The sequence below is a fragment of the Chlamydotis macqueenii genome, chromosome Z (genome assembly GCF_036417535.1).
Source record: "Chlamydotis macqueenii isolate bChlMac1 chromosome Z, bChlMac1.mat, whole genome shotgun sequence".
NCBI lineage: Eukaryota > Metazoa > Chordata > Aves > Otidiformes > Otididae > Chlamydotis > Chlamydotis macqueenii.
In genome coordinates this window covers 63570092-63714270 of record NC_141593.1, presented here as the reverse complement: position 1 = coordinate 63714270, position 144179 = coordinate 63570092, and the positions used below count along the sequence as shown (strand labels likewise).

Sequence of the window (144179 nt, the reverse complement as noted above, 5' to 3'; positions counted from 1 at the left end):
ATTGGCAAATTAGGTCCACTTTTCAGGCCTTTTATCAGCATATTTCAAATAACCTACAGAGTTCGAAGTGCTGCACAGGTGCATCGATAGCTGTAGGAAAGGAGATGTTCTCATTGTGTTCTTACACCATGTTGTACCATTTACCAAAGAACTAGCATTACTCTAAAGGTGACTGTTCAATGAAAGGCATGCATGTGAAGCAGAGAGTTTTGTCCATAATACATAATTCTGCATGTTTAAAAAAAAATGGAGAGGGGGGAATGGTGATAGTTATAATGTCTTAAAGTTTAGAGTGTGGTTTGGCATTGAGAATGACTCTGTGAAAAACGTTGCCCTCTTGCACAACGTATCTGCTCCCTGTGTGGATTCAGTCACATCTGCTGACTTGTTGAACAACAACATTATTACCACTTTTTACTTCTGTGAGCTCTGCAGAGCCAGAATGAAATTTGTTTGAATTTGTTCTCCCTTCTGTGTGAACAACAGGTTTCCTCATTTATTTCCAAGCAGTTACAGTTCATCAGTTGCAGCAGAACTAATGAGGCTGTACAGCTCACAGTTTGTGATTGACTCTGGAGGACTTTATTATTAACGGTGACTTTCAGGAATGAATGATGGATTTTACCTCTCTGAGGTCCTTTATTTTATTATTTTTAGCGCTGTCCTTTTGTACAGAGGTATGCATTAAAGGAGAAAGAGAGAAAGAAATATCCTGGGATCTCAGGGACTGTTCAGAACTGGCAGGCCGCTTCTAAGAAGCGGTCTCTTTTCCGTAGGTTTAAATTCTCTGTGTGAGGGTCTCCACCTCCAGTGGAAAGTTTTGAAAGGTCCACACATTGAAAGATGTTGAAAAGTGCTAAGCTCACAGAAGGACTGCAGATTTGCTAAGAACTGGGACAAGGTCTGTGTGTCCTCCACAGTCTTCATCTTTTTCCAGCATATGCTTTTAATTTTTCTCACCTTGCCAGCTACTCAGCTGTGTATTAATTCTGTTAAAAAATACCACTAATGGAGTGAAATGGCAATCCACTTTGGTCCTAGCGGGAGAGGATTTGGGGCAGTCCGCATCTCACTTAACAGACCTACTCAGTTACAGTGAACTGTTTAACTACCTGTTTAAAGTCCTGATTCAGCAAAACGTCAGAGGGAAGGAGTAACTGAAAAACCCCCAACCCTTCCATAAATCAATTAAATCAATTTTTGCAATGAAAGATATCCTAAATTTAAAAGCTAGATTTTCCTGGTTTTAAAAGTAAAGATCTGTCTGATTTGGTGGCACACCATGTAAAGGGCATTTTAACTTTACAACTGCAAGCACTTTTGCCTGTGTGCTTCTGTCCTGGAGCTCTCTCTCCCTTAGCAAGTGCAGGATCAGCTAGGCGAGTAACATTACTGGAAAACACTTACTCAGGTGGGCATTAAATGTCTTCAGAGCTGGATACTCAAGAGCTGCTGTAAGTCATCTCTTCTACTCACTGTCCTCATTCTCAGAATGCATGAATGCATCTGAGTTAATCATGTCTGGCTGTGTAAAACAAACACAGCCTAGGCTTAAGAGACTCTTAAGGATCACATCAGCTCAGAAATTCTGTTTTGAATTCTGCTGTGATATCCCAGATGATGGAAGTGATGTCTGGAACTACTGAAATTCAGACTTACACTAAAGCAGAGTGTGTTTTTTATTCTTTCGTAGGCAAAAATGTCTGCTACATGTAAGTGACTATTGATGACTTGCTGTGGTTATATGTGTTAGCTTTTTTGACAACAGATAATACTGATCCTGATACTATCACATGTGTCACTAGCACATGGTGCTGCCATCTGCTGTTTCTTTCTTATCAAATTAACTACCTAAAAATAAGATTTCAGTGATCTTCCTTTACTGTATTGTAATGCATTTTAACACAGCGTAAGTCTTGAAAACTTGTGTACCAACAAAATGCTGATGTTGTATCTTGCTCTAGCATAAAGTCAAAGGTAAAATGAAAATTCCCTCAGATGCTGTGTAATTCTAAGGTGGGAAGTCAATGATAAACTTTGTTTGCCTCAGTTGCAGCAGTTTTGAACACCTTCTTAGGAGAATACTGACAAATGTATCTGCAAATATAGGAAGTTAGATGAGAATGAACTATGAATGGATGGCTTTAATTAAACTTATTGAGTATTATCATTGGGACTGATTGCACTTCCTGCCTTTCTGCTTTTACGCAAATTCCATGTTCATTATACTGATGTATTTCTTTTAAAAGATAGCACGTAGGGAGTAAAATGGGATTTTTCTAGTGCTTCCAGTGGAGTAAAATTTTTAATTACCCACCATCTGGCAGAATTACCTTGCTGTTCAAGGAAATCTCATACACAGCCACATGACCAGTCCCAACGTTAGTCTGCTGCTGTGTCAGAGCAGTGGTCAAAAGCACTCCAGAAGGCTGTGAAATGCGCCTTTGGATGGTCATGAGAGCCAGACCACAGCTTGTTCCTGTCTCTTATGCAAAATCCATCTTATTTTCCAGAGAGGAATGTGTGGGAAGGGCTGCTTTTGTACAACATGATGCTGTTGATAAATGTTTGTACCAATTTTTTTCCTGAACTTTTCCTTGCTTGGGCAAATCAAGCCTATGATGAGACTTCTGGCCTAGAGCAGGAGGCCTCCTCTCCTCACATTAAAATACATGGATAATTAAACAAATAAGAGAGGCGGGGGTGTGTGCAGTCCTGGATGGTAAATATTTACGGAGGGGAGTTTTGGAGTGAGTCTTATTGGGTGTACTTAAAAAGAAATTAAAAGCTTTGTGCAGTATGGGAGGATGTAACCTCACATAACACCATAACAGCAGCCTGGGGCTAACCTCAAGTAATGTCAGGTCTCTTGAAAATACATAGTTTCATGGCCTTCTGAGCTAAATAACTTCATTCATGGTCACGCAGACATACTTAGCAGTCTTGGAGAAAAAAAAGAAAATACTGAGACACCGGAGGAAAGCCGAACTGCACTGTTAAGTATTTGTAGGTATTTTTATAATAACACATGTCCTTGGGAACAGACCTTCCCTGCAACCTTTTTTAAGAGTGAAAAACAAAGCTGTGAGCAGACAGCCTAGCCACTGGCCTGTGAGTAGTTTGGGTTGGAAAATTGTGGTGATTCCAAAAATAGTTTAGTTTCAAACTGCAGGCCTCCAGATGTGACATTTGGGATAGGTACACTCTGAAGAGAAAAAGAAATGAAGGATAAATATCATCAGCTGTAGATATTCCAAATAAAGCTTATCATACCTCAGATTCCACAGTTAAGCAACAAAAGAGCTGTTACTACCAACTGTAAGGATATTCTCCCTCAGATTTTATTTTTCAGGTTTTGAACATGTGTGTATCTAATTTGATGTGTGGTAATGGTTCAAACTTGCTACATTTCTGGAAAAAAAAATTATTTCATCCTTAAAGTGATCTGACTCCTTTTAATTAATTCTGGTCTCTGCTATTATTTCTGCATAGTTTCTAATTGTGGAAGTTACAAACCAGAGTAACTTCTACTTGAAGAGATTTCTTAAACATTTTTTTTCACCAAATAGGATTTAGTTATGAACCAATTCCAGTTGATAACTTTGGAAAACAAAATCCTCTATTTAGCTGCAGGCCTGGTTTTGCTCAGTTGGAAGACAAAAGCCACCTATAAATGCTCTGTCAGGATCTGGAGGGATCACAGTATTGTTCATCCAGTCTCTAGGTTCTCAGGTGAGACTACCAAAAAGTCCATCTCAGAACTGTGGAAATATATCCAGATTGTACTGGATGGAGATGACTAACTTTTGTCTCGCAGGTCTCTAGCAGCTGTTGAGTAGTAGGACATCACAATGACTTTAGAACAAGTGTAATGGATTTAAACGAAGCAGTCAGAGATAAAAAGATACCGCCATTCACTAGAGAAATATTTGTAAGATTAAAAATTGTTTGATTTTAACAACAATATTTCTTGCATCTGTTAAATTTATTTGGAGTATTTAATTTTTTAAGTGATTTTTCACCTGTTTTATATTAGGACCTTGATTCTCCTTGAAGCTATATATTTGTTTTTATTATATAGCCCCATATGGTGGAAATGATTGTGATTGATAGTAAGTGTGACTGTCATTTGTATTAGGATTCTTTCTTGCCATTCTGGTAGTATATAGAGTCCCTACAAACTGTATGTAAATTAAATTGCTCTTTCCTAGTTTTGAGCCAATAAATAATCTATTTTACTGAATACCAGGAACCTAGTTAATGAACACTAGTGAGGAAAATGTGCTCCCGGTGTTTTTACACCTAGTGATTTTTTTAAGAAAACCATTTCTATAATGCTATAAGCATAACTATAACAAGCATGCACAGTGAAATGAGCTCAAGAGTTTAGACTATAGTATCCTTATATACAGCTCTCCAGAGCCTACAAAGAAACATACACTGCCTTCAGAAGACTCTTTATCTGTACCCTGAGTCTTATCTCCAAATCAGACAAGGTCTAGCTCAAGAGCTGAAGCAAGGAAGTAGGCAAAAATTGATAATGAAAAATTACAGAGTATTCTTAAAACAGCTGTTGCTATATTCAGCTATGAATAGGAAAAGAAGGTGGTTTTTATACATGTATATAAAATACATATATTAAAAAGACCTTGTTATCAAAGATGGCTAAGGAAATTCCATTTGAAAGTTAAGAGGATGAAAATGTCCTTGGGAAGACTATCTTTGGACAAGTTATATTTCAATTCACTGTGAGAACTTTCCAGATTAAGTCCAACATATCCCAGCAAAAATACACTTAGTAGAGTAATATTTCTTCATGTAATTGAGTTTACATGTGTGATACAGGAAAGAAAGCTTATGCAGATTTTTCACTAATGACATTTTCAGACTGTAGCATAAATGTGAGAAGAGCTGCCCAGAATTTCTTGAATACACTGATGGGCTGACAGAAAGAGTCATAAATACTGGAACAGGTTGCTCTTTGTCTTACATGGCAGCAGAGGAAAAAAATGAAATCCCCACCTCCCTTGTTTGAGCGAGAAAGGTTTCCCATGTTTGGTCTGGCATGGCTGTCCCTCTACCTTTAGGAGACCAGGAAAGAGCTCGTCTCTTACTGCTATCCTGCAGTCAGAAGCGCAGGAAGCGCTGGCAGTCGTGAGGCCCATCACTGTGCCTCAAAGTCCTGTCTCTGCTGCATGTTTTTACACTACTCCTGGAACAGGGCTGGTACTGACACCACGCCTAGCCCAGGACATGCCTAAGGACGCAGTAGAGTCCATAATCTGCAATACCACAGTAATTATATATTTGTCAAGCTTAGAATATGTATTTGTGGAGTTTGGGGTTGAGGGATTTTTTTTTTTCTTCCATTGAGCTGTTTTTCTCTGCAAACAAAAGCAGATCTGCAGTGCAGAAACAATAACTTGCTTAGAGTCCAGTCCTACCCTCAGTGCAGTCGCTGGCAAAGTTCACACTGAGGCCTTCGGGGTAAACAAGAAACAGTTCCTATTTTACCCCTATCCTGAAATATCCTGGACTGGTTTTAATCCTTCAAGACCAAGAATTCCACCAGCTAACTGACCTGTGGCAGAAGTAACGCGGGGTTAAGGACCACAGTCACAATTTTGAGACTCTCACTGTCCAAGTTGAGAGATGTTAGGGTGAACACAGCGCTTTAACTGTGTTCTGCCTGGAGACGGGATCTTTCTGCTACTGCACTAGGCATCAGCAGTTTAGCTGAGGAAGATCTGTTGCTACTTTCCGTGTTACCTCTGTTTGGTAGATAAAAATAGGGCTTCAGCATTTAAGATGGACACTGTGCTGCAGCAACCTGGTCAAGCAGAGGAGTTGTTTCTGCACATGAAGACTCAGCATTTCCATGAACTCGATGGTGTGAAAATAAAAGAGCTAAAACCTATACAGCTAAGTATTAACTAGGTGACATGCATGAGTTTTCAGCCCAGCATCTGCAGAAGGAGCCTACTTTTTCCAGGTAGCCAGTTAATGAGGCAGTATCTCTTATAAGTGTCAAGGTTGAATCCAGACAAAAGAAAACTGACAGAAACAGTTACACTGATTTCACAGATGTGAACTGGTTTCTTAATCTACATGATTGCTTTCATCCAAAGTTGTTCTGATTCAAAATTAATGTTGAAAACATTATTTATTCTTCTTTGCAATTGTTATTTGCAGGCACAAGTGATAAGACGGCCACAAACAGTGATTTGTTACATATGTGGCCGTGAGTATGGAACAAAATCTATTAGTATCCATGAGCCACAATGCCTGAAAAAATGGCACCAGGAAAATGACATGCTACCCAAGCACTTGAGAAGGCCAGAGCCCAAAAAGCCTGAAGTCAGACCTGTACAAGGTAAGCTATAGACTAAATGAGGAAATGGGAGGAAGAGTGTGGGTGGAAGAAAAAAAAAAAGAAATTTAAGGAGTAGCTTAATGGTTTGCAAGTACTCCTTTCTTCATTTTACTCCAAAGAGAAGGTAGGCATCACAGCTCGCTTTAAGTTTCTGTTAGGTGTCCTGTTCTCCTTTTGTGGTGCATCCATGAGAAGTAAGAGTAGTTGTGGCCTTGTGGGACATGCCTTCTGGGACATCATGTGTAAGTATGTTCTGAATCAAAACATGGAAAGATTAGCAACCTGCTTCACAGCTACATCACTACCTTTTGACTGCTTTCAGTGCTGTAGAAAGCATATTTTTAAGATGGCCAAAAGCATGCAAGAATAATGTGCAGACTTGACACATACAGTTATTAAAATAAAATACCCTTCAGGTGACACAGGGGTAGATACTTCTGCCAGGTTTCACACCCATAGCATCGGTTATAAAATAAGCCTGACATTAGCACTCAGCAGTGGTAAATGGTAAGTGGCTTTGAAAATAGGAGTTCTGTGGTAAAATAAGAATACAATACTAAATGCATGATGACTGGTAGAAAATAAGGTATTTTTAAAACCTACCTATAATATATACTGCAGTTGCAGGTTTTTACTGAAATATATTTATAGATAAAAATGCAGTATCTTCTACAATGAACATTCAGTGGATGTTATTAGTCCCTTTTTTTTTACAAGCCTTAGAAGCTCTCTTTGTGAGACATTGTAATATAAACACAGTGGGTAGAAAATATATGTAGTCTAAAATAAGTATTTTATTTCTACTCATTTGTGTTTGTGCTGTGGGTTCTATTTTGTAAGATGCCTCCATCCTACTTCTTCAAATCAATGAAAACTGACGATCACCACCACCCAACAGAGCTGGGCTCCCATATGTATCCCGGGTTGTGTGCTCACTGTAGGATGAAAATGAAATTTTATCTGTGCTTTGCCTGGAAGCTGCTCCCAGGACTTCCCCATTCCTACATGAACCTATTTCAGCATTTCAGCTGGATGCTTTCCCTGGCCCTGCCAGCTGGTCTGAGCTACTTTGGCCCAAGTTTGGACCACTCGCTCACAGGCAGTTAATTCACCCACTTTTTTTTTTATATTCCCCATAATTTTCCACAGCTTCCCCTAATGTCTGGAAAAGTAGACAAATTCTCCTACAACTCACTGTGAAAGAGTTATATGCTAGATCAGTTTACAGCAGTACAAAGAAATATGTCCTCAGAAGATACACTCAGAAGAGAGCAAGATAGCTGAGAACACTAACCAGCTGTTCAAAATAATAATAACTGCAGCTCAAATAATATCAAATCAGGACATGGTTAACAGATGCCAAGCAGCAGAGTTGAATCTGCACTAAAAGATATGTTCAAAAGACTTTTTCATTGTATTTGCTCTTTTTGTTGTTAAGCTCTTTTTAATTATTACATGTTGTATGGTAAAAAAGATGGAGAAAATGAGGATTCCATCTGAAAGAGGAGGATGCAAAAGGACAAATCAGGTTATTTTGAAATGCACTATCTTATTTTGAAGGAGTGGAAGCAGAAAGACAACCACTCTTTGAGAGAACAATCCTGTAGAAGGCTCCCAGATATGAATCAGAAAATTGTCTCATTTATGCAGTGAGTCATATCAGGCGCCGCGCATCTCATACGAGGTGTTGTGTGCCCACGGTTCCCCAGGGGACACTGACCTGCTTCCAGCATCTGTCCCTAAATGCCTGCTGATGCAAGTCCGACCAGTTCTGTAGCTTGAGCTAAAATTGTTGTTCCCCCTGCAGTTGCCTCATGCTCCTGGCCTCAAGAAAATAATCTCAATGTTGTTCTTTTTCCGTAAGACTTACTCTCGATCATCTGGTAAATGCTATAACTGACCTTGAGACCACATACACGTACTGCATGTCTCACAGTTTCTCAACTTAGGGAGGAGGGATTACCCCTGTTGTTGAATGGAATGGGCAGTGTTCAAAAAAAGCTCAGAAATATTAACTGCTTACATAAAAGTTTTTATAACTTACATAAATCTTTTTCTGAAAACTCAAGTGTCACGGGAAGATAACCGCTGCCCTGATTACACAGTGTTTTGTTTGTGGAATGCCTAACACATGCCTGCAAGGAGAAAGTCTTCTCTCTCCCTCTTTTTTTTTATATTCAATAAACTTTCCAAAGTACAGAAAATACACATTCATTTCCTGCAAACAAAGAGGATATTTGTCTCAGCCAAGAAAAGAAACACTACTTGGTTGCTCTTCTAACAAAAAGAACATTAGGAACAGGCATATTAAGAGATCTAAGGCTTATTGTGGTTATGTGAACCATTGGATATGAATCATATTAAAACTGTATGGGCCTTTAATGAAGAGCTCCATCATGTGCCAATGACAGAAACCATGGAATATTTTTAAATGCACAAATCCTTTTCTTTTAAAAATTGTCTGCTGCTAACAGCTCAAAGACAAGAACAGTTTTTCAGTCTTTTTCTGTATTGTCGTGTCTTTTGAGAAGGGCAAAGGAAATACACCTTTAAGTCAAGCCATGTCGATTTTTTTCTGCATCCTCTTCAAATGAAAACCCTTAATATCTCAATCCAGGTATTAAGCAATCTACCTGGCCTTTTTGGAAATCAGTTTGAAACAAAATTATGTAAAAATTCATTTCAAGATTGTCCTGGTTCTGGCTAGGATAGAGTTACTATTCACCTGAGCTGGGTGGAGGACTGGAGCTGGTAGCCCCTATGGCTGGGGCACCCAGCTGGGATAATTAACTAATTAGCTAACAGCTGGGGTTAATTTACCCAAATTAGCCCAAGGGCTATTCCATCCCATGTGACATGGGAGGGTGCTGAGGGGAGCCTCCTGCTACTTGGAAGAAACTAGGTGTGGAGGTTTGTTGTAAGCCATTATACTGTATTTGTATTCCATCACTGTTTTGTTTTCTTCTGTCATTACTGTTAAATTTACTTTTTGTTCAATCTCAACCCACGTGTTTTTTTCTGGTTTTCTTTTGTTTACCAAATCTCCCCCTATTCTCTTGGAGGGTGGGGGGAGTGGGAGAGAGACTGCATAGTCTGGTCCCAATTGGGGCTGAACTACGACAAAGATGAAAGTAAACAAGATTTTTTTTTTTTATACTCAAATCAAATCTTGAAAATACATCTGATGGGAGTGCTTGAAGAATGCTGCTGAGCTTTCAGTGCAGTCACTCCTCCTGCAGTGGAAAATAATGGAGGGTAAGGCTGGATTAGTGTTTAGATGACAGTAGATGCATCAGCGCGATGACCTCACTGGAAGCTGTGGCTTAAATGAACAGTAGGTTTTGTCTGTAAGGTTTTAGGCTTACCTAAGCTTTACTCCATTTATTGGCAAAACTTACATAGGCTTCAGCAGGAAGAAGATTGGGCCCCTTGTCCAGAGCAGTACAAAAAGCATATTCTCAAGTGCAATATGCTCCCACCCATTGCCATGGTCAGATAACACATGCTCATTAAACAGAGCTTGAATTAAAGCCAAGAAGTGAAATTTGCTGATAATAGTATGTATGCAAAGATGTTAATAATTATCTGAGAATGCATATCATAACACACAGCTCTGTACTCTCATACAGTACAAAATTATTCAGTTTGAAGTTAATGTAATTCAACCCCTGGGACAAAGCAGAGTCTTTTTAATATGTTTTTTACTCTTTTGCTTTTTTCTTTTCCTTCTTTTTCATTTGCAAAAGCAATATGGTTTGGTTAAACTGAAATGCTCAGTCAACAGGTATTTCCTGAAAATATTTTCCATAAAGAGCTGAATGTGGGTCTCCAGAATGAAAGCTGATACTTTCTTTTTTTAATTTTCCAGCCAAAGGTTTCTATGATCTTGATTCTTTAAATGAGGCTGCCTGGATCAGCGCCCAGAACCAGCTAGTTCCATGTGATATTTGTGGGCGTACTTTTCTTCCAGACAGACTGATCGTCCACCAGCGCTCCTGTAAACCAAAACCTGCAACATGAAGTGGATGTAACACACACGCATACATACATATACATGCATGCTCGTACAAACACACACACACGTGCACCCATACTTTTCAGCCAAACTGTGAGAGAAATAAAATCCAGCTAGAGAGCCATGGGCATCAAAACTGTAGTGTGTTGTCAGATTATGTGATCCTCCAGAGTAAGATCAGCAGTTGCTCCTGTAGTATAAGGTCAAATATGGTGATTTTTTTTAGCCCAGCAGTAGCAAAAATGCCTGCTCATTTCTGCCTTTGGGTAGCATTACCTTGAAACTGTGGTTTGAGAAAGATGGCATAAGAATACTTGAAAGTATTATTAACTTTCATCTTCCTTCTCCCGATCCTGTGCTTTATTGCGTGCAGGAGATTCTGAATCAAAAATCCTCCAAGGTTGCTTCCTGAATTGCAGTGCTGCCTTCATCTCTGTTGGTCAAATGTAGGATATTCTTCAGCCCCACCCCTTTCACAGCCCTTCAGATTGGGCTACCTGGACCTTTGAAAGAAGTCAAGCCTTCTGCATGCGTTTCCCATCTTACATGGCATGTATGGGGTTTTTTTTTGTATTCAGCAACAGAAAGAAATGAGCCATAGCTGTTAGGGGTCTTTCACTACGGAAGGTGATCATCACCAAGAGAGTATCCCACAGAGATCCAACTTATGATCTTACTTTTCAACAGATCTGTAAGATTGGGAGAGATAGGATAATGTCAGGAGCTCCCTTGCCAGCAGGGACATTTGTCTACATGTCCCTTGCTCAGTGAATATATTCACCTACTGTCTCAGAAACGGAAACTTCAGACAACCTTTAGGAAATGGGAGTTTCAATGAGGAGTGACTCATTGAAGCCAGAGTGATGTTGATTGGGAAAATTAATTCTTTGAAAACTTTGTTTCCCCTCCATTAAAGACTTGTCTAGTTAGTGTAAGGACCTCCAGCTGAACTTGACTAATCAGAGAAACCAAGTGGGTCCTTTGGGTTTGTTGGGGTTTGGTTTTGTTTTGGTTTTTGGGGTTTTTTTGGGTTTTTTTTTGTGTTCTTGTCATCTTTGGCACAACTCTATTCATAGGCTCCCACTTAGAGCTTAAATCCGTGGAGCACTTCAGTGTTCACATCCTTGTGGGACCGTGCAGCTCATGAAGCCTTTGACTGCTATGAGTGAAACATTTCCATATAAAGGGATCCAGCCATGTGGTGGAAGCAGAGACTGGCTGGTTTTAGAAAACATCTCAGAAATGCCCTCTTCTTGGACCATTTCTTGCCTAAGAATTATACTGACCATGCAATTTATCCTCAGCTCAATAAACCAATCATGCTAAAAACTTTGTAAGTCAGAGGAGCACACCTTTGTCATGAACTTGGTAAAAGAAAACATAATCTTATGTAACGATGAAACAAGCATAGTGTATCAGATGACTGGAATGAAATATCACCCTGCCATCTGTCCCAAATGTGACCAAAACAGAGTGCTGATACAGGCAAGAAGGGTAAGTATTACACAAGAAAGCAGTGGGGAAGGTGTTTGAATGTGCTGTTTTGAAAAATGGTATTACGTTACATAGCAGAATCAGTGCCAAAACGTATCAGTGAGTAGGTTAAACACATGAACAAAGTAATACTCACTTTAACAAGCTACAGCAGAGACCATTTTTTATTATTATTTTACTTACTCTGAAGTGTTCTATTAAGTAGTCAATGGAGGTTATTCAAAAGGTATGACAAAATCCAATATAAGTTGTTAACCAGCAATATAGGCTTCCTGATACCATGAAAGAAATTGTACCTCATCTATGTTTTCACCTTCAGGCTTAAGGCCTAGAGCTGGCTGTTAAGAATTTTGTGACCAATGTGACTTTTCTCAGAGCATTCAGTACTATTGTACTTACAAATCAGAAAAAGTAGATGTCTTCGTACACACTAAAATGAAATATGAGTACCAGTAACTTCTCTTTTCCAAGCTATCAAGCTGTGTGATTTGTGGTGTAAGTGAAATAAAAAGTAACATCATTGTTCTGTTATTAGAGGAACGCTCCTGGCTCCAGCCCTGGCGGGCTGTTAATTCAAACTGGGAGAGGTACCAGAATTCTTTGGTGAAAGCAATTTCCAAAACAATCAATAGCACCTCAGCAGCCCTTTCATCTTCAGAATGAGAATTGTAATGTCTGAAGATAGATATCTTCAGAAGTCAAAGGTTCAGTTTCTGTTCTACAGTGCAAAGCTGTGTAAACCCTACAGATCTGTCCTTGTTAGTCTCCAATGTAAGGAGAGTCACTGGCGGAGCTGGGCCCGGGCCATCCCTCCTCCTTTTGGCTGAAAGAAGGCTTGTGGCCTGAGGAAAGAGGAGCAGGGACACTGGTTTGTGATTGCTAGGCTGACTCCTAGGAGCTGTTGGCTGGCAGCAGGCACTGCAAGGCCCTGGAATGATGTGTTGTAATTCACATCAAGTGCTGGCCCACTGACGAGCGCATTGGCAATCAGAAGATTATGTATATCATGCAATCTCACCTTTGTGTCCCCTCTTCCTCTTCTTGGACCCCTCTTCCTTTTGTCAGATGTGATAAGCATTTTTTGGCTACATCAGCCTCACTGAGTCATCAAGATCCATTACAGAGTCACTTCAAGAGCAGAAACATGTTTTAAAGAAACCAAACAGCCTTTGCAGAGTCACTATAGTCTTTGGCATTAAAAATTTAACTCTACCTGTTTGAGGGATTCAGATGTCAGAGTCTCTGTGTCATTCTGAAAATTGGACTTGGAATTTCGATGATCTTAGATTGATTAGAAATTTCACCCAGAACAATTCGTCTGTATTTCATTGTCAGCTCTACTTTTGTCATTTTTTTTTTTTTATTTTCTGGATAATTATCCCAAAAAGCAATAAAACTTACCTGATTAACTGAACAGAGTGTTTATAAGCAATCACAAAAGTACTGATACTGACCATACTTTTAGCGTGCTGTTGTGTCTTGCCCAGAAACACCACTGTATGTGAGCTCCTGAAGCCATGAGCCTAAAGTATGGTTTCCACAACAGCCTTTGAGGGAGTCAAATGAGGATTTGGCAAATTAAGAGCTCTCTCTACTTGTACATGATTACTGCTGGGCTCTGAACTTAACATGGGATCTGTGAAATGGTGAGCCTTACCACTCACAGAGGCAAGTCAGTGTTGGGCTGTGAGGGCTGATGGTGAGACCAGAGTACGCAGGAACTCAGTAGGAGGAAACACCCCTTAGGAAGATCTCAGAGGTTGTAATATCCCCTTCCTTCCATAACACTGCGGGTACAATAATTTTCAAAATATGTAGAAATACAAAAAGCAGTGACATGGGAGTGCATGTTGTCCTATTTCTGCTTTTCTGTTGACCTCACCAGCCCTAGTGTTGGTTCGTGCCAATGATGATGGTGAGTTCTGCTGCAAGATTTGTTCGCTGGGAGAAAAACTGATAGCGCCTGCATGGTTTGCTTTCAACAGAGCTAAAATGAGATCTTACGAGCGTTTTTCATTATTTCTTGGCATTTATCATTCTGATTTTTTTGAAGAAGATGAAAAGGAAATGAGAAACCGAGCTACATTGCTTCCTTTGTTTCTGTACTTCAGTGATTTCTCACTTAACCTTGTATTGTCCACTGTTGACTCATAGTGATTTCCAGCTCAACCCTAGGTTTCCTACTGGCACAATACTGTTAAAGTGCTGGAAAATATTTTCCTGTATTTCAAAAACTATCACATTCTATGTAGTTTGCCACAAATGTGCTGACAGCAGCTAAAACTATTCCTGGACAAAATATACAGAAAGTCAGAACATGGATTGATAAGCAAAGTTCGATCACATTAAACAAATGAGCATCCACTTTCAGACTGTAAGTAAAATCCTTGGTTGATGTTTTAGTTCAGCCCGTTGAACCTCCATTTCCAATTAAAAAATCAGATATTTTAGAAAAACAATCCTGAAGATCATGGTCAAGCTGGGTGAGTTTAACTGCAGACTTTAAAAACTGGACATTAATGAAAGAACCCATAACTGCAGATAAATATTTTATGTAAAATGGTATAATCAACCAAGTAGAGAACATCACAGTCCTTTAGTTACTACACAAGCTTCAAAAGGTCCCACATTTTTAAGGGCAGTAGCAAAAAATGCGTAGCAGGCCTTAACAAAACTGTTTCATAACGCTTTTTCTTAAAGACTAGCAGCACTTAGTAGATCACAGCTAGAGGAATAAAAAATTTATACATGCAATGTCAGTTTCTGTCTATAAGATAGTGAGAACCTACATAGATCTACGAATTCTCTCTGCATGACATAGACCTGGAAAATACATAGCACCATATAGAAATTATGTTTTCAGCACTGCCTCCTGACCACTGATAACTCCTATGCTTAAGCTTTAGTTCAGGATTTGTAAACATAAAATTTCATTTTGTACTTACTGAAGCGAAGTCCAACTCTAGCATGTGGAGTTGGAAAAGCTAAGGCATCAATCAGGTGTTAACACATATGAGCCTTAATCAAATTAGTCCCTAGAGGTTTTTATGATGGCACACAAGCTTTCATGGTCTATTTTTGTTTAACAATAGAATTTCATAATTGAGCATTACGTTTGTTTTTATTACCCAGTTTCAGGAGCTGGTCCATGCAGAAGGCATTCTAGGGAGGCTTTTGTCTGAATCAGTATTTTCTTTGGGGCTCTTGGACCTTTGGGGTCAGGTGGTTAGTTTTACTCCACTGTCAGTGGGACAGCATTTCCTGAATTGTGTATTTCTGATTTGTGTCAACCAAAGTGGGTTCAAATGAGTTTACTGTACCTGGAGACCTGCCACACTCAGCAGGACAGTAGGATCATGCAAAAGCAGGATTCAACTAGGGCATGAGATCCACTAGGAAACAAAGCCTACAAGCGTGGAAAACCCTCCAAGAAGCTGCCTGTGGGACACTCTTGCATGCTGTTACTTGCTTGCTCCTTAGTCTGTATCATAACTGACATAGACAGAGTATAATTTACTCTAGGGCACACAATGGCTAGGGACTCATCCCAAATCTGTATTTCATAGAAAACTTCTGGCCTTTGCAGACCAAGAAAAATTGTTATAATCTGCATAGAGTTGAGAACAGAGACATCATTCTAGAAGTGGAAAATCTACCTGACAAATGAGACTCTAGGAACTCAGACTATTTAACTTTTCAAAAAAAAAGATTAATAAGTCCCCCACTGATGGTCTGTACATATGCAGATTACAGAGCCTTCTTCCAGAAGAAAAGATTTTACAATATCTCCAAGGCAGGAATTTGTTGCTAGACAAACTCAGAGATAAGACACTCAGAACTTTCAAACAGTTTATTGAGACTTGCAGTGGATTGTCTTTGGCAGGATTTTTACAAACTAATAATAAACTTTTTAAAATAAATTATGCATAGGACTACTATGAATAAATTCAGGCCAGCCTTGTGTTACAATATAGCTTATGGAACATAGGACAGGAAGACTCTTCCAGAGTAATGAAATGTAATAATTGACATATAATTTTCAGAACAAAAAACAGTTTACAAAAGTCTAAAAAATATATTTATTACAAGTAGTCAATGGTATATCTGTATTAGGTCATTAAGGCTTCAAAGGTACCAATCAAAAAGTAGAAGCTAAAAGATGCATATATTTTAAAAGTCTTTGTATCTGCAGTAGCCCCATCTCTCCAAGAATGCAGATGCCATCAAACATGTAAATAACAAGAGAAAACTACTTCTGAAGGCAAGAACTGTTGATTTGGAATAGGATTTGTACCTGGATTTGGAAGTTGAATCAGACTGCAAAGTCAGATTGGAATAAGAAGGTCTTCCGAGCAGCAGTGACCTCTGGACACAAAATTTTGAGATGCAATTTCAAAGGAAGATAAGCCGCCAGTCAGTCAGAAAGAGGAGACTGATTTCAAAACAAAAAAGTGCTTTGCCTTCCTTGCTTTTTCTGGTGCCTTAAGAGGAGAAAGATTTACCTAGGTTAGCTCATAGGACTTGTAAATCTAAATTGTTAGGAAACTGGCTCTTTCAGGTTAGTTTCACACTGGTTTTTTGTAACACAGCCAATTCAAAACAAGTTATACTTACTATTTTCTATTTATACCAGGTTTAAAGGCTGGAAAGATGTAAAAAAATGGGCACCGCCAGTTGCAGCTTCTGATAAAACCGAATTTCCAAAACCTCCTTCTCCAGTCCACTCTGTCCTTGCACAAGTGGTAGGTTTGTCAGCATCTAGGAGGCAGACAGGATGTTTCAGGAGCAAGAGCAAAGCACAGGCTATGGTGCTAGGCTTTGGTAGTGATGCAGTCCATTGGGCAATGAGTAGTTCACTATAAAAGAGAACCTTATGGGCCCTGTGCAGCCCAGACTCAGCTGAGTACAAAAAATACTGTAAGAAAGGTACCATGGCCTTCCCTGAAGTTGTCTTTCTCCCGGCATCTCCTCCTCCACTGTTTAATCTTATTCGATGCATTTGGACAGAAGTATCTTCTTCAAACGCCTCTTGGAGAAGTTACACTTCTCAGTATATTGCCATGCAGTTGCAAAATACGTGCGGCACAGAAGGAGTCAGAAACATGGATCACACTGCACACATCATGTTACAAAATGGTAAGCTGGATGCACTCAGAGCCACATGGAGGTTTTTAATCCCTTCATGTGTAATATTTACATTATATCACTGGGAAGATAAGATTTAAAAAGAACATGCAGCTTGAAAAACCCAGTCGTGGCTGTAAGAATAAAAGAGGCTCAGTCTGTTCAGCTTATCGAAGGGAAGACAGAAAGGCTGTTTGATCTGTCATGCATGCTATATTTCAGCTCTGAATTTCTAAAAACAAGCCAAATTCAAGGGTAGAAGTTAACATGTACAATCACAGAGTTCTACTTCTGCATACTTAACCTTGACATGCCCAGGATCCTGTGTGTGTCCTGCAAACTCATCTCATGGAGGCAACATAACTGACTAGACACAAATTCTCCACTGATGTGGCACTAAAAATACCCAGTACAATTTCCAGAATATTTGGTTTAGCAAAAACTTACACTTCTGAAAAGACAAGGGAGGATCCCCAGGCCAGCTTAACTAAGCTCTTTCGAAACAGTCACTGGGAAGGTATCTGTGGGTCCTTCAGTGTTTTGCATACATTACGATCTGTGAAGCTGACCTGAATGCCAGAGAGACCAGCCTCAGCCAGCCGGTAAAAATGTGGCTGTTGTGTGAAGTGGTCTGGAGAGGCGCTTTCTTTTCAAGGGGGGTAAGAGGCCTTTCTACTTCACCTGTGAGTCTGTGGTCAAAGGAGATAGGTACTTATACATCTCAAGAGATCCAGCTGTGATAAATAGAGAACTGCAAGCTGTCTAAGTGATGGAGTGAGCTGTTGGCTTGTGCAAAGTTTTGTTACGTGTTAGGAAGGAGCTGAAGATGGTGTGTAGACTTGATGATGAAGTCATGACAAGTATAATGTTACACAGCATAGTCTTTCTAAGAGTGAAGAATGAAGGGAGCTCCCATCCAGTAGAGCTCACAGCAAGGTTATATCTGTAATTATTGATGTCTTACAGTTTCTATTAGAACTAAGAAAATGTTTCTGCAGTCTTATCAGAGCTATAGTTTGATTTTTCCCTGACTGTGACCCTCTCAAAATGTTGGTAGACTCTGCTATTCTAAGGCAAACCTGTGTGCACAGAAGGGGAGGTGGCAGCATATATCCCAAGGTCCCTGGTCAGTGATTCCATACCAGGAATGCTAGTGATAATTTCCATGTCTGGGGTGCACACTGAATGTCAGTGCATTCCAGGCAAGCCTAGGGGCTTCATAGCACTCCAAAAAGCTCGAGGAGAAGGACTCCTATCCTTAACAGCTGGCACTTCTTTATAACATTGTTCCAGCAATCCAGCCTAAGATACAGGGTAAAATCAACTCATAGTTATCTGAAGCCAATGTTTAACACAACACAGCCCTTATTTTGTTTTCTCTGCTTCTTGAGAGTTTCCATAGTCCAATTTATAGCCTCTATCTGTCTGTGTCATCCACCATTTGAGTCTTGTAGTTGTCTTCATGCCTAAAACCTGATTACAACACCTCTCTTCACAGATGGTTGTTTCGCTGGTGACTTGGTTGGCTCACTTATGGGGTAGACTTTCATATTTTCCTTTCAAATTTACTTTTCATCATGTATTTTTGTTTATTTAAATAAAATTCCATAGAAAATTCTGCACAGTACAGCTACACAGATACAGCTAATTAGCTTGAAACAACCATACGAAATAGCTGTTCCTTGACATCCAAAAGCTGTAGTACCCTACCAGTAAAATGAACCAGGCCTTCCAGAACCATTTAGAGATATTTTTGACTGACAAAATCAGCAGGAAGTTATGTCAAATCTTCAGTCTCCTTATTAGTGAAAACTATCCTGAAAACTCAGCTTAGCTAGCACTGGAAATGGCAGTCTCCAATGCAAGCAAGGTGTTTGTCATTAATAAATCACAGAATCATAGAATCATTAAGAAAAGACCTCTAAGATCATCAAGTCCAATCATCAACCCAACACCACCATGCCAGCTAAATCATGTCCCAAGGTGCCACATCTACACATTTTTTTAACACCTCCAGGGATGGTGACTCCACCACTTCCCTGGAGAGCCTGTTCCAATGCTTGACCAGTCTTTCAGTAAATAAATTTTTCCTAATATCCAATCTAAACCCTTCTTGACACAACTTGAGGCTGTTTCCTCTCAGCCTGTCGCTAGTTACTTGGGAGAAGAGACCAAGACCCTCCTCACTACAACCTCCTTTCAGGTAGTTGTAGAGAGCAAAGAGGTCTCCCCTCAGCTTCCTCTTTTCCAGACTAAACAATCCCAGTTTCCTCAGCCACTCCTCATACAACTTGTTATCCAGACCCTTCACCAGCTTTGTTGCCCTTCTCTGGACATGTTGCAGCACCTCAGTGTCCTCAGACATTGAGTTGAGAGTGAGACTCCATAAAGACTGGAGCAAGAAAAGGACAACAATTTTTGAGAGCAGAGTTCTAGTACATACCCACTGCTTTTCAACATTGTGGTTATACAGATGTTTCTGATCAGTTCCGCTTCGTCCAATGAGAAGTTTAGGGACTTTCTGAGAGGAAAAGCTGTAACTGAAGCAGACCAACAACATGGCTATGCTACAGTCTGCAGCATTGCATTAAAATGTCCAGCTAATTTCAACTTAGTAAGATCTGACCTTAAAAGCAGTCTAAACATGATGGTCCAAATAGGCTAATATATTCTGTTTGCCCACAGATTTTGCAGCATGTGTGATGTTCCTTGCTGTTAAGATCCAGTTCTGAATTGTGTCTGCCTGAATTCCTTTAAAAACACCCCAGCTGTTTCCAGTCATGTTTCATTTCTCAGTGTGCATCACCTGAAGTCTAGGAATAGCAAGCTAGAACCCTTTGAAGAATGCCAAACATATATGTGAAACATTTTTTTCAAGATAAACATTTGTAAATCATCTGACCTAGCGGGGTCAGAGAAACAAAGCAATTACACAAATGAAAGCTGAATATATTTAGAGTTGAATATTTTGCTGGTTTTAGGAAGTTGTTTGTCCCTGTTCAATAGCATAGTGGTGAAGGGAGCAAAACCAATTTAGGACAAAAAACAGAAGACTGAACCATTTCTACAACTTTGGGGTTGAGTTTCAAAAATATCTTTTCCCATCTCATTTTTCTGATTTTTTTCACATTAATTTCCATATTAAAAAATTCCTCAAATGTATTGTATCCTTAGATTTAATTTCACTTGTTTCCTAAAAGCTACTTTTGTGGAAGAATGAGTATTATTATTACAGAGCCTATGATACTTTAATAGCAAAGTCCCATATGCAGCAGTTTTCTACTAGTCCCCACTCTAGTGATTTTTCTAGATCTAAAGAGAGAAAAGATGTTCAGAGAGCACTTCATTTGCTGCAAACTTGTCACCAATTTTGGCCATCACTTGCATCTATACTGAGTTTGCTGCATCACCTTGTAGATGAGCTGCATTGCATCAAACAATACTAAACAATGACTGCATTAACACAGTCGACTACATTTTGAAACTGATGTAATCTCACAGTAGCAAACACAGGACTCTACAATATTTTTGTAATCACAGAAGTGACTAAAATACTCAGCATAGAGAAGGTGTCAATTACTCCAGGAAAAAAAAAAAAAAAAGATTCAAATACTTGTTGTTACCTTATTTTTGTAGATATTGTACTGTAGCAAGAACACTCCGCTACCCAGTAAGTCAAATATATTTTGTCCCTTCTTGTAAACAAATACTTTCACATGTATTAAGAGTAGCCAAACATGCACCTTAAAACCAGATTTACTTGCATTTCAACAAAAAACCATTTGAAAAAAAATAAGTTCTGTGAGGAAAAATTGATGTTTGGGGATTAGCCCAAATATAAACTAGTGAGAAGTAGTCTGTTGGAGCCATTAACACTGATGGGTTTGGGGTTTTTTCCATGACCCTGTGTATTCATTCAACTTTGAGTGATGGACCACTCCGTACCTGCACAAGGCATTTGAAAAACAAGGCACATTTGTGAAAGACCTTGTTGGTTTGCCTTGTTTGCTCGTTAATCGTCAAAGCCCAGCAGGTGGCAATATAAGCACTTCTCGGAATTTGAAATCATTAAACCCTTGTCGTCCAATAGCATTATTATGATTTAGTCATTTATAGTTCTAACTTGCATGGAAAATAAGCCTCAACACTGAGGGTGATTTTATTCACTAAAATAATGTAAATTCCATGTGAGAGTCTGGCATTCTTTCCACCTCTGGATCCTTCTTGTGTCTTTGGGATTTACCAAGTACTATTACATTCACCTCAGGTTGAACAGAGTGTCTTGCAGTCTCTGAGAGCAGATTACATGTAGAAACATACCTCAGATATTTTATTTATTTTAGTAGGTTGACAGAGTGAGCTCTAATCAGAAATTTCTCCTGAAATGCTGTTCTAGGCGGGTTTTACATATGAGTCACATGAAGTAAATATTCTCATCTGGTTAAGGTTTCAAAATTCCTCTATCTGCAATTAATCAACTTCCTTTAAAAGCTCAGAATAACTCCAAGGTCGAGTTTTCTGACAGCTAACTGATTGCCAGTTACTTTTGTACATGAATGTATACTGTTCAGAGATGAGTGAAAGTATCTGATATCGGAGTAGAACATTTGACTTCTGAATAGACTCAAACAAAGAGCTCACGGAAAAAGGCATGCATAGGTTATGAAGGATATATTTAAAGAAGGTGTTTCTAGCTATAAACTACTTTGGTAAAGTGACCTGAATATCTGTATATGCTTACGGAAATATCTTCAGAAAGTGAGCCTAGTGGACATCAAGATTTCTTCCAGGCTTCTGGGTACTGAAGTAACTGGAGAGTCCCCCAGGGTGAAATTAAGAACCAAAAGTGCAGGACAGGCCCTGGGAAGCCTGCAAGGACTGCTAAGAGATCTGACAGACTCTAATAACTCTAATACTTTGCAGTCCCATTGCACCTTCCATTCAGAGCTCTCCAAGTACTTTAAAACCAGCCATCAGTTAAGGCTTACAGCCTTTGCCAGGCAAGGCTCATTAAGGCCATTTTAAAGTTGGGGAACTGATTGTTGGAGTGCAATGTTACAAATCAGTCCTGTTTTCCCCACTTACCCTAACCTCCAAGAAATGGACCCTAACTAAGCTGTTTGCTAGGAACTTGAGGTTTGCGGGAAGCCTGATTTTCTGAACTACAGCAGACAAACTAGAAATTAAAATTCATATTTAGTATTGCAAGACCAGTTCTAGAATAAGTAAAATGCAGATAGACCAATCTGTCTATGTAAAATCTTTGGCATTTTTTGTAATGGTGAGGAGAAACAGATATTTCCAAATGCGGTCTCAAACAGGGATTATGGAGAATAGAATTGGTTGCTTCTGCTCACAGTGGTATGGTTGCTTGAGAAATGTGTACCATGCTCAATGACAGTTCCTTTATTCCTCTATTGTATTCATGTAATACCTGCTACTTACACTTATGTCATGCATCTGAAGTGAAAGACGCCTTCACTGCAGACAAACCATGTATGAACGAGAGACTAGTGCACCCCAAGCATTCCTCCTGAGTCCCAGATGCCCCTACATCTCAGGAAGGAATTGTTCAATAATTTGCCAACCCACCATGTGCCAGGGAAGCCAGGAGCTATCCTTATGCTATGTGAGAATAATTCAGAGGATGCTATAAATACCTACATTTGACATGCTGCACAGCAATTTTCTTAACATTTGGCCCTTAGCTTTCTGATACACTGTTTGCTCTTTTGCCTTTATTTACGGGAATTTTTTCTTTCCTATTTTGCTCTTTCCTTTTCAAAAAAAAAAAAAAAAAAAAAAAAAGCAAGAAAACCTCCTGTCTCAGGCCCAGTCCCAGTCCTAGTCACACATGGGGTACAGAAGCGATCACTGTCTGCCTTCTGGCCAGGCTATGCCAGAAGAGGGCTCATGAGTTCAGAGTTATTCCCAGAGGCAGCATCAGGAACCTGAGCAGGTTGCTTCTGCTGGCTACAACAAGAGCTGAGGCCCTGTCAGTGAGAGAGATGAAGACCATATTTTTTCTAAGTCAGGCTGTCTGACAGCCCCTCATGGGAAGAGACCACAGTCCAACAAGTCAAAACCTCCTGCTAGCACTGTGTCATGGTGTTGCTCGTGGTCTGCGACTCCCTGGCCTTAGGGCCTGGCCTTCAGACGTAGCCTTATGTGGAAGAAAAGCACCAGGGCTCTGTCCCACCATTGCAATCTGTGTTTGATGAAAACAAATCACAAGCGAGGCCACCCAGTAAGAGCTGGGGACAAACAAGTCCCTTTTCCTGGCTATCCAGTGTTATGTGGACCTTCTGCTACTGGGCAGCAGCCCCGCATGGGTGAGGATGAGGCTTGGCTGATATGCGTTTCAACCTGAGGAAAGAGGAGGTGGGAGGTGGGTGGGTGGGAGACGGACATTTGGGGGGTGCTGGGTGGAGTATGGGAACTGTCAGCAGCTTCCAGCACTTTCCCACATTGCTGCTCCCTGCTGTGTCCCACCCACAGGCTGCGTGGAGGAGGCTGCTGGCTCAGTGGCAGCTTCCCATGCCCAGAACCGCCACTGCTGCGTTGCCGCTTGGCTCCCCCCAGCCCTGCGTGCATCATGCGCACAGCAGCAGCGACGATCCCCGCTGTATGCGGGGCTCCCTGACAGCCCTTGCGGGTGTCTGCAGCCTGCCGCAGACCTGGCACCAATCCCGTGCAGGAGACTGCACAGGGAGCAGTCACAAGGGATCGGATGAGCATCTCTGAGAGATTCAGCTTTCCAAGTTTTGAAATACATTGCAGGATCATAAAGTTCACTGATTAGCCTTCCTAAAAGGGGAAATCCAAGTCATGCCCATTGAAGTAGTGTCATAAGGCTCAAATTTCTCAGTGCCTGATCTACATTTGTTTAAAAACTTGGGTGTTCATTGGAAAAAAAAGACATACTAGTAATGCAGACAAAGAGGTGAGCATTTTGGATTCTAGCACATATTCATTTTATCTTCTTGCTACATTCTTCAAGCCCCTTCTGTTTCACCTCTTCTTTCCTCCCTCCTGTTTTCATTTATTATCTATCTATCTGATCATATCTACGTTAGCTTGCTTTAAGTTTCAGTAGACACACTTTAAACATTGCCAAATCTTGAAGGAGAGAGTTTCATTGTGTATGCTCTACCACAGACCCAGAATGTTTGTGAGTCAGAAACCTGGTGGAATATTGTATTTGCAAAAGAAAAAAAAAAAAAAAGAAAAAAGAAAAAAGAAAAGAAGATACTGAAGCCCTAAACATGGTCTTGTTTACATCAGAGAACACAGTGAAATTATTTTTTATTTCTGTGCTTGTAACTGACATCAGACTTTGGCTGCAGCTATGTATTCTGTCCAAGGCAGAAGACCACAGTCACCTTCAGGATAATAGTCAATTGTATAACCATCAGGCTGCCTTTCCTGTGCAGGTGGTGCGATGTCATATCATGTGTTTATTCTCTCCAAGTACCCAACTTACTATGTCTGCAAACTTCCCGATCTCTATGAGCTGTTCTGTAATAAGGCAGAAATTAATGGTCAAAATCAGCAACGAGCCACAGGGTTTAAGTCCAGATTGAACTGTTGCAAGAGCTGGGGCTGGAAAGGAAGGTTTGGTTATAAGATTTCAGCTCACCTAATTAATACAGAGCAGAAATGGATTACAGGAAGATGTTTGGCACCTGCAAATGTCTGCAGGTGCTCAGCACCGATTTAGGTATGACCCAGTGTGAGTATTCACAAGTGTAAAAAGAAATTGGACTATTCCCCACACATGCATGCAGGATTACAGAGAGCAGCAGGAATAGCATTTACAGTATCCTCCTGACCCTGAATTCACCTCGCCCTTTTTCAGTACATAAACTACTGTAAATATCAGATGTGACATAGTGCAGTTTGATGCAAGCCAGTACAAAATCGCACGTGGTTCATTTAAAGAAATACCTCCTCTTTTTGCAACTGGATAGAATCAAAGATGATCACGTTTCTACCGTTTCCTCTATGCACCTGATATTTTCTTCTGCAAGTTTTCAGCTACTACCAGAAACACAGCACATCTTGAGTAGTAACAAAAAGAGAAAAAAATGTTTGTGTTGTACTGAAGCATAAAGATTTTTATCCTAGCAGTGCAATTCACCTTTTAATACCTGCAACAAACCCTAAGCTGAGCATTAGACTCAGCAAGAATATAGACAGAAACTTCTAAAAAAGCTGAGCACATACACTGAGAACCCCTGAACCTGGGTCTGGAGAAGAACAGCCTAGATACTGGACTAGTGTCTAGCTGGAAGAAGTAACTACTAGATATTTAATCAGTGGTAATTCCCAAAAGTCCTCCTGTATTCCCTTCCTCTCCAATGTCTCAGGATGCCAGGAAGAGCAGCTGCAGCTCTTGGAGACAGGCGTGCTTTAACCAACTTCACTTCTGAGAGCTGTCACCAATTTTCTATGTGGAGAATGGCCAGCCCCTCTCTTAACTCCAGAGTCTCCTGTAGGGAGATGACATTTGTCTTATTCACTAGGTGTCCAAAGAACTAATACCCTCCTTAATCTGCTCCATCAACCTTGCCCTGATGCTAAAGCCAGCACGTCAGTTTCAGCTGGTTTGTTGTCTGGTCTGTTTTTGTTTTTTCTTTCTCAGCACACATATCAGCCCGGGTCTGTCTCCAACAGTCAGTCTCCATGTGCTCTTGTGGTAACCCAACACTGGGACAGAGTCTTCAGGTCAAGTTTCTAACTTGAAAACAAAAGAAAAAGGCTATAAAATTTGAAAGTTATTCCAGAAGAGAACTAACAAATATTTTAAAATAAAACGCATCCTCTTCCTCCACAAGAATGTTGAGTATATGTGACCTAACCACTAAAAAATACATTTGAGAACAAAACCTATCCTCTAATGCAGAGATGAGTACTTCTAATGCCATCATAAGTGTTCCTGAAGAAAGCACATGTCTGCAGATGTAATGGTCAATGTCAGGGTTTTACAAGTGATAACCAGTTCAGTATCTTGCAAACGACCAACTGAGGAGACCGGAAATTAAGAATCCTGAAATACCAGTTAGCTTTTGCCAAACGCTTGCCTTTGATCTTTGTCCACATCACAAGCTCCAAATTCTAATCTCTGTGTCTGTGAAACGTTCAGGGAATAATAATACTTAACAAAGTGCAGGTATTATGCAGCACTAATGTATTTACTATCTGCAGAGTATACAGAAAACTTCACTAAAAAATACTTTGAAATACATAAAAGTATTCTTTTGTGTTCTCTATCTCATGCCCAAGAAATATTTTTTCTTTACAGTTATAATTATTTTCTAAAAGAGTTATTTTTTGTTAATAAATAATTGCTAAAAGCCAGTAAATACCTAAAGAGAAAATCACCCAACTTCAAGACTTAATAGCTCTACACTTGTAAACAAGCTAGTCCACAACAGTACTGCGCCTCTGTGTGTTTGTGTAGGTGTATCTGTTAGACAAAGAAGGGGAGGAACCACAGATTACTTCAGAAATTAATTAAGGAGATGAAATACATATGGTAGGCTTTTGTTTCAGCATCTCTGAGGTTGTTTATTGTATAGTCAATGTATTACATTTTCACAAAGCATGAAATGTGCTCACTATTATGGGTGCAACACAAATGTGTCATTCTCTAAAAGCTGATACACATTTCCAGGAAATGCCAGAAGAATGGGTTTTATCAAAAACAAGGACTGGGCAGACCTGGCAAGTTGCAAGATATAAGGAGCCAAAAGATTATCGTTCCCTAGTGGATTAATTTTTACAATACCAGCTCCATTTTATTTTTGCTCTGTTGGAACATGAGCTGTATGCCATTGCTGGGAAGGGATACTGTAGTCTGGAAACAAGGACAAAAGCTCCACGGCAAGCAAAAGACTGGTAGGATTGAGTTTCGGTTGTTTCGAGTACTCCAGGAGGCTCTGATCTTAGCTCTGTCATTAGTGTGCCATGTAACTTTAAAGAAATGTAGTGCTTCAGTTTCTCAGTGATGATATTTCACTGTCTCAGGCATCTACGTTAATGAGGGGATTAAACAGTTCTGTTTACAGTGTTGCTGTTCTTAGTCATGAAGCATAACAAACTGAAGTCCAACCACTTTCTGGTACCACTGAAATGACATTCTCCATTCCTTAGGGCCTTGAATTTTATCTCTGTATCTGTTGTACTTTTGTGTAAATAAGTACTCTTAGCAAAACACCTTAAAGTTAAAATCCCCACCCTAGAAGCCAATAAAACAATTGCCATTGATTCTGCTGGAGCCAAAAGATTCCGGGACACTTACCTGACATAGTTCTCCAATTGAGTTGTACTGTATTAGCTGATTATTCTGTGAACTTTAAAATAATATTCTATGTTTCTAGCAGGGAAGTAGTTGTCATTTTCTCCTGTGGCATGGAGTTGCAAAACACTCTTGGCTCATCACACAAAAAAAAAGTTATGATGTGTTAACAATAAATGCTTAAGTGAAACAACTCTTTAGATCTGCAAAGCAATACCCATAATCTGGGTATTTTTAAAGGCTCAAATTCTCCTTTTTCCTATGGGTCCAGATTTCTTGTCATATCATTTCAATCAATCTTTTAAAATTGTTTTAATTATCTTACCTCTAAAAGACAATTGATTTAGCTCGATGGAGGGCTTGATGGAAAAAAGTGAGTACTTCATTCCTTTAACTCACAAATTCAAATCCTAGCAGCATCATGTCACCTCTTCATTCCAAATCAAATCAGAATTTCAAGCCCTTTTCTTTGTTAGAGATGGTGAGTTATATTAATTATTTTCTGGCATTTTATGCAAGATGTTTTTCAGTACCTTTGATCAATCTTCCTTTCTTCTCTTTATTGCCTAACATATTTCATGCACGTTAGTTTTCTCTCTTTCATGGCAAAGGAATAAAACAACCAGTGACACTGCACAGCTATAATCTCTAAATTGTTTTGTAATAAAACACAAACAAAAGAGTCACTGCTATGTGAAATACATGTAAAATACTGGTCTGTTGTAAAATTATTTTGCAGCACAATAAGAAGGTTCAAGAAGAACATTTTTAAAAGGCAAAACAAGAAAAGGGGTGGTGAAAGATTATCTCAGCATTCTTCTGATGCACCAGTGCCCTGTATGACTCATGCCAGCCTGTAAAATACAGTTCTGATTTCATCCTTTTTATTAGTTTTTTTTTATATTCCTAATTTACCAGTGTGTATAGGAACTGTATTCATTAAAGCCATGGAAAAGAATAAGACTTGTTTTCCTTTTATGCTTATATAGTGTTTATGTGGTCTTGGAATGTTTACCCAAAGCATACTTGTTTCCAAAGGATAACGGCACTTGGTCCTTCCTTCAGTGAAGTGGGCAAACCAAACAGCATAATTTTTCAAGGAAGCAGCATCAACAAAAATAAAAATACACACATTCTGTGGAAAGTACCTGATTTCACTGTTCAGTCATCCTGACTCATGCCTTTTAAATGTTCTGTTCTTCCGATTTGAATTTATGCCCATAAGACCTCAGTTCTGCAGTGCTCTCTCTGTGTTCAGGCACTATCCCACAAGCAAAAGTTAACACAGCAGAAGCCATAGCATCCTTTCTCTCTACATGCAATATTGCACACTGACATTAGTCTGTCATATCAGAAACACTCCATTTACAGCATATGAATAACAAGTTTTGTAACTGTGACTAATGTCTATATTCTGCAAACTTTCAATAACGATTATATGGAAAATAATTCACAAAAATAAATTACTTTCTTTCTGCATTTGGAAACCATTTGCAAGACTGCTAGATGAGAATTTATATTCTTGCCATGACCCTGATTTAAGCTACAAGACATATGTAGTTACCTATTCTCCAGCTAGTGTCTTCCCCTGGATTGGCAATGGCATTTTGTGTGAACAGAATCGGACTTACTGCATAAGCCATTAAGCCTGGAAGTAAAACCTGTCCTGCAGCTCCTTTCTGTCAAAGTCCTGATACAAAATAGCTCTAAAGCTGCTGTAGCTTATCACAGAAGCCCAACCTCTAGTACTTCAGAATGATAGGCAAGACTTGATATCATCATAGCCTGGATGAACCTAAAATAGATGTACAAAAAAAAAGGTAAATATATTTTGAATTTTCTTGAAAAAAAACCCTCTCATACTCAGTGTTTAATATTTCAGGGTGTGTTTTGTGGCTAAAAAAAAAACCCCAAACCAAACCCCACACTTGTCAGAAACAATGGGTTTCCATTTTGGAGCACTTTTAGAAAATAATAAAACAGGAAAAGATATGACAGGCTGGGCTAGCTGACAGCATCCTTTTTTCACGGCAGCTCAATTATCAGAAAATCCACCAAGACATGGCAGCTCCAGATTCAGTCACATCATCTGCCTGTGGGGATGCAAACAAACTGATCCCTTTAATGTATCCCAGCCACCATGCAGTACAAGACCTAGGAAGGCTGAAAAAGGGTTTGTGAATAGTCTTGTTTTACAGCCTTCCTCTTCATGTAAAGCACAAAATAGTTGTTGGATGATACAAGTTCTTCCCCTGAAGAGAATGTCAAACACATCCATCAATGCAAACAGTATCTGCATCCTCCTTTGCGAAGGAAGCATTTCATACAACACAATGTCCTTAGGAGGAGACCAGCTTTCTCATGTGGCTGATCCTCTCTGAGCTGGACCCAAATTAAAATCTATTTGCTGCCTGAATATTGTCAAGCTGAGCTTGTCAATCATTTCAGGATGAGCTACTTCATATCTGAAGGAAAAGGATGGTACTACTCACTTAGTGCCACACAATTTAAATTGTGACATTGTAACCACTGACCAAATCTCCAGAATTTGACTTACCAGTCAGTAACAGCAGCAGCAAGGCTGCTGGAAAGACACAACAAACTTTGGAAACAGGGATCGAACAAAGGATAGAAAAGTACTCTGCCTTTTGTTTTTCCTTCAGATTTTGCACTACCCCAAACACAGCTGAAAGATATTATTTTCCTTTTTTATTATTATTTTATTGGAAATACCATATATAGATAAACTGGATGTTTAAAATGTCAAGGTCCGTATTTTTCTTCATTTCCTGTGTTCAGGGCTTCGATAAGTCTCTAACGTAAGAGCCAGAACATCAGCTTAGTACTTTTTTCTCTCAACCCAAGGCTGAGGGTCTTACTTAAGCCCTGCCTGCCATCCTTCAGAGACCATGCCCATGCCCACTGGCCACGGGGAGCCCAGCTGGGAGGATGCCTCACACCAGGAGTAGGTGGGCAGCTGCAGACCTGGGTTACAGACACAGAGCACTCACTCCAGGTATGGGAGCAGCAAGGAGGTCAGGCAGAGCTTCACTGAGGATCCAGAGCCTTCATCAAGCTGATGGACATAATGAGCACCTTCCAGCCTTCCCTCTCCACAGCACCTGACAGAACCAAGAAGCCCAGAAACAAACAGTTTGTGGTCTCCTGGACCTAGTTTTAGGAGGTAAGGGAGCTCAGGGCAAAGGAAAGTCTTGGTGTACCAGCAGGAAGTTGTTGCTGTTGCTGCGTGCCTCCCGTACAGTCCATCTCCTCTTCTCCCACTCTCCTTGATCTATGGATCTGTCCCTGTGTCAGCTGCACAGGGGGATTTTTGGTCTGTGCTGCACTGGAGGCACTAAAACATGACAAATTATAACAATAACATATTTGCCCCGTTCTTGGAAGTGTTCAAGGCCAGGCTGGATGGGGTTTTGAGTGACCTTGTCTAGTGGAAGATGTCTCTGCCCACGACGGGGGTTGAAACTATGTGGTCTTTAAGGTGCCTTCCAGCCCAAACCAGTCTATGTTTCTATCATTCTATGTAGTCAGTAACAGAAAAAGAAAGTAAAAGGTGCTTTAACTTGCCCTAATATAACTAGGCACTGTAGATATTCGAGATGTAAGTACCATAATGATTGTCACTAAAACTGTCTCAGTTGGGGTGTCATTTTATATATTGTGTATACTGAAAAACCTAGCCAGACCAGGGTGAATTAAGGATATGTTTTTTCCTTTTTAGGCTTAAAAGAGAAAATTAACTTTAATTGATACAATTTTTCCCTACCTTTGAACATAGCATCTACAGTAAAACAAAACAAACTCTTATTGTCTTTGTACAACTTCCAAAATCCAAAAGGATTGGTTATATCCGTAGGAAGCAAAGCCCCTGCTACTGACACTGTATTCTGCCTGCAGCTCTTTAGATCTGATATATCTGTGGAGTCATTAACAGTGAGTGCCTTTTATGAGACATTGCCTCTGATACTATTATCAGACTCTCCAGGCACGATATCATGACAGTGCTGACAGTGTGGTGCTGTGATACAGTGTGTCATTGAATTTTTCCATAACGTAGCTGCGGCTGTCACAAGAAATAGCTTAGTATGGGTGGCAAGTGAGTGCACACAGCTTGTGTGCTGGGGGAGTTGTTTAAAGTAGTGAATAGCATCATTTCATAGTAAGAACTAAGTCTGCATTTCTTTTATTGTTGCCAATGGCAGCTTCTTTTATCCAAAGAGATTAAAATACGCTTTTAAGTGCTTGCAAAGCCCTGGAATGCATGGTTTACAACAGTATTAAGAACTGACCTATAATTACAAATAGACTTGGCACTAGTAATTTGTTTGGTAAGCTTCTGAAATGCTGACTGTTTCATTCCTTCTTATAGATTGAATTTAGGTTGTACAGAAGCAACCAAAGCAGAAGGTCATGGTTTCCCCCCAGCTCCCCTTCCCCCAGGAATTCAAATAAAGCATGTTTTTTCTGGATGCAGTCTGGATCTGAATATTTCCTTTCCTTCAGAATCCATGGTCCTAAAGCATCCCTGGCTCCGTCTAACGCAAGCCGGTGCAGGTCAGTTGTTTTTTATACGACAGTCTTACTGGCAGGGGTTGTCCACGCTATACCAACAGTGACTGTAGATAAAGCAAGTGGTCAACAAGGTAGCTGTGATGGGTTAGCCTGAATTACCACACAGTTTCTCACTCACCCTCCCCAGTGGGACACGGGAGAGAACTGGGAAGGAAGGAAAACTCGTGGGTTGAGATGAAGGCAGTTCACTAGAATAGCAAAGGAAAACTACAATAATAACAGAATATATGGATATTAAAATATACAAAACGAACAACGTAGGTTTTCTCACGACCCAATCTCTCAACGACCGATACAGCCTGTCCCAAGCAGCAACCACGGAAACGAAACCAAGTGGCAAGCAAAGGAGCAAAAGGGAGCCAGCAAGGTAGAGGGAAAGATGCCAGCGAGAGAGAGAGAGGGATGGATGCCAGAAAGGCAGATACCCGTCCTGGCCAACCCCCACTTATATACTGAGCATGACGTTTATGGCATGGAATACCCTCCTTGGCCAGTTTGGGTCAATTATTCTGTCTGTCTCTCTCCCATCTTCCTGCATCTGCACATTAGTGAGACTTGGAAAGCAGGACAGTGTCCTTGGTCTCATTCACAACACCTTGTATCATCAGGGTGTTTTATCAACATTCTTCACACACAAAATCCAAACCACACCAGCTACTGGGAGGAAAATTAATTCCATCCCTGCTGAAACCAGGACAGTAGCCTTAAAAAGACTGAGAATAGCTTACAGATACAACCTCGCCATCCAAGTCCTCTCTTGGTGAAAAGCCTTGCCACCTTTGCAAATATCAGTAAAGCCCAGATGCTGATTGCTTTCCCTGTGCCATGTGTAAAGATTTTAGTAGAGGCTAGTCAGCAGAGAATGGAGGCCTCTGTCTTTAGAATTCATTTGATGTACTTGCTCAGTTACTTATGAGACTGAAATGTACACATCACCTATGGCTAGAGGACTAGCCCTCAAAACTAGGCTTAAAGAGTAAAACTGGGAATTCTGCCTTATATAAATAAACTGATGACTGATATTGTTATAAGATTTACAGGTCAGCTCAAGTCAGATTTTTAAAGTAATCAAATTTTCAGTAGTATATCAAACATTAAGAAGTGAAATCCACTTGGGCTTCTTTTAAATCAAGGATCATGCACAGTCCATGAAAACCTGTTGCTAGAATTTCAATTTGTAAATTTTCATCAGACTGTTGTTGTTATACAAATGGCATTGATTCTTACAGTTGTTCAAGCTGTGTAAAGCCAAGGAGTGAGAGGGGCAGGCCAACTGTGCTTTCTTTAAATAATTTAGAAAATGCTATTCTCATTGCATGTGTTGACTGACTTACTTCAGCAATGACATATTCAGAACTGGAATCCCTGTATTACAGAAATAGCAGAAAATTAAGCTCACAAGGCTCTGTGTCAAGAAAGCACAATTTGAGAATTTCAGGTTCAAGAGTTGTTTCAGAACTTTTAATGTCAGCCCTAATAATGAAAGAGATTATTTCAGAATTGCCATTTTGGAAAGAGGTAGGTACTAGATGGATCAGTTGCTTTTGTGCTTTTTCACCACTTTCTTCATCATGGTCCTCATGATTCCTTAAATGACATTAGTCAAAACTCTGACTCCTTCAAAATACTTTTTATTTAAGCCTGAGAATTTGTCTTTAGCTAATATTGTGACAAAAAGAATAGTAACAAAATTGCATGAACTGTTTTAATTAGTGTTTACTATAGGGTTAAAGTGTCATAACACAGTATGCTAAAAGTAGTAACTGGGAAAGGAAGATGCTCATAATGCTTATTGGAAAGGAAGCTAGAAATGTGTCTTCTTACACAGGTGCAAACCCCACTGTCTGTGCCCCAAGGTAGAAGGTGATGGGTTTATTCCAATTTGGAAGTGATTTTAGGAGTAGTAGTCAAGTGCTGTAACTAATTCAGTAGGGTCTGCTGAGAGTTTTGCTGAAGGGCAAACATTATCTCAGGCCCACTGCCATGCTGAAGCACCATATAGCTTCAGCCATCCAGAGGAACCAGAGCAAGGTATTGGTCTCCTTGCAGGCTCTCATATAAGCATGTTCTCAGAGTCAAACTCAGAAGTGTAGTCCTAATTTTTCCTTTCATTTGGTATTTTTAACTTTAAGAAATTTCAACTACTTAATAACAGATTTTCCTAGCAGTAAGAAAGGACAGAAGCCATTTGAATATTGGAAAGAGTTTACAGAGAATAATTTAGGTTTGAAGTGAGTTCTGGACGTGGACATGAAGACTTTTTTAGGCTTGCCAGCTCTTAAGAAATTGTTGCTTTAAGTAATTTGGACATAGAGACAGATAGATACAGATATCTCTATTTTCAGGAGAAGAAGCAGTGGAAGGAACAGAAAGTTCAATGAAGCAACCATGTGCTAACCTGCATAGCAATAAGAACATGGTTTACCCCAGTGTCTGGCCAGAGCCATAGAATTGAAAAGACGGATCAAGAGACACACCAATTGGGGTGTACTTCACTCAAAAATGACCAAATACCTTCAGAAAAAGGTACCCATTTTCATGAATATGACAATAAAAAAAAGTTTGGTTACATTTTTTCTCTATATATTTTTTTCATCTTTTTTTTTCAACGATTTTTGGCTTTCTGTCTCTCTCAGTTGAGAAGCAGAAAGGTGCTTTTGATTCTGGTAACCACATCATCAGACAGCATATAGTACACCTGCAGAAAAGGCAAAAGAAAAGCATGTTGTATTCTTTCTGGTACTTCCTTACCTCTGTTGTGTCTCACTTAAATGCTATAGACCTCTCTGTGAATGAGTACAAAAGAAATACAAAAGAATGGACTGATTGCATAACTCAAACACCAGACTGTGATGGTCAAATGCTTACAGCAGTCTTTACAAGGACAAGTCACAGGTAAGCTGTTGGCTGTAGTATCTTTTTATAAAACATTTTACATTAATTACTGCCTGAACAACGGGCATATTCATATAGAGTTTCTATCAGAAAATTCACACCAACAAAAAAAACGGAACTGAATTTGATGGTTATTTATTGTAAATAAATAATGGACACTGTCCAACAGCAGCAGAGGAAAGACAAACTTAATCATCTTTTCTTTGTTCATATAAAGGAGGTAGCATTAAAACCTTTACGGAAAAAAAAATCACATTAAATTTGCACTTGTAAATGGGGAAGTAACTTGAGCAATTTAATTTACAAAGATAACATGCCAAAGACTTCTAGAAGCAAAGAGTTTTAGGTTCTGAAATAGGGAAGAGTCTTACTTCTCCAGTTACAGGCACGAAGAGAAGCTGGGTGCTGAGAACAGAGAACAAACCTCCATTCCTCAATCCAGACTTATTCCATGTGCCAAAGGGTGACACATAAACAGCAATGTGGATATTTTTTTTTCTCCGTACTGTCCAACCTTGGTCTCAGTTCTTCTCTAGTGCCTTTCTTGTTTGGTATCTTTTCCTTCATTTTACTACCCATTCTGCCTGTGGCCTGCTTACTTTGGATGGTTATCCCTTTAGTCTTCTCTACCGTCCTATGAACAGAGAGCCCTTCTTCTCTAGTCTACAGTAACCTAGTTGTGACTGCATACTTCATGGATCTCACTTTGAATCAAATTTCAGGGACAACACGGTGAAAGATACAATAAGTGACTTGTTGGATAGTGTTGCTGGGTATTTGATACTTCCAGAAAAGGCGATCACAAAGAAAAGGTGAACTTCCCATCACTGTATTTTTGTTTTCCAAAGGCACATCAGTTTGCTGTGGTTGTTACAGTTGACCAGAAAGCGTGTAAATTCTGCTGTGCTTGCAACACGTCTGTACACTCAGGAGGATCAACATTTCAGGAGGGGAGCTGGAGGGGGAGGTGGTTGTGTTCCTTTTGCCATTTCTCATCGCTCGCAACAAGTATATGTGCAACACATTCAGCCGTAAGGGTCTTCAAACATTTCAGCTTATCAGAGTACAAGTATTGGAGTTTGCTCTTCTTATGTGCAAGCAAGGTTAATTGCAGCAAAATAAAAGACTGGTCTGATGTTCTGTCCTTTACTTACTACAAAATTTTATTTGTGAAACAAACAAATTTACTTGCATGCTCAAATATGAGCTGATAGATCTAACTCCTGCCCTACTTTTCAGACTGTGCTAGTCTCCTTGAGTGAAAATCTTATATGATAAACTTTTCATGAATTAGACTTCCAAGATTATAACTGAGAAAAACACTGACTTATAAAGGTGTTCTTTCATGCATAAGGAGAAAGGTTTATCCAGCTTGATCCTATTAGAGACTCTGTTAGCACAGCTTATACTATTACCATGGCAGTGTTCGCTAATACTGCTATAGCTAAAAATCTGTCAGCATTTCTCCAACGTTCATATCTCTGAACAACACCCACCTATTCTTTTATCTTTGTTAAACTTCATAAATATACATATTTTAAACAATTTGCTTTTGCTAAACAAGGCACATACATAGATATTTATAACTGTAGTTGTGTGACATTGTAGGCTGCATTATGTACTTTGAAAATGCACAATAACATCAAAGGCAAGTGAACAAAAATATGTAGTGGTGATGAACTTATTCCTTGGTTTTAGGAATGACAGTTTCATGGAATAAATAAGTATCTATTTCCATTAACTATCTACATTTTTGTCTTACCACATCATGTCCTCCCTAAATCTAAAAAAAAAAAAAAAGAGAGTCTAGGCTTATTCCACCTTGAAAGAAAGCATTGCTTATACAACTGTTTGTCTAGCAGAACTGAGCGATCTGATACTTCAGGAATAATCTGCAATCTAATCCCATTCCTACAAACCGGAATGTATCTTGTTATTTTAAACAGTGATAACAGTTTAATTTCAGAAGTACAGAATGACATCGAATAAAAGATTTCCTATTTTAACAGTTGTTACACTCTCTGAATCCATTAAAAAGATCTGAACTTTATGCCTCACAGGATATGCAAAAAGCAAACATATGTTAAGTGCCAAATGAGTGGACTTTTGCAATATGGAAAAATGGCATCTTTCAAATAAAATCCTGATCCCAGTGAAGCCAGTGGAAATTTTGTCTTTTTCTTTTCACTAGAGCCAGAATTACACTCTGCATGGGAGCTTGCAACACTTTTACAATCCACTTTGAGCCCTCTACATCTTTAAAAAGAAAAAAAAAGAGAGAGAAGCACAGTGAAAATGATTATTTTAACTTAGTTGATCCACTCCTCTTTGCCACGGATTTAGTGATGGTGTGCAGTTTACTCTGAGCAGCTGTGTCAAAACAACAAAGCAAACAACAATTAACAACATAAAATTAATAGTAAGTTGCCATTGAGAGGCTGAAGTGGTCTATACATTTTTTAAGATGGAGCCATGTTACTACATGTTTTATTCACCATAAAAAAAAAGGAGAAAAGAAAAGAAAAAAAGTCTCCCATTACCTTCAAGCTTGAATACAGTGAACTAAAACTTACCAAGTACAGATGAAGAGAACTCAGAGAAACTTTATATAATTCTTGTATACTTACTTTTTTCTTGAAATATTAAAAATAGTGACTTTTCTGTGGCCAACCATAACTCTGACCTTAAACCTTCATCCACTTACCTAATGCAACAGCTTTACAGTGTATCATGATGTTCACAATATATGTAATACTTTCTGTATTCCTGACTACTTATGTCAGAAGTCTAGTTTGGTTCTAACTCAGAGAGAAATGGTGATAATGGACAGTGTGTTCCAATGGACATAAGTATCTAAAAATATGACAAATTTGTCTTGTCTCTTACTGAGGGGATAGCTGATGAGATAGTTGAAGCAGATTAGAAATTAAATTAATTCCACTGCAGCATGTTCACCAAACACTCTGCATCCCTAGCACACTTAACTTAAGCCACTCTGAAATCAGAATGAAGCAGAGATTCAGCCCTAAGTAGCATGTGCACTTTGTCATTACTTGCCATAGTGTCACAATGCTGACCATGAGGAAAAATTTATTGAGCGCAAGTATGGAAATGCAGGTTTCCACAATTGATATATCAAAATGCAAGGAGCTAAAGTAAGAGAAGGAGAGAGAAGATGAGCAATAAATAGATCACATCCACCCCAGGGGAAGTAGATACGGCAGGTATATTTTCATTTCGTTTGGACAACAATTACCTGTGTAGTTAGATACAGAATCTTGGATCAGATTAGGTTATTTTGTTTGGTTGGTTTTTTCCTGACGATACTCTTGTCGAGGATCTTTTCTTGTTTATCCTTGGTTAGCATTAGATATGGAAAAATGACATGAACTGAAAAAAATAAGCAAATAGGGCAAACAGAAGGGATACGTCAAGTCAAGGATATTAAATCTAAAATAGCAGCCAGCTGGGAGAATGTTTGGCAAGGGGAAGAACAATGCCAGAGATATGCATCTCAGTGCTGGTTCAGGATTACTTCATGTTCAAGTGTGTGAAATGTTTTACTATTTCCTATAAGTTAATAAGGCATTGAAAAGCCATCCAGCCGTCCAGGGACATGTGCTATTTCTATGCAATGCCAGATCAGATGGTTTACAATGAGCTGACGCTGGCAATGACATTGGATTTTCCTGTAAAAAGACAAACAAAAAGAACAAATGGGAGAACTCCTCTCCCTTATAAATGTCAGTTGGGCACCTGTGTGGGCCCTACTCTCTGTTCTTGCCAGCAAAATAGCAATATATTTTATGATTACTCCCTATGATCTGAAATTTGGTGAAGGTATTTCTTTTGCAGTTTACACCGCTCTGACCTACTTTCCCTCTGGATCTGCTGACTGTACTCCCAACCTTCTTACATGACATAATCAAGTTCTCACCCACTCGCACTAGACCCAGCATAATCCCTCTCCTGGATGCTTCCTATTTTTCTCTATTCATTGTGCCTTTCTTTTCTGCTTTTAGGATTCTCTCCACTTTCATGTTCCAACTTACATTTGGAAAAATTTTGTGAAGTCAGAGTGTTTAATCTTGGAAGGTCCTGAGACTGCAAATTCCCCCTGCTTTCCTTAAATGGGGTTGCCTCAAAGGGAGATGCAGGATGCTGGCACCTATCAACATCAGATCACAATTACTCGCCTTTTGTCTATTTTATCCTTAAAATTCAAAAGTCCTTCTTAGCTAATTCACAGTTGCCTCCATCATTTTCAAAGCTTGAACTTTGATTTACATTTTACTTTTGCTGATATCATCCTTAAGTGAAAGAACTGACCTCAGACTCTTAGGTCTGGTTCTAAACTTGGGCTTTTCATGCTTCACCTTTACTAGATACCTAAAAACCAATAGCTGGCAAAATTACCTTGTTTTTTGTAACTGGGCAGGAGACAGCCTGTTTTGGCAGATGGAGATCTGGCTAGGATGACTAACGAGCTCGTGAGCCTTCAGGCTTCATTATTGCAGTGTACCACTTTTGGCCCAGAATAATTTCCCACAGCATGAAGGATGTGGCAGTCTATTGCTGTACAAATTCTGACAGTACAGATACAGCATCTGATCCAGTAGGTTTTTTGGGTTAAACTCAAAGTTCTTGATGCAGATTCTCTGAGGCATTCAATTTGGACTTGGCAATCACATAAAGGAGTGTGTGTGGAGGAAGGCTGAATAGCTTGATTCTCTTGTTAATCCAATGCCAGCTCCAAACAGTTTAAAGCATCCAAAAGGCATTTCTAAACTACACCAGCTGCTAGCAGCTCCAGAAGAGCCATCTGCCAGGTTAGCATGTCCCAATGTAGTCATGCTTCCAGTTCTTGCACTGGGAGGACAAATTGTGTGTAGGAAACCAGCTAGTTGTTAACGGAAGGCTTCCTCAGAAATTAGGAAATTCTGATCTGGCAGCTGACAAGTTTCAAGCCGCTTAGTACTCCTCCAGTACGGCAAAGAGACTAGAAGAAAGAGAGAAGATCTAATTTCACATCTTCATTTTCCAAGCTCTCAACAGGCTAAGTATTCTGGAGTTGTCTGTGTTATGCAGGAATACCACAATAACAAATACCTAGAACAATGTAGTTGTCACTATGTACAGAGGCTGGTATGCCCATGGTGGCCCATTGGTGGGGAACACTCTGCCAAGAGAGATTCAAATAAATCTATTTTCTTCTGGAGAAAAAAAACTGGAACATGTTTCTTTGCCAGTTCAAATAACAATAATAGCTCAAGGGAAAAGACACAAAAGAAAGAGGAGGAGAAAAGGAAACGTCTGGAGAAAAGAGGAAAATAACTCTAGTGCAGCACACAATACTAAGAGGACAAATAGAAAGAAAATATGAACATTATGTAAGATGTGTTATCATTGGCTACTATTATGATCCTTATTGACATATTGGAAGGAAGAAAATGAAAGATCAGAGCTGGAATCTCCATGGATCTAAACAGCATCATTCTTCCTTGACCGCAAAAAGCTATGACAATTTAGAACAGCTGTTATATGGCCTGTATTGTTTTTTAGGGTTTTTTTTTCTAGTTTTATTTTTGTAAATCACAGTGATGATCACGGGACAGAGGATGGGTTGACAATATGAGCTGTGAATCCCATGGGATATATCTGCTGTTTTGAGTTTTCTAAGCCTTTTGAATGCTTAATGCAATGCTATTTGCATAACTAACAAAGTTTTCTTTGGCAGAAACCCTATTTGGTATCAGAACAACTAAATTATGACTTCAAATGATAATTACCAAATTGTGTTAATGCTCATTCATAATTGCATGTTTGCGTGTTCGGAAAGGAAGAAATTAAACTCTACATCATTGACCATGTCAGGAGAAGTAGTATTCCAAGTTCAGGGAGAGTTATCTTAGACTTCAGTCCAGCTTTTGCTTTGAAAACATGCTTTCCTCCTTATGGAGAAAAACATGGGGTTTTTTTTAATTAGGTTTTGGTATATTTTGCCCACAGTCCTTATCTGTTTATCAAGGATATTTAAAAAGAGACCCACAATCCAATATGCCTTTATAACTGTGATTCTTTTACAAATAATTTATTGCAGAAAAACAGGAGTACATCTTACTTTGCAGCCACTACAGAGTTGTAGAAAAAAAAAATAAATTGTTTCTTCTTTAGTTCACAGTACTTTAAATAGCTATGTGCTAGACATCAGAGATGGCAAACAGATAAATAATTACAACAGTGAAAAAAAAACAACAGTGAAAGGAAACAACAGTGAAATACAACATAGCATAGCCAGAGGAAAATGCTATCTGAAATAAGCTTATCTGTAACTGCCTCTGTACAAGGGTAAGAAAAACAGGCTTTCCCTATATAATCATCAAGCAGTCAGGTTAAGTCAGTTTGAAGATTCACAAACAATTCACTTTATCTGCTAGGAATGTATAATACTGCATAAAAATCTTTAATTTGAAATGTTCATTATGGTAAATGAAAGCACAATTATCTTGTGATATTTTTTCTTTGCTCACATTACTACTTTGGGTCTTACACAGGGAGGTGGTTTTAGTAAGCTCTGGTGAACACAGATTTGCTAAATAAGAAGTCATGTGAACCGGAATTTTTCATCTTAATGTGAACTGTAATGTTCAAGAAGCATCTTGTCCACCACTGAGGAGGCAAAAACTCCCAACATCTGATCACAAAAATGAGACTCCCTTTTCTCTGATGCTGCAGGCGATCTGCCTGTTTTCTAGGACAAAGCAGCACCTTCAGTGAATGTGGCTGTAGCCTCCTGCGGACGCTCATCCACGAAATGCTCATACTCAACTTATGTGCAACTGCCTCATTCGTTTGCTATCATCCATCTCAGTATATTGAAACTCTGTTATTTTTACACAAAGGAATGCCTTTGATCTTGATGGGAGTATTTTGAGAGGTTGTTTAAGAAGGCATCACAATGAGAGTGGCCTGTAACTGTGTAGGTGGACACTGTTAGCGCCCTCACTTTTATGAGAAGCAAAGCAGATCGCTGTATACTCGCACATGTGGAGCTAACCCAGTAGATGAATCCTGTCTTCTAAGTGAGTCATAGACAATTAAGAGGGATAAAGAATTGGTATTTACTTCCACGGACTGATTTTCAGGGCTAGTTTTAGCTATCACTGGGACAAGTTCCTTTCATAGGTAGATACACAGATAAATATGTGTGTCTGTGTGCATCTGTGTGCCTGCATGTGTTGTCTGAGATCCAATGGGACAAGAAAACAAAAAAAAGCCAGGTCTCTAACTGCTCAGAAATTCCTTGTCTTGTTTCTGTGGCCTCCAAGTTGCCTCCACCAAGAATTACTGCAGAATTCTTCATCTCAGCAGAGAAGTACCAGGCCCAAATATAGGGGGCTGAAACTTTTCCGCCCTAACTTTTAAATGAGAAATAGTCCTCCTTTCTCATGTAGATATTTATTGTGATGTAGCATAGAAGACTTACTTAGCCTTCCTTTTAGGCTTTTATTACACAGCCAGTTGTTTTCCAGAAATTTCTCCCGACTGGATTTTTCATGTCATTATTTTAGCAGTTACTTAAAGATTGTTTGAAATGTCTTGCTTTGACCTAATTCAGGATATGGAGTTTTCTGCCAAAACATTGACAGTAAGTACGGGTTTAAAATTTCTCAGACTAATGTTATTAATGGGGGCATCTTTAAAACTGTTGAATTAGTAGTAATGTATTGGTTATGGCCATAAAGTTTTTTATTAATTCATATGGTTGTTGTGATTAGAATTCACCTCTAGATCTTACAATAAGTTTACAGTGGTACAGATTTTCCTTAAGGCTCAAGTTAAACATAATGTTTGGTCTTAATCCAATTTAATGTGTTGCCCAGTCAGGATTTCCTCTAATGACTCATTCATACCCCTACTGAATTGAAAAGGATACGTGCAAATCGATGCTGAACTTAAACTCCAAGACTTTTGACTTTTTATCTTATGTCTAAATTGGCACCATAAGACAACTTTATAGTCTAATGATATAAAAAAAAACAACTCTTCCTTTTTTCCTTGTTTTTCTTGTCTAATGAGGTCACATCAAAGAATGCAGGTCACACACACAGGACAAGACAAAAGTGGAGTGTAATTCTGGAGAGCCAGTTACACGTGTTCCCAGTATAAAACAGTAGCCGAGTAATCCCACCAGCAAGCTATGGTGCTGTAAGCTACTGCAGGAACTGGTGGGGTTCAGCTACTTTGAGGGATCTGCCTCTGCGCACGCTCTCACCTTTTGATGAGTGCAAGCTCCTCTGCCCCTTAACAAGAGCACATGCCCTTAGCAAGTGGTCTGACTTCAGCGTGGGAGTGGGAAGGAGCTATACCAGGGCAGTTATGGAGCAGAGAATTTAAGCCACTACTTCAAAGTCCATCCTACCTTGTGGCAACTTGTTTTTGTGGCCATTTGCAAAGGTGGTCTTTGTATATATAGCAGAGGAACAACAGATAGAAAACAAGAAGATATATTAACATCTGTAACTTGTTTGGAGGACCACACTTAAAAGCTTTCCAATTTGCTAACTTTAATTTTCAAAATGAAAATCTGTGACGTCAAATGTTCAAGAATTCATAGAATCATAGAATCATAGAATCATAGAATGGTTAGGGTTGGAAGGGACCTTCAAAGGTCATCTAGTCCAACCCCCCTGCAAGGAGCAGGGACATCCCCAACTAGATCAGGTTGCTCAGAGCCTCATCCAGCCTGGCCTTGAACGTTTCCAGAGATGGGGCCTCCACCACCTTTCTGGGCAACCTGTTCCAGTGTTCTATAACTCTCATCGTAAAAAAATTTTTCCTAATTTCTAACCTAAATCTACCCCCCTCTATTTTAAAACCATTACCCATCCATTATAATACATCCAAAAAAACTTTGAAAGGAGGCTTGAAATTATACCACAAATAGATGTATGGTAAGAAAATCTGTGAGAATGGAGAGGTTCTTATTTACAGCAAGCAAAGGCAAAACTAAAGCCAGTGTTAGAATTTCAAAATTCAAATAGCTGGATGAGAAGCTGGACCAAATATACATAATTTAACAGCAAAGCTAATTATCTATTACACAAAATTGTTCAGAGGGTAGTGATCAGGATTAGATCACTTTCTGAAAAACATTCTTTAGTTCAACCAGGAATTATGGGGCTTTACGCCAGAAGATGGAGTAGCTGATTACAGTAATTGTCCCTGACCTTTTGATCCAGTAATGCCATGTACCAGCTTTCCAACCACACATACTATGTTCAGTTCTTCCACACAGCTGTGCTGAATGTGTGAGCAGGACCTTGAATGCCGCATTGTGAAATTCTCTGTGGGATTCACCCAACAGAATAGATCAAATCTGTAAGCATTTAATAAAGCCCAGGCTTGAGACTCTTCTCCCCTCACGCTAGCTGTGAAGTAAACGGCCTCTTAAGACTGCAGAACATACCCTCCTGCCCAATCCCAGAAACAAAGCTGCATGCACTGAAAGATGTTTTCAAACTAATTATTCAAGTTTTCTTAATCCTATCTCTTCTTACAGATGTGGATTTGATCTGCCTTCTTTTTAAGGCAATCTCTTGCTTCTGAAATTTATTCACAGCTGATTGCCCCAGTGTGGGCTAGCGGTTCTGGTTCAGATATTATATACACTGAAAACAGTACAAAAACACACAACAGAAAAATAATTAATTTTTATCATATTCCCAGGTACAGAGTCTCATGATTCCTTCAGATGTAGCAATTTCATTAATCTAAGATGGTAGACTTATCCATCAGCACATGTGGTACTATTTGTGGTAATCAAAGCAGAACGGTAAGTCAGTACTTCTAACAGCCTATGCAATGTTGTGGTCGTTCTGTCAGTCAAACAGAATTATGTCTATACCTGTATTTTTATGTACTTTTCAGAATTAAAATGTTTTCCCCAACTGAGTGAAATGTTTGATACATTATAGGGCAAATTGAAGGTGAGAAAAACAAAGAATGATGCTTTTTGAAAGTCAGAAGCAAGGCTGGCTTGATCTGTGCCCCATTTATCTCTGCTCAGAATCTGAAGGTGGAGATAGGAACAACACCCCTGGTTTGGGCTCACTCTTTTGAAATGAGTACATAGATTCTATCACGCCCTAAAAATGGTAGTTATTCTTACTGGTCCTCAAAGCGGAATGGGTTGGTTTTTTTTTTAAGAGAACATCTAAGTGCCCCGATGACTGCTTTGAACAACTGTGAGTCATCATGGATCATCATATGGCTGAGTTAAAGCTTGCTCTTTGTTATTTCAGGAGACACATTTACTCTGTAATTGCTAGGTTTTGCTCAATATGATACTGTTGGTGATGTTCCATGGTGGAGATACCACACGTCAGCAGTCCTAGGTCACCATCTGGAAGTCCACAGGCTGTCTCTGTATATGAAGTACTTAAAAAACCCTACAGTGTTACCGACTGTTCAAGTCACCTGTACAGCACCGCACTGATTCCCAGCCTTGCTGCTCTGAAAAAAAAATGGCAACATACTGCACCTTACTGCACCTTACTAGACTCATCTCTTCCAGGCTCCTGCTGCCTCCTTTCTGTTCCCACTCAACTTGTCTGTCGCTGAACCTCTGTGCATTTCCAGGAACAAGTATAGAGGCACCAGAGATGGTTCTGCACAGGAACACAAGAGCTTCTGCAGGACATATATCCACGGGCTTCATGCCTCAGCTAAAATGTGGTCATGTCTTCACACGCAGTGTTATCAAGCACCACACTTTTAAACCTGTCTCAAGATCATCTCTTAAAGAAGTTTCAAAAGTAATTGATGGTTTTCTCTCGTGTTCATTAACATTGATGGATGTGATCACTGACGGATGCTGTGATTGCTGCTGCCTGGCATGGGCCCTTGATAGGGGCCACAGAATTCAGTTTTGCAAGTGCTGCTGGCCCACAGGTCTGTCTTCTCCCATGTGCACCCAAAAATACACTGTGCAGTTCCAACACAAACGCCAGCCTCGGCTTCATCAAGTAGGAATACTGAGGTTCAACAAACCATTAAATGATCCTGGAGAAACATACTAGAAAAACAACGTGCAATATGTTTTCGAACCACTTTACTCCATTGGGAGTAGGATTACCAATGAGAAGTTGTGCCTATTTCAGTAAAATTTTGTATCTGTGCACACAGTGAGATGAGAGCTAGTGTTCTACCATTTTATTCTGGACAAAAAATGATGATGGTGCCATGTAAATGGCAGTAAATTAGTCCTGAAATTCTTACAAGAACTGAAGTTGTATATCATAATTTAGTTTTTGTACAGCCCTATAGCCTAATCAGCACTTCTTATGCAAACACTTCCAGCAATGAGTTCAGAAGTAGACATGTAAACAGGCTTATCAGCTCTAATTGAGATACTATCATATATAACACATACAAAGACACTTGGCAAGCTTTTATCTTACATGCTGTATTTGCATACGGATGGTATTTATAGCCTCTAAATTAAGATTTTGTTTTGTTTTGTTTTTTCATCGACTCCGTTCATCAAGCAGGCCGTACTCCTATATGACATTGTGTTCTGGAGCTGACCTGCATTCCTTTCAAACCATTTAATCACACACAGCTGACCAACATTCCTGTATAAAACCACCTAATCAAATGCATTACAAATACCCCAAATGGTTACTTAATCTCCATATATGTACAAGTGTTAAACGTGCAGTGTCCAAATATGCCCTTTCATAAAAGCAAATGACATAAAGGCAAAAGACGTTTCCAAAGTAAACCTTCTCCCCCCTCACCTTCAACCAGCACAGACATTCTTAAGGTGGCTGAGATCGCATTGCTCCATGTAGTTGGACTTGCACATGAAGATTAGATTACACCGTAACTCATACTCAAGCTTGTTTTCTGCACATCTTAAAAATGCAGTTTAAGAAGAAAGAAATATAACAGCTTTCCACTTCTGGGCAAGTATGTCAAACGAGCTGCGAAAATGCGTGATGCTGCAGCACCTAGATAGCTCACAGAACATATCACAGAGGAGCGTATTTCCTTTCATCTCCAAGTTGCTCGGCTCATATGAAAAGCTTCTGGAGGTTGTAACTGTCTAAGAACCGTGTCTCAGGATTAAGCGGAATGAGGGTTTTTTTTTTTTTATGTCCAGAACCCACACTTTGATTAGCACTTTCACTAGAAATCCAAGGAGAATCCACGAGAAATCCACGAGAAGGACAGAGACCCACTGAGTTGGAGATTGAACTGTTTTCCCCATTTCTAGAGATTCTCATCTAGATCAGTGCTGCGAGCCGACTGATATGGGCACACTTGCGGTACTGCTGACTGTGCTGTATGTGTTCTGTGGGCAACAGTTTTCCAAAACGCCAAACTAGCATAATTTCACTTTAATCTCTTTCCTACATGCATCTTTTGGGCTTTTACAGTATTTGCTCATCAGAGTAAATGAAATCTAAGAAGTTCTGTGTTTGAAACACAAAAGCACACAAAAGCAGAGGGAGGTGGAAGGGTATATAAAGGGATACATTTAAGAGACAGGATGGGAAATGTGCCTGTGAACAGTAAAGGGAAAAAAAAAATTTAAATCTCTGTTAATGCTGTGAAAGCACGGCACAGAGCAGGCTACATCACAAAACAGCAGCCGTTTCTGCTGTTTCTCCCGTTGCCGTTTGATGCCTGGGTGTCGGGGCGTTACGCGGTGCCCGGTTTGGGGGTCTCCTTTCCCCAGGCAGCCCCTGCCGCGCCCGAGGAGCAGCCAGGTGGGGGGAGGGCGGTGCGGGGCCGGCCTGCCAAGCCCTCTGAGGCAGGTGGGAGCGGGCGGGTGGGACACGCTGCGTGGGAAGGTGTTCGAGGGGTGCCCCACGGGCTCCACCCGCGTCAGCCGGAGGGGAGCAGCGACGCTTTCCAGGTTTTATAGCAGACAAAAAAAAAAAAAAAAAAAAAAGAAAGAAAACCACCAACCCCAAACCCACCAAGTTTTTATTTTAAACAGATGTGAGCGGATCGCCGCGTTTTCAGGTATTTCGGGCGCAGCGCAGCGCTGCGCGCCCAGCGCCTTACACGACGGCGCTGCACGCTCCAGCACGCGCGTAAAACCCGTCGTGGGGCGCGCCCGCCACTCAGCCGCTCGCCCGGGGGCTCCCGGCGGGGGCCTCTCTCCCCTCCTGCTTCCCTCCCACGCCCCCCCTTCTCCACGCCGCCGGTCACGTGGCAGCGCCCCCCGCGCCCCGAGACCGCGGCGGCATTGTGACGCAGGAGGCCTCCGCCGCGGCGGCGGCAGGAGGCGCGGGTGAGTGAGTGTGTGAGTGAGTGAGTGCTGCCCCTGGGGGCGCGCCGCCGGGGGGCCGGGTGTGCGGCGGCGAGGCCGGCCTCCTCCCTCCCTGCCTACCGGGGCTGCCCCCGGCCGCGGGCCGGTGGAGGGGCAGGGGCGGAGGGCGGGGCGGCGGGAGCCGGGCCGGCGGCGGAGCCCTGCCTGCACCGGCGGGGAGGGGCGGGGGGCGGCAGCCGAGAGGCGGCACCTGGGTCTTTCCCCCGTCTCCATCACCCCGCGCCCGCCGTGACACAGCCGCGGACGAGCGGAGCGGAGCAGAGCGGAGGGGTGAGGCGAAAGGAGCAGAGCCGAGCTGGCGTGGGAGGGCGCGGGGGCTTTGTTGCCGCCGACACCGCCGTACCCCGGGGGGGCACGGAGCCGGGCCAGGGGTGCCCCGCGGGGGGGCGTGCGAGCAGGACTGGAGGCGCCCGGCGAGTCTGTCCCGCGGGTTGCGTGAGCGGGGGTGCCGGGGGGGCAGGAGGGGGGGGCGGGGGTGGGGGACGAGCCCCGGTCCCCGCGGCGGGGAAGTGCTTTCTACATGAAATCAGGGCTGGGCGCGGGGCGGGGGGTTGCGGGGTGGTTTATTGGGGCTGATCGCGTCCGTGGTGTCGGCTCTGCGAGGTGCCGGTGGAAAAGCCCTGGCAGCGCCCGGACACCCGCAGCCGGCCCGGGTCCTGCTGCTGCTCTGCTCGCAGCCCCCAGCAGCCCCCGTCCCGCCGGGGCACGCCGGGACCCGGCAGAAAATCCCGTTCGAGTGGCGTGGCCGTAACCGTGGGGAAGCAAATGCAAAGTTGTCTGGTAGAAAAGCTGCACCTTGGCATGTACGTGGGTCAGTCCAAGATCATGTTTTTGCAGCAGCAGGGATCAGACCTCTTTCATACCCCTCTCCTTGAGCGTTTTTATGCCAGCGAATACAATTTATACGAAGAAGAGCTCAAGGATCAGTGGTAGTGGATGGTACTGGACACAAACCAGCTCCTAAGCAGTCTGGGTCTTGGTTGTCAGTGTTGTCACCTCATGGCATTTTCAATGGCTGGTGTAAAGCCACGGCTCTTAGAGAGGTATTAATTGGTCACAACTGCTTCTCAAAAAGCCCCCGTGCCCCCAAAACCACCAAAAAACTGCTAGTGCCTTTGATTCCTTAGAAAATCTTGGAAGCATGGCCTCATTGTGCATCTCAGCAATCCAACCACAAAAGGTAACTTAAAAAGTTTTCAGAAAATGATTCTGAAGTGAGTCACTTGATTGTTGGACCCTTTTGTGATATTTGAAGGGCTGAAGAAAGAGATACAATCATAGCATTAGAAAATCAAAATTACTTCATATATTGTGCAAATAGCTCTGATCCTGCAGCCAGGAATTATGTTGAATGATGTGCACTTATTTAAGCCTTGCATAGCATGCTGTAGCAGATTTTTGTAGTGTCCTGCCCTTACTGAGTTTAGCGAGTGTGTGTACTGCATGTACTCCCAACAAGCCATAAATAATACGACCTGTTGCCTTGCTACCACCTATAAACAAGAGCTTCTTTGCCCTAAAATACTCTGCAACCCACTCAAAGGCTGCCTGCTGAGCATGGTAAGCTGCTTCTCTCTTTGTGCTGCTAAGCCTGTGAGTGTGCGTGGTGCCGTACTGGACCCATATTTTGAAGATTTTGTGTCTAAGCTGGAAACATGGTCTTGAGAATAGGCTTGAGGGATTGCGCAAGAGGGAGTTCAAACATGGGAAGAAGGGGTTTTTATGTGAATAAACAATTAGAATTTGACCTGTCCTGTTGTCCAGAGTAAACTTGCTTCACTACTGTACTTACAGTTCCAGAATTGTATAATAACTTTTCCTTTAGCTCTTCCTTCAGTTAACACACTGTGCTTGGTGTGAAAAGGCTCCCTTTTTAAGGTGTGGTACCTTTCATTTCTGCACATTTTTGTGTGGCGAAGATTTACGCAAACTGACTGACTCTTCCACTTCATCCAGTCACTAATGATCTCTTAACCAGCAATTTAGCCATTTTTTCAGATATTTGTGATTTCTACTGTGTCCCATTGATTCAATGTGTTGCAGAAAGCAGCTGTGGCTTGTAGGTTGTTGAAAAAGTGGATAAAAGGGAATTACGTCAGAGAAGAGTTATCTCCAAATCCAAGGAGCCTGTAAAGGACCGATCTGTTAAAAAACTTCCTTGTTTGAGTGAGTAGCCTGGCGTGGGCTGCTCAATGTACTTTAAGTGGCCTTTTGGCATGAAGAGATAGGCAGTCTTTTGGGTAAGGAAGTCCTATAGAAGGTAGTACATTATATTAGATAGAAACGTGCTCCTCTTAATGTTTTTTTTTTCTTTAGTGACAGCCATGTGGTAAGTAAGTGTGATGTTATTTCTTTGGGGCCAGCTTCTGAGTTCACGAAGAGCTATACGTGAAAGGCAGACTGGTTGAACAAGGTGACTGGTGCCTTTGGAGATGCAGTCTCTCCCCTGAGTATTGTGAATAAGTGATAGGTCACTTTGCATTTTTTTTTTTTTGTGATAGGAAAACCATTATCCCAAATATTTCCATGTTTTGTAACCATTTTTGACAAGTTATTAGCAGAGCTTTAAGCAACTAGAAAGTGCCTCTTACTGCCCTTTTTCTTCCCGATTGTCCAGTCTTGCTGGGAGCTGACACCTATCCCCATGCAAACTCCATACATGCAAGAGGTCACCTCTTCTCCCTACATGTACTTGAAGTGGGATACCACCTTCAGTGGTATTGCTGTCCTCCTCATGTAGTCCTCTTCCAGGATGTCCCAGGCCCTCATTTTCTCTGCACCCACAGCAGCTCCCTTCTTCTTGGACACTTGCCGGATTAGAATGAGGAAGGGCAAAGTGTGATAGCCCTGCTTTCCACTCTAGATTCTGTCCTCTGAAATGGAGGCATGCGAATAGCACTGCCTCCATACTGTGATGAGATGCCAGCAGGAAAGAGACAGCCCCGGGGTGGGGACTTAACTGTCGCGGAGAGCAGCACAAGTGTCATGTTGGCAATCATGCAGGGATGATGGTGCTTGTAGCTGTGGCATTGTTTGATGTCATGTACACATGTTGTGGTGATGATGCTTTTTAGGATGCAGCATGTTACGTCACCTCATCTAGCTTTTAAACATTTCATCTGACTAGATGGTATGTGCAGCAAAGCTTTATTTCCACCCCTGTCTGTCTCTCACTGCCTATATGCAGCTCCAGAAGCAAGCCGTGAATCACTAGTGTGCTTATAGAAGCAAGGAGGGAAGGAGAGAGGGAAAATGACCATTTTTATTTCAGTTTTATTAGAATAAACCTACACCTATTTCAGGTTGTAGTTGAAGGTAAAGTGCCAGAAGGAGAATATTCTCATTGTTCTTTATGCAGCCATATTAATTAATGTTAAGTAGAATAAAGAAAAGTTCATATTTTTCAGGTGAAAGTCGTTGTAAGGATCTCGTTTGCCAATGCTTTATTGTATATTGCATAGAAAATACGGTGATCTTGTACAGCTGAAATGTATATATTCACTAACAAGATGAAAAATATGTTAAAAAGTGTTGAGAAGTATTGGATTTTGGAAGCGCAAGTAGTTGTTCTTGTCAACTGTTGTCAGAGTAGAACCATAACTAAACTAAAGGAAATAACGCTTAGATAATTGGCAAGAGGGCTTGGAAGAGCATTGTGTCTGTGCCCTCTCTTTTTCTGGCAGATATGCCTGTTTCTCAAAGGAGGCAGAGAAGATAATCTTACATGGAGCAGGTGCATGGTAGACACAAGGGAATTTATCTTTAAATGCAAATATACTTGTACAATAGATTTATATGTACAGTAGAACCACTGGAAACAAGAAAATAGAACATATGCATCAGATATCTTGTTGATTGAAGGTCTCAAAAGAGTTTTTAACTGGGCAGGGGGGGTGTGGAAGAATTAATTAATTTATTGTGGTATAGCTATCACCTGCTGCTTACCTGTCTAGGGTGGAACTGTAATTTCACCTTCTAAGATAAAGCTCCAGGTGACTCAGAGGTCTGAAGATCTTAAAGATATCAAAGGGAAGTACAGTCCAGCTGTCAGAGTTTGGCAGCTGAGGCAGTCCTTCATTAGGTGTATTTTCTTCTATGTTAAGGAGCACTTGAAAAAGCTTATTTTGAATATGAATGTAGTTGATTTGCACTTTATGAAGAATTATTAAGCAATGCTTGAAAATACATTTTTCTGGTTAAAACGTAGCATTAGGTTCGTAAGGTTTGCTCTAAGCATTTCCTTTGCAGTTCCGTTTCCTCCACACTTCTTGTTCGCAGTCAAACTGCTGGCGTTATTTTTCTTTGTTTATACCGGAGAAAAAGGCATTGTCTCACTTATCTTTTAAAGTCCATACAGTGTATTACATGACCTCTCCTTGTGTATAAATCCTCCCCACTGTCCCCCCATCTGCTTTATTGTTACTGTATCAATCTGGAACTGATGATTTAAAATGAAATGCTGATCAGGAACTTAACACTTCCCTTCAACCCACCCCCATTTTAACAAATGTGTTTACATCTGTGAGTGAAAATTAGGCAGTGCCACATAGCTTTCTTACATGTGCAGGACAGTGGTGTGCACATGATTATGGTTTGAAGCAATGCTGCTCTGCTGGTTATTCATCTATGTAGTTCTTTTGCAGGATTTGGCCACTCCGACTGGTGTTTTTCTTAAGGAATAGGAAATACCTTGAACTGTAACTAACAATGTGTAACTGCTAGCATGTGTATACATGCATGTACGTCTCTCATTTTCTCTTTTACTAAAACACGACTGTAAATACTCTGCCCTTTGTGTGGTATGCTGACAGTTCCAGTTGAGTCACAGTAGTAAATTTATGAAGAGCCCAATAATTGCTTTTGAGTTGGCTCAAGATTTTAAATATTGAAGTTGTCAGCATGGTGAGAGATTTATTTGAATATTTGTAAATTCTGTGTCCAAGATGTTTTTTTAAAACAAACAGAATAAAGCAAAACAAAACTAGCACACACAGAAGCAGAAGAGTGCTAGCAAGGTAAATAAGCTGCATGTTGTATTCTTCGACCCACACTTCTGTTGTGCTCAGACTAAGCATACTCATTTCTCCTCTTACATGTTCAGATAGCCTTAAGGTGTGTGTCCTAATTATGTTAAATCCTGGGATATTGTCATTTCAGAAAGTCATATGTTGAGCATTGGATAAAGCACAATGTTTGTGCTTGTTGCTAGGAAAAAGGCGAGAACTTATCTTGAGTTACAGAATGGAATCACGAGGAAATTGAGTTATACAGAAATCTTAATTATTTGATTTTCATTAACCTAAACTAGGTTTTAAATTAGAGGTGAAGGAATCTATGGTGGCTAAATGTAACCAGCTTTGAATAAGTACTGTATTGTTGAACTCCAACAATGTTTTTCACTTTGTATCTGCAGAATCGTAGTTACCTGGGCCCTTGACTAACATCATTCATGTTTAATGGGCATTCTTGTGGTAGATGTGAATGGAGTGAGGCAGTGAATCCATGGAACAAGCAGCAGGTTAGAAAAAGGCAGATTCAGTGTTTCACTGTCTTTTTGAATATAATACATTCTACAATATCTTGATGTGGTACTTGCTTAAGGCAATTTGATGGCACAATTTTCAGGTTTGATTGTATTCTTCTATATACATCCTTGTATTAGTTATTTGCATCTGGCATATTAAGTGTTCCGCAGGAAAAGGAGAACTACCTTTTAAAGTGTAATTATGATAACGTGATTGTTATCATTGCTGTTTTGTCTGAACAGGCCAGATCTTGGAAAAAAAACAATGCTGGCAAAGCAATTAGCTGCAAGTTAAAAGATAACCAAATTTCTGATATATTGTTACAGACCACATGATGCAGTTCCAAAATGGGTGGTTGAAGGTCATGGATGTAGTTCAACATGTTTCTGTTAATGTTTGTTTGTATTAGTGTACTATGTTGTATCTTTGATAAATGATAATGATACTGCTTTTGGTGATAAGCCGACTCCTAATTCTACGTTCAGGAAGCCTTTGCTTATAAATAGCTCGATACAGCAATTCTTGGAACAGAGTTTTGGGAACACCAATATCTGAGAGATTAATATAAAATCATTACTTATTGTTCAGGATTATGAGTCAGCTACTGGTGTATGTGACACAATTTTAGCAGTTACCTCAGCTGCTTGGTAGTGCTTTGAAAAGCATTGATAATGTCAGTCTAATGGGTAGGTTTTTCACACCATATTTGGCAACTTTAACTGCCGTTCTCCAAGACTGAGCAGAGAGACCAATTAAACTCTCACCCACCTCCTTACAGTTGTTCTTGAGGGTCATAGATGAAGCACATTAGCAAACAGCGTAATGGAAATTCTGTTTCTGCTCTTAACTGTGATGCTCCCAGTGTGAAGGAGTTAACCATTGCCTCTGCATTTCCCACTAAAGCACCTCACGAATGGGATCTGAGATGAAATGGCTGGAACAGCAGTACCTGACTGTCTGAAGGTGTGCTAAGATGCCCAGGTCCGGACAGCTACGTGGAGCATGACTCTGCATGTGCTTGGGGTTTCCACAGAGATGGGCAGCAGTATGTGATTTTTTATTCCTGTGCCCAGAACTTTCTGTGTTTCACTAGCTCACTTCTTCCTGTGGTAAATTAGCCCGTATGTAATCCCTGATACTGTGATCCGATTCCTACTGGAACTTTAATTATCTGAGTGAACACTAGCTTGTATGTCTTTATACCCTCCTTGTAAGGCAGCTAAGGGTGTTGAAGAACTGCATTCCTTCTTAACTTGGCTTCTGGTTGTGATTTAGCAAAATGCACACAAAATCTCCCTGGGGTGAGTCATTCATTACGCAGTTGGTTTAAGAACATGCGTAAACCCCTTTGGTCACTTGCTGGAGAAGTGGTAGTAAGCCATCCTTGAGAAGATGTGGTGTTTTGTAGTAGTTTGTAGCTAATGGAGGATGTAGTGTTGCAGCTGTACAGCAAATCACCATTTGAGGGGAGGAGGTGCTGAATTTGAAGGACTTTATCAGCTGTTGGGTTTCTGCATGGCGGTAAGTTGCGCCCCTGTTAGCAGCAGTAGTGGGTGAAGACGTTGTTGGTGTGTTGATGTTCTGAATTAACTGGTCTTGAAACAGCAGATTACTGATGTGCCTGCTTAGGTTAAAGTTTCGGCATCCGGCATTAGTACTTTATGAAGATGGATGAGTGCCATTTACACGTAACACGGTTGCCTCCAGCTGCCTGTACAGTGTAGCAGTGTCTCTTTGTTAGTGAAGCTGGGTGAGTTGCTGTGCCTGCAGGATCAGGTTAATCTGCCCTGACTCTGTGAATCCCCACAGGAAGGGCCAACCAGCACGTGTACTGGTGTCCTCCAAGAGCACAAGGGAAGCGGGTTGTGTAGGGGGAGGACTTAGCCCAGCTGATTCAATTTAGCAAAATGGACACTCTCTCCAGCATGTGTTCCTCATCAGGTCCCATATGCTTTATGATATGTTCCCAGACTTTGCTTTTTGCAAACGCAGTTTTAGATGAGCATATCTACAGTAGCACTATTTCTGGATGTGTCTACACTGCAATCAAGTAGTATGATTGCAGGCAGGACATGCAGACAGATCTGTACTAGCTTTAATCTATATGTGATGTGAAGACATGCCAGCCTAGGTTTAAGGGAAGGCTGTCCAAGCCTTCTGGACAGATTGTTAAGCCGTGCTGAAGTCTGCTTTCATCTGTCCTCACTGCTATTTTTAACTGGGCTATCTAGATTAGCACTACCATGGATACCTCTACGCATGCTGACATAAATTCACGACTGCATGCCCACTGCCTCCCTACGACATTGTTGGTGGATGCTCTGCATCTGGGAGTGTGTCCCTTACTCTTTGTATTTTCTTTTCCACTGAGTTTAGTTGTTTATTTCACAATTTAATTCCCCACTGTAAGGAATCATAGAAAAGGCAACAGAGTGTATGAGAGACTTCTGGCAATTTTCCACTCAAAATTCATTTTATAGTCTCTATTCCAAGTTTGCTTATTAAGCTCAGCCTTAAAGAACCTCCAGACCCAGGCTGCAGATTTTTGCAAGTGTTAAAATCCAGATGAGAGACAAGTTTGAAGGAGCAGTGTTAGAAAGTTAGTGTTTTAGAATGCAGTTTTTGAAAGCATTTAATCTAGAGCACAATTGTGTGAAAAAAAAAATGTGAAATTGTGTGAAAAATACCAGCAATGACAGTAAGGTGGTTATCGTATATAAAACATAGTCCAACTTTATTAAAAGAAGTTGGATGTATTTTTAAGAGAAGTGTGCATAGTTTTTGAACGTTTCGAGGAAGAGCCTTCCACTACTGAGAATTTCCTGTTTATTTGGTTTGGTTTTGTTTTTTTTTTTTTTATTTTTAAGTGCAATAAGGGTTATTTTTGCTTTGTCGGTCAGATTACTTGTTAAGTTATTTCATAGTCTTCTTGTAAGAATGAAGTTTACCAAGTATATTTCCACCTGAGATTTTAGCATTTTTTTAATTCAGAAATTGATTTTCCTTTCCTCGTTAAAAAACAAACAAATGAACAAACGAAACCACAGAAAACAGCAAAACTGATCTGTATGTAAGTATATGGTCTGAAAAGATCTGTTGAGTATCCAGTTCTTTTACTGTGCAATTTTCATGCTATTTAACAAAGACAAAGGAGAAGGCATTGTTTGGAAATTGGAGTTAGGACATAAAAAGATGAATGCATGCCTTTTTTTTTCCATTCTTTAAAAATATTTCACATAAAAGTGAGTACTGTCAAACAAAAGGGAATACAAAATAGACTCTAACAAGGCATATGTTTCTGTGACATGAGACACGCTATAGAGGAGTAAGTTGAAGCTGAGCTTTTCAGCCTCATGGAATGTTGCAGCTTACTTATCTGCCAAGAAAATACTTTGTTTCTAGATAAATGGTTGAACTGAAATAAATAAAGTATTCCCTCATCTTTCCTTAAACAGTTCTTTGAAAAAAAGTATTTCTTACGACTGTCCTTGACACTCTTTGGAGGAAAAAGAACAACCGTGGTTCACCACCTGGAGCACACGAATGCGAGTGAAGAATTCAGAGTCTTGTTTTGGTTGAAGCTGCTTGGAAAATCAGGAGGCTGTAATTCAGAATTACAGGAGTAGTTAAAAGGTTCGTGACCATTATGAAGTCAAGAGCTTTGAAATAAAAAAAAAAAAATGGGAGAGGTAGGATTTACTGTGCCACTTTGTACTGTCCTCACTCTTCCCCTTTTAGGCAGGTTGCATAGTGCTCAGAGATGTTTAGCAGATATCCTTGTCTCATTTGCTAATGGAGGTAGAAGGCACATAGATAATGGGGTAAAGAAACGAGATGGGGAACAGAGTTACACAGGGCATGGAAAAGGTGGAAGTACTGAATGCCTTCTTTCCCTAGTCTTTACTAGCTAGACTGGACTTCAGGGGGAAAAGGTTGAAGTAAAGAAGATGTACCCTTGGTGGAAGAGGATCAGGTCAGGGAATACTTCAGCAAACTGGGCATATGTAAATGCATGGGCCTTGATGGGATGCACCCACAAGTCCTGAGGAGGCTAGCAGATGTGATTGTGAGGCCACTCTCAATAATATTTGGTCAGTCATGGTGACTGGGAGAAGTGCCTGGAGACTGAAGGAAAGCAAATGTCATCCCCATCTTCAAGAAAAGCAAGAAGGAGGACACAGGGAAGTACAATTTGATCAGCCTCACCTTAATCCCTGGGAAGATACTGGAGCAGCTAATCCTGGAAACCATTTTCAGGCACATGAAGGACAAGAAAATAATCAGGAGTAGTCAGCCTGCAGGGAGATCATGGCTGACCAACTCGATGAAATTCTACAATGGAATGCTTCACCTTGTACATGAGGAAGGAACAGTGGATATTGTCTTCCTAGGCTTTGCTGAGGCCTTTGACACAGGTGAGGCCTGTTTATGTGTGAGCTGGATGAACAGACAGTGAGGTAGATTGAAAACTGGCTGAATAGCCAGGCCCAGAGGGTGCTGATCAGTAGCACACAGATATTTCCTTCTCTAGTTGGAGGCCAGTGGCTAGCAGTGCACCACAGGGATCAATACTGGCTCCAGTCGTGTTTGACATCATCATTAATGATCTGGATGATGGGTCACAGTGTACTCTCATCCAATTTGCAGGTAGCACAAAACTGTGAGAAGTAACCGATATGCCAGAGGGTTGTGCTGCCATCCAGAGAGACCAGGAGAGGCTTGGAGGAATGGGCTGGCAGGAACCTCAAGTTACTGCACTGATGTAACTCAGCACCTGGGGAGGAACAGCCCCACACACTAGTATATGCTGGGGGCCACCCAATTAGAAAGTAGGTTGGCAGAAAAGGACCTGGGGGTCCCAGTGGGCGCCAGGTTGAACATGAGCCTGCAATGTGCCCTTTTGGCAAATAAAGCAAATGGTATACTGGACTGAATTAAACAAATTATGTCCAGAAGGTCAAGGGAGGTGATCCTTCCACTCTACTCAACACTGATGAGGCCACACCTGGGGTGCTGTGTCCAGTGCTGGGCTTCCCAGTGTGTGGGGCATAGGGCAAAGGGTCACAGAGATGATGAAGGGACTGGAGCATCTTGCATGAGGAAAGGCTGAGAGAGCTGAGACTGTTCAACCTGGAGAAGACATAAGGGGATCTCATCAATGTATGTAACTGAATGGAGGGGACAAGGAGGACAGAGACAGGCTCTTTTCCATGGTGGCCAGTGTCAAGAGGCAATGGGCACAGGCTGAAACATAGGAGGCCTCCTCTGAACATCAGGAAACACTTTTTCACTGTGAGGGTGACCAAGCACTGGCACAGGTTGCCCAGGGAAGTGGTGAGGTCTCTGTCCTACGAGATATTTAAAAGCTGCCTTGACACAGTCATGGGCAACTGGCTTCAGGTACCTCTGCTTGAGCGGGGGGTTGGACCAGTGACCTCCAGAGGTCCTTTCCAACCTCATCTGTTTTGTGATTCTGTGAAACTGAAAAAAAGAGACATCATTGTCATCAGTACAGACAAGGCAACACTAACTAGCCTATGTCTCTGCCTCTATGATGGTGATCCTGTCTGATGCTGAGCCTGAAACCCAAATCGTTGTACAGCAGGTAGCCGCAAAAGCTGTATGCTTTCACATTTGGGTTGTCTACATTGAGCCTTTTGCCAGATGATACGTAGAATGGCAGAGAGCTATCTCGCACTTCTGGCAGCAATGCATGCAGTCTGGAGATACGGATGGGTAGATACATGGGTATTCCCGTGCGCTGTTTCTGATCTGCCCCTTCTGCTATGTAATTCTGTGGCTTCCTGTGAGTCCCTTTGTCTCTGTTTCCAGTTTCTGGATGAGGATAATAATGCTTTCTCTTCTTGTAATAGAGAGTGAATGAATTAATGAGTGTTTGTGAAACACTTTAACAATACGGATGAGCATGCTTGAAAAAGGAGTAAAGATGTAAATGATCTTCCTTTTGCCATAGGGCTTAGACAGACTGAAATAAATAAAATTTAGACTAACTAGTGCTGGGTGGAGTAACAGAAGAAATAGAAATAGCCACCTGGTATTTCTGAGTCGTTTTGGTTGTGCCCTGCGTGAGGTAGATGTCCTTTTGTAAAACGTTAAAGTGTGATCCTTCAGTTAGACTCTATCAAAACCCCTACAAACCAAAGAATGCGCACATGCGTAAGTTTTGTAACATTGTAGTTTTTGATATAGTGAGGTTTATTTCATTAACATAGTTTCAAATATGTCATTCAGTCTTTGTAAAGGGTTTTAGGAATCTCTGAAAGAATAAGCTGCAACATTACAGCTTAAAATAATGTTAGTACTTGGTATTTCTGCCACTATCATGTCCCTCGCTTTTGTTAGAGCACTAGTATCTGTACAACTGAGTGCTACTATTGAGACATATCTGCTCCCCATGTTATTTAAAACAAATAATACTGGCAGGGGTATATCAGTACTCTACGTAGGATAGCATCCTATAGCTGCAGAAGTGCAGTTGCAGTCTATTTCTGATTTCTCAAATTAAAATTTAATGACAGTTCCAGAAGACTCCATTCTGATCTCAGGGGCATAGATGTCTCTTGAGAATAATTTAGCTACTCTTCACTGAATTTTCTGGTTTCCACCAAACTTTGTCTGATGTAAAAAGTTCTTGTTTGACAATCCTTAAATCTACAGTAGTTTATGCTGCTTAACTTCTAAGAATTTTAGCAAACAACATCATAGAATGTGTCTAGGAAATAAGGTACGAGAAATTGTCATGTTTTTGTCCTTTATCTGTTTTAATTTTATCAAAATAAATATATTTGTGTACATAGTAGTGCTCAACTGCCATTGCTAATTAATGAGCAAAGTTGCTATTTGCAGTAACATTTTTGAATGCTTTTTAATAGTATTTGTGTGCTTTAAAAGTGTATACCTGTAATATATGCATACAGTCATATTTGTGAAATTCATCAAGTAGTCTCAAATGAAAGTGGGGTGGTTTGAGTGACAAGGAGAGTGAGTTTTTGTGAATGAGGTTTTGAGTTCAAGGTTTGGGTTTTTTTGGCCCGTGGCCACGATAAGCACAGATATGTGCTCTGCGTAATGTGCCCTGCATGAGACAGACTCGCGTGCCAAGTGGAAGTGTAATGCTGGTTACACACGGTGCCCCACATCCTGACCATGAGTAAAACCCACTTTGCATCAATGGGAAGTTTGGCTTTGAAATGTGGGGTATCACAGTTGGTTAGAATTTAGTGAATTTAGAACGTTAGAATGTCCTAGTGAATTTCAGTGTGCAAAGGATGGGGCAGTAGACTTGATTGTCCAAAGGTTAAAAAAGAAAAAAAACAGGGTGCAGGTGGAGGACAGAGTAGGAAAGTGGTTTGGCCCTTGTTGCAGAGAAGCAGGTCTTCCACACATGAGTAAGGCAGTGCATAGGCTTCACACAAATGGTGGATACACTTGACATATTGTGACCCTTGCAGGGAATGTTACTGAAACAGGAGTTTTCCCTTGAATTTATAATTAAAGCTCATGTAAAGCAAAAAATCATCGTGGGACTAAATGGAGGATATATATTTTGGCAGGCAGATGTAAATGAGGCAAGTTCTAAATTTCTAACTTCAAATACAGCATTTGAAGTTAGACAGTAAGACGGTACTGTTCGGCATTAGTTCCTTCCCAGGATATTTCTAAAGGTAATTGAACAGACCACTGTGGGCCTACAAGGTGTTGAAATGCTAATGGATGATTATTGAATTTGGGTTGAGGAATTTAAATGAGAAAATGAAAGATGCAGGGAAGTGTTTGAAAAATGCCTTTTTCTCGTCTTAATGATAAAAAACCTCAAAACTCAACATGACCTAACAGATGCTTTCAGCATTTGAAATATATTGAGCAAAGCTATCTCAGATTACTTGGTTTATTGAAACAACAGTTATAAATGAAATGTGTTATTCAATGAAAAAAGCAGCTTAGGAAAATTTATGGGGGTGGTATACTGATTAAATTAATTCCACATTTTTCTGTGATCAGTGCCACTGTAGAAGATAAGGTGTTGCATGGCATTAAGGAGACACACCAAAGCCAGGATTTGAGCACTGTCACAGAACTGCAGTGTCAGATCCTATGATTTAATTGAACTGATTTTACTGTGAGTAGAAACTCCCAAAGCGTCACTGCCCTGGTGCAACGGCCCCCAGTGCTGCCTCTGTTGATTCAGTGGAAAAAGGAAAGACCTCAGTTTCTGATTTTAAATGAGAGTGCAGTGAGTCACATCTGCTTTATTAAAGACATTGACACAGAATTCCCCACCTCCCCCCAAACCAACACATGGTTTGGAAAGGCTGAGCTCTGCTATGCTTGATTTCATCCTAACATAAGTGCTGGAGCCTACGTTAGCAGTGGTAGTTGCCATGAGCCCTTTGCTGCTCTGTCTTACTTCAGGGCCAAGTATCTGGTTCCTTGTGGATGCTGTTACTAGGATGTATTATTTTTGGATTTTTACACAAGAACTAGGCTACCAAAAGAAGTAATCTTTTTATTTATTTATTTCTGTAGTTCATGAACTTGCAACAGCCCTGCAGATGTTGAGCATTCATTACCTTTGCCAAAAGATTTCAGAAGTTGTGAACACTTTTACGGCACAGTACTTCTCAAATGGTACCTGGAGTTAACTGTTGTTAAAGCAAAATATTGTGCATATTTGTATGCATCACTTTCTTCCCGAGTTGATTTGGAATCATCTGTAACTGTTAATTTCCTGAATATTATGTTTAATTCTCCTAAAAATGCATGTCTTGAAGCCTTCCTCAAGTAAATACAAGGACAATGTGTACAATCACACACTCTTTGTCACAGGGTGTTTTTTTACTTTGGTAAGTTTTACATTACCAAAGTGCAGTGGTTTTAGGTAACACACAGGCTTTATACTTTCAGCCTCTGTTCAGGATATAATGGATGGATTTTCATTTTTCTGTGTGTTTTCCCTACAGAATGAGTCTTCGTCGTTGTCTTGACTAATGGCTTATGATGCGTTATGAGGCTTGATAGGGAATGTGGAAATGCAAAGCAAGACATCGTTAGCAGCCAAATAGTTAATTCCTTCTAATTTGACAATGTTACTGGATGAACTCTGCTGTTTCTTTGCTTACATTAGCAGCGTACTGATTGTGTCAAATAATTCAGGAATCCTGTCAGCTGATCTCCCAGTTGTCATTTAGTAGTTCCCTCCTGAATTAACGAAAAGGAATAAGCACTGGCTTTAATGTGGAGTGCACTGTATTTCAGTCGCTAGTATTCTTTGAAATAATGAAGTGAACTGCAAATAATCTTGACATGAAATAGTGCAGCATTTTATGTCTCTCTTTCTGTGTTCCAAGCAACCATGACTTGATCCATATAAGTCTTTGGTTCAGTCTCAAATCTAAGTTTAATGGAGGATTTACAGAAATGTTGAACAGCACTCGTACTTATAGATGATTGATGCAGTGTTCTTTATATATTTTGCAGTTCTGCATTATAAATTATTTGGTGTTTTAGTATTAAAAACAGATGACAACCTATAGCTTTAGTATTATGCATGCATAGAAGATGGATATATACCCATACATACTCTCTGTATTTGTGATTGTTGAACCTCTATATTATATTAAAATGTATTATTCATTTCTGCCAACAGTCATGAGGCAGTGGAAAATAATGGGCGCAATCATTTGAAAAATGCGCATTCAAAATTTGCTTGTATTCATCTCAAAGTTCAGGCTGCAGATGTGTAACCATTCATTTTACTGTTCTCAGTGATGCGTGTAAGCCTCCTGAGGATTCACATTCATGAACTTCCTGCATTGCCATTGGTATTTAAAGTAGAACAGATAGGCAACGTGAAATAAAATTTATTTCTACTATAGAATTTACTGTTATTAAAAAAAAAATCAACACTCAAGCTAATTTTGTTAGTTCAGCTGCTGTGTTTTTACTTGTAAAATCATAAATTCAATTTGCAGTGGGCTTTTTCTAGTAATTGCAAATATTGTATGTGCGTTTTCTCCAAGGAGTCACACTTTGGAGCAGAAGAGGCTTTTTTCTCTAAAATTTTGCAGGAAGTAGAGAAAAAAAGATTATTACCTTTTAAGCTCACTTTGTTAAGCAAGCTTTTCTGGTCAGATTTCACATTTCTAAAAATGACTGAAGAACAGCATTGTTAATTCCTGATATTTCTGCTTAATCATAATTTTCCATGGAAAGTTATGTCATACGCAATCTCCTGATCTATATGTGAATGTATTATTTTAGCCTGGTTTTAGTGTTGGTGTTAAATTACCAATATTCAAAGCAAATGTATTTGAAGACTTCTTTGGGTAGCTCTGCTTAAGAAAATATTTTTAAAGCACAGAGGAGGTACAATGAACTAGTTACTAGCTGCCCAGTTTAAACTTGAGCCTTTGTACGTTCGGGGCTCCAAAATGTATCAATGGCAGATTTCCCACTGTTGTGCATGTTCTGTTTTGTTACTGATTGTTCCAGGTTGTACTTCTGGTCTAATTTAATTTTATTAATAGCTTGATAGGATATGTAATTTTTTTTCTCTTTAGTTCAGTTGTTTTTGTTATGTTTTAATCCATTCATTGGCATTATATCCTTTATGTTCTTTCTATATTTCAGTAAGCAAAGGAAAAAGCCCTTTCATAGACCTTCTTAACAGAGCTGCTTTTTACATATTGCTGAGATCTTGCAATTTCAGAGGTTGTTTTTATTATGGGGATACTGCAATGTGATTAGCCATAAATTCAATCTTATTAGAACCTGCATAAGATTGCAGTATCATTCCATTGCTGTAATTTTGGATCTTGAAACAGTTTGGAATCCAATTTTTTTTTAAAGCATTTTTTTCTTCTTTTTTAATTTTAAAAACGAGTTAAGGTTGGTTGTTGTGATGTGGCATAAAGTGAAAATGATATTTTAACTACAGGTATAGTGTAATATAATGTTCCCTAAATGTACTTTAGATCTAGAGCTGCAATGTGAAAAAAATGTGAGTTTCACCAGGACCAACAGACACAAAAATTATTTTCCTGTAAATTGGGTGGTTTAAGCCAAACAGGATGCTTGAAAAATTGCAGCACTTACAAAATCTTTAAAAAATATTTGCAGATTACAGTTCTTCTAGACATGGGCCTCTAGGATGGCAACATAATAAATAATCTGTTTTGAGGGAAATTGCTTCCATAAAATTGAGAAAGTTAAAAAATTACAGTGCTATATTTACCTTGTCATAATTCTACAGGCAGAAGGAAGTAATTCTCTTTTTTTTTGCTTTTGAAAACTGAATTTAGTGTACGTTTAGAAAGAGATAGTAATGTTTTTGGTTTTTTGGTTTTTGGTTTTTTTTTTGCATCCCTCACTCATAGCCTATAGAGTGCTCTAGGGCGCCCTGTTCTGGCTGAGAGAGGTAGTGATTTGGAGCTAGAGCTGCTGTATCATTTATTGGTGAAAGCAGGAGAATGATCAGTGCTTGCTCTTTTCTAGACTCATAGAGAGCTTTTCAGATTTCTGAACTGGGAAGTGCACATATGTCACGAGTTCTGGGGACTGAATTACCTTCCCCTGAGTTCAGTTTTGGATACTAGCTGATTTTGCAGCACTGGTTTCCCAGGTGAGTAGCTGAATTTCATAGCAGCAAATCCTTTCTGATTGTTCAGTGTAAATCTGAATTTTAGGCTCTGTAGTATATCAGACAGAACATGATATTCTGTAGAATAGTTTGTTACGTGCACGCTTGGTTTCTATATATACACAAGTATACAATAGCGTGCTTTCTGTCCTAGTGAGTCTGCCAGCTGATTCTGAAGGATCTTACTTAGATCTGACTTAGTTCTACTTTCCCTAGTATGGAAATAACTGCTTAAAAGGTCCTGCTACATTTTTAGAGAATCCATGCAAGCCTTAACTAACTTGCAAACAAGTATGAAGTTGAGTCACCTTGCTGGGAAGAATGTGGTTTCGTTAATTATGTTGGTGATGGAGACTGTCATCATTTGAATCTACCAGTTAGAGGAGAGATTGTCTTTACCAGCTGCAGTTCTACAGATGTGCCTAGCCTCTTACTGAAACTTTCCCATAAACCACTTAGTAGTTTCTTTTTGTGACTTTCCAGCACATCCTGTGGCTCTCCATGTGTTTCTGCAAATCCGTAGAAAATGGTACTGCTACAAAACCCAGTTTCTCATCTGCATTTGTAACTGTGTTGGATGTTTGAGTGTTTGAAGAGCTGAAGTGGGTGGAAGTCTTAATAAACGGTCAGAACTTTGAGAACTGAGCTGTTAAGGTTGGAAACTGTTGGGTCAAGGATTTCAGGCAGATTCAGAATTCGCTTACCCCTGTTATTCTAACTTCTGTAAACTCAGTATCGTTTTAAGGCAGTAAAGTTGCAAAATTTATGTCTGAATAACTGCTTGTCCAGTGCAACATCTGTACCATAGTTCACATAAGATTTTACTATGATACTGCAACTATTCACAAAAAAGAACTGATGGTGATAGGGGACATTTGTATTTTCCGTGAGCCTGCATCACCGATTAGCAGAGGACTCTGACAGCTGCAGACAATGCACTCTTTTCTTTGCTCAGCCAGGGTTCTTCTGGAATTGTCATCTCTCATCTCCTAAGAGCATCTGTGAGAGTTACAACTGACTTTTGAGTAGCAAGAATATACTTTGTGGAAGATAGATTTGCTAGATAACAAGTAACCTAAGATCATATTAGTCAGTAGCAGCTAAGTGCTGAACTGACATTGCAATCCCGAGTTCCTTTTCAAACTGTACAGCTATGATAAAGATCAGTGAATCATCTGTGTAATTGAAACACCATCTGAACATCCTGGACCACATAAGGTTCCCATCTTTGACAGTATTCCACAATGCAAATTCTGGGATTGACAATGCTTTCTTCTGTGTCGGAGGATATATGAACCAGGAAATCCTTCTTCCTCTCTGCTTACCAGATGTAATGCCCCTTTACCTTGCAACCAGCGAATGGAAAAGGTTGAAGCTGGTTTAAAAGGAATAATCTCTTAAACAGTTGCAACTGGTGCTGATTTGTTCTGAACAGAATTAAAGCTGTCTTCTCTTCCTGGAACTAGGACAGATCCTACCTGGAGTGTTGTTGCTTGTTGCAGTGTATGTGTGTGTGGGAAAAAAAAGGTAGTAAAAGAAATATTCCTTTGTTGGAAAAATGGAATAGCAGCCTTACAACACTGCCTCACCAACTGCATTTATTCCCAGTAAAGTGACTACACTTGTACCTTGGCTGCATGCCAAGACTGATGATGTGCTTTATACATGCAGAAAATTATGTTAATAAAACTACAAATTATAGTGCTACTATCCACAAGCACAAGCTTTCCTATGACAATGTTGTTTACTTAAAAACTAAACATTATAACCTTGATGCAAAATTACTTGCGCAGATTTTAAACTAAATCTAGCCAATCAGTGTTTCTGCTTACTTGTCAGTTGCAGATAACTAAATATTTGCTTGTGAAGCTAAGCTGCTGTCTGCCAAATGTTCTCAGTTGTTTTTGTTTTTTTTTTCCTCAGTAAATAGATGTATTCCCAGTTTCTAATTTTATTCTTTTACACTCTCCTAGAAATAGGAGTAGAAGTGTTGGTTGTTATAATTTTTAGTGAAAAAACAGAGATTGTGATGTTTGGCCATACATTCTTTTAATAATCCCTGTCAACAGATTGTATTAAATGTAACAGCTGTTCCTAGTGAGCCAAATAGTCGTTACTAGAGATGAGTTCAAGAGTGCAGTACAGGCTATCTCTGGAGGTGGCAGAGTTGGGGGGCTGGAGGTGAAGACGATAGCTCAGTGGTGAGAGCTCAATTCTTCTCTTTGTATGATAAGCAACTCTGGCATACAGTTTCTGTATCTTAAATTACAGTCCCTTTCAGAGGTTATCCTAAGTGATATGGCTGCATAAATTCACTTGTGAAGGCTAGCAGCTAGGAATCAGAATTGGGTATTAGTTAATAGTTACCAGAGATCAGAACCATCTGTTTTTTGCATGCTTTCTTGTTGCCTTGAACAGAAATGTAGTTGGTGTGGAGCAAAAGTGAAGCTCCCACTGAGTAAAAAACTTAGTTACAAACCAGTCAATATGTAAGTGCATCTCTGTTGCCCCATTCTGGTTATCACCAGGCCCTATCTGATCATCTTTATCTATTAAACTTCCTAGTTCTCACTGCCAGGCTCGCTACGCCATTTGATAGCTTCATTAAAGACTTCTTGTTCAGTGAAGTTTGAGTAGAATATCTAAAAATAGAATAAAAAGTGGTTTTAATGGTTTCGATAGGCTCATCCTTGTTAATATTTTTGTTTTTCTGTTACCTTTGAAACTTTGAGGTCACTGCCTCAATTTTTCATGTGAGGCTAATTTTTGAGTCATTCAGCTTCTTCATATGGTTGAACAAGAGACGCTAGACTGTTTCTCTCAACTGCAATAATTTCCTGTGATCCGGCTCTGATTTTTCCTAGTTGTCACCCATGTCCATGTATTCTGGTGTTTTTCCAGACAATAAGGCTGCTTTTTGGCTCCTTCATTTCCTTTCCATGTGTCCTTAATTAACAGTGACACCCGCAGAGGTAGCTAGAGTCCTTTAGGCAGAGCACTTAAAATCTTGGGCTTTAAGAGAGTCACATGTAATGGAGCAGAGGAGCTGGAATAGTTGTCTGGAGAGTAGAGTCCTGGATGGAAAGTAACAGAAGTGCACATGAAAAGTTTTTCTGTTTGTTTTAGTAATTTATAGTGTAGAGTCAAACCCAAGAGATAGATTTAAACTTCAGTGGTAGGATGTCTGTGGTCTGGTTTCCAACTGTAGTAGCAAGTCATTGTGGCCAACTGACATCCAAAAAGTTAAAAATACTGTTGCAATCTTTTTGCATGTGGTAAAGGAAAGCACACTGGTTTAAAAACTAATCTTACCATCTGTGAAACGTCAACATGGAGGGCATTGGTTATAAATTTCTGTATGTTCATTAAAGGCCTGATTTTTTTTTTTTCTTTCTCTCTCCTGTGTTTTCTGCAAATACTTCTACCAATACAGAGTAAGTGTCAGTGAGAGTAAAATACTGGTAAACCAGAGTGGAGGAGTTCTAAATCCATTTTTTACAACTGTAGTAAATGACACAAGGCAGCAGTGCACCTACCCCCTTTCCTTATCTCTGTTATCTTTTAAACACATAGTTTAAACTTGCACAAATCATAATGGTCAGTATTGCTCCAGGGAGTGGAAGATAATGAGGCATGCCTGGTCATCTGCCTGGTAAACAATTCTGGAAAAAAATAAAAAGCAGCTGAGAGAGGACATGATACATGTTTTTGGAGAGTTAGTGCTGGCAGACTTCTGACTGCTACTGGTTCTGGTAAAAATAGATAATTACAGTAGGTGATACTGGATCACAGAGCTCTTCAGGAAGACTAATTGCTAGGTGTCTGGTTTGGAATATGAAAGAACTGTATTTGGAATAAAAAGTTCAAGATATTTGTTCCATTTTTCTATTATTGCATTCAGAATGTTTCCATGTTAGTGTGATCTTATTTTCTTTAACTTAATTGCCTTGTTTGATCCAAGAGGATGAAAACTCAGAAAAGAAGTAGTGAAGAAAAAATAGCTGAGGAAATCATGCTGTCCATTTTAGATTGTAAAGAGTGATCTGCATTTTTCAGGTGGTGTTTTTTAAAAATTTTCATCAATGTTAGTGTTACCCATCCAGATATTTGTGACTTTTACTTGTCCCTAATGGCTCATAGATATTTAACTGAATGACAATTAGTAAGGGAGCTGTGTTGATCTGTTTGTGTTCTTTTTGACGTATAAGTCGATAGTAATAAAAAATCTGTAAGATCAATTTCAAAACCTCTTAGCAACCACATAAAAAATAACAACTGTATTGATTTCTCTGATAATTGTCTTGGAAGAATGGTAGGAGCTTAATGGTACGAACGTAATGAAATGCGTTTATCAATAGACTATGTGTTGGATATACTGCATGGGAAGCCGACAGTAAGATGCTGTCAGTAGGGGGTCTGGATATAAACTTTCATGGCCTCTTTCACAGATTGATAAAATTGCAGAAATGATGAAAACAGGAGAAAAAACACATATTGCAGAATACCTGTAGCAAAAGGCAGAGATTTGAAAGGAAATGCAAGAGTAATGTCTTCTACATTCTTTTACCAAGTTCCTTAAAAGGACGTGAAACGTAGTCTGTTGTACATATGTTCTAGATTTTATAGAAGAGACTTTGTGAGAAATATTTTCAGAGCCTGCTGGGATATAGCCAGGATTATGGCAATTTCCCATCAGAACATGTGTTTACCAGCTCCAGCTTCCTTTTGAAACACTGTAAAGAATTGCTTTCATGAATAGGTTGGTTTTTTGTTTTGTTTTGGGGTTTGTTTTTGTTTTTTTTTTTCTGTTTGAACAGGCAGAACAAACAGGATATTTTGGTCATAATGAGCAGCATAATGAAATGATAAGTACATCCTAATTGCAGCTTGTTTATATCATGATTATGCAAACAATTATTTTGGTAGGTATTTCTGTTTCTACACACCCTGAAAAGTCTTTAAACAGTATTGGCTATTTTTTGTTCTTTTATCTGTTAAATACTTCAATATATAGGAAGGACGCTAAAATGAAAAATCGTTGAAACCATGCAAACCTATGAAAATATATATAAAATACAAAATTAGTCTTCATCTCTGCCTTGCGTTTAGTTCTCAGTGTTGGATATCCTACATTACTAGCATTATAATATCCAGTGTTTGAAATGTAAACTTCCTTTTATTTAGTCTCACACAAATTTATAAGCTAGGAAAATAATAGGATATAAATGCTTAGAGAAAGTCACTGTTGACACAACAGCCACCAATACTAGGCCATACATCTCTTCAGAGATCTGCTTGGAAGAATCCCATGTGTTACAGCCCCAGAAAAAAAAGAGGAGTCTGAAAGCACTTGTTGATGTACAAGGATCACCTCCGAGCTCAAGAAAAGTTCATCCTAACAAGCAGGAAATCAAGCAGAGGTGGCAGGAGTCAGTCCTGCTTGGTGCATGAATGCACCAGGAGCTCATGACTGAACTCAGACATGAAATGTACAAGAGATGGAAACGGGCAGGTGACCCAGGAGCAGTATAGAGCTGTTGTCTGATTTTGCATGGATATGTTTAGGAAAGCCAAGGCTGACTTGGAGTTCAATCTAGCAAAGGATGTGAAGGGTAACAGGAAAGGCTTTTACAATTACATAAACAGCAAAAGGAAGACTAGGGAGAGCATGAACCTGCTTCTAAATTTGGCATCAGAATTGGTGACAATGAACACAGAAAAGGACAAAGTACTCAATGTATTGTGTCAATCTTTACTAGTATGACAGGCTGCAGGAATCCCAGGCACCTGAGATCAGAGAGAGGGTCTGGAGCAAGGAAGGAGGAGGGGGACAAGGTTAGGGAGCACTTAGGCTGGACATACATAAGTCCATGGCACCTGACAGGCAACACGCTTTAGTGGTGAGTGAGATGGCTGATGTCATTGCATGACCACTCTTGGTTATCTTTGAAAGGTCATGGTAATTGAAGACTGAAGGAAATCAAATGTCACTCATGTCTTCCAGGAGTGCAAGGGCAAGAAGAAGAACCTGGGGAAAAACACACTGATCAGTCTCACCTCAATCTCTAGTAAGGTGATGTAGAGAATCTTCCTGCAAAGAACTTCCAAACACATGAAGTGCAATAAAGTGATTTAAGAGTAGTCAGCATGGATTTACGAAGGGGAATCGGTGCATAACCAACCTGACAGTGTTCTGCCATTAGGTGACTAGCTTGGTGGATGATGGGAGAGCAGTGGATGTTGTTTACTAAGACTTTTGACGCTGTCTCCCGTAACATCCTTATAGACAAACTGACAAAGGTTGGGTGAAATATGTAGACAGGGAGATGGATCAAAACTGTTTGAGTGGCTGAGCCCAGAGGGTTGTGATGAACAACACAAAGTCTAGTTGGTGGCAAGTCACTAGTGGTCTACCCCAGCGGTGAGTACTGGTGCGAGCACTGCTTAAAATCTTTGTATTAGCAGTTAAACTAGCCTGGACAATGGGACAGAGTGCAGTCTCCTTAAGTTTGCAGATGATACAAAACTGGGAGGAGTTGTGCAGCCATTCAGAGGCACCTGAACAGACTGATGGACTGAGCAGAGAGGAATCACACGAAGTTCAACAAAACGAAATGTGAAGTCCTGCGTCTGGGGAGGAATAACCCCACGCACCAGTACTGGCTGAGGGCCAACTGGCTGGAAAGGAGAGAAGTACCTGGGGATCCTTGTGGACATCAGTGATATGCCCCTGTAGCAGAGGCAGCCAACAGTCTTCTGGGCTGCTTTAGGCAGAGTGTCGCCAGCAAGTCAAGAGAGGTGGTCCTTCCTCTCTGCTCAGCCCTAATGGGACCACACCTGGAGTGCTGGGTCCAGTTCTGGGTTCGCAAGTACCAGGCAGATGTGGACTTAAATGGAGCAAGTCCAGTGCAGAAACACAAAGATGATTAAGAGATGGGAGCCTTTTTCATTTGAACAGAGGCTGAGAGAGCTGCCACTGTTCAGCGTGGAGAAGGGAAGGATCAGGAGAATCTTACTAATCTGATGGGAGAGAATGAAGAAGAAGGAGCGAAGCTCATCTCCGTGGTGCCCACTGACAGGACAAGAGGCAATAGGCACAAATTGAAACACATGAAATTCTATCTCAACACAAGAAAACACTTTTTTTTTACTGTGAGGCTGGCCAAACACTGGCACAGGTTGCCCAGATACATTGTGGAGTCTCCATCCTTGGTGATACTCAGAATCCAGCTGAATATAGTCCTGGGCTTAACCTGCTCTAGTTGACCCTGCATGAGCAGAGGGGTTGGAATAAATGATCTCAGGCAGACCCTTCCAGCTGAAGACATTCTGGTCTTTAACCTAAACAACTGTACTATTTTGGAGGATAATGTTGATCTATCTGGGAGTTACTTCTGGGATATATAAAGCTATCAAAAATGTCTTTGCTCATTTTTTCACTTTTTCCTTTGAGAAATGGATTTGCCTTTGAGAAAACGAATTTTCCTTTTCTGAAAATTGATTTTTGTTGATGGAAAAATGTTTTTTAAATTCAGCTCTTGCTATTAAAATCTCTACTTGTAAGTGCATTGTTTGCCCCAAGCATTCATTTTCTGGAAACTATTGAAACATTTTATATGAGAGAATCAGGTATATTTCATGGGGAAGATACTGATCCTTTCTGTGAGTGGAAAAAGTAGCCCTTTCATTCCTGAATAATAAAAACACCACACTTTAAGAAGCTTGATTTTCTTTGTGACTATTTCATATACTTTTAGATGACTGGGTTTTAAATTTACAAGTAGGTAATTTTAAATGGACATTAGTATTTCTCCTGTAACAGAGATTTGGGAACTGTTACTCTCTACATTAAGTAGAAACACTGCCATTATAGAGTCACACTGTCACAAAATGTTTAGCGGGACAACTTAACAAATTCATTTTGAGAACACCGAACCGTAACTGAAGATAACATGAGGTTAAATACATATTCCTAGAACAGCTTAAAGGAAGAGGCAGAAGCTTGTTACTGTTTAAAGATCCTTTTTAAACAAGGAAGGGAGCAGCCATCGTGCCCAAATAGGGTCAGTGGCTGGCAGGAAGTAGTACTCCACAGCTTAGGTAAGTGGGATGAAAGTAGCAGTGGAAATAAGTAGAACTATAGGGTATTTTCCACACTTGACTAGTTTGATGCCCTTTCACAAAAAAAAAAAAAAAGGCTGAAAAGAATGAACATTGTTCCATTTTCTCTTTTCTCAGAAGTAAAATATCATTTTTATATGGAAAATTACTAATAAAGAATGAGGTTATAGAAATCAGTGGTTAAAGTTACTTTGTGGTCCCTGTGTGCAAGAATTATAACATGTCACAGTGGAGAGGAAAGGATGCTGCTGCAGTGGACTCAAGCAGAAACTGTACCTCTATACATGGTACCTTGGTTAAAGCACTGCTTTTCTTACTGGCACGAGTTGGCAAGTGGATAACTGGCAAAGCCAGACCGGGTTCCACTTAAAATGCAAAAGTTAAAATGTTAGAAGTTGCAGTAAGTTGCACCACCTGCTTTTCTTATAGTTTGGCTGCAGATTGCATCCAAGGTAGCAACTGTATGTTCCACTCCAAATGTACACAGAGTGTCCAGTATGGCTACTGTCCTACCCTGACCTCTGTTGTCACTAGATCACTGTGAACAGTGGCATTACAGAAATAAGTTATGGTGATGGAACAGCGTGTGTTCTTGCTGTGTGTTCTAGTGAGATTTCTGTCCAGTCTTTCCCTCCGTTCATACGTGTATGTACCTATGTCATTTACAGAGGGGAATTGTTTGATCTGGTTTTGATCTGCATGTTGGTGAGTCTTACAGCCTGTAGAAAGAGTTAGCTGGTGTGAAACAGCTGAAACAGTTGCCATATAAGCTACAGTATAATGAAGTAGGCATGTTAATACTGAATGACTGTAGGGTATTTCGTAATAAGATCAAATAGCCTTGTAGTAGTTCAAAGGGAATAAAAACATAAATTCATCAAATATAGCCAATTAAATACTTTTTTTTTTTTTCAACAGATCAGTTGACCTCTTACTTGTTTTGATCGTATCGTTAAGCAGGCAGTGAGTTAGGTTTGTACAGTGCTTGAATCACATATGCTGTTTCAGTTTTAAAATAACAGCTATTAATTTCCAACTCCAAAGGTTTCTCCTTCAAGGCTAATTGAAACAAACAAGTTTATTTTTCTAGTCCTCATTCCTGAATGCTCAAGTGCATATATTCTGGCTGAATGCTTGGACTCCAGTTTCTTTTATGCTTGAATCTTGAAGGAAATACAAAACTATGGGGTGGAAAGGATGGTTGTATTACAAGAAATCTGGGGTGGTTTGCAGTGAGCAGATATCTTTCAAGTTGTATTACAATAAAAAGAACTCTTCAGTTAGTCAGATCACTGACTGAATATTCAGGTCAGCCTGAATATTGATCTCTTTTTGTTAGGTTGCTGTGTTCTTTTGGGAATGAAGAAGTAGAATCACTCTTTTTATATTAAGTGTAATGGTTATTCATGAGAGCACTAACTGGAGTAGTATTTAGAAAGGCAGGAAAGAAGGTACTTCCTAACAGCCTAATAGACACTCCTTTCCTTAAGATAGGTGGTGTGTTGGTCACACAGATGTTAATGGCAAAGGTTGCTTGCACTTTAGTGGCGGTCAGATGTCATCCTTGCAGTAACACTGCTTTTGCAGTAAGTTATGTGGAGTACTATTCAGTGTGCTAGAAAAACCCCAACATACATGAGGAACTGTGTCTTAATAAGCATACTGTGTCTCACTCAATGCATCTTGACGTACATATTACTTAAAGACTACAGTGTCTGTCATTGTAATTGTTAAAAATACTTAATATTAAAATGCTCAAGTTGTGATGAATTTTCCATGCATTTAGTGGGGGCAGAAGCTAGAGTAGGTGGACCATACACTATTACCTACCTCCACATGACTTCAAAACCATCTCCCTTAAGACTCCATAGGATTGCTTTATGGATGAATATGTGATCTTGAGGTGTAGCTGGATGATTAAGAGAAGTTTGATTATGTTTGGCCAGAAACAAATACGTTTGTTCTTACCTAAAACCAGTGCTGAATGTGCATTGACTCATTAGAAACAGAACCTATCTCAGTATTTGTGCATCTTCAGGGCTGCAGGTGGATTGTTTCTGCCTGTTTGAAATGCAAAGTTTTTCTGAAGTTAAATTTTAAAAATAGCATCTTTTGGTCTTGGAAAACAGTTGTGGTTTGCTGCATTCTTTCGTCCTGTCCTATCAGTGTAGCTTGTGCACTGATCACTTGCATGGTGATTAAAAGCAGTGCTTTTATTTTGACTTGCTTTAGAAGTATTATACTATTATAAATTGCTGGTGTGAACTTTTAAACTCATGAAAACTTCTGAATAAATGTGATAAAGGATAAGGTAATCCTGGTCTCGGAATTCATTCCTTCACTGGAATAAATCACATCATTTCTCAGCCTCACAGCTAACTTTTTTTTTAAACAATAAATTCTTGTTTAAAATTCATCTGTACTCCTTAATATCTCCCTCTGCTCCTATTGAGCCTTCCCTTTGTATTTTTATATTTTAAATTTACTGGACAGATAATTTCCTTTGCATAATATATTTTTCTTGACTTACATCGAAGGAAGAAAAGTAAATAAAACAAACCAGTACAATAGGGGTGCTCAGTCAGTAAGAGACAATCCAGACACTAAGCAGGACAATAGAAAAAATGTTATTTCACGTATTTAGAAAAAAACACTTTGGGAGCCCTAGAAGGTAACAACAATTGTTTGCACAGTACACTTCAGACTGCATTATATCACAAACCCTTGTATGACTTAAAAATGTCAACATAGTCTAACTATATGGCAGATTGTCATTTCGTTTGAAGGCATGAAACTGAAGTGGTATCCTTGAAAAGCAAATTAACCTACATTTGAGCTGCAGTGTTGCTCTTTACATTGTCAAAGTCATGTGCTTGAATACTTATTGATTATATCAAAGTAATTTCCCCTTAGAGATAATTAAGAGAATGTAAATATGAATGGGAATCTGGGGTCTTCTAAGACTCCATGCATGTATAGTATTAAATTTAAAGTATTGCACATGACTAGATGATTGTTGTAGGTCTCTTACAGCTGAAATATTCTTCTCCTCTCTCCTCTCCTCCTCTTCCTCTCAAAAGATGAAACTGCAGGCCTTTAATGTCTTTGATGTGTTCTCCTTGTGTTCTGCATTTATCACCTGTGGAGGTGCCACCTGTATTTGGTGAATAAAGATTTTCCGTTGTCCTAGGGATCTCCTGCAAAGCTTCAAATATGGCCTTTTCCAGAATCCATTGCAGTGTATTCACATCATATTTATTATTTTATTGGATCACTCTTGTACCGCAGAGCTCTGTTGATAGACAAGGACACACGCTATGCAAAAAGCCAGACAAATGCAGAATAACTTCGCAATGCCTGTCTCAAAGAACATGTAGTCTTTTGTATGAGACAACACACAGTTAGGCACTGGGAAGCATAAGAAGCAGTAAGAGGTGTGATAGCTGGAAAGGCTAGCCCAGACTAGCTTTGCCAGGATCCAGTGGCCAAGCTTTCTTCCTTTCATTCGATAGTGCAGCTCCCACATCCCCTAGTTATAGTAGTGCTCCTGAACATATTTCCTTATACTGTGTAGCAAATAGAGTTACAAGGCCAAATTAATTTTTGGTAGAACTTCACTGTCACAGTGGAACATGAAGATGGAGGAACTAAATTCAAAGTTCTAGGTGTTTCCTGCTGCTGACAGATGATGTGCTTTCCTGAACTGTAGGCTTTAATCAAGTGCTGGTCTTTTCACTGCATGTTAAATAGATTTAACATAATGTAACATTGCACTGTTCTATTTGTCTGGAAGTGGACCAAGTGTTTTATGCTCTTGGTGTTTCTTAATGTTAGGGAATAAAATTGAGATGCTTACTAGATTTCAAGCATTACTTGAAACACATACTGTATGCTTAAATTAAAGATGTAAAGTCTTTCTGTCCGTGAATCTTGTTCATCTTGAGCTACTATAGCCTCTGATGCTAAGGAAAGGGCAATATATTTGTTTTGTTATCTCTAACCTATAATGGTAAAATGTAACCTCAACCCCTAATTGAAAAGCGACTGTCATGGCATTCTGGCATTTAAAGCCTAAATCTTTAATATTAACTGTGCCCAAGGAAACAGCCTTTTGTCAACCGCTATAGAAGTGTTTACATCTGATTTACTTTATATTTGATTGGATGTTTAAGTAAATCCCCAAATATTTTGGTATAGTAGTTCTGAGATGTGGAAAATAAAATTGCATGTGGTGTTTAGCAGGATTTCTTAGAGTTATAACTGAAGTAGACATTTAATTGACAGCAGATCTTTTTATTGTTATTTGTTCTTGTTATTTCTGTATCTATAAATAATTAAAATTATATGTTCTCAATTAGTTATTTTGTTTTGGCCCAATAAAGGACATTTCCCTTGTGCTCCCTCTTGGATTTAGTCATTCATGTGTATCACTGAGACTATATTTGGCTTAGGTGCTGGATCAGATTCCTTTCTGAAGCCACCGAATTCGCTACAACCTTGTTGCAAAGAGGTCACTACAAATCGGTTATGGTTTTTTACTCCACAGTTTTGCATTGAACAAACAAAACAACAAACTGAGCATGATGTTTGTTTACTTTCTGCCTGCCATACCAGTCTCTTAGTTCACTCAGTTGATTGACAGACAGCAAACACTCACCTGTATGGCCTTGTTTTTGCGTGGTGTTCATTAGTTTGGATAAGGTGATGGCCATTGGCTTCACAATATGAAGTGAGTGGCAGGACTGGCTTTCAAAGCATTCCTGCCATTGCCATGTTGAGTCTTCTTCGTTCTCAAAAGGCACATCAGCCCCTAGGGTTTGTCGTTGTTGTGAAAATTTTTTGAGGCTGTGTGGTGAGACAAATCCAAAGCTTGATCTAGCTTAAAAAAGAAATTTGTGAATAATGTAAGCATTTAACCTATAGGTAATGCATGCCATTAGTCTAGAGTGGAGCTTTAGTGTTTGCAGAAATTGATGGATTTGTTCCCTATATGTAATACTTCATTGCTTTTATTATTATTATTTTACTGAGAATTGCTTTCTTTGCCCCTTTTTTTCCTCATTCACCTAATTGTATGGAATGTTTGTTAGTAACAGGATTGGAGTTCAGACAGCTAATTTTAGCTGAGGAGGATAAGAGCAGAGGAAATCTATGTTTTAGAAAACCAATAAGGATTGTTGCTGTTGTTTGAAACGGAGAAGGATAATTTTTTTTTCTTTATTTTACAACCTAACCACTGTTTAGTATCTGTTGCAGTGCAACACGTGCAATATGTTATTATATTGATACTACTATTACCACATTTCTGTGTGGTAGTTTTTAGCTGGATGATTTCTCTTGGTGGAATTGTTTCATGAAACTATTAAAAACACTTTTTCTTGAGTACGGCTGATGTTTAAGCAGTTTTCTTCTTTTAGCTGTGAATTCTGAGAGCAGACAGAATTTATTTTGCCTGTATAAAATGTATATGTGTGTGTGTATATGTCTCTCTGCAAGCTAAATTGCCAGATGAGAAATGCCCATTTTTGTTTTAAAATTTTGTGGCATATTTAATAACTAGCTTCAAAAATACAGTTAGGAAAATTGATCAGTTAAATGTCACATCTTTCTGCTGGCCGGCTAGAGACAGTCATCTGTATTGCTTTGGTGTTGATGCTGGAAATACATTATTCATTTCATGTCATCCATTGCTGCCAGTTGCAATTTTGGTTGCAATTATTTTTACCTTGAATTTGACCAGTTGTGCTTATGATCTGCTTGTGAATGCTATTCAGATTGTTTATATTTCTGGTAATAAGCTGTATTCAGCCATTGCAAAGGTCTCAAAATAGCCGCAACTCTGAGTACTGTTGTTGCCGTATGGTTTGTGTTATACGTGGTGTAGTTCCACTATGTTAAATTGTAACAAAAAAAATGCACCTCCTGAGTAAGAGTCAAAGTATTGTCATGGGAAATCTTATTTGGTCATAATATTTGTCCTGAGTTGCTGTCCAATTTTACCTCATCAAGAAAAAAATCTTGTAACAAACAGAATGCATGAGTCTCCTCCCCTTTTTTTACACATAACTGAACATTATCTTCAGAAAGAGAAGTTTTCCATAGAGAAAATGTGTTTGCTTTGGTTACCAACTTTCTCTTCAGCCTTTGTGTGTTTCATAGTCTTTATGTTTTGAGAGGACAGAAGATAGCATTTTGGGGAAGTAATGTTGCAAGACTGTGGACTGACATAATGAGTTTTGTACATCTCTAGGTGAAATGCAGGCCTGTCATCAGCCATGGATGGATGCAACATTTTTTTGCCTCAATAGCTCCTTGCAAGTATAGAGCTAAAAAATAAGTTTGAAAGGTTGAGGTCTTTTTATTCTGAAATCTTGAGGGAGGTGGTAATCAGGAATAATTGTTCTTTTATTAAAGCTATGGAGTTTTTTAAGCTGAGTAAATCAGTTTTAATTGCAAAATAAAATCTTTAGGTAACTTCTTGGTTCTGGCTTATTATTTGGCATATTTAGGGTAGCTTTATTTATCTCTTCCATTGATTTTTAGACATACTGTCTGAGTTTTTTAAAAATACATTTAATTCCAGTGAAAACCTGAGACTTAGTGAAGTTTTGGGATTTTTTTCAGGCTGTATATATGCGATACGGTCAATAGATGCCATTAGCCTTTAACCTTTTATTTTTTAATTCTCATTCTTTCTTCAAATATATATCATCTTATGGAATGATACTGAGTAGATTCTACAATCCTGTAATTTGTGTAGGACAGTAGGTATATAGTTGGCATTTATCTTCCTTCTAAAATTGACTTAATAGTTTGATTTGAGCTAGTATCAATAGTCACAGTGATAAACTGACAGCTTGCCTTTAGCTCTGTGAAGGGACACTGTGATGGGTTGACCTTGACTGGCTCTCAGATGCTTACCCAGCCACTCTCTCATTCCCCCTTCTGAACAGGACAAGGGGAGAAAATAAGATTAAAAAGTTCATGGGTTGAGATCAAGACAAGGAGGTCACTCACCAATTACCGTCATAGGCAAAGAAGACTCAACTTGAGGAAAACTGATTTAATTTTTTGACAATTAAAAATAGAGTAGGATAGTGAGCTAAAACTAAAACATATTCTCCTCACCCTGCCTTTCCCAGGTTCATCTTCACTCCTTTGTTCCTGATTCCTCTACCTCCTCCCCCTGAGCAGTGGAGGGGGACAGGGAATGGGGGTTGTGGTCAGCTCATCACACCTTGTCTTTGCTGCTCCTTTCTCCTCACACTCTTCCCCTGCTCCAAAGTGGGGTCCCTCCCATGGGAGATAGTTCTCCACAAACTGCTCCAACATGGGTCCTTCCCATGGGCTACAGTTCTTCACAAACTGCTCCAGTATGGGTCCTTTCCCCAGGGTGCAGTCCCTCAGGAACAGACTGTTCCAGCCTGGGTCCCCCACGGGATCACACGCCCTGCCAGCAAACCTACTCCAGCCTGGGCTCCTCTCTTCATGGGTCACAGGTCCTGCCAGGACCCTGCTCCAGTGTGGGCTCTCCATGGGGCTGCAGCCTCCTTCAGCAGTATCCGCCTGCAGCCCATGGATCTCTGCTCCTCTGTGGGCCTCCATGGGCTGCAGGGGCACAGCCGGCCTCACCACGGGCTGCAGCGTGGGCTGCAGGGCAATCTCTGCTCCGGCTCCTGAAGCACCTCCTCCCCTCCTTCACCAACCTTAGTGTCTGCAGGCCTGTTCCTCTCACACATGCTCACTCCTTTCTTTGGCTGCAGTTGTGCAGGTTTTTTCCCTCTCCTTAAATATGCTATCCCAGAGGCGCCACCACCGCCACTGATGGGCTCGGCCTTGGCCAGCAGCGGGTCCATCTTGGAGCCGGCTGGCATTGGCTCCATCGGACATGGGGAAAGCTTCTGGCAGCTTCTCACAGAAGCCACCCCTGTAGCCCCCACACTACCAAAACATTGCCACGCAAACCCTGTGCAGTGACAGCACACTTTGCCACAAGTAAGTTGTAATGTCACCCAAATGCAACATGTTAAAGCATAAACCTTAAAAAAAATACACTGAAATTCTAAGTTTCTGTTAAGAAAGCAAAATCTCTAATGTTTAAAAAAACCTGTAGATTTGAATATGTCTCGCCTTTTCACAACTGCTAGTTCCTTTCTTTGCAAGGATTTTGTCTGATTTTAATGGTTCCCTCCAAGAACAAACTTAGCATTGGGAATTTTGCAAAATGAAAAGCTTCCAGGTAGTTTGATGTTATAGCCACTTCTGTGTCTTCATATCAAGTTGGACTGAGAGTTTTGTACTGTTATTACCTTTTTTTAGCCATCTGCTTTCCCACTGCTTCACTCAAGTCTAACAGCCACAGTGAGAGCCAATAATAGGTAGCTGAGGTTGTTCTTACATGCTGCCTTCCTCTCCAGTTTCTCCTTCTCAGGAGTTCCTTCCTTCTCATATTGCAAGGAATAGAAATATCCTAATACATTAAAGAGAACCTGTGCTCTTTTTTTTTTCATTTAAAGAGAAAATGTTGCTAAATAGTCCTTTACCTTCAGCAAAGGGAAACAGCTGCTTTTCCAGCTCTTTCAGGTTAAAGCTGTAGATTTGCCTCTTGGTTCTTCTTCTAATAGCTTTTCAATAGTAGGTTTCTTAAGATCAGCTTTGTGCTTGGGTCGATTGTTGTTAAGGAGATTAATGACGGAGGTTTTGTTTGCCCATGACTGTAACACCTGTAGAAAAGCATTTTCTTCAAACCCCTGATTCTAGGACATTCTTAGCTGCATATAAATGTTTCACACTGATTTTATTTAGACCTACACAGCTGACTTCATTATTCATAAACATATTTCTTGGCAGTTGTCATGTGAATAAACTGGGCTTGTATTATTTTTTCCCTTCAGGCATTTTCTTTTGTTATGTACAAGTACTAGAAGGATTTGATTGTCTTCCATAATAATCCTTAACACTTATGTAGTGCCTCACAGTATTTAAAAATACATTATCACTTTTCTTTTTCAGCTTCCTTTAAAATAGCTTCCTTTTCCACTTTTACTTCTGTTGTACTTGCCTGTAGTGTTAATGCACACCTTCATTCGAGTTAGGATTAAGAAAGTAATGACAGTTTTGTTGTCTTTGATATTCTGATTGTTTGATCTCCAATTTATTTGTGATTAGATAGTGAATTTTTCAGCCAAATTTCTTGCTTTCCAAGAGAGTTTTCTTTTCTTTTTCCCTTGCTGTGAGGAAATTGTTAAGGTCCCTGATAATCAGGGGACTTTGATACAGTTCTGGTTTTGCCTTCATTACTGTTTTGGGGGATGTGCACTTGCAGACTGAGAGAGGAGGATTATCCATCTGTAAAGAACTGACTGCATTGTGTGTTAGTCTGCTGGTATGAAGAAGTGGAGATAAAGTGTGGTAAGATTTTGTTTTCTGTGCATGGCATGCTTCTCAGTTCTTTTCTGCCTTGTTGAGCAGAGGAAAACTATAGTAACAGAAGTTACTGTATTCAGACCAATGAAGTAGTAGTATCCTTAAGAGAGAATATGTCATTAGCGTATGAATGGTTGCGCATTCATGAGGATGCTCAAGAGCTTAGGTCTTTACACCTGTACAGAACTTCTGTAAAGACTGCGTGATGCTGAATCAAGTATTTTTGACTTCCAGTTCAAGTACCACTTAGCTACTCTCCCTGAAAATTGAAATGGCTTCCTCATGACCTTCGTAGTAGAGATGGGAAATCATATTTAGCTTTTAAGATTAAGTTGTGAAAGACTTTGCTATACAAGTTAAATGTTCTCAGTAATCTAGCAACTATATTAAACCATTTCTGTGTGATTTTGACTCTTTAGTAGACACTTCATTTCTCTTTTCTTAATTAGATCTTTAATACTGTGCTGACTCGCCCAAAATGTCCATGGAAGAATAATGGAAGCTCCTGAATACCTTGATTTGGATGAAATAGATTTTAGTGATGATATATCGGTAAGTACAAGTCTTACTTTATTTGCTGAAGTTGAGACAATCTTAGATGTCTTAATCCTGATATAACAAACAACACTATTATTAGAGCCACACTCCTTTTTACCTCATATATAGGACTCTTTAAATGGGTTGAATCTGGAATAAAATAAGGTGTTTTGTAAGGGAAATCTCTAATAAGCTTGGAAGAAAAACTCGATTCCTCTCCTTCAGGTAGTAAAAATAACTTGCAAATCAAACTAATAAAAGTTTTATTTCTGGGTTGCTTATCTATTCTGTTGCTTTGAGTAAGTTATATACTCTCTAATGCTAGCCTTAGGCACCAAAATGGTCAGTTTACCTTTTTCTAATTGAATGTATTTGAGTGGTAGAAAAACTCCTGCCTCTCTTGCCTCTGAATTGCTCCTTTTTCATTTAAGTTGTTACTCACACTTTCGACTAGTAGCTATCTCCACATACAGCAAGATTTTTGGGGAAAAACTCTTCAGTAGGACGTATCATAATAGGATGAGGGGTAATGGTTTTAAGAAAGAGGGAGGTAGATTCAGATTAGATATTAGGAAAAAATTTTTTACAATGAGGGTTGTGGAACACTGGCACAGGTTGCCCAGAGTGGTGGTTGATGCCCCATCCCTGGAAACATTCAAGGCCGGGCTGGATGAGGCTCTGAGCAACCTGATCTGGTTGGAGATGTCCCTGCTCCTTGCAGGCACTAGATGACCTTTAACAGTCCCTTCCATCCCAAACTGTTCTATGATTCTATGATTTTGTCAATGGGTGTGATGTAGCTACCCGTGATTTGGTAGAGTACAGAAAGAGGCAGAAAGACTTCCAGGGATTCATAGACAGCACTGATCCTTAGTGTTACTGAAACAACTGAAGCTGTAATTGCAAGCAAAAATACTGTTCACCTACATGGTTAGTTGTTCTTACAGGAAGCACTAACAAGAGTATATTCTTTTGCTCATAATAATACTCCTGCTGCCAGTGTTTCTGCTTCTTGTGTAATAGAGTTGCTAGTATGTTGAATGTCTGATTAACAATGGGCTTGAACACCTAAATTAAATCCACTATAAGAAAATTGTTAATTCTGTTTTCAGATCAAATCTGCCATCTCCTTCCACTTTTTCTATAGTTTCATGCTTGTATTTCTCTCTCTCTCTCTTTTTTTTTTTTTTTTTTTTTAATAAAGGGCTTGGTTTTTCCCTTAGCATTTGGGACTCTTGATTCATTTTAAAACATTCCAGATGCTTTATTTGCAGACAGATTCCTTTTGGAGAGGATTTTATTTTTACCTGTTGTAAGGTTGAATTTTCATTAAAGGGGAATATGGCAAATGCCCAAAATATTACAAGACAATGAGCCAATCTTGAGTGAATACCTTACTCTGGGCAACTTTCTTTTTGTTACTGTTATATGCTAGATCATGTCCTGGTATCTGTTTCTATACTCAGTTTTGTAAAACTGTAAAACATAATAGATGTAACCTCTCCGTGTCTCTCCCATTGTGGCTGTTGCTGCATACTGGTGGGTTAGGTTACTCACTTTTCCGCTGAACAGCTCAGGCTGCATGTTTTAATAGGCTGTTCTTTCATTGCATGTTGACTCTTGAATAAAAACCCAGCAGAAATTCTAGAGGTGGTAGTTTTACTCCTTCTTTTAGCAGGTAGGAGAACAAAGGATTTGTTGCCAGAATCCAGATTAACAGAAGGATTTTAGTGCTCTGGACATATCTCACCATATACAATATAGAGATACCTGATCTTCGTGAGTTATCAGCCTGCTGTGGGAAGAGCAGCTGCACAGCATCCGTGTTAGCAATTTGTATTGTTCTTGTTAGCCTTCTGGTTCTAATCCAATGCAGAAAAGTACTGATGAAAAATAATGGCAGCAAGAAGGCGGTTAAAATGACACGCTTGTAAATGTACTTCAGTTAGAAAGCCACTGTGTATAGTCCAGACCCTTATAGACCGTTTCAGCCAAAATGACCAAAATGTAGTAGACATGGGAAATAGACAAGAATTTGTTTTAAAAGGCAAATAGATATGTAAGTGGTTTTGGTGGTTTGTTTTGTTTTTTTCTTTACATTGCATTTGTATGTAAGAAAATGAAACTGTACATTTCTTCAAAATCACAGACTCATAGAATGGTTTTGGTTGGAAAGGACCTTCAGAGTTCTTCTAGTACCAACCCCACTGGCGTGGGCAGGGGCACCTTCCACTAGACCAGGTTGCTCAAAGTCCCGTTGTGGTGGGTTGACCTTGACTGGCCACCAGGTGCCCACCACGCCACTCTGTTGCTCCTTATTGATGGAGGCATCAACAAGATAGGGAGAAAAATATGACAGAAATCTCATGGGTCAAGATATGGACAGGGAGATCACTCACCAATTACCATTACAGGCAAAACACACTAGATTTGGGAATATTAATTCAATTTATTGCAAATCAAACAATGTAGGATAATGAGAAATAAGAACAAATCTGAAAACTTCTTACCTACTTTTCTTCCCAGGCTCAACTTCATTCCTGACTTCTCTACTTCTCCACCCCAGTCAGCGCAGGGGGGTGGCAGGGATGGAGGTTGTGGTCAGTTCATGACACGTCATCTCTGCCTCTCCTTCCTCCTCACACTATTTTCCTGCTCCAGCAGGTCCCTTCCATGGGATACAGTCCTTCATGAACTGCCCCAGAGTGGGTCCTTACCACAGGCTGCAGTTCTTCAGCAGCTGCTCCAGCATGGGTCCTTTCGACAGGATGCAGTCAGAAATTAACTGCTCCAGCCTGGCTCCCCCGCAGTGTCACAGACCCTGCCAGCAAAACCGCTCCTGCATGGGTTCCTCTCCACAGGCCACAGTTCCTGCCAGGAACCTGCTCCAGCATGGACTTTCCCCAGGCTGCAGGACACATCCACCTGCTCTGGTGCGCGGTCTTCCATAGGCTGCAGGGTGGATCTCTGCTCCACCATGATCTTCTCCAGGAGCTGCAGGGGAATCTATGCCAGTGACTGCAGCATCTCCCCCTCTCCTTCACTGACCTTAGTGTCTGCACAGTTGTTTCTCTCACATTTTATTATTCGTTTCTCGCACCTGCTGTTGTGCAGTCTTTTTTACCTTTTCTTAAATAAGTTATCTCAGAGACACTGATGGGCTCAGCTTTGGCCAGCAGTGGATCCATCTTGGAGCCAGCTGGAACTGACTCTGTCCCACATAGGGGCAGTCACTGGTATCTTCTCACAGAAGCCATCTCTGCAGCGCCCCCCTGCTAGTTTGCCACATAAAGCCAATATGATTGTCAGTGATGGGCATCCACCACCTCTCTGAACAACCTGTTCCACCACCCTCATCATAAAAAAAAATCTTCCTTATATTCAATCTAAATTGACCCTCTTTCAGTTCCCCCTTGTCCTGAGCCTACAGAAAGACTGATGAAGAGTCTTTCTCTATCTTTCTTGTAGGCCCCCTTGAGGTACTGGAAGACTACTCTAAGGTCTCCCTGGAGGCTTCTCTTCTCCAGGCTGAACAGCTCCAGCTCTTTCAGCCTTTCTTTGTAGGAGAGGTGCTCCAGCCCTGTGATCATCTTCATGGCCCTCCTCTGGGCTTGCCTCCAACAAGTCAATGTCCTTATTCTGGGGGCTCCAGAGCTGGATGTAGTACTCCAGGTGAGGTCTCACAAGAGTGGAGTAGAGGGGAAGAATCACCTCCCTGCCCTGCTGGCCACCCTTCTTTTGATGCAGCCCAAGATATAGTTGGCTTTCTGGGCTGTGAGTGCACATTGCCAGATTATATCCAATTTTTCACCCACCAGGATCCCCAAGTCCTTCATCTCAGGGCTGCTCTTAGTCTCCCACTCTGTATTGATACTGGCAGTCACTCTGACCCAGGTGCAGGATCTTGGTCTTGTTGAACTTCATGAGGTTTGCATAGACCCGCTCTTAAAGCCTGGTCAAGGTCCCTCTGAATGGCATACCTTTGCTCAAGTCAGTCAACTGTACCACTCAGCATGGTGTCATGTGGAAACTTTCTGAGAGTGTACTGAATCCCACTGTCTTCGTCATTGTTGAAGACAGTAAATAGTATTGGTTCCAGTATCCCCCTTGAGGGACATCACTCATTACTGGTTTCTACTTGGAGATTGAGCTTTTGACTGTAAGTCACTGGATGTGGCCAATTCCTTATCCATCTAACCATCCATCCATCAAACCCATATATTTCCAAATTAGATGCAAGGATGTTGTGTGGAACTGTGCCAAAGGCCTTACAGAAGTTGAGGTCGATGGCATCCAAAGCTCTTGTCCCTCCATTGTAGAAGGCCACTAGATTAGTCAGCCACAATTTGCCCTTGTGAAGCCATGTTGCCTGTCTTTAATCATCCTTCTTCTCTGTCATCCCTGTGTTCCAACATAAGTTCCAGGAGGATCTGTTACATGGTGTTACTGGGCACTGAGGTGAGGCTTACTGGTTTGTAGTTCCCAGGGTCCTCCTTTTTACCCTTCTTAAAAATGGATTTGATATTCCCTTTTTTCCAGTCACTGGAGACTTGACCTGACTGCCATGACTTTTCAAATATGACTGAGAGGGGCTTAGCAACTACATCTACCAATTCCCTCTGGGCCCTGGAATGCAAATACAATGCTTGTTTTGCAAACTAAGATAGTACTATTCCTGATCCATCTGGTATAGTATATTTGAGTGTAGTTTAGACAGCAGAATAGGTTTCTGGGACTCTTGTTTACATTAAGCAAAAATAATATTGTGTCTGCTATGACATTAAGCAACCATGCTGTATATTTTTGTTTATTTCTTCATTAACAACTACTCACAGAAAGGAAGAAAAAAAAAAAAAAAAACCTTTAAGTTGCATGAAATGATAGATACACTTTGAAAAGTATGTTTTAAACTTTCTCCGTTTTCCCATTAGTACTCTTGATTTTACTTGTAGATTTATTGCTGCTTGTAAATTGTATGCTATTGTTACGGTTACCTGAAGGTCTCCTGATCCTTTAATTAAAATGCTAGAATTCTATTGCACTGGCAAATTATGCAAATTGAAACTATTTTATTTCTTGGTTTACAGAAGTAATACCAAATAACCTAGCCATAACCGCAGCTTCTGGTGCTAAATATTTGTGAACTGTTTGGGGTTGAGCGTATACATTATTTCTCTGATTATTCAAATAGCTCTGTATGAATAAAGGCCTGGCTCAGTGATGCCAGTGCAGGACTGGGCCTAATTTGAAAGTTTGTGAAATGCGAGCGCAGTAAGTGAATTCAAATATAATTAAGCAGCTGTTGAGTTATCAGGTATCTTGAAACAGCTTCAAAAACTTCTTCATATCAATCCTTGCCTGGCAGGGCAGATGTAAACTGTGTATGGTTAAGAGTATGGCCAATCTCTTGCCCTGCCATTTACTTGGCACGAGGCACCTCCTGAGCCTGCTGTTACTCTTCCTTGGCCATGGAAAGAGCCAAGTCACCCCTCAGGCTCACGCAGGTGTGTAGGCAACACACAGCCAGACTTTGCTTACCCTGTGACCAAGACTTCAGGGCTCAGCATAGAAGGTCCTACACAGCTGTGCAGGCACAGTCACTAACTGCAGAGGACTGATTTATTTCCTGTCCAGCTGATGAACTCACTGATAATTATATATATATTTTTTTTTTTTCCCCCTCTCCCTCTTTTCAGAATGAAACAAAATGCAGATGGCCACTAAAATATTCATAGAAAGTGTTAGGTTCAGACAAACCTTTTGTACCTTTAAGAGTGTTATTGTCTGTATAGGTCTCCTTAAAGTTAAAGGGAAGAGCAACATATAAAGTGTCTGCATAAGATGTTATAAAGAATACATAGCACATAACCTAACCAGTACTCCAAAGATGCTGATCACAGCCATTGAGTAAGAAGTTTATTTTAGGGAGGTGTTATTTCTCACATTTCTCACAGGCACTGTGCCAGCCTAGTCTCCTTCCTCTGCTTTTTTGCTCTGGAGCTGCTAAATTGATGCTACTGTTGAGAAAAATCCTCCTGCAGCCTCAGGCCAAGTATTGTTGCTTTACCTGTTCTCAGTGTAGCTTGCTACTCCCAAATAAATGTCTAGGAAGAAGGATGGTGTTGCACGCTTTTCTAAATTCTAATCTAAATGATTAAGCAAATGCAATATAAAGGTATTAGTTTAATGGAATTTGAATAGCAATGAAACAGTTTATTTTCCACTATAGCAGATAAACTGAAATGAAGCTGTTAAATGGCTTGCAGTAATAATAACACCTGGAAAAAAATTAGCTGTAATGAAGGAAGGTGTCTGTTTTCTCTATCTGAATGAAAACAAGGAGCTGTGCATTTAAGAGCAAGACACAGTCAGTGGTGTCTTGATCCAGTGGAGATCAATTTCTTGAGTTTTGATATTGATTCCAGTTGGAGGAGGACATGGTCCTTAGTGTTTTGAGTGGGTCATGATTCTGATTACATGATCTGACAGTCACACTATGTGTCCAGCTTTGCCCTTTGACTCCATTTTGGGAGATGTTAAAGGTATTCTGCACAAAAGAATGTTAAAAAATAATTTTGCTTTTTAATTTACAGATTTTTACTATTTTGTATATACATTTCTACACTACTACTCATGATCCAGTATTTCTTCTCAAACACAAGTGAGTCTGCAAGTGGCAGACAACTGGCACAGCACAGAACACCCTTACTAGAGACTGAAGGGGTTTTTTTAAGGATGTTCGGTTTGAAATTAATTGCATTAAGATTTGAGAACCATTTGAAATTTAAAAGGTTAACATTTGCATAAATTCAAATTATTTAGTGCAATTTTACATAATAAAGAAATGTGTTTTATGATAAGGGAGGTTCCATTTTCCCCTGAACTATCTGTTGAAGAAAATTGGGGATATCTTGCATTTGCATAGAATCATAGAATTGTTAGGGTTGCAAGGGACCCCTAAAGGTCATCTAGTCCAATCCCCCTGCAAGGAGCAGGGACATCTCCAACCAGATCAGGTTGCTCAGAGCCCCATTCAACCTGGCCTTGAATGTTTCCAGGGATGGGGCATCTACCACCTCTCTGGAAAACCTGTTCCAGTGCTCACCACCCTCATTGTATTTTTTTTTTTCCTTATATCAAGTCTGAATCTACCTCCTTCTATTTTAAAACCATTACTCCTCATCCTATCGCAATAGACCCTGCTATAAAGTCTCTCCAGAGCCCTAGCTCTCTCAGCCTGTCCTCATAGGAGAGGTGCTCCGGCCCTCTGATCATTTTTGTGGCCCCCCTCTGGACTCACTCCAACAGATCCACGTCCTTCTTTTGTTGGGGTCTTCAAAGCTGGACGCAGTACTTCAGGTAGGGTCTCATCAGAGTACAGCTGAGGTGGAAGAATCACTTGCCATGCCTTGCTGACCACGCTTCTTTTGATGCAGCCCAGGATGTGGTTGGCTTTCTGGGCTGCAAGCGCATATTGCCAGCTGATGTTGAGTTTCTCACCCACCATCACTCCCAAGTCCTTCTCCTCAGGGCTGGTCTCAAGCCATTCTCTGCCCAGCCTGTATTTGTGCTTGGAATTGCTCTGACCCATGTGCAGGACCTTGCACTTGGCCTTGTTGTTCTTCATGAGGTTGGCATGGGCTCAGCTCTCATGGAATACTTGTTACTGCTTCTTGTCTCTTATTTGCTGTTAATACTGTTCTTCCATCTTACAAAGTTCTTAAGGGATTTACTGAAATTCAATATTTCGGATTGGACATAGGCGTGTCTTAAATGCAGAAAAAGAAACCAAACCTCAAACAGCAATCAAAAATGCCATTACCTGCATTATCCTGAGAAGAAGCCCTTATTTTTTTTACTTAATTTCACCATCAACCACAACATACTTTGATTAAATACCAAAGATCACGGTAAGCATTGACTAACAAAGCGATCTGATCTGCTTAGCTCTCGCATTGTCGCGTATGCCTTGGACGTGGTCCTCAGCTCTGCTTGACTTGGTTACTCTAATGGTGAAATGTGAGAAATGGTGCTTAATTTTGTATGTAAATTTAAAATTATTAATTAAAAATTGAAATAATTAATTTTAAATACCCTTGAATAAGTGTTAAGTCTAAAATTCTATTCCAGGGAAGGTTTGCAATCTCAACCTCTTCTGCTATCCTTCTGTGCTGCCACTAGTAACCTTGAAATTTTTTGGTTGAAGAAAAGCTAACAAACATCACCGATGATCAAAGCTGAAGGTAGAGGATGAGAGAAAGTAGTTCTAGAGGGAAGAGCAGGCAATGGATTGTGCTTATGGTTGGGAAAGGTTCACTTTAAAGAGCAGTTTTAGTTGCTTCCTGGATCAAAAGCCAAATCTCCACATCTTGACTAGAAAATACAGAAGACAGAAATGTAAATGTGCAGAATTCTTTTTGAGGACAGAGGTGAGTGGGAGGAAATCTGTTAATAAAATCAAACCAATATGATTAAAACACATAATCAAATTTATAACATTAAATAGATTTTTAGTGGTGGGATGTGGTAACTGAATACATTTTAGTGCAGTGTTGAAACAGAAAGAAAATCTGTTCTTCCAGGAAAGAACACGAAAAAAAAACACAAAGAAAAATGGCTTTCTGTTTTTGAGGTTGCCTGACAAAACACATAGCAATGAAATACAAAAGGCCTCATTCTAATTGAATTACAAACTGTATAATAATTTAAACTGCACCAGCTGGTCTTATGAAGCTACCATATTCCTTGGAGACATGTTCCTTGGATTCTCTTAAGAATCTTACTAGACCAGTTCAACGTTGTCTTTGTGCTGAAATAGCAAGATGTATAGCTTAACAGCTCAATCTTTATTAAACAATAACTGGAGTGAAGCATAGCACATGGTGCTTGTGCATGTGTGTGTTTAACTTGTATTAATTTGTATTTAGTAGCATCTTTCTCCCTGTCTGTGTTCTTCTGCTCTTTATTGCTTTCAACTGTCACATCCTGGAGCAGTCACAGCCTTATAGACAACCCCTTGTTTAATGGGGATTGGAGTCACTGAGTAGTTCCGTGGAGTACTGCTACACATTTTAGTTAATAAGTTCAGTGTTGATCCTGGTAATACTTATGAGAGATTCTTGTTGTAGTCAAGGTTTCTCAACACATCTCTGAATGAGGTCAGCAAGGGAAAAAGTAAGACATGGGAGGCTTTTGAGGCTTAATAAAGTAACTACAATCAATTGAGCAACAGTCTTAAGCTTGCACCAGAGAAGTCAATTACTTCTGCAATTGGTCACATGAGGTTGACTTTAGATTATTTTGGAGTAGATCACCATCTGTGCATTAGAAGCACATCAAACTTTGAATGACGAACTGTCAGCAAAAAACCAGGACAATGTATGACCATTTACTTTTTGTATGGAAAGCTCATGTGGTTTGATATGTAGTTGTTTTGCTTCGTTGGTCAATAGCACACCAGCTAAAAATATCTGTTGCTTTGAAAACATATGGTGTTTATAGATTCTTTAAAAATTTTCAGTTGTGCTAATCCTAAATGCTTTTCTCTATTTTCATTTCCAAAATACTGTTTTTAATAGCAATTTTTATATGAGCAAAGCCATTGATCTTTCACAGACATAATGATTTTCATTTGTTTAAGTGAAGATTCCTGTAACATTTAAGCATTTGATTAAGGAAGGATTACTCTTAAGTAACTTAATTTCTTTATGTCAGAATGTGTCATTTTATAACACTGTATCATGTGTCTTACCAAGGATGTTCTACAAGTTTATAAGAAAAAGATTTTTGTTTAGTAATATACGTATGTCATCACTGTTTTTTTCTTTTTTGATGCTGAATTCAGAGAATAACATACTGATTAATATCAGGCTTATTCTGTCACATCAAAATAATAAAGCAAGTTTGCTTTAATAAAGCCTAGGTTAGAGAAATGAGCCTGTTCTCTGATATGTGTATGTACATGCATCCCTCTCTGAAATCAGATCTCTAAGGTGCAAATATTCTGCATTACTTTTACATATTTGTTTCAGAAAGCTTGAATTCTAATTTTTCAGCATGAAGTATCTTGCAGTATAATCACAATAATAGATGGCCAAGTGGGCAAAGTGAGACCTTTGACATGTACTGTGAAGTCTAGACCTATTCTCGCCTTTGATGTCTCTTGCATCGCATAGAAAGGATGGATATATAAAATGTATTTGTGACTTGAATAATGATGATCTGCAGGAAGGAGAAATCTGAGGTGGGGGGATGCTTTGCTGTAGCTTTGAAAGTCTGTTTGGTATCCCTCAATGTGGAACACAAAAGCAGATGCCATCTGCTTTTCTTATGCAGCCTAAGATCTCTCTAGGTTTAGGTTTAGACCTAGACTGCTGCAAATATCCTTAGGTTGGTAGATTTAGGCTGTGCCCATGACATCAGGACCTCTTAAAAGTCTTACTTTTTATCTTTTTAAATTAATTACTTCATGTACATTTTTTTTCCTTTTTTTACAGTATTCTGTAACTTCACTCAAGACCATCCCAGAATTATGTAGAAGGTGTGATTCACAAAATGAAGACAGATCAGGTATGATGCCCACTTCTGTCCAGTCGTCATCCTCTGGGCTGCTTTTTATCATGTGCTACTTGGCAACAATAGCTTCTTGGCAGTGTTCTGTTGTTTTGTTTTCTCTCATTTTTGTACAGCTTTCTGGAAACATAACTTTTTTTTTTTTTTCCAACAGATGTTAGTTCATTAGAAGGAAAAAAAGTTCCAAAAAAGGATTTGGCTTTATACAGATAAATGTAGGGCTTCATCTCAGCAGCTCCAAACCACAGTATATGCAACAATTTACTTGAAAACCCGAGAAACCATTGGTGACAAGACGTAATAATGTAGGCGCCAATGAAAAAATGTTGGATACATTTACTACCCATATGGCCACGACCAGTTTGAGGGATGATGTTTTGCCAGAGTTTGAAACTGTATCAAGGATGCTACATGATAGAATCTACTCTAAGGCATACTGTAATAGTTAAGATTAAAGCTGAGTTTTTGAGTTTAATAGTGTAAACTAAATGAAGAATCATGGCATATAGATGAGAACCAGCTGGAGACCTTCCCCCTGCCCCACTGACAAAAAGTACATTCAGTGTTGTTTTGCATTCTGTAAATGAGATTAATCCCCTTTTGTTTTTCTCTTCCTGATGGAGGAGAAATGGATTGGTGAGAGGAGCCTTTTTGTTGAGCTATGAAAAGTTTATTGTGCTTTCTGGTGCTTTAATTGAACTTTCATTAATGTTGTTTCATCAAATACTTTTATAATAGAAATGGGACACCTGGACTTTGTGGGACGATAGAAGGCCTTAAGAACTGTGCTATACTTTGACAGCTTTTATTTCTGTAATTCCTTTCAGAGAGTTGTAAATTTCCAAGGTGTGTGACTAAGCCAAAACTTTCTGAGAGCTATTTTCTCCCCATTTCTCCCTACCATTCTTCTCCCCATTCCTCTTGCCATTTGTCTTTCCTCGTTCTCCCCACTATTCTCTCTGCCGCTCTCCCCACTGTTTTCCCACCTGTTCTCCCTACCATTCTTCATCTCCATTCTCCCCAGTGTTCACGCCACTGTTCTTTACCTCCATTTCCCCGGAGCTTATCTTTTCTTCCCTCACATTCTTCTGTCTCCAGTCTTTCCCACCATTCTTCCGCAGTTCTTTTTCATATTTTTCCTCCTGATCTTCCCCCCAAGTCTTTCCCAATGTTTTTCCCACCATTCTTTGAAACCCTTCTTCCTCCCATTCTGCTAACCATTCTCCTCCCCACCATTCACTATCCCTTTATTCCCCACCCAGTAAACCCCTCATCTCTTCCACATCCCCTTCCTCCATTTTCTTCCCACTGCAATGTCCCCTACTTTCTCTGCTTGTCGGTATTAGCAGCTGATCATGTGGTGTCAGGGCATTATCTCATCTTGTCATAAAAAGAGTTAAAGCCACTCATTCACTCAGCTGCTCCAAAAGCAAGATGAACCAGAGAAGGAGAGCAAGAATAGACACTAAGACACTGTACTGGGTGGTCTGTTCATGAGGACTGCTCAGCCATAGTGGCAGCATAAATACCTGTTTTCAGGAAGAAGAGTATATTCTTTTAAAAAGTCAGTAGTCTTAAAGTAAAACACAGATTAATAGCAAAGATTAAGCACTGGTTATGAGTTCTTTCTTAAGACCATGGAATATTGACAACTTACAGTGTAGCTCTCTTGTTTCGTGGCCGCTTCTGCAGTCAAACACTTTTCAATTATGATTTTAATTACATCTGCACTCATCTTTTGCCTTGAAAAGGGGTTGACAGAAGCAAGCACAGGCATTGCTGGAAGACAGTAGTAGCACTGGGGAGTCTGCCAATGGAAGTTAATTCACAGCTTTGTTTAAAAGTCTTGAGTCAAAGAAGAGGTCTTTAGCACTGATAACAGTATTGGCAAACTGGAAACAGTACTGAAAATATTTTTTCTCTCTACTTATCACTTAGGAGTTTTGGTGAACTGGAAATAGTACTGAAATGTTTTTATTTTCGCTCTGCTTAATCACCAAGTATAGTGCTGAACAGGAAGATACAATTTTATTTGCCTGTACAGACTTCAGTATCTGGAGTATCTTGAAATACCAACAGAGCTGCATCAATCAACATTGTGTAAGGCCCCATCTGTTGATTTTTCGTAGTTGCTTTTGATGCAGTCTTTTGCCTTCCGTATATTGTAGACCGTTAAAACGTTGTTCCCTAAATTATTGTTGCTATGTGCTGTTTTTGTTGAAGATAAATCTTTAGTATGCATGACATTCAGGCTATTTTATATCTGTGTTCTGTGGGCAACTGAAGTAATTACTCATAGAAAAACTCAGAGGTTTTCCAAAGACCTGATCCAGCTTCTATCTCATACTGACTCCTGCTCAGTTAGAGACTGCATTTCCCTTTTAAAACAGAGAAAGATGTGGATGTAGAACTATCCAATAATTATTTTTTAAAAGAACTAAATGTTAGCATAACTTAGCCATAGGATTAGATATGTCTGCACCCTAATAATCTGAAAAATAATTCTCTGTCAACTTTGTCTCAGAAAAATATTTAGTTTACTAAGACATTTAAGACAAAAGTATAGAAAAAATAAGATTCAACTTTATACTTAAATATCTGTATAAATATGGAGACAACCATTTTTGCCAAGAGGATTTTTAGAACAGATTTAAACCAGACAGTTCCTCTTTGTGGAACTGCAATTTTTAATTATACAGCTGATACTATGGCAGTCTTACTACTCATTGTTTGTAGATAAGTTTAGTAAATAGCCCTGTAAATCCCATTTTCTTTCCCCATTTCATGTAAACATTGAATAATATGTTAGTATCATATGAAAGTGTTTGGTTACATTGTTTTCAAGTTACTCTAAGCACTTCTCATCCTAGGCAAACACACCAGTGTTTACCAGTCAGTGTGCTTTCTCAAGCACTTCATACAGACCTTTCAACAGATTGTTCTTTTTAACTATTTCTGCCTGCCTGTAACTTTTGCTCAAATTACTTGTTCTTTTGGACAAGGAGAAATTAGAAAGTCTGAGAAAGGATTTCCCTATGTGTAGTTTTTTCTCCCTGAATTTCCACTGTCATCTTCCTTTACTAGACAGCACTGGCCAGTGATCTCCACCCATGGGAAGCTCCTGTGGTTCCCTCCTCACCCTTTTGTGAGATATGCGTGAAAGTCATGCAGTCAGTACAGCCTTAGTCCTTACTCCTTGGTGTCCTTCCTTGGATTTAAGGGAATTCTGACTCAGGAAAATTCCACGGGATCCATGGAGCCACAGTATGTGCATCAGTACTCAAGGTTAAAGATACATGGGATTGGAGAAAAGATGTCAGGCAAATCCTGGTTTATCACAATAAAGAATAATTTTGGGTAATTGTTTTCTCTGCCATCATGCTTCAAGAGAATAGTCTTTATAGCTAGCATAATAACCACTAAGATGGGCATTGTTCTTCTTCAAAGATAGAAAATTAAAGAGTGTCATTTAAAAATGGTCCTAGCTAACTAACTTTTCTGATATGAAGTGTTAGCCAGCCTGCCCATTGATTTCCGACATTGTCTAATGTTGAGTGATGAACTGAAACAGAAATCAGTCCTTTATGCTTTTTTTATTAAGCATGAAATTGCTTGCTTGCTTTCTGGGCAGATTTTCTAAGACCACTTGAGCAAACGGTTCAAGACATCTGTGTTCAACAAGCTTCACTGAGCCATATCATTGTTGAAGTATATTCTGTCAGCTATTGTGACTTTTGGTTGTCATTAAATGTATGTCTCAAATTAGGACAGTATTCTACTCTAATTCTTTATTCACAGGTTGATAAAAGCCAAGTTAATCTTTAATCTCGAGCAATTATCCTTCTTCATTGCTTTATCCATTCCCAAAGTAACTGTCATTCACAAAATTATTCAGAAGATTGGTTTCCTGTCTGAGGAAAAGAAAGAAATCAGTGAATATAAAAGTACAGACAATTTCTGTCTTGAGCTCTTGGTAGTTTTTTAGCTATAAGAGAAATTAAGATAAAATTTTATTTGGAGGCAGTGTTATATGGCATTAATTTCACATGGTCTGTTGTGCTCCAGGTACCTCCCACATAAATATAGAATCATAGAATCATAGAATGGTTAGGGTTGGAAGGGACCTTCAAAGGTCATCTAGTCCAACCCCCCTGCAAGGAGCAGGGACATCCCTGACTAGATCAGGTTGCTCAGAGCCTCATCCAGCCTGGCCTTGAACGTTTCCAGAGATGGGGCCTCCACCACCTTTCTGGGCAACCTGGGCCAGTGTTCTACAACCCTCATTGTAAAAAATTTTTTCCTAATATCTCATCTAAATCTACCTCCCTCTATTTTAAAACCATTACCTCTCGTCCTATCGCAACAGGCCCTACTGAACAGCCTCTCCCCATCTTTCTTGTAGGCCCCCTTGAGGTACTGGAAGACCACTATCAGGTCTCCCCAGAGCCTTCTCTTCTCCAGGCTGAACAGCCCCAACTCTCTCAGCCTGTCCTCATAAGAGAGGTGCTCCAGCCCTTTTATCATCTTTGTGGCTGTCCTCTGGACCTTCTCCAACTGGTCTGAAACAATGCAATATTGATTGGATAATTCCTTGGTAGAATACTGAAGAATTTTCTCAGAAAAAAAAAACAATAGTTAGTATGCAGTGATGCTTGTGATAGCTATATAGAACCTCTTTCCTACTTTGTTTTAACATCTTCACTCTTCCTGTTTTACACATTTTGTGCCCGAATGACCTCTTCTGATTTTTCGGTAGTACTTTACTTGCTATCTCCTTTTAACATCCTTAGATCAGTCTGAAGAAGGGTACACTCAAGTTACTAATTTTGAAATTTTCTTGGCCTCTTCTATATTCTCCACTTTAGAAGTGACAGCTTTTGTAGTGTTCTTCCTCAAGCCAAGATAAGAAAAATTATTCATTCACTGAGGCTCATATTAATGTTTGAAGTACCTGGAAAAGATGCATTGTTATTTAAAAGGATGAATTATTATTTATCCTGTTTGCCCTTTTTTTCTTCTTTAGAATGGCTTCAAATTCCATTTAAATGGGAGCAAACCCTCTCTCTTTTCACCTGTGCATGATTGTTCTTTAATGCATGTTCTTGTACTATGGAGCCTATGTTAAAGAACCCTAAAATGTACTCCTGGAAGTTATTAATATATTAAAACTGTAAAACAGTGCCACCTTCAGTTAAAATTGTTAAATATTATTTCAGTTTTATTAATAAAACAGTAAATAGACATTCGGAACTGGTTTTGATTATCCATTGGCATATAAGAGACATGGAATCACAGAATCATTTAGGATGGAAAAGATCTTTAAGATCATCAAGTCCAACCCTAAACCTAACACTGCCAAGTCTACCATTGAATTGAGTCTCTAAGTGCCACAGCTACACACCTTTTGAATAACTCCAGGTATAGTTACTCAACCACTTCCCTGGGCAAACTATTCCTGAATGTGATAACCTTTTCAGTGAAGAAATTTTTGCTAATATGCAATCTAAACCTCCCCTCATCCTATCACTTGTTACCTGGGAAAAGAGACCAACAGCCAGCTCGCTACAATCTCCTTTCAGGTAGTTGTAGAGAGTTGTAAGGTCTCCTCTCAGCTTCCTTTTCTCCAGGTTAAACAATGCCAGTTCCCTCAGCTGGTCCTCATGTGCTCCAGATTCTTCACCAGCTTTGTCGCTCTTCTTTGGATGCACTCTAGCAACTCAATGTACTCCTTCTATTGAGGGACCCAAACCTGCACACAGTATTCGAGGTGCAGCCTCACCACTGCCAAGTACAGGGGCACGATCACTTCCCTACTTCTGCTGGCCACACTGTTCCTGATATAAGCCAGGATGCTGCTGGCCTTCTTGGCCACCCAAGCACACTGCCAGCTCATATTCAGATGACTGTTAACCAGCACCCCCAGGTCCTTTTCCACCAGGCAGCTTTCCAGCCATTCTTCCCCAAGCCTGTAGCATTCCATGGGGTTGTTGTGACCCAAGTGCAGGACCCAGTACTTGGCCTTGTTGAACCTCATACAATTGGCCTTGGCCCATCAGACCAGCCTGTCCAGATCCCTCTTCAGAGCCTTCCTACCCTCAAGCAGATCAGCACTTGTGCCCAATTTGATGTTGTTTGCAAACTTACTGAGAGTGCACTCGATCCCCTTGTCCAGATCACTGATAAAGATATTAAAGAGAACTGGACCCCATACTGAGCCCTGGGGAACACCGCTTGTGACCGGCCACCAACTGGATTTAGCTCCATTCACCACAACTCTTTGGGCACGACCATCCAGCCAGTTTTTAACCCAGCAAAGACTATGCCCATCCAAGCCATGAGCAGCCAGTTTCTCCAGCAGAATGCTGTGGAAAGCAGTGTCAAAGACTTGACTAAAGTCCAGGTAAACAATATCCACAGTCATTCCCTCATCCGCTAGACAGGTCACCTTGTCATAGGAGGAGATCAGGTTAGTTAAGCAGGACCTGCCTTTCATAAACCCATGCTGACTGGGCCTGGTTCATGCTGTGTACATCCTATACATGCTATGTGATGCCACTCAAGAATGTCAGCTTATCATAAACTTCCCTGGCACCAAGGTCAGACTGACGGACCTGTAGTCCCCCAGAACCTCCTTCTGGCCCTTCTTGTAGATCAGCATCACATTTACTGACCTCCAGTCAACTGCGACCTTCCCAGACATCCCTTCCTCCATCTCTTGGAGCCCCAATATTGTTGCCAGTGTTTGAGATAAATCGGTGTTAACAACCATGAGGAATTTTCTAAAAATTTCCCTAGTGTAGATAACACCTCAGTGTCTGCGTGCAAAGTCAGAATCACAGTGCTCTAAATGGACCTGGAATGAGTACAAGTTTTAATTGATTCCAGAGTATGGCTGAAGCCATATCACAAGAAGAAGCTCAAAGGACAGTAAAGCTCCAAACGTGAATCTTTGTATAGACTTACTGCAGGCTCCCAAATTATTATATAGTACATGAGCAATATGGTGACATACTACATTTAAAAAAATATTTAATAGATATGCACAGTTTTCAGTGCTAATCCCAGACTTCCTTAATGATCCTGATCGAAAGTGGAGTACACTCCACGGTAAGTGAATTTTTAAAGCAATGAGGAAGAGTTTCACATAAAGGAAAGTCATTTGAATGCATTCATCCTTTGGTAGCAACAAAATCAACCTAAGAGAGTTTTTTTTCTCATTTATAGATTCATAGAATGGTTTGAGTTGGAAGGGACCTTCAAAGATCATCTAGTCCAATCCCCCCACCATGGGCAGGAACATCTTCAACTAGATCAGGTTGCTCAAAGCCCCACTCAACTTGACCTTTGAACACTTCCAGAGGTGAGGCATTGACAACTTTTCTGTTTCCGGTGTCTCACTACCCTCATCTTAAGGGTGCAAGACTTTGCACTTGACCCTGTTGAATTCTGTGATGTTCACATCAGCCCACTCCTCAAGGTCAAGGTCCCTCTGGATGGCATCCCTTCTCTCAAGAAAACCAACTGCAATCTTGCCAAGCACAGAGGTGAGGCTGACTGGTCAGTAGCTCCCAAGGTCCTACTCTTTACCCTTTTTAGAAGGTAAACAATTGAAGCCCAAATGGTAAAGAAGCTTCCCAAATGGTAAAGAAGCTTCTTGTTGTGCTGTCAGCAAGGGTAGAGAGTATTTCCCAGTATTGTGTACTGGGAATTTCCAAGGACATACTGGAAAGATCTTGAGGTAGTAGCCCACAAAAAGTGTCTTCTCTTGTCTCTTTGTCAGTTTTGCATTTTGTTTCCAATCTTGTTACTACTTGTGGGCAGGCTGCATTCTTTCAGAGTGGTTATGTCTTTATCATAGCATAGCTTAAATCAGAAGGCACTTCTGAAGTCCATCTTATCCACCTTCATATGCTCAGAGTAGTTCCAGTTATACTGGATTGCTCAAGGACCTCTTCTCCAAATGAATACTGCAATAAAGAATATTACAACCAAAATACTTTGGGGAAATGTTACTAGGAAGCAACCATAGTGCTCCCACTTTGTTAGCAAGAAATAACCATAATTCCACCTCAGAGCTTCATAGACCATTGAAAGATCTATTAGGCATGACAAAATCTTACCGTAGTCCAGGACTGTCAACTCCAGGGCCCAAGTAGCATATTGTTCTCCATTATTCACAGTGTTACTGTGGTTTGTGACTGCAAAGTTATGGAGTTCATAGGAAAGAAAGGTTGAAATACAGAGAATTTAGAGTTAGCATAGTCTGGGTCCAGATCAGGTCATTAGGCAGAAGCATTGATGATTGGTAGAACTGTTTGGATAAAGTGAAGTCATCCAGTTTTTCTCCTGGACAGTGGTTCAACACAGTTGACTATAAGATATTGCTCTCCATGCTGGGAAGGAACAGAGATAGCAAGCTAAAAAAGTTAAAGGATCTCATTGAGGGTCGTTACATAGCAATGGAGGTCACTGATTGCCACCTATGGAAGAACAGGAGTGACATGATGCTCTTTTTCATTCCTGTTAAACCGATGTGTAGATGTCAAGTGACCTAGTAGAGCAAAAGGGACTCAATCGTCAACTGATCTGCAAATGACTTAAATCTTTACAACTATTTTCCTGCTTGCCTGCACCAGTGGCTGTTGCACGTCCCAGCTGCTCAACAGCAGCATTCATGAGTACAGAACATGGGTCAAAGTGTAAACCCAAATGAGTTTGTCGTGATGGTGACAGAAACACACTGTTAGAAGTTTGATAATTTCCTCAGTCAGTGCTCTTTCACTGTGATTCTGTCCTGGTTTCAGCTGGGATAAAGCTAATTTTCTTCCCAGTAGCTGCTGTGTTTTGGATTTAGTATGAGATTTGGTATGTGAAAAATACTGATAATACACTAATATTATTAGGTGTTGCTAAGTGATTGAGGACTTTTTCAGCTTCCCAGGTTTTGTTAATGTGCAGGTGAAGAAACTGGCCGGGGTATAGCCAGCAGCATTGACCCAAACTGGCCAAAGGAAGTATTCCATACCGTAGATGTCATGCTCAGTATATAAGAGGGGTTGACTGGTGGGCAGCTCTCTCGCTCTTGCTCTTTCTTTCGGGATTGTTCTGAGATTGTTCTTGATTCTGTTCTGTGATTGCTGCTCGAGGTGGGCTGTTACCAGTTGTCGGGTTGTCAGGTGGTGAGAAATTGTGCATTTGTCTATTTTATTATCCATTATTATTATTATTGTCATTATTATCTTTTTCTTTGCTGTCATAGTAAATTGTCTTTACCTCAAACCCATGAGTTTTCCTTTCTTTCTGATTCTCTCCTCCATCCCCTCGGGGAGGAGGAGCAAGCAGCTGCATGGTACTTGGTTGCTGACTGGGGTTAAACCACAACAGAGTCATTCTGGGATCATGAAGATCTGACACAGCAACATCTACAAATACCATTCTACAGTATGTTCAGTTTGTTTTGTAATGATCCTGATGTGCCACCTCCTATTTGTGTCACCAGTGCTGTGAACTTCATTAAGCCATCATCATTTAAAGAACATTACTGTACCCATATGCCAAGGAGACAGGCTCTTGCACACACACCAGCAATGTATTTGAGTAGTAGTTTCCTTTCAGAGCTGAAGTAAAAGCTGAGTTCTTTGTTATTTTCATTATACTTAGGACAATTTAAAAGTATTCTGATGTTTGGCATTAGATTGTAAGTCTCACAGAAATTGCCTGTCACAAGGATAAAGTTTCATCTGTGCATGAAGTAGTTTTGATGATGGACAGAACTCATATACTTACCCTGTAATTCTACAGATGCTTGTATAACAGCTAAAGCTCAAGGCTCCCCCTCTCCCCCCCTCCATGCCCTAGACACAGAGAAAATGCTCTGAAGTCAACAGATGCTTCCAATTGGAAACATGTTACAAGGATCTTTTTTAGGAAGTTCAAGGTATATTTTGATTCCTAAAATAAAATCTGATTAAGTGATTAAATTGCAACAGAAGTTGCTTCCTAGTTGTCCCCTTCTCTGATTATTGGCTCCCAGTAGTTCTAGGGCATCTATAAATAAATCAATAAATAGGTGAAACTATAAATAAGCCTACAGGCCTCTTTATTGACATTTTGCATTTTCTTTTCCTCAAGAACAGCATAGTGCATAATAGAAGAACTACTTTTGCAAATTTGACCCTTGCAAATTTTCATCAGATACTGTTTTGTTTAGTGACAAGGAAATGTTTTGGCTCCTCAGGTCTATCAGGCAGCACAATACTTCTTCACTAATGTCAATGAATTCTCTCTCTTTTTCCTTCAGCAACACAACAGCGGGATCATCTAAATCTCTCATGTTTGTGAATAAAAGTTAAAGAAATAATTTTGACAACATAATTGGAAAGAAAATGTTGTTATCACCTTTTTGCATTTGAGATACTGGTGCATAGAAGAGATATGGCTTATCCAAGATTATACCAGAATCATTTGTCAGATTCTGGAATCAAGTTAGCGGCTCCACATTCTACTCCTCTGCCTTAAACTCAGACCATCCTTTACTGTTGTTTATAAAAGAATCAAACAGTATTTATTTGACCCAGACTTTTAATGGCCTCTGCCTGAGTTCATAATCATGGAGAGATGAGCAAGAGGATTTCCCTTGGAGCAGCTGTTGAAGACTATTCGCCTAACTCCTGCTGTGCTGTTGCTTTGGAGGATGTAGACAGCACTTTTGCTTCTTCAGGGAGCAAACATCTGAAAACAGAACGGAAGAGATTCAAGCCATGGCCTGGTCTACTCTGGCCTATGGTTTCAGTGCTGTGTAGGGGAAAACCGTGATGTAACTACATAAGCACTGCTGCAGCCTGTACAACGCCCAAGTAGAAAATAGCACAAAGAAGGATTTTGTCTACCAGTCTGACTTGCTTGCTTCCCTACTGCTATCTAGTTAAATGCTATAACCTCATCCTTTATTAGATGCCGTGTAAATTCATTATCCCAGTTACGTGAAGATTAAGTTCCTAAGTCAGTAAAAATATTGCTAACTGTTCTTGGTGTTGCAGTTTGTTTTCTGGCAAAACAGTGTTTGTAAAGAGAAGAAAAACAACGAAAAAAAAAATGAAATTACCTTACTCCGTTCTAATGAAAGCAAAGAGAAGTACATGACTTTACAATGATCCAAGACAGATTTGTAACAAAGGTCATTGCTTCTTCGCAGTGTCCAATTTTACAATTTTATCATCAGTTGTTTATGTAAATGCATGTTATTAAGGTTAGAAAGTGGAGAAAGCCAAGCAACAAAATAAATGTAAGCTTAAATAAAGTGACGACAAACAAAATGTTGACGCCTTTTGCTCTGTCTAGACCCTTGTGTTGAAAGCAGTGTTTTCATAAAACTCAGACAGAATTCATTTCCATACTGAGTGCTTAATAGTTCCTGTCAGAACAAAACAGCTGGGAAACATATGGTATCCATTTCCCTGTATCACTTGGAAAAAATTTCACATGTAAATAAAACCAACATAAAAGTGTAGGCCTTTGAACCTAGAATCTTATACAATACATAAATAAGTCAGTACACTGCGTTCTTTGTATTGGCCCACTAAGTTACATGCCTTTTGATTGTTATTATTTTTATTTCTTCTTCGGCAATGTATTCTTAGGCGCTTTCAAAATTATTAAGGTAATTTTCTGACATCTGTAACTACAAAGCTATACTAATCTTTCACTTTAGACATCAATGTTGCACTAAAAGTGTATATATCTGCTTCCTTAGGAAGGTGTTCATGGCAAATTGTGTGTTTTGACCACAAATTAGATCTCCTTGATATGCAGTTAGCCCATGTAATAAATCTGCTTTGTTTAAACAGTATTATTGACTTTCTGAGTGCATTAACTCTTAGTGTACATTGAAAGGGGCATAGAAACTGCCTAGAGGTTTTAGTGGTTTTAGTGCTGCCCCTCAACTGAAAATAATAAAATGAGGAAAACTCTTTGTCAGAGTTCCACTGATTATGGAGATCATAAATATCACCAGGTGGGACTGTGTGAAAGAGTGCAAGTTCAGTGGGATTGACATAAAATTCAGAGGAATTAAGAGTTCAGGTGCCTTGAGCTTCTTTTCTTCTCTGCAAGTTAGATTCACTGGCCAAACTCCATGTCCTGCAGTTCTGAAATAAAGGACTGGAAGGTGCAGAGCTATATGTATGTGTGTGTGTGTCTATATATATATATAGACAGGTTATATATAAAAGAGATTGAAAGTTTGACAGAGAAGCCCAATATACAGAGGAGAAGTGGAAAAGGAAACATCACACCTGAATAAGTAAGCTTAATTTTCAGATCAGAGAATCACAGAATCATTTAAGTTGGCAGCGACCATTTGAGACCATCTACTCCAATGGTCCTGCTCCTGCTTGTGCAGGGTCAGCTAGAGCAAGTTAAAGGGTCTGCCAGAGAGGAGGAAGGGTCTGCCTGAGATAATTTATTCCAACCCCTCTGCTCATGCAGGGTCAACTAGAGCAAGTTAAGCCCAGGAGTAAATTCAGTTGGATTCTGAGTATCGCCAAGGATGGAGACTCCACAATGTCTCTGGGCAACCTCTGCCAGTGTTTGACCAGCCTCACAGTAAAAAAAGTGTTTTCTTGTGTTGAGATGGAATTCCCTGTTTCAATTTGTGCTTATTGTCTCTTATTCTGTCAGTGAGCACCACAGAAACAAGCTTTGCTCCTTCTTCATTGCTTCCCATCAAGTAATTATACACAGGGATAAAATTCCTCCTGACCCTTCTCTACTCCAGGCTGAATAGTCCCAGCTCTCAGGCACTGTTCATATGAATTTCCAGTTCTTATATGAAAATATATCTGCTAGAAATAACAGGCCTTAACAATTAAATTGTTGTTAAAACAAATCCACTAAAAAGTTTTGAATAACCCTTTTCTTGACCTCCTAGAAAGTCATCCTACTCTTATGATACACCTCTGTACAATAAAAAAAAAAGCGGAGTGAAAACCAGCATAGTTGGCCAGGACCACTGTAAGCACCACTAGGCTCTTATTGATGTCCATTACTTGATTAAAACTACTTTATTTGTAATTGGTTACAACTTATGTCCTTTTTGAAGAAAGTTTATTTTCTCAAGTGTCGGGTTCTTCAGCTGTTTTGATAGTAATGCCATTAAATCTGCTTAGATACGAATGTATAATGTTATCAAGTAATTCTTATTTCAAGTGTTTGGCCAGGTATATCTTTAAAGCTTGATGTGTCATGTCACATGTCTGGTAATAATCAGTTCTAAATCACTTTCTCTGTTTCTATAGTTTCCAGCAACAGCTGGAACTGTGGAGTCTCAACTCTTATTGGAAATGCACAGAAACCGACAGGAATTGCAGATGCGTGCAATAAATTCAGACCAGTGAAGAGAGTTTCCCCATTAAAGCACCAGCCAGAGAGCTCTGAGAACAATGAAAGTGATGACCAGAAGAACCAGAAGGGAGAATACCAGAAAGGCAGTGATTCTCAATCTGCACCTCCAAATGATGACCAGAGCCCAGCAGAAGGAGAGAGCCTTAAAAGCAAAAATATCGAGCCCGCTGTTCTGCTTGGGGAGCTGGAGCACTATGACCTGGATATGGATGAAATATTGGATGTGCCTTATATTAAATCAAGCCAGCAACTTGTTCCTTTTACAAAGGTAGCTCCTGAGAAAAAACTTTTGGGTGTATGTTCAACACTGAATGGTCTCAGTGGCAAGACCTGCTCTGCAGGGAACACAGAGACCTCGCCAGGCGGGACGCAGTTTTGTGTGCTGTCTCCTGTGAAAGGCTCTCAGCTGAGAAAAACGCAGCCCATTGTCCTTGATCAGCACAAGCATTTAACAGAAGAATTAGAGCTTTCCCAGCCTTTAGTTAAGTGTAGCTCAGTCCATGAATCTGAAGCCCAGGGCAAGGGCTTCCTCAGCAGGACATTTGTTGATCCTCATGCTCACAAAACTGAGAAGACAATGCCAAACTCCCACCTGAGGACTTTCCACCTGCAGACGGCAGTGGCAGAAAGCAAGCAGCTAGAGGATCTGAGTATGAACTGGAGCAGTGCAGGGGGCCCAGAAGAGAGGAGTGAAGAGGTGAAAAAAATTAAGAGCATCTTAAACATTGTGAAGGAAGGCCAAATATCTTTACTGGTAAGAATCATCTTTTTCGTAAAACACATAGAATAAGAGTGATCTGTGGTGTGGTTTATTAAGCTGGCAAAGCTGATGAAGTGCGTATGTTGAACCACTGCCCTTTTTATACTGTATGGTCCTTAGAAATTGAGTATATGGGCTTCCAAATTGAAAGTTTTAATCTTTAAATCAAATATGTAGCAAAACCAATATATTAGTTTTATGTAAAGGTGGCCAAGATTGCTAGTTTATGCAGTGAACTGAAATCATATAGTGAGATCATTTAAATACTGAATTTAAATCTTAATTGAGTTTTGCCTTTGACAACATTTGTGGGTCACTTTGTTCAATTATTGCTGGTTTACCTCAGTTGTTATTTAGAGGCTGATGATGGGAACAGAGGGGCTTCTGTTGTATTCTGATTATTATTCAGGAGTGTTTATGCTGTCTTGCTGCAGCAGCATTCTCAGGCAGGAGCTTTCTCTAAAGCCTTGTTGACCTCTGACCCGTATGAAGTTTTTCAGTAAATTCTAGCAGTCCGATCAGGCACTACCAATGATGGTTTCCAAAGTAACTAGATGCAAGTTAACACAATGAATGCAGAACATGTGATCTCTACTCGGAACGGGTAGCACAGGCACAGTGTATGTTTAAGAACTGTTTTTGTTAGATTTTTGTTTAGCTTCTCTGTTTACCAGACTAGCTCAAGCACAAAGGCATGCTATTGACATAGCAGCAAGAACAAAGGCAGATATTCAAAGGCTAGACAGAGACAGAAAAGAATAATAGATTGCTCAGTAATAGATGAAAGCAAATTAAATTCACCTCAAAATAGGGATTGAGGGAGGGGAAAAAATTTATTAGGTCATGGTTGTGTGGTACTTTGGGTAAATATTCCAACAATTTTTTTCATGGAAACAAACTATCAAATAGAAGTCTTGTGTTATGTGTTTTAACTACATTTTAGATTGTGCTTGACACAAGCTGCCACTTTTGTAATGAGCAAAATTAATCAGGAATTTTTTTTAGAAGTCATGAATGTTTTCTGTTACTCATCAATATAATGCCAAAAAAAAGGAAAAGGAGAGAAAGCAAACACAAAACAGACAGTATTTTTGCAGCTACTTCATTGAGCAAACTAGTACAAAGACATAAAGCTACTCAAGATCTTGCACTGCTGTATGACAATTACATGAGAAGGAGAAATTCAGTACACAGTAAATAAAGCCAGTGAGCATCCTTTTGCTAATAGTAGCCAGGTTCTGTACAGTGAAGTGAAAAGCTCCTGGTTTTGAGCTATAAAAGAACACACCTGTGGGGAAACACCTTTGTATTTGGCTTGTGTCTTGGGCTGTGAGGCTTAAGATTCTGTGTATGTTTTTATCCTTAGTTGTAACTAACATAATACCTTTTTAACAGCCACATTTGGCAGCAGATAATCTGGATAAGATCCATGATGAGTGTGACAACAATCTGTTGCATGTAGCAGCATCAAAGGGACATGCAGAATGCCTGCAGCATCTCACTTCTTTGATGGGTGAAGACTGTTTGAATGAACGAAACATTGAGCAGCTAACTCCAGCTGGATTAGCAATAAAGGTAACTTAGTCTCTAAGGAAGAAATTTTTTACAATGAGGGTGGTGAAGCACTGGAACAGGTTGCCCAGAGAGGTGGTGGAAGCCCCATCCCTGGAAACATTCAAGGCCAGGCTGGATGAGGCTCTGAGCAACCTGATCTCGTTGGGGATGTCCCTGCTTCTTGCAGGGGGGTTGGACTAGATGACCTTTGAAGGTCCCTTCCAACCCAAACCATTCTATGATTCTACAGCAATGTGATGTAAAGGTAATTTTGTTTTGTTCTTTGATGGCAGTAATTAATATATCCAGCAGGGTGATATTTTTCAAGTGTCTTGTTAAGCGAGAGCAAAAAGAACTGTTGACTGGATTACTGTGCAGAACATGATATCAGCTGTGTAACACTGACATTTTATATATTGTTGTCAATGCAGGTACATTAATTTTTAAATCAGTTAACTGACTTTAAAAAAAATTATATATATTAAGGAACTTTCATTTAACTCATATTCAGTTGTTTCTTTACAGAGCGTAACAATGAGAGCATGTTTACAAAGCATAAAAAACCTCTCATCCAAATCTAGAAGTGAAACTTTTTGATTGTCTAGAACAATCGTGTCAAAGTCAAAATGTACGTCTCACAGAACACCCTGCCACAAACTGCTAAAATTAATGTCAAAGGGAAACCTATTATGTATGAAAATGTGAAAATTATTGGTGTTGCTGCACTAAAATAAAACATACCGATGTACAGGAAGGCTGATAATTTAACCGTACTGATTCCGACTCTTTAGTAAGTGAGATCGCATGGTTGAATGCTATTCCTTTTAGCCACTAAGTACCTTAAGAAGAAACAAGAAAAAGGGTGAAATACAATACAAGAGTTTCTGTTTTTTCTGGGATTTTGTTGTTATTTGCTTCTTGGGAAAACATCAGAAACTGACAGAGGATTGGTAGATTCCAGCATACAGGTTTGCATCTTTGAGACATTGTTTCAATGACCTGGGACCCTGCTGGAAGTTTCAGGGTTGAGGTTTTTAAATTTTTCTGGGACAAGATGTATGAATATAAAATTAAATTCATATCTAGTTGTACTAAGTAAATGGTATTATAAATGTAAGTTATTTAGCTTCAATACCTTGGCCTGTGTCCAGACTGAATAGTTACAGTCTGCCAATTTAAAGTCTTATAATTTTAGTTTGAAATAATTTTCTTTCTTGTTTTTTCAATCTAGGTATATAATGTGTTTATAAGCCAATAAAACCTTTTGTCTTTTTTCCAGAAAGATTGGCTTTTTTAATAATAGGTTCCTTTAGTTTCTGTAATAGTTGAGCATGCTTGGACATTCACAGAAAAGTGTATAACTGTAATGGAGTTCTTCATGTAAGTGGTGGTGCTCAGGCCCAAGTATTCCTAATGATGACCTGCATGGATGGACTTGTACTGGATCATTGCAAAGTTTTGAGGGAGCCTTAAAGTAATTTGGCATAAATAAATTTTGTAGCTTTTGATCCTTACTCCCGAAGTGGTTTTGGACACTCATAGAATGGACTCTACTCTTCTTGCTCTTACTTTGTACCATTGTAACTCCCATAATGTTATACCGTGTGGGACGTGCACCTGTGTTCCACAAGCATGATGGCTGTCAGAACAGAAGAAAACTTCTGTACAGGAACATAAATTTCCACAGAAGAGAATTTCAACAATTTAGTAATGATGCATAACATTTCACCATGAAGAATTAATTAATTAAAACTAATTCTTTTGATTCAAGACCTCTCTCTGACCTTTTGCTATACCCTACAGAGTGAAAATGGAGTGGAACATTATGGCCAGTCACACTATCATGTTGATAGTTTATTTTGACTATTTGTGGATAAATGCTTTCCACATTAGCAAAATTATCTTATTTAGCAGGTTACTTGATTTTATTAATTTTTTACCTTAATTTTAAAAATACAAAAATATTTTACCCAGTTGTGATACAAAGGAAAACAAAATTTTAAACTATTAGTTAGTCATGCTTACTAATATTTGAACTCAGATATGATGATGAGGATTTTTCTGGTGTAATAAAAAGAATACAAGTAGTTTCATTGTTTTACTTCATTACTGAAATTGAGAGAAATAGAGGAAAGTAAGTAAAGTAGAATGGTGTACATTTTTGTGTTTATACACATGCATTACATATGGAAGGAATAAGAAAAATATCAAAGTTTATTCCATTTTTTCTTTCTCCCTTATAATTTTAAATGAGTTAATATTTATTACATTCTTCTCCTTGTTTTTATAAAAATAAAACTGAAACTTGAAATGGATATTTCTTTCCTATTCGTGATAGCTTTTTCCATTTTATGCACACAAACAGCTTTTTATGTTATGTATGTTGACCTCTGTGAGGTTTTGACTGAGCAACTGAAATACTTGTTTAAGCTATAAATAATATAATAGCCTTTATGAACATGAGAGTTGAAAAATGAAGTAAGAGCAAGCTGGAATGTAGGTTGTGTTAAACTGCATTTACCAAAGTACCATCACTGAAAAGGGGCTGCAGCAAGAGAAGCTTCTAAAAACTTTTGCCTTTACACTGGGCTACAAACATGCTCTGAAGAAAATGTTCATCTGTTTCCAAAGCATCTACATCCCACTTCACAGTAACTTGCAAACTGCTGGGAGTGTGCGTAGCAGCCTGGAAATCTTGAGACAAGGCTTTAAAAGGTGTTCAGGGGAAGAACCACCTCTTTGTTTGAGTGGTATCAATTACAGATGGGTCCTAACCCATGAGGATTAGGTGTTCAGGTACCGTATACATAGGAATAACTTAGAAAGCATGCATTTAATTAGTGATCAGTGAAGACTTGAGTTTCTAGAGAAACTGTTCACTCTGCTCCAGCAAATCATCTCATTTAGTCATTAAGCCTTGCTGTACAAGTGATAGAAACAGAACTATTGTTTTGCTCTGAACAGTCTGAGAGTAGGTGCCAGATTGTGTGTGTGCTACTGTTTGCCACTTTCACATTGCTTATTTTGCTGTTACCAATAGCCAAATGATAATTGATCTAGGAAAAGATAAATAAGTGCATTACATGAAAGTAGATAAAAGAACACATTTTCACACAAACTGGATTTTCCTAACATTTTAATAATTCTGTTTGTAGATGTGTTTTGAACTGGAAGAACTGGAATTTAATTTTTTTTTTTTTTTAGAATGGTCAACTGGAGTGCGTTCGGTGGATGGTGAGTGAAACAGAAGCTATTGCTGAATTAAGTTGCTCAAAAGACCACCCAAGCCTTATTCATTATGCAGGTTGCTATGGCCAGGTATGACTTTTGTTTACTTTTTCAAATAGATTATTTAGATGCTTCTAAAAGAATTTCAATTTAAAGCATCTTTATTATTTTCTGGCTTTTAATTACAGGTGTTCATAATAGGAAAATCTTTTCCCACTTAATCTGTGTATTTTTTCAGTATTTTCCCTTTTAAGTCTTTTTTTTTTTTTTTTTTTAAGCTTTAAGTAATGGATAGAAGATGATTAGCTAGTGTATTCGACCAACCTATTAATCCTAAGAACATCTAGGGAGATTAGCTGTCATGATCCTCAGAGGACTCCTAGGACACATCAGAAAATCATCAAACATTTTGGAATAATTTACATTCTCTTTCCAGGAGAGATTAATCTCGAAATATTTTGGCAAATTGTGACAATTTAGGAATTCAGTATTTTGGCAGTGAAATTAAGTGTGGTGAAACTTGAACATCATCTGTCTAGCTCTAGCGAGTTTTATTTAGCATTACATATAAAAATACATTTTAAACCAATCTTGTTCCACACCTAACTTATCTATAAATCTCATTATGAGAAACCACAGAAGTATAGCATTTCGGTGCTTTGCTAGTGTCTGGGGAAACGTATACCACTTAATCGCACCACATTCTCTTCCCACAAAGTCTGTTTTTCCTAAGTAGACCTCGCAATAACCTCTCTTCAAAGGACCTTCTCCAGGATCCACTATACAAGGAATAGTGATCAGTTATTCTTCTCTAATCTCTTTGGCAGATGGACTACTTTATCACGCAGTTTCTTCAACAGACATTAACAATAAATGCCGAAAACTCACTATCTTTGTCCTAATGCTTTTTTTCTCTTACTTGTAGAGAACAAGCGAAATGTAAACACTAAGAAAATTATCTTTATCTTTCCTGTACAAGTGTGGTTGTCTCATTCAATGCCATACAATAATTCTGGCATGTTTCTGCTTTAACTGGTCCTGTCCAAGCATGAATTTACTGCAGGGGTAGGGAAAGAGAGGGAGCAGGTTTGGAAGGCGATGCAGTTGGAAGTCTACCCTTTCTCCTGATGTTTCTGTTTGCACACAGACACCCTTGTTTTGATGCTGTATGAAGACTTCTGTTGCCTTTTCTCCACTCACTTGCTATGCAGATGTTACTGGTGCAGGTTAAGATCGTGCTGGATATACTGATTGATTGTGTCCTGCTTTCCATAGCTAGTTTGGCCTGTAAACCTAGCACTAAATACAGGGAGGCAGGGAGCCAAATCAGAGCTGAATTTCAGAAAGGTATATTAGCTACTGGGAATAAAAAGTTTGGAAAAGAAAATTTCATGTGAACTTACATTCATATCTTCAGTAGATTAGTCTAATTTTGTCCTCCTCTCTAAAGATATTTATACAAACTAAATCCAATGAAGCTTTGGGTTTTTTCAGTGAGCTACGCTGTCTACTGCCAGGGACAGATCTGGCACACTTTATGTAAATTCTTTTCAGAGCAGGACGGAAGCTCTACCAGTTAAGAGACACCAGCTACAATCAGCCACCCGTGAAATTTTAAAAGGTGATATATAAATTGCTGCCAATTTTTCTTAGTTAGCTGAATGCCAAAGAAAGTTCACATGTAATGTCAATTATCCTTTTTTTATAATCCATAAATATCTTGCAAACATGAGGGAATGTTGAGACTGAAGGGATGCCAAGGTATCTTACTCAACTGTGTTAAGAAGAAAAAACTCTGAGAAATTCAAATGCGTAGTTGGCACTATCCACGAAGCTTTAATTTATTTTACCATTACTTACACAAGAGATAATCCATGTAAACACTGGTCTTGGCAGAATTACAAGAGTAATATTTTTACAAGGAAGACCTGTTATTGAATCATTTTCTAGAAGAGTCAGTCCATCCACTGTTTCCCCAGGCATTAGGCATGAGCACCGTATTTTTCTTCAACAAATATAATTTAGAATGGGCAGCAAAAGGGAGTTTGTAGCAAAGCTTCTATGGTAAAGGTCATCAAACTACAGTCATGACCTGACTCCAAAGACATGTCAACAATATTATGTTTGTCCAGTGAGAGAAGGACCACATAAGTTTATCTGATGGAGGAAGAGAAAAGCTTAAAGTCAAGCTGTAGTCTGGTCAGCATACTTCCTAGCAAGGGCTTCTTTAAGCATGAGATTATGCAAGAATCAAGCATAGTTGTTGGTAGGCCTCTCCATGCTGGGTAAAGTCATGGGTACGTGGCAGATTGTGTACCAGCTGTGTCTGGCACAGTCACCATGTGACAGGAAGGAGATGGTGCTGCAGTCATAGTTGCATGTAGGAGGTCCTGACTAGAAGCTTCACAGACCTCTAATTTCTTTCCAACACAGATGCTGTGGTAGCATGGACTGCACAGGTAAGAGGCGGAGGGTGGGGAATGCCAAGGGTTTGTTGCCTCTGAGTACCAGAGAGTCTAGGGGAACCAGAGCTACAGCGTAACCGAGGACCTAGAAGCGGTTCTGTGCTTCTGTACACGACTCGGCAGTGGTGTAGTGCTGGAGTGCACAGTGGGAAGGAGTATGTGACGTTCAGATACACAATGGGAAGGAGTATGTGACATTCAGATACATAAATGCCTAACAACACACTTTTTTTGCACCTCAGGATGTTTGCCTTCCTGTCTAATGTCATTTCTGCAAGGATAATGTATTGTTTTCACACACTCCTGGTCCTCTGCTGTGAAGGGACACTGGGAAGGGCAGCTTATTTAGTAAATATTGAGTGATGGGGCTAGGATCAGCTGTAGAGTCAGTACTCTTCACCATGCTAATCCTTCCATTTGTAGTCCATTTAATGAGTTAAATGGTCTTTGTTAGTTGTTCTTTCTGCTCCAAAAGCCAACTGACAGAGCCAAAGTCTGCAGCCTGTCCCAAAACAGAAATTACATATTGTGACATTTTCCCAGAATCTTTTTTTAGGGAGGTTTGAATTATTGTAGGTCTAGAATATGCCAGAGGGATGTTAACCACTGCTACAACATAAGACCATTGTAGGTCTTAATATTATCAGATATACTGAATGATTCATCAGTAGTTATCAGTTCCTGTTACATACTGTAATTATTTTCCGTTATCTTAATTTCATGCATTTTTTTATTATCCTTCATTTTGTCTGAATTAATTGAGTTGATGACTATAAACATATTCCTAAGAACACTTTTCTTGCAAATACACAATGTGAGTGTTACTAAAGCGATATATTATATCTTTTGATATATGATGTTTTCATTTATCCTAGGTGTAAGTGAAGAAAATAGTTTTCTTTTTTTTTGGTCAAGAAGATTTAAAAGATTTTTTGTTTAAAAACAGTTATTTGAGAGAAACACAAACTGTTTGAGTAGGCCTCTGACTTTGTGGCTGTGATCAGTTTTTGCACAGACAGTCAGTTCTAAGTACAGATGATTGCATTTAGTCATCCAGGCACTTGATTTCTTTGTTGATAAGATAAATGACTAGAAAGCCATAATTTCCTCCATGCTGTTTGTGACCATAAAATTACAGAACATGCTTAACATTCTGGTCCCTGTTACGTTCCAAAGAAATATATCATTTCAAAGCTATAGCTGTCTTCCCATTCTGCAGATGAGTTTTGCTGAAATATTTTTTATTTTAATTATTAAAACATAAGGGTAATTCATAGGAGTAGTGTAATCCTTCTTCACTGCTGGCCAATACCACAGGCATCTCGAGAAATTGCTCAAAACTATTTTAAAAGGGATATGTGATCTGAAGTCATCTCTACATGCTGGCTGTCAGCTGTATTGGGCATTCAGCCAAGGAAAAGTAAAAATACCTATCACTTCACCCTGTAATAAAAACAAAACTGCTGTTACAGTGGAAATATGAAGAAGATAAGTTCCAGACAGACTAGCCCTCTGAAGTAGTAAGCAGACATCCAGGTGCTTGAATGGGCAGAATCATTTGGAGGAGTCCTAAAAGAGTCTGAAGATCTGTCTCCTCTTCCTTGATATTAAAATTTCTGTGGTACTTTTATATTAAAAAAAAACCCCAACTTTATACCTAAGACCTGTAGTTAGAAGTTCCTTTCTTCATTTTTATTCTTTCAGTTTCCCACCTGATTACTGCTCAGAGTCCTAGACATGCTTTCAGTACTGTTTTCTTTAGGTACACTTCAGTCTTACAGGCCCACATATCTAACTGTGGTCAATTTTGTACTTATGTATCACTGAAGTTACTGAAGTGCTGCAGGTTAAGTCTGTGCACTGGTGTTTGCCTCACCAACACTAGCATCTACAAAGCCCCTTTGAACCAGAGCTCCTAGCCAGTATAACACATGATAGATATCAATTGAAGATAATAAAAATACATGTTTAAATAAATAAAGTAATTTATTCTTTTCAGCTGTTCAGATGCAAAAACTGGGAGTACAGCTGTAGTCAGCTATCCTTTAATGGACCTCACTTTTTTATATGATCTGTAGATTTATTCTAGATTTTCAGTATGTATCACATTCAGTAGGGCACAATGAAATTTAATCTGGAGAGGCATGGAAGGTTCCTACAGAGAAGAAGATTTTTCCAAATAAACCTGCTGGGGAAAATAAGAAAGAGAATAAGCTTAGTGCACATATGTAAACTCTCCCTTGTTAGAAGAAAATACCCATATAAATGTATATTACACCTGCATACACAACACGAAGAAGCAATATTAAAAAGAATGAAGTTGGCACCTCAGTTTTGGCTTCCAGACTTTCACTAGCGAGTTTTGCAGGCCAAGTCTCCCCGTCCTTCCCAACATGCAGGCGCATACAAATGGTCCATTAGTTAATGTACTGCGAGCTCAAGATAGAGGGATTTCCCAATTTTAGTTGTGTTGCACAACAGCCCACAGCTGGGGCATAATGATATATCTGAAGAATCTAGCTGCTCAGCTCTGTGATCTACACATACTCCTGTTTTAATTTTCCAAAGAGGCTTGTGGAGTTTCACCAAATTTCACAAGGTGATTTTCAGTTTGACACACAGGCTGTTCTGCCTTAGGTCTCCACCGCTCCAGCATACAGGCATGCATGCTTTTTAATGTACAATTTCTCAGAATGTGTTACAGTACTTATATTTTTATATTTTTTTATTTTTGTAAAACAAAGAAAGTATTTTGGCTTATTTCCTTGGAGAAAAAAAAAAAAAACAAAACAGAGGCAGACCCATGATACACTAAGTCCTACAAAGTTAAGAGACTGAAAACAAGGAATTATTGGACAGTATTAGTAACAGATGATAGTACTAGACTATTCCTCTAGTTCATTTAGCTCTTCATTATTTCATATTTCTTATGACATCTCTTTCCCTCTCCCCCTAGGAGAAAATCCTTCTGTGGCTTCTTCAATTTATGCAAGAACAAGGGATTTCACTGGATGAAGTTGACCAGGATGGAAATACTGCTGTTCACATAGCTGCTCAACATGGCTATCTAGGATGCATACAGGTAGAGTGATAGTTGTATCAGAAACCTCTTTATATCAAACCTGAATGACAACAACCATTAAAATCATTATAGGAGATCTTACAAATGGGAATAATTATTGATACATTAAAACGTACTAGGAGGAAGAACTTTAAACCAGTAGGACTCAGCTTGAAATACCAAAAAGCTGTGTTTTTTTAAATTCTATTCTCAATTATGCTATTGTTAGCCTTAAGTAACTGTTGTATTGCAAGAAGAAAGCATGATTAGATTGTTTATATGTGAGTAGCTAGCGTGTATGTGTTTATGTCACAAAAGAGCAGCCAGTGTAGATACATGTATTCTTCTTACTGTTCTGGTATTTTCCTTCTGTTTCTTTTTCCAGTGAATAGTTGTAACTCTCCAGTTTAGGGGAAGTCTAACAGATAATTTTCTTCTATGTTGAAGGATTTCCACCTCGAGTAAACCATCCCTTCCAGATTTGCAATCCTTGAATGTATCTGTGCTAAACAATGTAGCATGGTGGTGATTTCTAACTAATTCTCAATAAATCAGCTGGGACACTGAAAGCAATATAGTTATGTTGTATAGAGCTGCTGAAAAAAATAATTTATCTTTCTGAGAAGGCTTAAACAGCTACACTACTTTTGGGAGCCAGATGTGAATAAAACAATTTGGATACCTCTGAACAGTACCAAGTGTTCAATGCAGACATACCAAAAAAGCTGTAGGGTTGAACTGGATGGCTAGGTGAAGCATCTCAACTTTGTGTTGAATTGCAGATGTGCCCTGTGTCCATCAAAGTTACTAGAACAACTAGTCACAGGAGTATATTTCGGTGTTTGCTGTTGCCAGCACTTTGAGTGAAAGATGTTTGGAGAAGAAATAATAAGAAAATTATTCCAGGAGATTGCAGAAAGGAATTTGAGAAACAGATTAGTCATTGGAAAATAATAGATAAAAAAGTAAATAACCACATGGTAGAAAGGCAAGAAATAGAAATCAAAGTGATCGTTTCAAATAGGGGATGGGGGGAACGTTTCTAAGAAGGAGTAGTAATTCTCAGAGTCTAAGTACTCAGATTTATATAATTAAACATGTTAATCCTATTGCCACAGATGAACTGATCCACAGCACCTCTTAGGCCACTGCAAATACAGAAGATTTCTGTTAGTTCAACCCTAAAATAAATACAGCTAGTCAATTCTCATTATCTAACCTCTTCAGAGAACTGAATGTATCTGTGCACACTGTTATGTTGAATCCACAGATGCATAGCTGCTTATTATTATTACAGCAGTCTATTTATATATCTGGACACAGAGAAGACATAACTTCCTAAAAGCCAGTTTGAGAGTCTCATACAATAAAAAAAAAAGAAAAAACAGGTGACAGCTGAGCTGAATGAATAGACTTTAAAAGAAAACAGTCAAATAGATTTGGAGGACATGACCATCTCTGCATTTTCTCATTGATAGGACATGTCTTTCTTTTAAAGATATGAGGAATGGACTCTGTACAAACTTATGAAAATAAAATAAGCAAATCATCACATCCATGCTAAATGTAGTGTTTTTATTATTGTATTGTAGACAATTGCTATGATCAGTTGGAAAAAAGTGGACAGTAGAAATGCTTATGATTTACTAGTGGGGAGCACCATTGTGGTAGGCTGTGTGCTTAGGGTTGCTAACTCAACAGTACCTCATCAAGATGTACAACGCATTTGAAGGAGAAATGCGAATAGATGATTTTGAACAGAGTGGTGACATCTGCAGGCTGTTTTCATGGATAAAACTAAACCAAAAAGAGAATAGCCCTGCTTTCCCTGTTCAAATGAATCTTAATAAATTTCTTAGAATTCTTGAGATCATTTTATCATAGATAAATGTGTAAATCAACACGCATTTTGTGTTCAAGTGAAGCCATGAGAAATAAATCATTAAAATATCTAGCAACAACAAAAAATATACAATAATAGTAGTGTCATCTCATTAACAAGTCACAGTCTTAAGTGTAGTTGATGTTTTGTTGTGCTGCGAAACAAAATAAGGCTTCTGCCCAATGAGCTTCTGGTCTAATTTAAAACAATGTACACTGAATGATCTGCTAAAAAGAAAGAAGCTATAAAGAAGGCAGGGAGATTGTAAGCAGCAGTACAAAAGATACAGGGTCACAGGCTGTCAGTGATCCCTCACTGTATTTATGAGCTGGTGACACTCCTATCATGTTCCAAACTATAAGATTGCTTTCACATTGAAATACATAGAATATAGAAACTATAAGTTGCTATAAGACTGTTCTTAAGTTTCCTTCCTGTATAGATTTAGCAGACCAGACAGACCACCATTCATTTTTTCTGTCAGCAGATGTAGTGGTCTCTGTGCCTGCTGTTCTCAGTCAACAAAGCCACTCCAGTCCTTGGTGGCTTACCAGCTCTGTTTGGATAAGTCAACCAAGAGCTCAGCCATGCAAATCCTCTTCTGCATGTGTATGTATAATGTTAATAATGCTGTAGTTTTTGGAGGCATTATTATTTTCTTCAGATTTTTTTCCAAAAGGCTCTGAGGAATGTGTGTCTGAACATTGCTGAGAACGTTTAGGTCCTATTCTAGGCTCTCCAGTAAAGCCAATAGTGCATAACATTGATTATTACAAATAAGTCAGAAAGAGGGAAGGTTTGGTCTCAATTCGTGCTTCAGTCATTGGATTTTGTGAGGTCAGCCTGACAGAACTTCTTTTGCCCTTACAACACTCTGGATTCAAGTCCCAGGTAACTCAAATGTCATGCTTACAACCTGGCCAGTTCTCCAGCAACAACCTAGGGTTCTGCACCAGTACTGTTATTTTTCTTAAAGACTAAAAGCTGATGCTTACTTCAGTATCTCTTTAGAAGAAAACATGGGATAACCAAGCAAGTGCAAAGTAATGAGACTTCTTTCAGCATTACAAAAAACCAAAACAAAACAAAACCAAAAAAAAACCCAACCAGATTGAAAAAGTCATTGTACGGATTTCTTTCTGCAAAAAATACATTAGTGCTTGTCCAACCTAAAGGAGTTGTTTCAAAGCATCTGCCATACTTTTCATATCCAAACATCACTTGGCTAAGGAATCAGGACATTGAGACTGCTGTGTTGAGTGTTTTAAATTCAGGGATTCTGCTGAGGTAGGAAATTGAGAGCTAAACCACAAAAGGAGTCAGCAAATATTGTGGCAAAGACATTCCTCAAAGGAGATTCTAAGGGTGTGTTGCACTGACCTGCAGTGCGGAGATCCCAATAACAGCAGATACCAGACCTGGTAATCCCATTACCACCCTCTGCAAACTGGCTAGCAATGTGTCTATGCTGCCCTGAACCCTGATGTTGTCTAGTACCAATGTCGTCTGAGTTGCACTTGCCTGTGTCTTCCTTTGTAGGTCTACCATGTGCGAAGTTAGCACTACGTTCAGTAATGCATAGACAGGTGCATCAGAAAAAGTTTATTGCTGTGGCTCAGGAGAGAATTAATAGGTGCCTAAGTCTTCTGTTTTCATTTGGTGGTCCCGCTCACTGTATGAATGCTACAAGTTGCACTATGCCATGCAAACAAATGAACAGAAAACAAATTAATTGGGTAGAACTGCAAGGGAAGAGGAGAGAAGAATATAATCTTTTTGTAGTTCTTCTGAACCACAGCTCACTCTTCTGTGTTATCCTTGCACCTGAGTGATAGGTTTTAGAGGTATGTGTTCTGAGTTCAAGCTACACTTGTCAGTGATTGATTTTTAAAAATTATTGCCTCAGACTAACATTTTCAGGCATTTTATTCAGGGGTGCTTTGCGTCCAGCCATCCTTGTGGTAGACCAGCCATCACAGCAGACTTACACTTACAAATGTCAATGTTTCCTTTTGTGTTTTTACAGACATTGGTTGAATATGGAGCAAATGTCACCATGCAAAACCACATGGGAGAGAAACCCTCGCAAAGCGCCGAACGACACGGGCACACCATGTGTTCCCGCTACTTAGTAGTTGTGGAGACATGTATGTCCTTGGCCTCTCAGGTTGTGAAGCTAACTAAGCAGCTAAAGGAGTAAGTGTTCCATTGTTTGCAGGGGGATCATTCTTAAAACCTGTCTTCAATTTAGTAGTAGCATCTGTTTCCTGCTTCTTATATGTGATACTTTCAAGTCATATTTCTGCCTTATCTCTCCACTCTTTCCTGCTCTCAAGCATTTGCCAACTCATCTTTAGCAGCTCAGCTTTTCAGCTGTTCCCTTTGTGGCAGTTTGCTTTTAACACAGGAGAAGGGAGTGGGAGTGGAAAAGGGTATATATGGAGCAATCCAGTCCCTTTTCCCTTTGCGTACCTTGGGATCACATCATTGCTGATCGTAATTTCTGTTTGCATAGCAGGGTTTTATATACAGTGAGTGGCTCTTCCCAGTTACAGCACTGGGCGTTGATCTTGGGAGAAATAATGGAAATAGTAGTTGGAGGGGTTTTTTTGGACTTCAAAGGTCACCAAAGCCCACAGTGGCTACTCAGGAAATATCTTATGTTCTGTTTTTTCTTCATAGGACTTACTTAATTTTAATGTTTTATAAGGTTTTTAATAAACATTCTGTAAAGAGGCTGTTATTTTGAAACATGGATTTATGCAATTGCTTGGTTTTATTGTAGGTGCAGTTACTGTGACTTAGCATGTCAATAGGCACATAAGACTCTTAGAAACCATCAGCACTGACTCAATGTTGTTGACCAAGAGCTTGTCAGCTACATGAAAATGGCTTCTGACAATCCCATGTTTAGAGGAGACCATATCATTTTATGCAAGCAGCATGTGGGTGATTGTACTGGGTATAAATTACGAGACTGTTAACAGGGGAGCTGAAGGGGTGACCTCTGTGAGAACAGGTGAGGGGCTGCCCTTTGCCGGACACAACCGGCTCCGTAACAGTCCCACTGCAGGAAGTAGCTAAGCCCATCAGCCAAGTTGGTGGCACCTCTGTGAAAACATATTTGAGAAAGGGCAGAAAATGGCAGAGAGTAGGATGGAACAGAGGAGTGACAAAGAGAGGGAACAGCAAGGTCAGAGGAGCAGGAGGTGCACCGTGGTGGAGCAGGCACACCCTCAAAGGGACTGTGGCCCATGAAATACCCATGCTACAACAGGTCCACCCCTTGAAAGGACTGCAGCCCATGTATAAGCCCACACCAGAGCCAGTGCTTCCCTGACTGGGCTGCAGCCTGTGCAGGAAAGCAGGAGAGCAGAGGAAAAAATGAGGAGGAAAGAGCAGCAGAGAGAAACTGCTGCACGTGAACTCCAACCTGTGCTGCTCGTTGCCTTGCTGGAAAGCCTGGGTGTAACCTGCAGCAAGGACAAGAGGGGAAGAGAGGAGTCTGGAGTGAAGCCTGAGAATGGGGGAGAAGAGGGACTGGGAGTGCAGATGAACCTGGGAGTGAAGTTGAGCCTGGGAAAGGGGAGGATAGGTGTTGTAAATGTCTGTTTTGTTTCCCGATACCTGAATCAATAATGAAATATTTATGCTAATTGGCAATGAATTAAGTTAAATACCCCAAATTGAGTCTCTTTTGCCCATGACGGTAATTGGTAAGTGATCTCTCTGTTTTTATCTTGACCAATGATTTTTTTTGCCTCTCTTCTTCCTATTTTCTGCCCTCACCTCACTGAGGGATAGAGAGAGTAAAGAGACTGGCTGTGTGGATGCATGGCTGCCAGCTGGGGCCAACACATTAGAGTGACACAACTTCTAGTTTCAAAGCAAATGTCTTGAAAATTAGGCTAAAAATTATCTGTGCTGTTAATTCACCCCTTTTGTATAATCAGGTATCTATTTTGTATTGTTTTTACAGCAAAAGGAGTCTGTAGTAGCACTTCTTTCTGTTATTACAGAACTCCTTCCTGCACTTTAAGTATGCTTATTTTTATGTTTGTACCTCTAAGTTTTGTACTACAAAGCCATTTTCTCTTTGTGATATCCTCACTCTTCTTTTACATTTATACTCCTGTAAATAGAAACAGTCAGCTAAGGATTATTATAATTTTCACAATTTTCCTGATTTTGCAGGCTGTTCACTGGACATTTCAAAGTACCAGGTGTTTGTACTTGGTTCATTTGCTAAGAAATACTAAAATACACAAATCAGCTAATATAATGGAAAAAAACCCAGAACATAAGGTATTTCCTGAGTAGCTTGCATCAGCACCTGACCCATCTCAATACATAGTGAAATTTATTTTCCCCATAACTTAGCAGAAAAAAAAAAACACACACACCAGTAAAGTAGAAATGGCAAACACAGATTGTCCATGTTTCAGTTCTCTTTAGCGCTCACCCGGTACTTGAAATAAGTATTACCTCTCATATGGAAAAGAAAGAGTTTCTATGTCAGTCACCACGCTGTTTACCCCCATAGAAATTATCTAGTTACAGCTTTCCTGACAAAAGCACTAGCACTTTCCAAGTCTCCCCCCTGTCGTCTCACAGCCTGCATGCATAGGAAGTCATTTAAATTACTCTTATCTGGCTCCTGATGGGTTCCTTTGCTTGTCTCAGCTGGAGTTAAATCGGCTTCCCTTCAGCAGCTTATTTTTTCAGGCTTCAGACTTAGCTCCAGTAAGTCCAGCAGGAGTCTTTTCTTCATTTTCTTCAATGAGATGTGATTCTCTTCTGCAACCCTGTTGCAGTTTACTGAGGCAGTGAAATATTCTATTTTCTGCTTGAAAGAACAGCTTCTGCATGGCTATGTGGGCTGCAAGCATCAGGCCATGAGTGGCTCTGATAGAAGCAATGGACCATGTTCAGAGGCCCATGCTCAGCAGCCAGAGGAGATGATGGAAGAAGATTCTTTCCTTCCTTTGCAGCCCCATCCTGCATAAAAATCCAAGGACGGTACAAAGTACATGCCTGGGGCAGCTTCTTCAGGATCCTTACCTCTAGCATAGCAGGAGAATTCATTGGCTATAGCACCTCTGAAGATACTGAAAGCATCAGATGGCAGTCCAGGTTACAGTCTAAGTCACTTCAAACTGCTGTTACATAGGAATAGCTCCAACTTGGGCAGTTGAGCTGACTTTCCTGTGTTTCCTCCACCTACTTGTGCTGGTGTAATGGACATTGTTCTAGAGACAGAGGAGTTATGATTGTATCATGATGGATTACTGGAAGGTCAATATCAACACAGAAAGCCTTTATGTGCTTCCCAGCCTCCCTTCAGCTGCTGTAAATATGAGCTAATCATGCAATCTTCTTTTATTCTGGATGCCTTATTTGTCAGGGATAAGAGCTTCTCTCTGATAACGCTACGTGTCCCCAGCCACAGGAAGACTGGAATGGTTGATAACTGTGCAAGAAGAACAGCAGTGCAGAAAGTGTCTTAGACCAGGACCTAGCAAGACCTATCTTCAAAGGTCCTAAGCCAAAGAATAAAGTACCATCTTTCATTCTCTTTTTATGAGCTCTTCCAGACATCAAGGCAACACAGACCAGCTCTAGAGAAAAGTTATTCAAAGCCATCACACTCTTTGGAACAATTCCTGAAAAGAAGGCACAAAACCAAAACAATAAAGGTCTTCACATCTTTCAGCTCTTTGATCCAAAGCAGCTCAGATGACAAATACAGGGGAGTATAGCAAAACCTTTTAGAATCATAGAATCATAGAATGGTTAGGGTTGGAAGGGACCTTCAAAGGTCATCTAGTCCAACCCCCCTGCAAGGAGCAGGGACATCCCCGACTAGATCAGGTTGCTCAGAGCCTCATCCAGCCTGGCCTTGAATGTTTCCAGGGATGGGGCATCTACCACCTCTCTGGACAACCTGTGCCAGTGTTCTATAACTCGCATCGTAAAAAATTTTTTCCTAATATCCAATCTAAATCTACCCCCCTCTATTTTAAAACCATTACTCCTTGTCCTATCGCAACAGGCCCTACTAAACAGCCTTTCCCCATCTTTCTTGTAGGCCCCCTTGAGGTACTGGAAGACTGCTATCAGGTCTCCCCAGAGCCTTCTCTTCTCCAGGCTGAACAGCCCCAACTCTCTCAGCCTGTCCTCATAAGAGAGGTGCTCCAGCCCTTTTATCATCTTCGTGGCCCTCCTCTGGACCTTCTCCAACTGGTCCATGTCCTTCTTGTGTTGGGGGCTCCAGAAGTGGACACAGTACTCCAGGTGGGGTCTCACCAGGGCAGAGTAGAGGGGGAGAATCACCTCCCTCGACCTGCTGGCCATGCTTCTCTTGATGCAGCCCAGGATGCGATTGGCTTTCTGGGCCGCAGGGGCGCATTGCCTGCTCATGTTGAGCGTCTCGTCCACCAGCACTCTCAAGTCCTTTGCCTCAGGGCTGCTCAATCCATTCCCCGCCCAGTCTGTATTTGTGCCTGGGATTGCCACGACCCAGGTGCAGGACCTTGCACTTGGCCTGGTTGAACTTCATGAGGTTGGCACGGGCCCACCCTTCCAGCCTGTCAAGGTCCCTCAGGATGGCATCCCTCCCTTCCAGCATGTCGACGGCACCACACAACTCGGTGTCATCAGCGAACTTGCTGAGGGTGCACTCTATCCCACTGTCCATGTCGCCGACAAAGATGTTGAACAGGTGGATCGAAGTCTCCATTCAGAAAGAAAAGCCTTTATTTTTGAAAGAATGAAATAAGTGATAACTACAAATGTTATATTGAATCTTTTCAGGATTAACTGAGACTTTTCCCCAAAAAAGGGAAGGAACCAAGTAATTCTTTCCATAAGTAAAAAGGAAAGTGGCCCACAGAAAACTGTTGTTACTGGCTTTAAAATAAAAGCTTTGGTTTGCATCTCTTGTTAATTATATAAGTTTGGTCAATCCAGTAGGACTTTCTGAACTAAACTAAATGCTTAGGATAGTCACAAAAGTTTCTCACGGAGTCTATAAGAAATTTGGCTTTCATTTTACTTTCCGAGATCTCCATATGTCTTACAATATTAGTTATTCCTTCATTGATTTCATCTGTCTAAAAAGTCCTTATTTGCCAGTGTCAAAAATTCCTACATGCACAAATACATGGTTTCTAGCACTGGTGACTTTAGCAGTACTGACTTGTATTGTTTGGGCTTTCCTGGCCTGAAGAGACCATGTCAGAACAAATGACATAAAATTAATGCTTCCCTAGATGACTTCTACAATGCTGCTTGATGGCAGACAGTTCTAGCTTCATTCCCAAATGGTTGCACTGTCCTACATTTATGGACCTGAATGCGCAAAGCAATTAATGAGACACTTGTTTATTTTTTTGATACACTATCAAGCCAAAATCTCTGACAAGGCAAAGATCAAAGCAAACTGTGAGTCAAAAGATGAAGATGAGAAGGTGATTGTTGAATAACCTCTGTTGCCACTGCTTTTCTGTGTTCTGTAAATAAAATCCATTATTTTCCTGAAACTTCATAGGAATAACTGTAAAAATAGCTGAATAAAAAATTATTGTAGTGGTATGGTAAGGTGTGTGCAAGTTCCTGGTTTAGGTCATTTTGTATTTTTTTTGTTATAGTAAATGTTATATAGACATATACTAAGAAACCCAGTATACACTTGACAATGGAAGGAAGGCCAAAGCCGTGGCAGAACTGAATCTGGCCAGGGATATAAAATGCAACAAGAAGAGCTTTTATAGGTACGTAGGGGACAAAAGAAAGTCCAGGGAAAATGTAGCCCCCCTCCGGAAGGGAACTGGTGTCCTGGTTATCCAGGACATGGAGAAGGCTGAGGTACTCAATGACTTTTTTGCCTCAGTCTTCACCGACAAGAGTTCCTGTCCCACCACCCAAGCTGTAGAAGGTGCAAGCAGGATGAAGAACCGCCCATTGTACTCGAAGAGCAGGTTCGGGATCATCTGAGGAATCTAAAGGCGCACAAGTCCATGGGACCTGATGAGATCCATCCGCGGGTCCTGAGGGAACTGGTGGATGAAGTTGCCAAGCCACTGGCTATCGTATTTGAGAAGTCGTGGCAGTGTGGTGAGGTCCCCGATGACTGGAAGAGAGGGAACATAACCCCAATTTTTAAAAAGGTAACTACAGGCCGGTCAGCCTCACCTCTGTGCCTGGCAAGGTCATGGAGCAGATTCTCCTGGAAATCATGCTAAGGCACATGGAGAGCAAAGAGGTGGTTGGTGACAGCCAACATGGCTTCACCAAGGGGAGATCGTGCCTGACCAATTTGGTGGCCTTCTATGACGGGGTGACGGCATCGGTGGACAAGGGATGAGCAACGGATATCATCTACCTGGACTTGTGCAAAGCTTTTGACACTGTCCTGCATGAAATCCTTCTCTCTAAACTAGAGAGACATGGGTTTGATGGACAGACCACTCGGTGGATAAGGAGTTGGCTGGATGGCCGCACTCAGAGAGTGGTGGTCAACGGCTCAATGTCCATGTGGAGACCGGTCACAAGTGGCATCCCTCAGGGGTCCGTGCTGAGCCCAGCCCTGTTCAACATCTTTGTCGGCGACATGGACAGTGGGATAGAGTGCACCCTCAGCAAGTTTGCCGATGACACCAAGGTGTGGGGTGCCGTCGACACGCTGGAAGGGAGGGATGCCATCCAGAGGGACCTTGACAGGCTGGAGAGGTGGGCCCGTGCCAACCTCATGAAGTTCAACCAGGCCAAGTGCAAGGTCCTGCACCTGGGTCGTGGCAATCCCAGGCACAAATACAGGCTGGGCGGGGAATGGATTGAGAGCAGCCCTGAGGAGAAGGACTTGGGAGTGCTGGTGGACAAGAAGCTCAACATGAGCAGGCAATGCGCCCTTGCAGCCCAGAAAGCCAACTGCATCCTGGGCTGCATCAAGAGAAGCGTGGCCAGCAGGTCGAGGGAGGTGATTCTCCCCCTCTACTCTGCCCTGGTGAGACCCCACCTGGAGTACTGTGTCCACTTCTGGAGCCCCCAACACAAGAAGGACATGGACCAGTTGGAGAAGGTCCAGAGGAGGGCCACGAAGATGATAAAAGGGCTGGAGCACCTCTCTTATGAGGACAGGCTGAGAGAGTTGGGGCTGTTCAGCCTGGAGAAGAGGAGGCTCCGGGGAGACCTGATAGCGGTCTTCCAGTGCCTCAAGGGGGCCTACAAGAAAGATGGGGAAAGGCTGTTTAGTAGGGCCTGTTGCAATAGGACGAGAGGTAATGGTTTTAAAATAGAGGGGGGTAGATTTAGATTGGATTTTAGGAAAAAATTTTTTACGATGCGAGTTGTAGAACACTGGCACAGGTTGCCCAGAGAGGTGGTTGATGCCCCATCCCTGGAAACGTTCAAGGCCAGGCTGGATGAGGCTCTGAGCAACCTGATCTAGTCGGGGATGTCCCTGCTCCTTGCAGGGGGGTTGGACTAGATGACCTTTGAAGGTCCCTTCCAACCCTAACCATTCTATGATTCTATGATTCTATGAATCTTCATCTCTTTTTTACTTATTTAAGCTGTTTTATTTTCTGGTTTGTAGAGTGACCATTTTTGTTTTATTTGAAACAAATAGAATAGCCCAGTGCCTCAGTCTGTTGCCCCCTGTTCGGTTACTGAGCTCCCTGGTAGCAGGGAGCTGGGGTCCACATTGTCTAAGTAGACACAGAAGGGTTCTTACATATTACTTACGGGGAACATTGTCCAAGCTAAGACTCTCAGAATTTGGGCATTAAATACCATAAAGTAAGTAGACCTTCTTACCTGTGAAGCTACAGTGATCTTGTGTCCTAAATCAGTCCAGTTTTAATACTTAACGAATATTGCTATTCCAAAAAGTTGTAATCCCTTGTTTCCAGTGTTATCTGAGATACATATGTTTATGTTATATACCTTTAGGGGTAGTGCTGGCAAGATGTGTGGGTTTCTGTGAGCTATTTACAAACTAGTTAAACTGTGGAAATGGAGGAATCTTTAAGTCTTTTAACACAATAAAGTGTTTAAGTGAAATGAGAATATTAACTCAGAGATTTCTGAATTTCCATTAAAGCTAAAAGCATAAGAAGGTGTTAGCTACATTATTTAGTTATTTAGAAATAGAATATGAAGGGAGCATAAAATGCAAATATAAGAGAGAAATTGCATCACAATCTAATCTCAAATGAAAATTTCCCTGGCTCTTAAAAGAGAGTATCTGGGGAGTTGCGGTCTAAGCCAATGTTGACAGATAGTAGGAGTAATTTTAAAATAGTCTAAGGAAGTGTGTAGGCAAGAGGAAGGAAGATGGAAAATTAAAGGAAGAAAGGATCTACATGAAGCATGGTTGTGTTCTAAAATGTGATGGCAAGGCAGTGTGTCAAGATCCCACCTGTATTTCTGTGGCACTTTTTAGATCTACTGGGATACATTACAAGTAAAACACTTCTTTTTTTTTCTGCCAGCCCTGCAAGTACAACCCCTAGTCTAAAAAGTCATCTGGATTCTTTCTGGCTTTGACATTGCCAGTTATAAAGACTGCATTTGGAACTCAACTAACTCTTCTGCTGATGGCATGTGAGCTAGGAAAGAGTCCAGCTCACTGGCGGAGAACTGTATTAGTTCTGCAGATCCAATAAGAATAGAAGTACTAAAAACATATTACTTCTACAGAGGCAGAGCCTGGGAGAAGCAGATTAAAAGTCATTTTCACATGGTCATTTGATCAGGACTAGGGAATGAAACCAAATGTATCAGTTCTGTTCAGGGTGACAGCATATGTATGGTAACAAAAAGCTGTAACTCTTGTTTTCTAGTATTTCCCCATGTCTGTACAGTGTTTAGAGGCACTGGAACTTACAGGTCATTAAACATGATTGGAAGTTATCTGTAGTGGTCGACAAGCTAAAGGGATGTTTTGATGTTAGAATGGAAGGTCTAAATTGGGTGGGAGCAGGAAGAGGGAGAAGAACTTTTTGTGGCAAATTGATCTATTCCTTCATTTTTGTAGAATTTCCTTCATTTGTTTTCCTTCATTTTGAGTGCAGAGCACAAGTAGGACCTTTCTTAAGGTTGGGCAGCAATCAGATGTGGTTTTTCCTACTCCCCTGAATACACAGAGGTTATACCTAGCTCCATCCTGCAGCTGAAGAAGGTGGGACTAGCCCTTCCCAGTGGGAGAAGGCTCTGCTCTGAGTTCAGTTGCAGACAGAAAAGGAGAGAGCAGTTGTCTGAGCTATCATTCAGCTAAGTAAAAACCTTCCACCAAATGTAGGAAGTGACTTCTTGGTCTGTCCCTTTTCTTTCCCTTGACACAAACAAGTAAGAACCAAGTGGCCCTATGCTTACTTTGCCATATTTTTCTTTCTGGATGATTATTTTCTATGAGTCACTCAGTTCCACTGAACTGCTGCTTATGATCCCACACTTGTCCTTATATGAAGTACAATAAATAATATCTGACATGTAAGCATCTCTCAGTTGGTCTTGTACAGTGACCACAAAATGTCCACAGGGATGAAGAAACAAGTACAAGCTCCCTGTTTATGCTATTATTTATAATTTCTCTTTTTATTCACTATGTAAAGTATAGGTGAAGAGGACTTCTTTTTTGAATACAAAGTTGAACAGGTAGTATCAGTTATCCTGTGGCTTACTAATGCTGACAGTTTTACAATTCAAGGTAAACAATCTTACATTTTCTTGCAGGCAGACAGTAGAACGTGTGACGTTACAGAACCAACTCCAGCAGCTTTTAGAAACCCAGCGATCAGAGGGCAAGTCACTGCCCACATCCCCTAGGTAAGGTGACTGGAATTGTGCTGCAGCCTGGATTTGCACAGTTTCCTGATATATGGATTGTCAGGAGAAGCTGTGACCTGTCTAAATAGTAGATGTGTTCTGTAAAGTAAACGTGTTTTTTTACTTTGTGGGCTAGATGCTGAGCTTCTAGAATTTGACAGTGTGTAATGTTGTATAAATATTGGAAATTTTGAGTATGAAATTAATAGTCTGTGTTTCCCAACAGAGTGAAAAATCAGATTTACAGTGGAATAGAATATATTTCTATTAGATGAATAGCAGAGGATCCTAGAAACCCCTAGGAAGGTTGTAAAGTTTGACCTTGTGGTGGTCCACCATACATTACTGCCAGCAGTAATTCAGAAAGCCAGTTACCAAGAAAACCTGCTTTCAAATTAATAAGACTCCTTACACTCATTAAATCTTTTGCCTGCAGTAGCTTGTATAAAAAGTCAAAACTCAATGAATTTTATGTATTGTTTACATATCCTGTCAAAGTCCCAGAAATAGACACAAACTGAGTAACATTAGAGAGAAGGAAAGTAAAGGCAGAGGACTGGATCTGGAGCTGGCTAACATATCTGTCTGACTTCTGCCATAGACTTCCAGTGTGATGCATGGAAGTCAAGCAAGCACACGACTTCTCTCTGATAGCAATCTGAAGAAGACTTTGAAAGGAATTAAGTAACTCACATGCAAATAGGACTCGGTTTATCATTGCTTTCTAGTTCAGTATCCTCTCTGGAAGACATACACAGTGCTTCTCCTTGTTTCACACTTGTTAGGGAGCTACATAGATATTAAAATATAATGCCAGCATAAAAGCTTCTGCAGGCATTGATGGTCTGAGCTTCGGGTGTGAACTTGTAGGATCAGTGACTGCTTTTTTTTCATTCTCACAGAATCTCAAGCACTTTTCTAGACTAGTGCTTCATATCCCTGAATTTCATGTGTCAGTGTTTCAGACAAGTGCAAATAGTTACAGAAGTAGATAACAGACATTAGGATTGGACATGCATTTGTGTAAAGGAACTTCAGCTAGCAAAGGGGTGAAAACCACACTGGAAAGAATTTTGTCCTTTTCTTTATAATCATGTTCTTTGTCTTCCCTGTCTGCCAGCTCAACAGGGACAGTGGGACCAAACGCTGTCTTCCAGCTCATTTGGTTTCTCTGATTTTTGCTAACCAGTCTTTCCAAGTGGTCTCACATCTGAGTACTGGTGAGCACTAGGACTGTTTTACTTTCAGTATCAGATGAGATCAGGTGAGAGCAGATACCTCATCATTCGTTATTCCTGTAAAAGGGTAGGTTTCAACATCTTTTTAGTTAAGTGAGCAAGTCTGAAAATGATACTTTATTATTTAAAATTTTATTGCATAATTGGCTACTACTTTTCCTTCCAGCTAGAACTCTCTTGTGGATATTATCATCATCCAAGGAGCCAGCAGCAGATCTAAGAGAACCTATCCCTTTTACTAGAAATCTCTATTGTAGATACATGCATATTCTTCAGTGTCTGTTTCAGTTTGCCTCAGGAGAAAAAGCGGAAAATTAATTCAAAATTAGATGGCTAGTATGGGCATGTGAATTTTGTACGTTATGAGAACATGGAGTAATCAGAGGAGAAGTTGCTTGCAAAAAAAAAACCAAATAATTTTTTTTAATTCACTGCCTCACACTAACCTTAATTTTGTCACTTTACTCTTGCTTAGAGGAAAAGTGGTTTAAAATAAGAATGGAGTATTATGAGCTCTGGCATATGTCACAGTGAAAGAACTGGTCTCTGTAATTTACATTCTTTGAAAATCAGACTTACTAGAAATTGCTGTTTCCTCACTATATAATATTTGGAGTTCTAAATTTAATTTATTATTCTAATAGTATTGAAATAAATTCATGTCACCTTTCTCATGCTTTTCAGTATTTCATATCTGAAAAGGTCTTGAGTGCAAATGGCCCTGACTTTTTATGAGGTCTTATGTGGCTATTATTAATACCAGATGAAGTTTGGATTTATGAAGTCATTGCTATGCCGAGAGCGGATACTTTTGCAGTATTTAGAATAAGCTACTTTTGTATTACGATGTGACTTGGATAGTAGGCATTTGGCCTTGCAAAGTTTTTTCTCTTTTTAAAACATGTCAGCTCACAAATAGGAAACAGTAGTTTCTCTGAAGTTTTCCTCAGAAAGTAATCTTTGGCATTGAAATAACCATTCTAAGTTTTTATTTTAAGGAATTTTCTTTGTAAAAGAAAGTGAAGAGACTCAAACCCTAATTAGGAAGCAGGGTTACATCCTTCTCTGTGTAGTCTTTGCTGTGGCATCACAGTAATTAATTCCATGTGAGCAGCAATGAAGAGGATCAGCAACAATAAGCTGAGGCAGACACGTACACTGGAAATGGCAGTTTTACATTTTATATGTGAATTAATTTGACTGTGGTATTTCCTCCTCTTTTTTCTTTAAGCTCGCCATCATCTCCTGCTTCTGGCAAACCCCAGTGGAAACCATCTGAAGCAGATGAATTGTCTCCACCAAAAAGCAAATTGAACACCCAAGATGGGATTCAGATTCTTGGCAGTTTGGGAACTTCTAGTCGCACTCGAGCCAAGATAAAAGATGAGGACTCAGATAAAATCTTACGCCAATTGTTGGGGAAGGAAATCTCTGAAAACGTCTGTATGCAGGAAAAGTTGACTTTGGAATTTCAGGATGCTCATGCGTCCTCCAAGAACGTGAAGAAGATTTTGCCAGAGAAAAGAGAGCTGAAGTTAGCCAGGCTGAGGCAACTGATGCAGAGGTCACTCAGCGAGTCTGACACAGACTCAGCTAATTGTGAGGACCACAAGAACACCCCTGTGAAAAGAACTGACAAACCAAGGCCTCAGCCCATAGTAGAGAGTGTTGAGAGCACAGAAAGTTTGCACCTGATGATTAAGAAACACACTTCAGCAGCAGGGCGCCGCTTCCCTTTTGGTATGAGGGTCTCCAAATCCGTGGATGGCCACAGCCCTTCCCCTACTTCAGAGAGCAGCGATCCAGATAATGAAGCCCCTCATCAGGCTGGTGCTGTACCTCAGAGCCAGTTTTGTGGAGACAACTCTTCGTCCAGCACGGACAGTGCCACTGCTCAAAAGGTTGCCACCAGCCCTAAGAGTGCTCTCAAGTCTCCATCTTCAAAGCGCAGAACCTCCCAAAATTTGAAACTCCGAGTAACTTTTGAGGAGCCTGTGGTGCAGGTGGAGCTGGCAGAGTCGGAACTAAATGAGGAAAAGGACAAAGACCGGGGCAAAGGACTCGTGCGGGCTCCACCTAACTCTGGGGAGCCAGCAGGGGACCAGCTGAAAAGACCTTTTGGGACCTTTCGGTCCATAATGGAGACGCTGAGTGGCAACCAAAATAATAACAACAACTGTCAAACAGCAAACCTCATCAAAACCTCATCGACGCTGCCTTTTACCTCATTAGGAAGGAAGACAGCAGACAGCAAGGGAAATCCAGCAGCCCTCACAAAAGGAAGAAACAAGCCAGTGAGTTCACTGAAAGGAGGAAGGGCATTTTTTTTCTCTTGTCTCTTTAAGTAATTAATAAGTTTGAGAACATTTTCTTCCTGCCCTTCTGTAGCAAATAGGTGCACACAAATACTATTTGACCTGTAGAAAGCCCATCCACTGTTTTAAATTTGGAAGGCTTTTCCAAGGAGTGGCAAGTATTGTTTGTGTACAGAGTCTGTACTCGAACTGCACATGGTTCACATGTTCTATGTTGAAAGCTTTCCACAGAGACGTGATTCACCTGGAAATGATGTTTGACGTTGCTCTGAGTGACAAGTCATACAATGAGAATGGCATGCTTGGGTCCATGGGTTTCTGGGGAGTAAATATCTGAAGGTCTAGCCCAGTCCTGTCCTATAGCCAAGACTGATGAGGCCAACAGGATAAGAATAAGTGGTAGAATATAAAGAGGAAAATAGTAGAAATGGTCCTTCCTGCTCCTGCGGGAGCTACAGCCATCCCCTAGGTATTGAAGCTGTCAGTACACAGCCTTCTTTGCCCACCCTCTCCTGACAGCACACAGTCTTCTTGTGTCAGAGCATATGGTTGGTCTGTAGCAAAATGTCCTGGATCCAGATCATCCCCTCTCTGCAGTCAACAGAGTTCCCTTTCTGAGATCCCAGCGGAAAGAAGGGTGTCTCCAGTTAGGAGGCTGGCTCTCATGTTCAAAAGAGAGGAGAAAATACTTTGAACAAATGTGTCTTCCAAGAGAAAGGAAAAGGTATTGAAAGAAAGAGACAGAAGGAGGAAATACTGCAAGTGTAATATGTTTGTGGAGTGGAGAGGAGAAAGTGCAAGCATCTGGAGACACAAAAAAGAGTTAAGTGAGAGGGAATGGTAGGTGATTTAACCCTCTGTGAAAGACAGGGTGAGATGGAAGGGGTGGATGGAAAGACATGAGATAAAAGAATGATTTCAAGATGAAAAAAAGAACATAAAGCAGGCCAAGAGGAGAAGGAGGAATAGTGAATTATATACTGTAAAAAGTATGACAAGCTAATGGGAGAAAAACAGGAAAATCTTAGGCATAGAGGAAGCAAAATGAATGTGGAAAAGAAACAGTGGGAAGAGAACAGGGAAACAGTGAGCAGTCCATACTAGTGGGTAGTGCTAGAACAGTAGAGCTATAGCAGAATGTGAAATGAAATTAAAAATTCAAAGGAGACCTAATAGGCTAAATTGAAGCGGGTCTGTGTTTATTAAAGTTTGCTCAGAGTCACAGTATGAACTACTCATTTGAGCCTTTAAAGACATGCACCATCTGATTGAACAGCCAATTTAGCATAGATGTATTTTCATAACACAACAGAAATTTTTTTCAGAAGAGTTATTCAGATTTTATAATGGACAGAGGAAAAGACAGTCTGTCTTCAAAGATGTTCTGATAGAGTGCAAGGTCGTGAGCAGTTTTCATAGTTCCCTAAGAGATTTGAAGAGTTGGATAAGGTAATTCTAACAGTATTGACGCTTGCACTGTAAAATGCATGTTGTCTGTGAAAAGGCTATGTTTGCATGTCACTGTTGCCAGCATCAAAATTATGGAAAGAATACATTTTCATACCAGCCCAAAGGACCACAGCACGCATCTCTAAGAGGTAACAGATTTAACCTCAGTTACTAACTCAAAAAGAAATCTGTTAAAATGTTATTGCGGCTATTTGACTGCATGTTTGACTTCCATGTAATGCATGTGGTAAGCTCAGTGCATGTTTTTAACTGATATGATGTTATACTTCCTTAGGGTCCTTACTTCAGCTACACCAGTCTTTCCTCTAGCACATTGAATGAAGAACTTTGGGGTAACTATCCTTGGTATGTGCTTATGCATGGTGATGCATCTCTGTTACTTTGTTTTCTCAAATTGCATGTGTTTGCTAACATTATTCATAAATGGAATACTGGAATTGATGGATGCACAAGAAGGGAAATAGATGAACAGATTAACATCTAAATTCCTAGAAAAGCAGAAATTTATGATAGATTTCTGCTGATGTCATCATTGAACTGGCTACAGGATTTCAGTTCCAAGCAAGTATAGAAAGTTTTAGAATCATAGAATCATTTTCATGCTTGTAAATCCGCCAGGGAGTGTAACGCACGTTGGCTGAGTGTTGAGCCTCTGTTGAATGAAAGTCAAGTACCAGATGAGAATGGAAATTAAATTTCCTCTCATGAGGAGAGCAAAAAGACCATAGTTTATTTCTAAATGGAGAGTACAAAGAACATGACACAGAATGCTGTCCTTTAAGTCTACTGCTCTCCTGTTTTCACACATTTTTCTTATTCTCCCTCAGACTTTGAAGTTAAATCTGGTTTTTAAAAGTCTGATAACGTTGACTGTGTTCAAACTCCTTAATGTAGACATGTTCCATCAGGACTATTCAAGCAGATAGAGACCAGTCCCTCAAGGTCCATAAAGATCTGTGGGAAAAAAACAACATTTCACAAAATGTGTGTTTATTTTATAAGCCAATGCTTTGTAAAAATTACTTGTCATTTTTATTCAACTCTTAACACTCACAAATTCTTGTGTTGATAATTTTATTATTATTATTATTATTTATTAGGCCTGGAAATGATAGCTATTCACACCAAAATTACACATTGGAAGATACTTTTGGAAAAATTATAAATTAGTCATTCAGGAGTTAGGGAGCCTAAATTACTTACAAGTTACTCTTTTCTAAATGTCTAATAAATTTCTTTTGTTCACTTGTTTTCTAATGCCAGGACCTTCCCATACTTAAAAACTCAGTTTTCGCTATGGACATGGGAGTCTTGTTCTAAAGTCATTCCACAGTGTATGTGAAACCAGAAACAGAATTGTGAGGTTTCCAAGATGTTTCATTCTCTCCTGAAAACAAAGAGGGAAATTCCAGTGCAGAAAACTGACCGCACAGCAGCAGTTTGAGGGACCATCAGCAGGCAACCTTCAGTCAAAACACCCAGCTGCCTGTCCAGACCATGGAGTAATACAAAAACATTAATCTCATCCTTACGTTAGAGCCATCTCCCAGATGTAGCCAGTTGTTGTAATTCGGTATTGCCTGGTGTAAATGCCCTTGTGTGAGAAATACGTGGCAGCATGGCATTTCCCCAGAAGCAGCAAGAGACAGGGAAGGACAGGCGGCTGCTGGGGAGCTGCAGAGTCACCTCCTGGGAGGGTGAAGGATGGCCCTGAACTCCTGGCTATTCCTGCAGGCATGGCTGATCCAGGCACCATGTTCTGAAGCTGGCCCCGTGGCAGTGGGTACATGGAAAACCAGAGTAGGAAACACAGAGCAGAGTGCACTAAGGGCAGAGATTGAGTCTAATGCTGTACCCATGGATTAGGACAGAAGTTGGCAAATTTTGTGCTGGAGTCTGTGGCCTGAGATTTCCAAAAATCATGTAAGAATGGAAGATGCATTATGCTTTTCAGAAATAAGAATGCAGACCTGAAGGCTCTCAGAGCTTCTAAGCCAGACTTCGTGATGCCTTTTAGTATGTGTTGTGATTTTTGAATGGCAAAATGGGTGCCTGTCGTTAGTCCACTGCATGCTGCCTTGTAGCCTGTGAAATTTAAATAGTAGAACATCACCATCCCATGCACTTCAAGCCCCAGGAAAGTGTCTGAATTTTTCCTGGATGGTCTGGGGAGACTGTGTAATTACCACTTCAGTGCTATTTTGCAAAATAACCTTTCTAGAAAACAGTGCGGTCTTTGGTGGTTTAAAACTTTGTAGATTGTTATATTGGGGGGTTATATTTCTGGACACAATCCCAAACCCGTTTTAACTCTAGACCCTTATAAATAGGATTTTATTAGTGTCTTCTGAAATCTGAAGTCATTATACAAAATCTGCCTTCAGTCAGATGACATTTCTGTTCACCAGTTTCCAGCTTCCTTTTCTTCAGTTTCTGTTTATTTTGTTTGATTTATTTTTTCATTCAGAATACCCAAGTACATCAAGGCTTTGTAGTTTACTTTTTCAAATTAGCTACAGCTTAACAGTTGAGGATTGTATTATGTCTTCTAGTGTCCTTTTAAAATTTGATACACCCTATTTTTCGTAAGGCCCTAGAATAAATTTCGGATGTGCAGAATGGGCTGGGATATTTTTTCCCCTTTTGGAAGGATTAGCTAGTTTCTTGCATATTACAACTCCAAGCAAAGGCTTGTAGTTTTTTCCATCTTACATGTGTGCCAATGAACGATTCTTTTCCACACTTTAAATCATCTGAGATCTGCAGTACATTAAAGTAAGCAGTAACTCACAGTATCAATAAAAAACCCTGTATTAGCTGCAGCTATCAACAGTAAAAATTGCTTCATACGTCAGGGGCAATCAGGAGAATCTACCATCAGGTTTCTGTCAGGTAGTAAACCGGGCATGCTTCTAAAATAGTCAGTGGATCCAACCTAACAGATATCCCACTGCCTGACCTAGTCCTGGATAAATTATACCTTCAAATATGTACTCTAGAAAAAGGTTGCTTATCTATAAATCTAATAAAATAGTTACGATTCAAACTATTACAGTATAAAATCAATATGAAAGTAATTTAGGCCTTGTCTCAGAAAATTTGCATTTGTTCTATTGTGAACTGTTATGATCATGCATCTGTGCCTGGTGCCTGAGGGGATGTTTAGTATTTCTGTGACACAGGCAACGGAAGATTTTAGAAATTTTGTTAGTAATTAATAATTAGTAATATTGGTAATAATTGGCCAGCAGGCACAGTTGTAAAAGGCATGTCTGTTCAGTATTGTCACCTAGAGACATCTGCATTAGCTGAAAGTGATCCTCTTCAAGGTCACCATGCAACTGTGGAGCTGCGAAATGGGGTCTGCGGCATGCCAAGAGAGCCTCCTCATGGGGTCTCACCGACAGGGTCTTTCAGCACCGCAAGTCCAGGCTAATGCAGTAGTTAATTGAGGCAAATCATCTTAGCCTTGGAAAACATCCTTTAATGAAGCTGCATGGTTAATGCTAAACATATAGTTGATAACAGCAATGCATTTAAGTGCTAAAAAGTAGTTATGGGAAAAAAGTTACGTGCTCATCTTTTACCTCCTCAAACCCAGTCCTACAAATTCTACTTCTTTTAGCTCAATTCTATGTCTTTTGCTCTTGCTTTTGGTATGTGGCAACAGTAATTTAGATGAATGAGGGAATTTTAAAATAAAATTATCCCTCATGCCCTCTTACTAGGATCCACAACTGTGGTCCCTAAGGAAGTCGGCTTTTGTTAAATCCCAAAGTAACCACAAGGTTATCTAACCCTCCTAAGTATCAGTCTCTTGGAGGTATTTGGTTCTTTGTGATGATTGTAGGCTGGAATAAACCCATCCTGGTTTACAAGAATCAGGCTCACAAATATGTGGGTTTAAGGCAAACATTTTATACCTTGTGCTTTGCTGTGGGTTTTTAACCTCTTGCTAGTGTCTATCCTTTGCAGCAACAAACCAGCCAAGTCTTAATTGTAGGATTTTTACTGTTCAGCAGTAATAACTAAACATGGGCCTTTTACCATGTTTGAAAGTTGCTATGGGCTGGATGCTTAATCAAAAATCCTTCAGGTGGAAGGTTGATTGAGAGAGGAGGAATATTCTGGAGTTTCAGAACAAGGATATATGAAAGGAAGTGAAGAAACTGAATGTTACAAATATTTAGTGTTTAATTTTTCTACTTTGATTGGCAAGCTATCATATCAGTCTCATACACCATAGATAGATTTTCAAATTTTTTTTTTAATTTAAGTTTACCTAGTTTGGAAATAAAGACACACTATAGAGAAATTATCCTTATCTATGTACCTAATGAAATCTTAATTATTTGACTTGAGATTTTACTGAAATTACAATGTTAAAAGATACATAAGCCCTGTGTCAGAAAGAGAATTACTGCTTGCCATTTCTCCTGTGGGCTTTGCCACCATCTTCTGCTTAAGCAGACACATAATGTAAGGCCAATGAATCACCTTCTTAAAGTGTTTATTTCTCTCTGATGATTTTTAATGGGGACTAGATGGTTCCCTCACAGGTAGAGTCAGAAACAAACAGGATGTGTCTAATGTTTGTTGTAGTGGATCTTTTTATCACTATGGTACTTTTCCCTAAAGGATGACGAATTTTTGGACATTCTGTCCATTATTACCAGAACATTATGACAGTGTACTAATTAATGCCACTACTTAAAAGCTCCTCATCATCCCATTGTTTTCCAGTTTTGATTTCAGAATAGAAGTGATAAGAAAGTCAGTAAGACTCCAAAGTATTAAAAAGTATTTTGTGTAGTACATGTCTAGAGAAATATGACCAGAGAGAAGGATTAAAGGTGGTGGAGGCCCCATCCCTGGAAACGTTCAAGGCCAGGCTGGATGAGGCTCTGAGCAACCTGACCTAGTCAGGGATGTCCCTGCTCCTTGCAGGGGGGTTGGACTAGATGACCTTTGAAGGTCCCTTCCAACCCTAACCATTCTATAACCCTATGATTCTATGATTAATTGAGAGTTCAATACTTGCAGATGGAATAAAACAAGATAAACAAACACAAGGCAAATATCTCTATATTGTTAGTGTTACCATGAGTAATGTTCTTCTTTTTCTCTCCAGGCATGATGACATCAGCAGGAAAAGCTGGAAATCCGACAGTCGAGAGAGTATTGAAGATCCAGAGCTGCAGGAATTCTTCCTCTAAACCACATCTCATGATGTCTCACTTTGTTTGAAATACCTGAAATATACCCTTTTGAAACACTAACATGAGACATATGCCACACCAGCAAAACAGCAGCTGTTAGGATGCCTTAATTTGTAGCAGTTAGACCATATACAAAACTTTTTTATGATATATGTGTATATGTAACTTGTTTGTAAGCTGTGCAGTGTAAAGGCATGGGTGAGCAAAAATAACAATTTGAAAATTGTTATGACACAGGCAACCTCCAAAATGTTTGTTGGGCCACAGAACACATTTTGTAATTTGTGTCTTGCATGGATATATTGTCATATATCTCTATTTCCCTTTGTCAATGGCATATACTGTCGAAGTGTCAGCCAGGACTCTGCCTGCTCAGCTCCTCAGTGAGACCAAGGCAAAAGCATTGATTTTTTTGTGTATGTTTTGTCTGTTGTTATTTCTATTTTTTGTAAAAAGGAAATAAAGACAGTGTTAATAGGACACACTGAGTACAGTTATTTCTCATACTTTGCTGTTTCGTCTTTTGAGCTTTAAGTGCTTTATTTGTCTTTTTGGTGTTCATTTGAAAATGAGACAGTGTCCAGTACCAGGATTTCAGTTCAGTCAATCAATTGAGTCAAGAATTGCTTTAATGTTTAGCGATTCCTTTTCAGCTTTAAAATGTGTAGAAATGAAAAGAAAGCATAAATGCAATTTTAAATTACCATTTATTGTTACTTGCCAAACACTGGCAACGTGCTTAGCTCTGTTCAAATTATCAAATAATCTGCTAAATCCATATTCTAGTATGCTAGTCCATATTCTCTCAAAGGTATGACGATCCTTTCATTCAATGTTCTTTGAACCTTTCAGAGAAAATGCAATCTCTTACTGAATTCACTTTGTTTCTGGTAAACTATGAGCACATTTGCAAATAACTCATAGGGCACAACTTCCAAAAGCAGACTACTATACAGTCTTTACTTGACACATTTCTTCATATCAAATATGTATGTGTAATTTTGCTTTATTTTGATTATATAGATCTGTTTCCATTTGAAGACTGCTACAGTTTGATGAGAAAGATCCAAATACATGAGGATTTATTTTATTGACTGTTCTAATAGAATACAGGGAGTCATAAGTTTGCCAGATAAATATTTTATCACAAAGACAATCACAGAATCATGGAGTGGTTTGGGTTGGAAGGGTTTAAAGATCATCTTCTTCCAACCTCCCTGCACTTGACAGGGACATAAAAAAAATATGAGATTGCGCAAATTAAATTTGTGCAATTGCAGAACTAGTACATAAATAATGTGGACACTTAAGAGGATTTCGATGAAGCATAATGGATTTGCTTCCTATGCAGTTTCTCTTGCCTTTTTTTTGCTGTGTTCATCTTGGCCATTGGGCTTCCTTCTGGTCAATGAGAAGGAAGAGGGACATCCTGAATGTGATTCATCCCACCTATGACAGATACCTCATTTACAGGAGTACTAGTCCCTTCCTGCTTACTACAGGGGAAGTTGAGGTAGTAGAGCTCTTGGAAGAGTTACTGAGTATTTGGATGCCTTTAATTAAATGAGATAAACGTCTTTCTCTGGGTCATGTTTTAGACTGATGTCATGTTTGGCCACAGAGCCGCCATACAGACCAAGATGACTGAATGCACCAAGCACCCTTCTTGTAGGCTCTGAATAAACACAGAGTACTACTGGATAAAATGGAGCAAATTGAGAGATCAGAAAAAAAAAAAAAAACACAAATAGAAATAATAAAAGCATGCACTTACAGAAATG

The 144179-nt window shown here is 39.8% G+C and overlaps 2 protein-coding genes across 3 annotated transcripts in view; both read left to right on the top strand.

Annotated features, from left to right (window-relative positions):
- ZNF475 (zinc finger protein 475) overlaps nt 1–10668 on the top strand; it is a 12416-nt gene extending 1748 nt beyond the window's left edge. The window contains exons 2-3 of the mRNA XM_086771082.1: nt 6193–6373; nt 10242–10668. Coding sequence (XP_086627208.1) covers nt 6193–6373; nt 10242–10393 — 333 coding nt within the window. The 3' untranslated portion in view covers nt 10394–10668. The remainder of the gene's footprint in view (nt 1–6192; nt 6374–10241) is intronic.
- A 37623-nt stretch (nt 10669–48291) lies between these two features.
- On the top strand, nt 48292–142878 carry SNCAIP (synuclein alpha interacting protein). 2 transcript variants are annotated; one of them, XM_086770311.1, is made up of 12 exons: nt 48292–48406; nt 83317–83419; nt 93901–93973; nt 107272–108131; nt 109533–109712; nt 112896–113009; nt 118341–118466; nt 122354–122523; nt 132064–132156; nt 134626–135688; nt 137454–137524; nt 142311–142878. In XM_086770311.1, exons 2-12 carry the CDS (start codon nt 83363–83365, stop codon nt 142393–142395), a joined length of 2892 nt encoding a protein of 963 aa, XP_086626437.1. In that variant the 5' UTR covers nt 48292–48406; nt 83317–83362; the 3' UTR covers nt 142396–142878. The 2 variants fall into 2 exon arrangements, with proteins under 2 accessions (XP_086626437.1, XP_086626438.1); XM_086770312.1 differs by lacking the exon at nt 137454–137524.
- Nucleotides 142879–144179: the final 1301 nt, after the last annotated feature.

What these genes read in the sequence shown, in the direction of transcription:
- SNCAIP (XM_086770311.1), top strand. Translation starts at nt 83,363, where the DNA reads ATGGAAGCTCCTGAATACCTTGATTTGGATGAAATAGATTTTAGTGAT. An exon ending in AAGGCCAAATATCTTTACTG is followed by an intron (nt 108,132 to 109,532) that starts GTAAGAATCATC and finishes CCTTTTTAACAG; the next exon opens with CCACATTTGGCAGCAGATAA. An exon ending in ATGCAGGTTGCTATGGCCAG is followed by an intron (nt 113,010 to 118,340) that starts GTATGACTTTTG and finishes CTCTCCCCCTAG; the next exon opens with GAGAAAATCCTTCTGTGGCT.